This window comes from Salmo salar, chromosome 05 (assembly GCF_965601325.2).
Source record: "Salmo salar chromosome 05, fSalSal1, whole genome shotgun sequence".
Taxonomy (NCBI): domain Eukaryota; kingdom Metazoa; phylum Chordata; class Actinopteri; order Salmoniformes; family Salmonidae; genus Salmo; species Salmo salar.
The window spans coordinates 39407233-39551411 of record NC_138295.1 but is presented as its reverse complement, the minus strand read 5'-3'; the positions used below and the strand labels follow the sequence as shown (position 1 = coordinate 39551411).

The following is a 144179-nucleotide window of genomic DNA, read 5'->3' as shown; positions in this document are numbered from 1 at the left end:
GGATGGCCCGCTAGTGTGCCCTCTATGAAAGAATGGTTCTTTTTTTTGTTATTTTCTAAATTTGCTTCTAATAAACAAACCCAATTCATCACGGTTTGACCTCCCAGGAATTGCTATATAAATTCAGTCCATAATGATATATTGTTATTCTGTCTAGCTGCAACCCAAAAGGAATCAGTTACAACCGGTCGATGCCATCGCATGTGTCGCAAACAACCATCTGGGAAACATCATTTATTTCTCTCACCTCTCCTCCTCTTAAATCCCCTTTCTTTCTTTCTCCTTCATTTCTTTTTTTATAATGTCACAATCTTAAATGGACTGAAAGAGCCGACTAATTGTGAAGAAGGTACTGTGTTAATGTCAGTGATGAACAGCTTGTTCAATATGTTAGAGCTGACCACTGCCCTGACAAAACAAACGAGGTGTCATTTTCTCAGGCAGAATATTTATTTACAATCAGAAGTACACTCTTAGAGGTGAATTCCATATAGAACCCTCCGTGGAAAGGGGACAGCCGAAGAACACTTTTAAGTTCTAGATATAAACTTTTTTTCTAAGAGTGTAGCCTCACATCACTTTTTTACAACTTATCTGATATTACACATCAAGATACATGCATTTAAGTTCCTCTTTCCTTATGGAAAATCAGCACAGAATGAAATATTTAGGATTTTGGTAAAGTACAGTATAGCTTAATTTGCTGACTTGAGCCCTGTGTTATGAAGAGACATGAAGGCTTTGTTTGGACTGTTGGTGATGTTAGCAGGAGTGTCTCATAAGATGTTTCTTTATGTGTCGATTTCCTTGTTTAACGCATGATATAAAGTGCCTTGTTTGTATCATGCAGAAAGTGAACCACTTGATCAAAGTTCTTTGTGGTATACTATAGGCTACTCAGAATCACTTTTGTCAAATGAATCACTCTCATAATGACTAATGATAGATGCAGTGTTTTTCGAACATTGTCTCTTTAAAAGATAGAGTTGTCTCATTATTCATTGTCTCGTGATAATTATAACTGACTGAGGTACTGTTATGTTTCTGAACCTGTTTGGGATAGGGGGCAGTATTTTTACGGCCGGATAAAAAACGTACCCGATTTAATCTGGTTACTACTCCTGCCCAGAAACTAGAATATGTATAATTAGTAGATTTGGATAGAAAACACTCTAAAGTTTCTAAAACTGTTTGAATGATGTCTGTGAGTATAACAGAACTCATATGGCAGGCCAAAACCTGAGAAGATTCTATACAGGAAGTGCCCTGTCTGACAATTTGTTCTCCTTCTAGGGCATCTCTATCAAAAATACAGCATCTCTGCTGTAACATGACATTTTCTAAGGCTTCCATTGGCTCTAGGAAGGCGCCAGAAAGTGGAACGAGAGCTCTCCAGTCTCTGGGCGAAAAACAGCAGGGGTTTTTGTGAGTGGTCCTTCTGAGAACAATGACACTGATGTCCGCGTGCACGAGACGACTCTATTTTTTTCTTTCAGTGTTTGAATGAACACAACGTCGCCCGGTTGGAATATTATCGCTATTTTACGAGAAAAATAGCATACAAAATTATTTGAAACAGCGTTTGACATGCTTCGAAGTACGGTAATGGAATATTTTGAATTTTTTTGTCACGAAATGCGCCGCCGCGTCACCCTTCGGATAGTGACTTGAACGCACGAACAGAACGGAGCTATTTGGATATAACTATGGATTATTTCGAACCAAAACAACATTTGTTGTTGAAGTAGAAGTACTGGGAGTGCATTCTGACGAAGAACAGCAAAGGTAATCCAATTTTTCTTATAGTAAATCTGAGTTTGGTGAGGGCCAAACTTGGTGGGTGTCAAATTAGCTAGCCATGATGGCCGGGCTATCTACTCAGAATATTGCAAAATGTGCTTTCACCGAAAAGCTATTTTAAAATCTGACACCGCGATTGCATAAAGGAGTTCTGTATCTATAATTCTTAAAATAATTGTTATGGTCTTTGTGAACGTTTATCGTGAGTAATTTAGTAAATTCACCGGAAGTTTGCGGTGGGTATGCTAGTTCTGAACATCACATGCTAATGTAAAAAGCTGTTTTTTGATATAAATATGAACTTGATTGAACAAAACATGCAGGTATTGTATAACATAATGTCCTAGGAGTGTCATCTGATGAAGATCAAAGGTTAGTGCTGCATTTAGCTGTGGTTTTGGTTTTTGTGACATATATGCTTGCTTTGAAAATGGCTGTGTGATTATTTTTGGGAGGGTACTCTCCTGACATAATCTAATGTTTTGCTTTCGCTGTAAAGCCTTTTTGAAATCGGACAATGTGGTTAGATAAAGGAGAGTCTTATCTTTCAAATGGTGTAAAATAGTCATATGTTTGAGAAATTGAAATTATAGCATTTTAAGGTTTTTCGTATTTCGCGCAGGCGCTACCATTGGATATTGGCGAGGCGTTCCACTAGCCCATAAATTAACAGCCAGGAGTTCCCGGTTACCTATGTCAAAATTTCTCTTTGCAGGTGAGAGCTTGCGGGACAAGAAGGCACAGGGATGGAGCTTCTGGTCCAAGGGAGAACGTTGAGACAGGACTGCACCTCTCCTGTGTCGGAAGCGTCCACCTCGAGGACGAACTGGAGTTCTGGGTCTGGCTGGGTAAGGATTGGAGCAGAAGTGAAGCGGTGCTTGAGTTCCTGCCTCTGCTTCAGGGGACCAGTGGAATGGAGTGGAGGTGGAGGTGAGAGTGGTGAGAGGAGCTGTCAAACAACTGTAGTCACGGATGAATCGTCTATAAAAATTGTCAAACCCCAGGAAATGCTGTAACTGCTTCAGATTCTCGGGCACAGGCCACACTGTGACTGCCCTAACCTTGGCAGGGTCCATTCTTAGCTGTCCTTGAGCAATAATGTAACCCAAGAAGGACAGAGGAAACATGACTCACATCCAATAGTCTTTGGAGAACGTGTTGCTTGTGAGCCTCAAGGTCCTTTGAAAAAATAAGAATGTCATCAACGTAGACAAAAACAAAACGCCTAATGACATCCCTTAGGACATCATTAACCAGGCTCGAAAAATAGCAGGGGCGTTAGTGAGACCAAAAGGCATAACCAAATACTCTAAATATCCAAGGGGTGTGTTGAATGCCATTTTCCACTCATCCCCCTCTCTGATGCGGACAAGGTGGTAGGCATTCCGTAGGTCAAGTTTAGTAAACACTGTGGCACCAGCAAAAGTAGAACTGTTGAGTGGCAAGGGACACTTGTTCCTGACAGTGATACTATTCAACCCACGGAAGTCTATGCATGGCCTCAGTGACCCATCCTTCTTCTTGACAGAAAAACCCAGCTCCCACCGGAGAGGAAGAAGGCCTCATATGTCCAACAGCCAGGGAGTCCTGGATGTATTCTTTCATGGCTTCTTGCTCGGGGCGAGAGAGTTTATACAACCTGCTACTTGGGAGAGGAGCTTCAGGCTGAAGCTCTATAGCACAGTGGTACGGCCGATGAGGCGGCAGAGACGGGGTGTGGTGCTTACTGAATACAGGAGCTAGACCGTGATATTCTGGAGGAACAGAAGACAGGTCTGGGGGTTCTGGAATGGACTGAGATGCAGACAAAGCAGGAGGAAGGGCAGAATGTAGACAGAATGACAAAATATACTCCAAGTAGTTACCCTTCCGGTGGACCAGTCAATCTGTGGGTTGTGTAGCTTTAACCATGGATGACCCAGAACCAGAGGTGAGTGAGAACAGTTGATTATGTGGGAACTGATCTTTTCCTGGTGATTTCCAGAGAGACACATGATAACAGGAACAGTTCTCTCCAAAACGCGGAAGAGTAGCTTTCCATTGAGAGCGTTGGCATCCAGAGGTGAATTGAGTGAAACAGTGTCCAGACCCAACCGATTAACGACCCCTTGGTCCAGAAAGCTCTTGTTGGCACCTGAATCTTTGAGAGCAGGCAGAGGAAAAGCCTGGCTCTGCCACACAAGGTTGGCCTCAAGCAGGGGTCTGGGAGATGATGGGCAGGCGATTTGGCTCAACAGTATATCCCCCACTACTGCTGAGCCCCCTCTTTTGCTGGACACAGGGAACAAGTGGAGACTAGGTGACCAACCTGTCCACAATATAGACAGCTCCTAGTACTGATACGCCGCTGCCTCTCCTCTGGAGATAGACGGGTCCGGCCGAGCTGCATGGTTTCAGGATTAGAACATGCTTGAAGATGTGATGCAGTCGGAGAAGGAGAGCAAGGCACTGAAGCAGATGTTATGGGACATACAACCCTACCTCCCCTCTCCCTCTGATGCTCACGGAGACGGATGTCAATGCGGAAAGTGAGAGAAATTAGTTCGTCAAGTCCATCAGGCTCCTCTCTGGACACCAACTCATCTTTGAGTTGGCTCCCTGAATGGCCTCGTCATTCCAGCCGCTCTCTGTGGCGAAGGTGCGGAACTCATATGCCATTTCAGCCACACTCTGGGAGCCTTGACGTAGGGACAGAAGTCGTTTAGCGGCATCCTTTCCACAGACTGGGTGGTCGAAGACCTTCCTCATCTCATCTGTGAATCCACTGTAGGAGAAGCAGATAGGTGACTGTCTCTCCCACATGCAGTGGCCCAGGAAAGCGCTGCTCCCCGAAGGCAGCCAATCAACAACAACAAAAATCTTGGCTCATTCACTAGCATAGGAGTAGGGCTGTTGCTCAAATACTAGTGAACATTGCACAAGACAGGCTCTGCAAGTGCCAAGATTACCATCATAGCACTCAGGAGTCAGAACAAAAGGCTCCCGGGGTGGAGAAGAGGGACTTGAGACTGGTTGTGAACTCGGGGCGGAGGTTTGGACCTGTAGGTCAGACAGGCTCCGTAAAGACTCCTTGATGTTCTCCAGCAGGGCTTGGTCATGTTGCTCAAGAAGGGTGCCTTGACCGACAAGACTTTGGTGAAGATTAGTGGAGTCTGCTGGGTTCATCTCTAGGCCAGATCGTACTGTTCGGCAGAGCGACACAGGGGAACCCAAGAGCAGACTCATGAGGAAACAGGGATGAATGAACCAAAATATGTCTTGTTACACAGGGAGATATGGAGTGCAGATCCGGGGAAGCTCGGATGAGTTGCAGAAAAACCAGATGTGGTGACTGAGGTTGGAGTTAGCTGAGTAGAACAGGGTAAACAGGTCCTTAAGGGAATCCAAGGTAGTGGTGGTGAGTAAAATCCAGAGCAAGGTAGTTGAGTGGTGTGATGTGGAATGGGAGACAGGAGCCACAGACAGAGTGGTAACTGCAATGAGAGGATAAACGGTGTCAGGCAGGGAAACAGGCACGGCAGAGTAACAGGATCTTGAATAATCATAAATGGCTAGACTCATGAACTTCCTGAGAAGAGATTATGATCTGGCAGAGTGGAAGTGGCAGGACTGAGTATTTGTAGAGGTCTTGATTATGGAACGAGTTGCAGCTGGTAGGGATCTGCTCTGACTCCAGCACACCTGTCTTCAACCACACAGAGAGGGAGAGGGAGAGAGAGAGAGAGTGTACAGGGGGAGTAACTGCAGATCAGGAAGACACCGGATGAACACCAGAGGGCGTAGCAGGAGCAGATGTGACAGCCTCCAAAACAGAGGCAACCACATGTAAGGGGTTTGAATACCTAAATCGTCACACTTTAAAGCTTTATCATGCTTCTGACTTGTAATTATTTGGAATGCTATTTTTCATACACTGTTTAAGCTAGAAATGCCATTCAAACTTTCAAACGTACAGATCAGTTTGGAATAGTGTGCTTGTGTACAACTTTTTTGTATATATTTTATACTTTTTAAACTTTTTGTCCTTTTCGTCATCCATTCACTTTAATGGGATTTCCTCAACATTCTAAAGGGCCCATTGTGACATCATTGCTTCCAAAATTCTATTCTATCCACTCTAAAAAATGTAACTTCTGACCTAAATCAGCTACTTTGACCACTTTCCTGACAACTTAGACAATAGACTTACACACCTTAGACAGCATATGAAATCTAAGTCTGCTTCTCCGCTATTAAAATGTGAAAACAGAACAGAATTATCTTCAAACGATGAATCAATACTACTGTTTTAGTAACCGGATCATCTACATTTCCTCTCAGCTTTTACAAGCAACTTACATTTTGACCACTTTTCCATCAAGTTAGACAAAAACTTAGAACGTATGATATGACATATCCGTCTTTTTTTCTGCTATTCAAATCTGAAATCAGAACAGAATGATCTTCTACCGATCAAATGACACAGCTGTTTTAGTAATCGCATTTTCGTGTCAACTTTTACAAATAACTGACCTTTTTACTACTTTCACAACTTAGACAAACACTTAAAACCTATGAAATCTTAATCTACTTTACTGCTTTTAAAATCTAAAATCAGAACATTTCTTCCACTACCACAAAAATACTTTTGAAGACCTAGATGTAGCTCTTAATTTCACTCAAGTACTACTATTCACCTCTCTCTCTCTCTCTCTCTCTCTCTCTCTCTCTCTCTCTCTCTCTCTCTCTCTCTCTCTCTCTCTCTCTCCAGAGTTAATGTCGACAGTCAGGATGTGGAATACACTGATGTCAGGATACTGAAGAAGCAGATGAGACAGAAGGAAAGAAAGGTGGATTACGGACAGGTGAAGTGGAGGGGGGTCCCCAGCAGCCAATGGAGGTGGCTTGGGGAGACCATTGAAAATTGGAGGCAGTCTGTAGGAATACTCATACCATTATCAATGGAACATCATTAGTAGGTACTTTCTAACTCCATGTCACACCCTGATCTGTTTCACCTGTCAGCACCTGTAGCTGCTGCTTTTGCGATAGCTAATGGGGATCCTAAAAAAATACCAAATACCAAAATACTCCACAATACTAACCTAAATGGCAGAGTGAACAGAAGGAAGTGTCACGCCCTGACCTGAGAGAGACGTTTTTCTCTGTTGGCATTCTATGGGTTATATTTCTATGTTGTGTTTTTTCCTTTGATTGGCCGAGTATGGTTTCCAATCGGAGGCAGCTGTCTATCGTTGTCTCTGATTAGGAATCATACATAGGCAGCCCTTTTTTCCACCTTCAGTTGTGGGATCTTATTTTTGTACAGCTCAGTTAGCCTGCAGAACATGATGTTTGTTTTTTCTTTGTTTGTTGTTTTGATTTCGTGTTCTGAGTTTAATAAAAAATAGAAATATGAACACGTTGCACCTTGGTCTACTCATTTTGACAATCGTCACAGGAAGCCTGTACAGAATAAAAATATTCCAAAACATGCATTCTGTTTGCAATAAGCCACTAAAGTAGAACAGCAAAACAAGTGGCAAAAAAATTAACTTTATGTCCTGAGTACAAAGCCTTATGTTTGGAGCAAATCCAACACAACACTGAGTAACACTCTTTATATTTTCAAGCATGGTGGTGGCTGAATCATGTTATGGTATGTTTGTCATCGGCAAGGACTAGGGAGTTTTTTATGATAAAAAGAAACGTAATGGAGCTAAGCACAGACAAAATCCTAGAGGAAAACCTGTGTTTAGTCTGCTTTCCAACAGACACTGGGAAAGAAATTGTCCTTTCAGCAGGACAATAACCTAAAATACAAGGACAAATATACACTGGAGTTGCTTACCAAGATGACATGGAATGTTCTTGAATGGTCTAGTTACTGTTTAACTTAAATTGGATTGAAAATCTATGGCAAGCCTTGAAAGGCTGTCTAGCAATGATCAACAACCACCTTGACAGACCCTGCAAATATTTTCCAATCCAGGTGTGCAAAGCTCTTACAGACTTACCGAGAAAGACTCACAGCTGTAGTCACTGCCAAAGGTGATTCTAACATGTATTGACTCAGGGGTGTGAAAACAGGGGTGTGAATAATAAATGAGATATTTCTGTATTTCATTTTCAAGAAATTTGCAAGAATTTAAAAAAACATTGTTTCACTTTGTTATTGTGGGGTACTGTGTTCAGATGGGCGAGAGGGGAAAAAAACGATTTAATCAATTTTGAATTCAGGCTGTAACACAACAAACTATGGAATAAGTCAAGTTGTATGAATACTTTCTGAAGGCACTGTAATTGTATAGTTATCTTGTTTGTTGTGTACCTGTTTGTATCGCAAAAGACCAGAACCTTAATAGTAATCACCATATTTACAAACACTAATTATACTAGTTGGCTATACATACCACAGACAAAAATTGTGGGGAGTAGTGAACGATTGCACACTTCAGGAAGAATGAGAGGTTATAGGGACGCAACCCTGACAGGCCCAGAGTTGATACAGACGACAGCCATGTTGAATCATGTTACAGCTTTGTTTTGCATGTTCACACTATAGAGTAAGCGCATAGGCCTGCTGTCTGTTTCCAAGAACTAGATACATAACTTCCTTTTTTCTTAACCACATATTTTTCTTTAGAAAACTGTTTTACCACATGGTTGCGTGGTGTTCAAATGTTCCTTGTTTCAGTTATGATATATGTCACCAAACCTTACATGTATTTACTTTATGATAGAAGTAATGATATAGTTGTTTAAAATAATGTTTAAAGAATGTTGGATATTTTTGTAATTGCAAAACAGAAATGTATCAGATATTAAAGTCTACTTACTTACTAATTTGCAGTCCATCTCCCTCGTTGACACATCTTGAGATTTTGCTAAAAATAAAATATACTCTTATTTGCAGTTTGTCTATGAGGAAAATCATCCTGGCATCCACACACATACAGTACGTACAGTGGGGGAAAAAAGATTAGAAGCACACTCTTAAAGGGAGTGCTCCTAACCGCAGCTTGTTACCTGTAAAAAAGACACGTCCACTGAAGCAAACAATCAATCAGATTCCAAACTCTCCACCATGGCCAAGACTAAAGATCTCTCCAAGGATCTCAGGGACAAGATTGTTGACCTACACAAGGCTGGAATGGGCTACAAGACCATCGCCAAGCAGCTTGGTGAGAAGGTGACAACATTTGGTGCGATTATTCGCAAATGGAAGAAACACAAAAGAACTGTCAATATCCCCTGGCCTGGGGCTCCATGCAAGATCTCACCTCGTGGGGTTGCAATGATCATGAGAATGGTGAGGAATCAGCCCAGAACTACACGGGATGGATCTTGTCAATGATCTCAAGGCAGCTGGGACCATTGTCACCAAGAAAACAATTGGTAACACACTACGCCGTGAAGGACTGAAATCCTGCAGTGCCCGCAAGGTCCCCCTGCTCAAGAATACATATACATGCCCGTCTGAAGTTTGCCAATGAACATCTGAATGATTCAGAGGACAGCTGGTGAAAGTGTTGTGGTTAGATGAGACCAAAATGGAGCTCTTTGGCATCAACTCAACTCGCCGTGTTTGGAGGAGGAGGAATGCTGCCTATGACCCCAAGAACACCATCTCCACTGTCAAACATGGAGGTGGAAACATTATGCTTTGGGGGTGTTTTTCTGCTAAGGGGACAGGACAACTTCACCGCATCAAAGGGACGATGGACGGGGCCATGTACCGTCAAATCTTGGGTGAGAACATCTTTCCCTCAGCCAGGGCATTGAAAATGGGTCGTGGATGGGTATTCCAGCATGACAATGACTCAAAACACACGGCCAAGGCAACAAAGGAGTGGCTCTGGAAGAAGCACATTAAGGTCCTGGAGTGGCCTAGCCAGTCTCCAGACCTTAATCCCATAGAAAATCTGTGGAGGGAGCTCAAACCTGTGAAGGTTTGAGTTGCCAAACGTCAGCCTCGAAACCTTAATGACTTGGAGAATATCTGCAAAGAGGAGTGGGACAAAATCCCTCCTGAGATGTGTGCAAACCTGGTGGCCAACAAGAAACGTCTGACCTCTGTGATTGCCAACAAGGGTTTTGCCACCAAGTACTAAGTCATGTTTTGCAGAGGGGTCAAATACTTATTTCCCTCATTAAAATGCAAATAATTTTATAACATTTTTGACATGCGTTTTTCTGGATTTTTTTGTTGTTATTCTGTCTCTCACTGTTCATATAAACCTACCATTAAAATTATAGACTGATCATTTCTTTGTAAGTGGGCAAACGTACAAAATCAGCAGGGGATCAAATACTTTTCCCCCCACTGTACTGTAGCTACACATCCATAGGCATACAGTTATTTTTATCCTCCACTACACAATAAGCAAATAAATAGTTAGCTAGCTATGTTACTTCAGCTGCATTGCAAATATAAGCAAGCAAGCTTACACAATTGTACATTCAATTTGCAGTAAAGTAAATGTAGCTAGATTCTTTACATCCACTGTTTCACAAGACGACAGCCTGGTTTGCTAAAGAGTCCCTAAAACATTAAACACGAATTACAATTTCATACTCATGTCATAACACTAGCTAGCTAGCTGGCTAATGTTAGCTAACTTGCTAAATAGCGATTTTTGTAAATTAACTTTATGACAAAATTTGCACAATTGTTTGTCTCTACATTATTAACTAACATATTCCTCTCAATTGTACATTTTTTGGTTTTTAGGCAAGAGTCTCAATCTACACACAGCACATTCCATTGTAGGATACTGAGATTTTTGCAGACATGGATTTTTGCAGACATGTCATGTATTTTGTTTTGAAAATCTGCAGAGAAGAATGAGGTGGTTGTGTCATTACTGTTGATTTTATACCTTTCAGTGTCCCTTGCTGGTTTCTGTCCCACAATAAGGTGTCTGCTCCTGTCACAGGCGTCGTAGTGAATAGACCAAGGCGCAGCGTGTTGAGTGCTCATCTTTTATTTTGAATGAAAGCACTTCACAAAGAAAAACAAACAACAGCCAAACAGTTCTGTCAGGTCTACTAACACACTAAACAGAAAGCAACCACCCACAAAACCCAAAGGAAAACAGGCTGCCTAAGTATGGCTTCCAATCAGAGACAACGAAAGACACCTGCCTCTGATTGGAAACCATACTCGGCCGAACATGGAAAACGAAACATAGAAATAGAAAACTAGAACAAATTCCCCTAGAAACACAAAACCCCAAAACACACAAAACAACCCCCCTGCCACGCCCTGACCATACTACTAAGGTAAAATGACCCTTTTACTGGTCAGGACGTGACAGTACCCCAAACAAAAAACCCACAAAAACAACCCAAAACCTAAAGGGAGGGAAGGGAGGGTGGCCACCGTCTACGACGGTTCCTGTGCTACACCCAAGCCCTTCCGCCAATCCTCCAGCTACGGAGGTGGCTCTGGCTCTGGGCGTAGCCCCCGTTCTGCGCTGCCGACCACCGTTACCGAAGGCTCTGGGCTGCAGACCGTCGCCGAAGACTCTGGGCTGCAGACCCTCGCCGAAGACTCTGGGCTGCAGACCCTCGCCGAAGACTCTGGGCTGCAGACCCTTGCTGGAGGCCACGGGCTGAGAGGCGTCGCTGGAGGCTCCGGGCTGAGGGGCGTCGCTGGCGGCTCCGGGCTGAGGGGCGTCGCTGGAGGCCCCGGGCTGAGGGGGGTCACTGGAGGCTCCGGGCTGAGGGGCATCGCTGGAGGCTCCGTGCTGAGGAGCGTCGCTGGAGGCTCCGGGCTGAGGGGCGTCGCCGGAGGCTCCGGGCTGAGGGGCGTCTCTGGAGGCTCCGGGCTGAGGGGCATCTCCGGGCTGAGGGGCGTTGCTGGAGGCTCCGGGCTGAGGGGCGTCGTTGGAGGCTCCGGGCTGAGGAGCGTTGCTGGAGGCTCCGGGCTGAGGAGCGTCGCTGGAGGCTCCGGGCTGAGGAGTGTCGCTGGCGGCTCCGGGCTGAGGAGCGTCGCTGGAGGCCTCCTGCGTGGAGCTGGAACCGGTCTCCCCGGACTGGAACCAGTCTCCCCGGACTTACAGGAGACTGGGTGCGCAGAGCAGGCACGGGGCACGCTGAGCCGTGGAGGCGCACCGGAGGTCTGGAGCTCAGGGCTGGCACACCTCGTCCTGGCTGGATGGTCACTGTAGCCCGGCACGGGCGGAGCGCTGGCACAGGGCGAACTGGGCTGTGCTGGGGCAAGAGGGCTGCTGTGCGTAGAGCAGGCACAGGATAAATTGGGCCGAGGAGACGCACTGGAGACCCGATGCATTGAGCCGGCGCACTTCTTCCTGGCTGCTGGCCAACTCTCGCCTGGCAACGCTGCGGAGCCCGTACCGACCGCACTGGACTGTGCGTGCGGATGGGCGAGATAGTGCGCATCACACCGTAATGCATTTCTCGCCCCTCTGCACGCCCGCTCCGCACTGCCCTTTCCGCCAGTACCATTTCCCTTTACTGGCTCCGGTTTGCTCCATGGCTCTCTCCTGTACGCCCGGAAAGTTAGGTCAGGGCTCCCCCCTGACCTAGCCAAACTCTACGTATGCCCCCCCACCAACATTTTCTGGGGGCTGCCTTTCAGCCTCCTCTTGCCGTCCCAGCCGTTCCTCCGAGTATCGCCGTTCCGCCTTCGCTGCCTCTATCTCCCATTTCGGACGGCGATACTCCTGCCCCATCTAGAATCTTCTCCCAGGTCCACTCCTCTGAGCCATAGTGCTCGGTCCCGCTCTTCCTCCCACTCTGCTTGGTCTTCTTGTGGTGGGTGGTTCTAGAACAAACTAGAACAAATTCCCCTAGAAACACAAAACAACCCCCCTGCCACGCCCTGACCATACTACTAAGGCAAAATGACCCTTTTACTGGTCAGGACGTGACAGCTCCCTCATGCTTGTGTACCCACCAGGTCACTGTGGAATGACTCTAGATAACCTGAGTTTTAGATAAAAAGAGAAGAGGGGTAGACTAAATTGATTACATGGTCTGGAAGGTACTTTGTGGTCCTCAGACTACCTTTAACCACTTGTAACCCCATAACACAAACACTACCCAATGAATGTTAATACCATGTAAATTAGCTGTCAGCTTGTAAATATTTTTGCCAACATCCCTTTACCTTATGCAGAGTTAGTCGTTCAAAGCACAGGTTGAAATCACAGGTTGAAATCAGATTCTGTACAAAATACACAATTGAACCACCCCACTAATTATTTTGATCTCTATTAGACTGGCTAACTTACCATACCTGAAAAATTAAAGAAGAGCTCCACACTCTAGGAGCTCAAATGCAATAATTGAATAACCTAATAACCAATGTTTCGACAGACAAGATGTCTTCATCAGGTTATAATGAGAAACACTGTGGGGTGTCTAGTATATATAGTGTCAAAGGACACATACAGGTGTCTGTAATCATGTCTGGGTGTGGCCTGATATCATTGGTTAATTCTCAGATATAAAAATAACATACCAAAAACATGATCATATATACAATTTGGCTACATAGGCCTACAAACATTTATAATAGCAAAATCACAAGAATGGCTTCAGATCAAAGTCTACGTTGAGACCGAAGGGAGCAAGAGTCTTTAAATTAAAGATCCAGGCAGCCTCTCGTTTTAACAATAAATTGTCGAGGTCACCCCCTCTACTAGGGAGCGTGACATGTTCGATGCCGATATAACGTAGGGGCGAAATCGAATGGTTTGCTTCCAAAAACTAGGCCGCAACTGGGTAAGTCGAGTTTTTGCACCTAATGCTCCGAAATTCGTACTTTTAATTCGCGCTTTGTTTTACCAACATAATTTTTACCACAAGGACAAGGTAAGATAAATAACTGCCTTAGTGGAGCACGTGATAACACCTTTGATTGGGATCTGTTTCCCTGTTTGGGGGTGTTTAAAGGATCTACATTTATAAGTGCCATTGCATTGAGCACAGCCATTACACTTGTAGTTTCCATCTAGTAGGGACGCAAATAAACGTTGTGCAGGGATATCTTGGGGTGGTAAATCAGAGTTTACCAATTGATCTCGGAGATTTCTGCCCAGCGAGAATACGATCAAGGGAGGGTCAGAAAACACATTACCGATTCTGTCATTGGAGCTTAGAATGTGCCAATGTTTGTGAACGATTCCTTTAATTTGTTCAGAGCACTTTGAATAGCGGGTAGTTAGAACGCAAGAATGCTTATTTTTGCGAGACTGTCCTTGAAAAAGATCATGTCTCGGTTTGTTTAGAATTTTCTCAATGGCAGTATTAAGCTGACCATTTTTGTACCCCCTCTCCTTGAATTTTCTTTGAGTCTCAGCCATATTTCTATCAAAATCGGATTATTCTTTTTTTAATTTGACAGAATTGGCTGTAGGGCAAACTGTTTTTCAAGCGAAGCGGGTAACGACTATCAGCCCTCAACAAACTGTTATGATCAGTAGGTTTCCTGTAAAGATCAGTGTATAGAACATAGATATTCACACAAGATCAGAAGATCTAGGAAACTGATTTGACGTGTGTCCGATTGCATAGTGAATATCAGATGCTCAGAACAAGAGTTAAGAAAAGCATGGAATGCCTGGAGCTGTTTTGCATCACCCCTCCATAGAACAAAAATATCATCAATATACCATTTCCAAATAATGACATTAGGCAAGAAAACGTTTTTGAGAGGATTGAAAATGGACTGTTTCTCCATGTAACCCACATGCAAATTAGCATAGTTAGGAGCCATGGGGGATCCCATTGCAGTATCCTTCGTCTGAATAAAGAAATAATTTAGAAACATGAAGTAGTTGTGTGTGAGTACTATTTCAGCCAATGTTATAATGCATGCACTGGAAGGTAGTTCATTTGGGTCACATTGCAGAAGAAAATGTTCCATAGCTTCAATACCGCCCTCGAGTGGAATATTCGTGTACAACAACTCACCATCAAAAGTAACTAACAAAGTATTATCAGGGAGAGGATCAAGAGATTCAATAGAAGAGAACATACTGCTTGTGTCCTTTACAAAGGGGAACTGTTCTGCAAGTGGTCTAATTAAAAAGTCAACAAAAGTCGATAGAAGGGCCGTTACTGCACCAATGCCCGCTACGATAGGGCACCCTAGAAGTTTTGTAACGTTCTTGTGTAATTTCGGCAAAGTATAGAAAGTAGCAATTTTAGGGTGCTGAATAGCCAAAAAGTAGTGTTTTTTGGGGGGTATCTGACCAGAACTTAAATACCCATCTAGGACAGTAAAGATAGTGTTCTTAAAACTGGGCAGTGGTTTCACTTTGAGTTTCTTGTAAAAGGTGTTGTCAAGCCGTTGTCTATGACACTCATTTACATAAACAGTCCTATCCATGAATGCAACCAACCCACCCTTATCAGCAAGGTGGGTAAAGCCTGACGTATCGGATTGTAAATCAAGCAAAGCTTGTTTTTCATCCTTAGGTAAATTATGGAAAGATATGTACTCCTGTTTGTTCTTAAGGAGATTAACAACATATTTTTCAACGAGTCTGCAGTAGGTCTCAATAGAGTGATTGGATGGAGGTACAAAATAACTTTTACTTCTAAAAGGAGTCGAAGTATGTGCAGGTGAGCAACCTAGATGTTGAGTAGAAATATCACGATTAGGGGAGCTAAAGTATTCCCCTAAACTGATATTTCTAAAAAACTTAAACACGTCTACCTTAACATCGAAATCGTTGCACTGAGTTGTATGCACAAAAGATAACCATTTATTAAGCAAGAAGACATGGGCAGGGCTCAATATCTTGCTTGATAAATTGAAGACACTCAGTCCCGTGGGTTCTGCCTCTGGTAGTCGTTTCGTCTTACCCAGACGGGTGCGGCATCTCGTTGGTGCGCTTGTCCGCGGCCACTTCCGCGCTTCCGTCGGCCCAGTCTCTCGTTGGATAAAACAGTACCGCCCCCCACGCGCGGCCCCAGCCGCAGGACGATGCCGTCGGGGTGGACTGCCCTTAGGGAGCGGACCGGTCCGGACAGCGGAGATGGAAATCCCGGACAATGTTGGGGTCAAGGATGTCAGCCCCCAGAGCACAATAGCGCTCCTCTGGACCATACCCCTACCAGTCCACCAGGTACTGAATTCAACCTCCACGATGTCGGGAGTCCAGTAGGGTCCTGACGTCATAGGCAGGGGACCCATCGATGTCTAGGGGAGGCAGAGGGGTGTCGCAGGGGACGGCATCAGCAAGGGGACCAGGAACCACCGGCCTGAGGAAAACATGAAAAGAGGATGCAATCCGGTAGTTAGTAGGGAGTTGTAAACAGTAAGTTACCTCATTAACCCTCCGGAAGACCTTGAAGGGCCCCACAAACTAGAGGCTCATCTTCCTGCAGGGTTCCTGGTGGAGAGCCAGACGCGGTCACCAGGATGTAACACGGGAGCCTTACTGTAGTGGCAGTTCGCCTGATCCGTCTGACGGAAGACAGCGCTGGATCCTCATGTTGGCGGCGTTCTACGCCTCCTCTGCATGTCAGAACCACTCATCCACTGCAGGGGCCTTGGTCTGCAGAGCCAGGGCCGTCTGATTTCCCAGGACACACTGGAAGACCCGGTAGAAGAGTGACTAAGTGAAATCTGGGCATATTCCGCCCAGGGAAGGAACTGGGCCCACTCCCCCTGCCTGTCCTGGCAGTGACTCCTTAGGAACCTCCCCAGCTCCTGATTGGTCCTCTCCACATGCCCGTTGGACTTATGCCGGTACCCGGATCTGAGGCTGACCGTGGCCCCCAGCTTTTCCCTAAAGGCTTTCCAGACCTGCAATGTGAATTGGAGACCATGGATGGCAAATATGTCCCCCGGAAGACCATTGTGCCTTGAGACTTGATGGAATAGTGCCTCAGTGACCTGGAGAGTGGTAGGTAGACCAGAGAGAGAGATAAAACGGCAGTATTTAACAACAACCATAATAGTGGTAAACCATCAGAAAGGGGGAGATCAGTTTCAAAGTCTATGGACAGACATTACCAAGGCCGCTGAGGCACAGAAAGGGGAAGTAGTTTCTCTGCTGAAGCGTGCTGGGGAGATTTGGATTGGGTACGGTGCATGAGTTGACATAGTGGGCGACGTCCTGCACCAACATAGGCCACCAGTATTTATCGGAGAGGGATTGGATGGTGCGGGTGATACCTGGGTGTCCAGCGGCAAGGGATGTGTATTCCCAGGTCAACAGCCGATCTCTCACCCCCGTTGGGACGTAGATGCGCTCTGCAGGGCAGGTAGCAGGAGCGGGTTACTTCTCCTGAGCCTGGTGGATGTCCACATCTACATCCCAACACTGGGCCAACGATTTGAGAGGACAGATTGATAGGCTGGAGGGCACTCACAAGACCCTCCACCAATGTGGCACCATAAGTCCTATTTATCAAGGAGGGAGCAAGTAGTAGAGGTTAATGGTTCACTGTCTCAGGCAAAACCAATGACTTGTGGCTTTCCGCCAGGGGAGCGTGCTTAGGCCTCTGCTGTTTTTATTGTATATTAATGATATGAAAGATGCTTGTTCTTGACGTATTTTTCTTTATGTGGATGACTCTACACTTCTGGTGTCTCACAAAAGTAAAACTATGTTGGAGAGCATACTTAGCACAGAGCTTACTAACATTAGCAAATGGATTGGAGATAATAAGCTCTCTCTGCACTTAGGGAAAATTGAGCCAATTATTTTTGGATCCAGACCTAAATTGAGTAGGTCCTCTGAAAACAGAGTGGAATTAGGGGGTGAGGTGCTGACTACTAAAACCTATGTTAGCTACCTGGGATGTATCCTTGATGGAAGCTTGGGAGGTTTGAGCATGGTCAGTAAAGTGCTAGAGAAGGTTAATGCCAGGACTACGTTTTTGGCTAGAAAGTCCAAGCTGCTTCATAAGGACTCCATGAAAGTGCTAGCTACTGCCCTCATTCAATGCCATTTTGACTACGCTAGTATTTCCTTGTTTGGGGCTTATCTAAACTTATGAAGGGGAAGCTCCAGATAGCCCAGAATAAGCTGATCAGGGTAGTATTGAAGGTGAGTCCACAGGAACTAAACTGGCTGCCTGTTGAGGCTAGGGTGTTCCAGATTAAACTAGGTTTGGTTTACAGGAGTATTTATGGTCCTGCGCCCAGATATCTAAGTGATTACTTTCTTCATGTTAGGGATGCACACAATCACAGCACCAGATCAGGTGTTCCTGATGTGTGCTTATAGAGGTTCAGGAGTAATGCTGGGAAAGATACTTTCTTGTATACTGGAGCCTCAGAATGGAATGAGTTGCATCTGCCCATAAAAATGATGTCCTTTCTAGGCAGCTTTAAAAATAAAGTAAAAATATGTTTGATGTCTTCTGTGCCCATATGTATAACCCCTATGATGTAACTGCAATGATGAGATATGTTCTTCTTCTCTGTTTTTGTTTTATTATTTAACTGCCATACTGTGTTTAACTGTGTTCGATCTTGTCTAGCCATCGTGTGTCAAGAGGACCACATTAGAAATAAGTCCCAGACTTTGTGTGTTATCCTCAATGATTATACTCATGTGCATGTATGGCTTTTTCAAGTTGTATGTGTGCTTGTTCTTTAAAATGGTTGAATTAATAAACTAAACTAAATAGGGTGCGGGAAAGCAGGTCCTCTTGCATCCTGGTCTAAAGGCGGTGATTTTCATCCTCGACCAGGAGATGGAGGGGTTATGAAGTTGGAGCCACAGGAGGCCGTGGATGACTTTGTGGTTAGTAGACCGGCGATGTGGGGTGCGGGAGAGAGGGAACGGGAGTAGCTGTGACACTCACATGCTCCACTACAAAACCGCAGTCGCCTACCCGGCATGATTGAAAAACAGCCTCCATTCGCTATTCCATTGCATACTGATGACATATATTTTTTCCCCTGCTACTGTAAAATAATTTTAGTAAAGACAAGATTATATTGAGAATAGTCTGATGGGTGATAATATGATCACTTGAAGAGAGAACAGCGTGTGCAGCCTGAGGAAAGGAACAGTGAAAGCTTTTTTTGCAACTTTCTCAAATCATCTAAAGCCTATAGTCACATCGTGCAGCCCATATATGTTTTTATTTCTAAGACATTCAAAAATAAAGTTGCCAAATAAGTGTAAATCTAGCGTATAGCACATTTTTCAAATGATCCCTAGCCACTTCTTATGTTCACTCGCTCCAGAATGGGAAAAATACCCTTTCTATTTTATTCATCTAAGTTCAATTATATTCTTCTTACTATAACAATTTTCAGGTTGTGACATAGATTTTCAAGCAGATTTTAAGTCAAAACTGCTACTCGGCCACTCAAGAAATTTCAGGCTTATTGGTAAGCAACTCGTGTAGATTTTTTTGTTATTGTCCTGTTGAAAGCTGAACGCATCTCCCAGTGTCTGGTGGAAAACAGACTGAAACAGTTTTTCCTCTAGGATTTGACCTATGCTTAGCTCCATTCCATTCCTGAAAACTCTCCAGTCCTTAAAAATTACAAGCATACCCATGAGGATGTAGCCACCACTACGCTTGTAACGGCCGTCGAAGGGAGTAGACCAAGGCGCAGCGTGGAGAGTGCTCATCACTTTATTTTAATAGAACACTTTAAACAAAACAAGAAAATGAACGACAGCCAAACAGTTCTGTCAGGAACATCAACTCTAAACAGAAATTAACCACCCACAAAACCCAAAGGAAAACAGGCTGCCTAAGTATGGCTCCCAATCAGAGACAACGATATACAGCTGTCCCTGATTGAGAACCATACCCGGCCAAAAACAAAGAAATACAAAACATAGAAAAAAGGACATAGAATTCCCACCCTTGTCACACCCTGGCCTAACCAAAACAGAGAACAAAACCCTCTCTATGGCCAGGGCGTGACAACGCTTGAAAATACAGCGAGTGGTACTCAGTAAGGTGTTGTTTGGCTTTACCACATTTTTTGCAGTATTACTTTAGTACTTTGTGGCAAACAGGATGCATGTTTTGGAATATTTTTATACTGTACAGAATAACGTATGTTCACTCTGTCAATTAGTTTAGTATTGTGGAGAAACTACAATGTTAATGATCCACCCTCAGTTTTCTCCTATCACAGCCATTAAACTCGACTGGGGGACCTGACAGATCATTTTGTGTGTGGAGTACAGAAATGAGGTAGTCATTCAAAAATGGTTAAAGACTATTATGGCACACAGTGAGTCGATGCAACATATGTGACTTGTTAAGCACATTTTACTCCTGAACTTAATTAGGCCTGTCATAACAAAGGGGTTGAATACTTATTGACTCAAGACATTTCAGCGGCTCATTTATAAGAACTTATTTACAATTTTGAAAAACAGAATTCCAATGACAAATCTCCATTTAATCCATTTTAAATTCAGGCGATAACACAACAAAATGTGAAAAAACTAAACAGGTGTGAATACTTTCAAGGCACTAGACTGTAATCTAGTCATTGCTCATTTGGAAAGTATTCAGACCCCTTGACTTTTTCAACATTTTGTCACAGCCTTATTCTAAAATGTATTAAATAGTTTTCCCTCAATCTACAGACAATACCCTATAATGACAAAGCACAAATTGTTGTCATTGCTGTCATTTGCCTTTTACTGAGGAGTGGCTTCTGTCTGGCAACTCCATATAGGCCTGATTGGTGGAGTACTGCAGAGATGGTTGTCCTTCTGGAAAGTTCTCTCATCTCCACAAAGGACCTCTGGAGCTCTATCAGGGTGGCCATCGGGTTCTTTTGTGTGTTGATTGATGAGGGGGAAAAAAACATTCATCCATTTGAGAATAAGTCTGTAACATTAAAAAAATATGAAAAAGGTGAAAGTGTCTGAATACTGTAACTGCACTGTAACTTATTTTGTCAAAATACTTTTGGTTCCCTAAAATGGAGGGACTACAGTTGAAGTCGGAAGTTTACATACACTAAGGTTGGAGTCATTAAAACTCGTTTTTCAACCACTACACAATTATTATGTTAACAAACTATAGTTTTGGCAAGTTGGTTAGGACATCTACTTTGTGCATTACACAAGTAATTCTTCCAACAATTGTTTACAGACAGATTATTTCCCTTATAATTCACTGTATCACAATTCCAGTGGGTCAGAAGTTTACAAAATCCCAGAAAATGATGTCATGGCTTTAGAAGCTTCTGATTGTCACATCTGCTCCTGCTACACCCTCTGGTGTTCATCCAGTGTCTCCTTGACCTGCAGTCACTCCCCCAGTATTCTCTCTCACCCTCTCCCTCTCTCTGTGTGATTGTGTGGTTGGAGACAGGTGTGCTGGAGTCAGAGCAGATCCCCACCAGCTGCAACCCGTTCCATAATCAAGACCTCTACAAATACTCAGTCCTCCACTTCCACTCAGCCAGATTGAAATCTCTGCTCAGTCAGTTTATGATTCTAGCTATTTATGATTATTCAAGATCCTGTTACCCTGCTGGCTGTTTCCCTGCCTGACGCTGTTTATCCTCTCCCTGCAGTTTTGTCGCTCTGACTTTGGCTCCTGTCTCCTGTTCCACATCTCACCACCCTCCTACCCTGTTCTGGATTCACCACACCACCACCCCATTGGATTCCCCTCCGGACCTGTTTACCCTGTTCCAACCCAGCTCACTCCAACCTCAGCCTCCACATCTAGTTTCCTACCACTCATCCAAGCTTCCCCGGATCTGCACTCCATATTTCCTTGTGTTACAATAAATACCTTGGTTCATTCATCCCTGTTTCCTCGTCTGTGTAACCGCCGCTGGAGGTTCTGGGCTGCAAGCCGCCGCTGAAGACTCTGGGCTGCAGGCCGCCGCTTAAGACTCTGGGCTGCAGGCCGCCGCTGAAGACTCTGGGCTGCAGGCCACCGCTGAAGACTCTGGGCTGCAGGCCGTCGCTGAAGACTCTGGGCTGCAGGCCACCGCTGAAGACTCTGGGCTGCAGGCCATCGCTGAAGACTCTGGGCTCCAGGCCGTCGCTGAAGACTCTGGGCTGCAGGCCGTCTCTGAAGACTCTGGGCTGCAGGCCGTCTCTGAAGACTCTGGGCTGCAGGCCGTCTCTGAAGACTCTGGGCTACAGGCCTTCGCTGAAGACTCTGGACTGGGGAACTTCTCATGAGGTTCCGGACTGTAGGCCGTCTCAGAAGGTTCCGGACTGTAGACCGTCTCAGGATGTTCCAGACTGTAGGCCGTCTCAGAAGGTTCCGGACTGTAGGTCGTCTCAGGAGGTTCCGGACTGTAGGCCGTCTCAGAAGGTTCCGGACTGTAGGCCATCTCAGGAGGATCCAGACTGTAGGCCGTCTCAGGAGGTTCCGAACTGTGGACCGTCACTGCAGGCTCGGCGCCATGGATCATCACTACAGGCTCTTCGCCATGGATCCTCACTGGAGGCTTCGTGCCATGTATCATTTCTACAGGCTCCGGGCCATGGATCATCCCTACAGGCTTCTTGCCATGGATTATCCCTACAGGCTCCGGGCCATGGATCATCCCTACAGGCTTCTTGCCATGGATCATCTCTTCAGGCTTTGGACCATAGATCATCACTGGAGGCTTCTTTTGTGGAGCTGGAATAGGTCTCACCGGACTAGGGAACGTCGCTGGGAGTTCTGAACTAGGGAACGTCGCTGGAGGCTTCCTTCGTGGAGCTGGAATAAGTCTCACCGGACTAGGGAACGTCGCTTGGAGTTCTGAACTAGGGAACGTCGCTGGAGGCTCCAAACTGGAGAGCGTCACTGGAGGCTAGGTGCGCAGAGCAGACACAGGGTATACTGGGCTGTGGAGGCGCACTGGATATCTGGAGCTTATGGCAGGCACAACCCGTCCTGGCTGGATAACTACCGTAGCCGTACAAGCGCGAGTCATTGTGACAGGTCGCACAGGTTTGTGTTGGCGAACTGGGGGTACCGTGCATAGAGCTGGCACAGGATAACCTGGGCCGAGAAGACGCACCGGAGACCAGGAACGCTGAACAGGCATACTCCTTCCTGGCTGAATGCCAACTCTAGCACGGCACCTGTGAGGAGCTTGCACCGAGCGCACCGGGCTGTAGCTGCGCACTGGTGACACAGTGCGTACCTCAGCATAACATGGTGCTTGCTCGATCACTCGCCCCCTACAGTAAGCACAGGCAGTTGGCTCAGGTCTCCGACCTGACTCTGCCAATCTTCCCGTGTGCCCCCCCCCCCCCCCCCCCCCCATTTTTGGGAGGGGCTGTCTCTCGCACTTGCCTAGTGGTTTGTACAGCGCCTCATAATAACGCCGCTCCGCTTTAGCTGCCTCAATCTGCTCCCTCGGACGGCGATACTCCCCAACCTGCCTCCAGGGTCCTTTTCCTTCCAGAATTTCTTCCCAGGTCCATTCATCTGCACGCTGCTTGGTCCTTTTGTGGTGGGCAGTTCTGTAACGGCTGTCGTATAGAGGGGACCAAGGTGCAACATGTTGAGTGCTCATAATTACGTTTATTTAAACTCAGAACACTAAAGAAAATAACAAAGAGAAAACGAACAGCAAACAGTTCTGTCAGATACTTGAAGTCTACACAGAACACAACTAAACAGAATACAACTGCCCACAAACACACTACAAAAAACCCCAACATAAATATGATCTCCAATTAGAGACAATGCGAACCAGCTACCTCTAATTGGAGATCATCCCAAAAACCTCCAACATAGAAATAGAATACTAGAACAAAACATAGAAATAGACAAACCACCCAAAACACCCCCTGTCACGCCCTGACCACTCTACTATAGAAAATGACATCTTACTAGGGTCAGGACGTGACAGTCTGAGTCTGCTCTTGGGTTCCCCTGTGCTGCTCCGCCTAACACTGATTTTTATTTATTTTTATTTTACCTTTATTTAACTAGGTAAGTCAGTTAAAAACTAATTATTTTCAATGACAGTCTAGGAACAGTGGGTTAACTGCCTTGTTCAGGAGCAGAACGACAGCCTTTTGAAGATGCTGGAGGAAACAGGTACAAAGTATCTATATCCACAGTAAAACGTGTCCTATATCGACATAACCTGAAAGGCCGCTCAGCAAGGAAGAAGCCACTGCTCCAAAACCGCCATAACAAAGCCAGACTACAGTTTGCAATTGCACATGGGGACAAAGATTGTACTTTTTGGAGAAATGTTCTCTGGTCTGATGAAACAAAAATTGAACTGTTTAGCCCTAATGACCATCGTTATGTTTGGAGGAAAAAGGGGGAGGCTTACAAGCCGAAGAACACCATCCCAACTGTGAAGCATAGGGGTGGCAGCATCATGTTGTGGGGGTGCTTTGCTGCAGGAGGGACTGGTGCACTTCACAAAATAGATGACATCATGAGGCAGGAAAATTATGTGAATATATTGAAGCAACATCTCAAGACATCAGTCAGGAAGTTAAAGCTTGGTCGCAAATGGGTCTTCCAAATGGACAATGACCCCAAGCATACTTCCAAAGTTGTGGCAAAATGGCTTAAGGACAACAAAGTCAAGGTATTGGAGAGGCCATCACAAAGCCCTGACTTCAATCCTTTAGAAAATTTGTGGGCAGAACTGAAAAAGTGTGTGCGAGCAAGGAGGCCTACAAACCTGACTCAGTTACACCAGCTCTGTCAGGAGGAATGGGCCAAAATTCACACAACTTATTGTGGGAAGCTTGTGGAAGGCTAGCCAAAACATTTGACCAAAGATAAACAATTTAAAGGCAAAGCTACCAAATACTAATTGAGTGTATATAAACTTCTGACCCACTGGGAATGTGATGATAGAAATAAAAGCTGAAATAAATCATTCTCTCTACTATTATTCTGACATTTCACATTCTTAAAATAAAGTGGTGATACTAACTGACCTAAGATAGGGAATTTGTTATTGGATTAAATGTCAGGAATTGTGAAAAACTGAGTTGAAATGTGTTTGCCTAAGGTGTATGTAAACTTCCGACTTCAACTGTATGTACAAAAAGTGCTGTAATTTCTAATCAATTCACCCGATATGGATGAAAATACCCTCACATTAAAGCTGACAGTCTGCACTTTAGCCTCATAGTCATTGTAGCACTTCAAATCCAAAGTGCTGGAGCACAGATCCAAAAAAACTAAACAACATTCACTATCCAAATACTTTTGCACCTCACTGTATGTCAACTGCACCTTCTCCAACAATACAAATATATCAAGTGGGTAAATGCAGCTGACAATATTCTGTGTTTTGAGGCTAGAACAGCCAGTTGGCCCACGTTGAAAAATGACATCAACAATCAAACCATCAACCAGGAAATCCCCTCATGTGCATGTATGTTTAATGTTGTCATTTTCAAAGATTTTATTAATTTGCTGTTCATTTGTCTCTCTTGTTTTCCTCAGGACCAGAGGTCAATGTGTTTGTTTATTTTCAACTTCTCAAAGTCTTCATTCTGCTGACAGTCTGTCTGGGATCATACTGGTTTTACAAGAAGATAACCCGTTCTCAAGCACAAGATCAGTAACCATGCATTGTACCTTTTAATTAAGGTCTATCTTTGCTTGATACGTTTCTCAATGTATTCTGTTCATTGCTCGCTCTCGCTCTCGCTCTCGCTCTCGCTCTCGCTCTCGCTCTCGCTCTCGCTCTCCAGATGATGGTCAGCAGTGTGTGAAGTGGATCACAGTGGGATCACCTCATGACATAACTGCTAATGATAATGTAATACTGCTCACAGTTGAAAATGTTTAATATCGTTATTTTAACCTTTTAATTAAGCTTTAATTATATGTTGCTTGTGATGTGGTGCAGTGACAGAAATGTATGAGATTGGGAAAGCTTTTGAAATGAGGACATGTAACATAAAGACACTTTCCTTCTGACTGTAAATCCGTCATGTTTTGATTTGATGTCTCTGTGTGGTTTTGAATCCATAGAAAATTAAAAGGAAGCTACTTCTGAAACATTTTGGACCTAATTTCTCATTATCTTCTACTTTTTGTTTGAAGCACAACAAACTAAGTGACTATGTGCAGGGTTTCAGAATGTTCTATCGACCCACTGAAAGAAATGTTATCACACATACTGTAGTGCTTCACTTCATGAAGAGCATCAGTTCTGTGGTCTCCTCCGTCCTTGAATGGTGGGATAAAACTATCGAGACGTGTTGACAACTTGAGTTAATACCCGGCCACTTATACCCCGGCACTGTTGTATCTTTAAAAATGTTCTTAAATAATCGTTACTGACACTGTGAAATGAAAGTGAATCTGTTTAAACACTTCCTTTCCTGTAGAACATAGCTACCTACAAACACAATACATAGCTAGAGTGTTCAAGCAGCTTTGGTGACGATATGAATAAGATTGTGGTATTTTTTTTGTAATACAAAGTGGAGATGCCCGTTGTGAGTCAATGGCTGCAGGCTTTAATTGATGCAGATCTTAATAAGGCTTTTGTTAAGAGAAAGACTTTATCAACATGCATGCTGTGTATAGACTTCAGATGATGAACGTGGGACTGTCTTATGGTAAGCAAAATCACTTATGTAGTGTCTTAAAGATACATTTGAATTGTCACTCCATCTTATGACTAAAATCAGTAATAAACAATCTTTCTTTTCAAAGCAAGTTTGTTCAATGTTTGCTTGTAAAGTTTGGTCACAAAGTGAATAAGTAAATGTTAAATGTTTTTCTCAAAAACGGCCCCTTTTCTCTCTTCACAGGCATGGAGAGCCCCTGTGATGCTAGAGAGGATGGAGCTCAGTGTTATGGAGCTCTGGGAGGAACTGTCTTTCTCCTGTTGATCACCAACGCCAGCGGACAAGAGCTTGAATTCAAGAGCAACATCACAGGGACAAAAGTTTTCAAATTAGAAAACGGCAAAGTCACAACCAACCCCGCTTTAAAACACAGAGCAGTGTTCTATGTGGAAGGTGGGATGTTGATGCTCAGTAACACAAAGAAGGCTGATTATGGAAAATATGACTAGAACATTTACAACTCAGAGGGGATGCTTCTGAACACAAGACAAATAGACCTACTCCTGGTTACTGAAGGTATAGAACTTTGAAACACTTAATTTGGATAGTCGCCAATAGATGGTTTATAGATGTTTAACTAACTGTCAACAAACTATTTAACTAACTATCCACTAACTCTAACTAACCCTAGCCCTAACCTTAACCATTACCTAACCTTCATGACTGTTTTAGAGAGTGAAATAATAGCTGTCTTTTCTCATTCCTCGACAGCCCGTGTCCTCTCCTCAGTTGTCCTCTGAGTCCCATGGAGAGATAAGGGTGTCCTGCTCCTCTGAGGGGGACAGTCCCCAGTACAGCTGGACTCTGGACAGACAGACACTGAACGGAATGAAGGCTTTTCTCAGTGACATGACAGACACCGTAATTCTGAAGAAGGGCGTAGTGGGGGCTCTTGCTTGTACAGTGAAAAACCATATCAGCAATGTTACCGTCAATCAAGAAATCTCTTATGCAGACCTACTGGTAAGTGTCTTAAATGCAGCACTTTGTTACTAATAGTGTGTATGTTTATAATATAGCATTATATATTATTTTATATAGCTGTATCTAGTGTCTACCTTCCTTCCCCCAGGACTAGGGGTCAATGTGTTTGTTTATTTCCAACTTCCTGAGGTCATCTTTCTGCTGACAGTCTGTCTGGGATCATACTGTTTCTACAAGAAGAAAACCTGTCCTCAAGCACAAGGTCAATAACCATCTACCATTGTTCCTACATAGCCCATACCATTGACGATGCTGAATGTGTAACTTTATCTGATACATATTTTTATTTCACTGTTGGTCTGTTTCTTTCCCTCTATCTTTCGCTGTCTGTATCTCTCTCTCTTTCTGTGTCTGCATCTCTCTCTCTCTCTCTCTCTCTCTCTCTCTCTCTCTCCAGATGATGATGAATAAGCAAAGATTGCATACTCAGGTGACGCAAAGGAAAAGTTTTACTTTTCCAGAGATTTAGAGGAGGAAGTGGATGTCATCAGAGTTGCTGAGAGAACAGCACCAAGCAGTGAGATTATGATGTCAATGTTGCTGACATAATATTGATTTCTATTGAAAATGGATCTTATTGTTCTTTTAATGTTTTCAGTATTATTTCAAATGAGTGTATACTACTTTCAGTAATTGTAATAACTTTAACTTTTGTGAGAATTACATTTTGCAATAAAATACAAAAAACACTGAAAATTACAGTACGTTGCCTTTATAATGATGATTCACAAGGCCGCAGGGCCAAACGGATTACCAGGACGTGTACTCCGAGCATGCGCTGACCAACTGGGAAGTCTCCGAGCATGCTCTGACCAACTGACTAAATGACTACAGCTCAGCACTCAACACCATAGTGCCCTCAAAGCTCACCACTAAGCTAAAGACCCTGGGACTAAATCCCTCCCTCTGCAACTGAATCCTGGACTTTCTGACGGGCCGCCCCCAGGTGGTAAGGGTAGGTAACAACACATCCGCCATGCTGATCCTCAACACGGGGACCCCTCAGGGGTGCTTGCTCATCCCCTCCTGTACTGCCTGTTCATTCATGACTGCATGGCCAGGTACGACTCCAACACCATCATTAAGTTTGCAGATGACACAACAGTGGTTGGCTTGATCACCGACAACACCGAGACAGCCTATAGGAAGGAGGTCAGAGGCCTGACCGTGTGGTGCAAGAACAACAAGCTCTCCCTCAATGTGATCAAGACAAAAGAGATGTTTGTGGACCACAGGAAAACAAGGACAGAACACACCCCCATTCTCATCGACAGGGCTGTAGTGGTGCAGGTTGAGAGCTTCAAGTTCCTTGGCGTCCATATCACCAACAAACTAAAATGGTCCAAGCACACCAAGACAGTCGTGAAGAGGGCACGACAAAACCGATTCCCCCTCAGGAGACTGAAAAGATTTGGCATGGGTCCTCAGATCCTCAAAAGGTTCTACAGCTGCACCATCGAGAGCATCCTGACGGGTTGCATCACTGCCTGGTATGGCAACTGCTCAGCCTCCGACCGCAAGGCACTACAGAGGGTAGTGCGTACGGCCCAGTACATCACTGGGGCCAAGCTTCCTGCCATCCAGGACCTTTATACCAGGTGGTGTCAGAGGAAGGCCCTACAAATTGTCAAGGACTCCAGCCACCCCAGTCATAGACTGTTCTCTCTGCTACCACACGGCAAGCTGTACCTGAGTGCCAAGTGTAAATCCAGAGGCTTCTAAACAGCTTCTACCCCCAAGATTCCTGAACATCTAATCAAATGGCTACCGAGACTATTTGCATTGACCCCCCCCCCCCTCTTTTACGCTGCTGCTACTCTCTGTTATTATCTATGCATAGTCACTTCAATAACTCTACCTACATGTACATATTACCTCAATTACCTCGACTAACCAGTGCCTCGGCACATTGACTCTGTACCAGTACCAGCTGTCTATAGCCTCGCTATTGTTATTTTACTGCTGCTCTTCAATTATTTGTTACTTTTATTTCTTATTTTTTTAGGTATTTTTCTTAACTGCATTGTTGGGTAAGGGCTTGTAAGTAAGCATTTCACTGTAAGGTCGACATCTGTTGTATTCACCACATGTGACAAATACAATATGATTTGATTTGATTGGGAGTTGATTTTCCCCATGTGGTCTAACAGGAAGAAGAAAAAACTCTGCACTTGACTTTTCCTGCTAGCACTGACTTTGCTGATAGCTCCTTTATTGAGGAAAAATGTACTTACTATGACTGTGATGTGTGGTTGTCTCACCTAGCTATCTTAAGATGAATGCACTAACTGTAAATGACTAGAATGTAAATGTAAAGTGTAACAGCACCTAGTAACTCTGGTGACAAAAAGACCAGCGCTGGGTATCAATAATGGCATGGATAGGCAGAGCTGTGTATTGGATATGGCATGGCATCATATTGACCTCTGCATGAATACATTTCCCTGAGAAGTGTATTAATTATATATAGATTTTTTTACTTTAACTAGGCAAGTCAGTTAAGAACAAATTCTTATTTACAATGATGGCCTACACCAGCCAAACCCAGACGATGCTGGGCCAACTGTGCACCGTGGGACTCCTAATCAGTGTCGGTTGTGATACAGCCTGGAATCGAACCAGGGTGTCTACAGTGACTCCTCAAGCACTGAAATGTAGTGCCTTAGACCGCTGTGCCACTCGGGAGCCCATGCACCACTCGGGAGCCCATGAACCACTCGGGAGCCCATGCACCACTCGGAAGCCCATGCACCACTCGGGAGCCCATGCACCACTCGGGAGCCCATGCACCACTCGGGAGCCCATATTGAGGATTTCTTCCCAAGATAAATATCTGTAACACCTTTTAAATAAGATGTTAGACATTACACTTGTGTCATGGCTTCATTTATCACAGGGCACACATTTTTGATTAGCTGAATGTTTACTGAGGTTTTTTTACACAAACAGAACAACCCATTTAGCTTCCCTATGTAAAGACTTGGCCAACTCTTAGTTTCTCATGCATTGCTTGATAAAGCAATGCATGAGAAACTAAGAGTTGGCCAAGTCTTTACAAACCATCAATTTCCCAAATCATATGCAAGCGCAAAGTCAGCAAAAGTCAGAATTGTGATGGACAAATATTTTTTTCTCAATCCTCTGTCGTTTCTCTTTGCTTATTTCAGCTGTTCTTGCCATAATCTGGACTTGGTCTTTTACCAAATAGGGCTATCTTCTGTATACCACCCCTACCTTGTCACAACACAACTGATTGGCTCAAATGCATTAAGAAGGAAAGAAATACCACAAATTAACTTTTAACAAGGCACACCTGTAGATTTAAATGCATTCTCGGTGACTACCACATGTAGCTGGTTGAGAGAATGACAAGAGTGTGCAAAGCTGTCATCAAGGCAAACAGTGGCTACTTTGAAGAATCTCAAGTAAAAAAAATATTTTGATTTGGTTAACACTTTTTTGGTTACTATATGATTTCATATGTGTTATTTCATTGTTTTGATGTCTTCACTATTATTCGACAATAGAAAAATAAAGAAAAACCCTGGAATGAGTAGGTGTGTCCAACCTTTTACTGTTACTGTATATATTGAATTGATTTAAATTGACTGATTTCCTTCTATGAACTATAACTCAGTAAAATCTTTGAAATTGTTGCATATTGCATTTATATTATTGTTCAACATATATACAATTTCAATAAATTCTTTAGGCCCTAATCTATTTATTTCACATGACTGGGCAGGGGTGCACCCACTGGGGAGTCAGGCCCAGCCAATCAGAATGAGTTTTTCCACCAAAAAGAGCTTTATTACAGATAGAAATTCACCTCAGCAAATCACCCACCCCCCCCCCTCAAATGATCCCGCAGGTGAAGAAGTCAGATGTGGAGGCCCTAGGCTGGCCGGTTTACATGTGGTCTGCCATTGTAAGGCCGGTTGGACACTGCCAAATTCTCTAAAATGACTTTGAAGGCAGCTTATGGTAGAGAAATTAACATTAAATTCTCTGTCATTAGCTCTGGTGGACATTCCTGCAGTCAGCATGCCAATTGCACGCTCCCTCAAAACTTGAGACATGTGGCATTGTGTTGTGTGACGAAACTGCACATTTTAACGTGGCCTTTCATTGTCCCCAGCACAAGGTGCACCTGTGTAGTGACAATGCTGTTTAATCAGCTTCTTCATATGCCACACCTGTCAGGTGGATGGATTATCTTGGCAAAGGAGAAATGCTCACTAACAGGGATGTAAATGCATTTGTGCACAGCATGTGAGAGAAATAAGCGTTTTGTGCATATATAAAATGTCTGTTGCGTTTATATTTTTGCTCAGTGTATATATATTTATACTCCGGACTCTGACATATGTTCATCCTAATATTTCTATATTTCTTAATTCCATTTTCTATTTTTTTATTTTTGTGTGTATTGTTTTGTATTGTTAGATATTACTGCACTGTTGGAATTAGAAACTCAAGCATTTTGGTACACCTGCAATAACATGTGCTAAATATGTGTATTGTTAGGTTCTTAACAAACATAGTAAAAACTCAAACGGACAACTAGGAAAAACTCAAACCAAGTTTATTCACCCAATGGGTCATACAGCTGCAAAGACAAAGCATGATTAGACAAACACATCTATTTATAACCTCCTACTAGGCGGGGTCAACTCCTTACACATCTAGACAGCCAATACATCTCTGTTGCTAGGCAGGATCTTAATTGTTTCCTCTCACTGGTGTAGTCATGACCATGCCTGGTGCTGGAACCTTTGTGGGCGGGGAAATGTATGTGTGTGCGATAGGACTGTAGTAGGAGAGTCGTTGTGGTGGGCCCCCCTGTCCCTCTTCCCAGAGGTTTCTACTCACTTCATCTGTTGACTTGACCTCGAGCCGAATTCCTCGCTCCTTATCAAGAACTGAAACTAGACTATTGCCCTCTGCCTCCCTCCTTAGGAACAGAATATTAGCTTTCTGCACTTCACCTTGTCTCACTCAGTAATTCCATACACCAAATTGCTATCCATCCTTCATTAACCCCAACATATACATTCTTATACATGTAAAGTAATCAATAAGTGATGGTATGGTAACATGAATAAGTATATTTCTAGCAAGAATCAACAGAATGCAACCAATAACATTTGATTTTATATAGACTGTGTTTATTACTTCTCATATGGGATGAATGGTAGCCCAAGGCTCTGTTTTTTTGTATCTCTATACTGTAGTATCAGAGAAGACAGGCAAAACTTTTGCTTGTTTTTAAAAAACTGGATTTTATTTTCAAATTCCAATTTCCCATCACGCAGCGGCATCAACAATGAAGCATGACAAGTGATTCCACTGCATATTACACAAGATTACATTATGTTATCAACATCATTATCTTTATTTCTCAACATCCTGTTCTCAATTTGTTCTTTTTGATTCATTTATTTTGTTTGAGACTGACATATGGTGAAATCATATATGCTTTACTTTTAGTTATGTAGTGGCTGTCTAGATGTCTCAGCCTCCAGTATTTATGCTGCAGTAGTTTATGTGTCGGGGGGCTTGGGTCAGTCTGTTACATCTGGAGTATTTCTCTTGTCTTATCCGGTGTCCTGTGTGAATTTAAATTTGCTCTCTCTAATTCTCTCTTTCTCTCTTTCTTTCTTTCTCTCGGAGGACCTGAGCCCTAGGACCATGCCTCAGGACTACCTGGCATGATGACTCCTTGCTGTCCCCAGTCCACCTGGCCGTGCTGCTGCTCCAGTTTCAACTGTTCTGCCTGCGGCTATGGAACCCTGACCTGCTCACCGGACGTGCTACCTGTCCCCGACCTGCTGTTCTCAACTCTCTAGAGACAGCAGGAGCGGTAGAGATACTCTCAAAGATCGGCTATGAAAAAGCCAACTGACACTTACTCTTGAGTTGCTGACTTGTTGCACCCACGACAACTACTATGATTATTATTATTTGACCATGCTGGTCATTTATGAACATTTTAACATCTTGACCATGTTCTGTTATAATATCCACCCGGCACAGCCAGAAGAGGACTGGCCACCCCTCATAGCCTGGTTCCTCTCTAGGTTTCTTCCTAGGTTTTGGCCTTTCTAGGGAGTTTTTCCAAGGGAGTTTTTCCTAGCCACCGTGCTTCTTTCACATGCATTGCTTGCTGTTTGGGGTTTTAGGCTGGGTTTCTGTACAGCACTTTGAGATATCAGCTGATGTACGAAGGGCTATATAAATACATTTGATTTGATTGATTGAGTTAATCAGAGGAGCTAACCGAGTATGTTAACGCCCTGAAGAAAAGCCACAGTATGTTGGTTTTACCCAATCAGTCTGTCCATCAACTCTGGGGTTTCTCGACTGGAAATCATGTGACTCAAACAGTTAATGCATCAGCAACTTTAACCCACTGAAACCAGAGACGTGGAAATGTTCAGGGGAAGAAAAATATGTTCTGATGGTGTGAAAAGATATGGCAATGTATCTCAGAATTTATTTACAACATTAGCTTATTATTGCACTAGCTCAAATTATAAATAACAATTGCAAAAAATGTAATATTATCTTATTTGCTGTACAGGTACTGTGTGCTGAATTAAGATTATACTATCATGTACTATCTTAGATATGATCAGAAATGTATGTAGTTTAATTAGTGTTTGTAAAGTAAATTACTATTATTGTTATTATTTTTATTATTAAGGTTCTGGTCTTCTGAGATACAAACAGGTACACAACAAACCAGATAACTATACAATTACAGTGCCTTCAGAAAGTATTCATACCCCTTGACTTATTCCACAGTTTGTTGTGTCACAGCCTGAATTCAAAATTGATTAAACATTTTTTTTATCCTGTCACACATTGATCTGTTTCGCCTGTCATTGTGCTTGTCTCCACCCCCCTCCTGGTGTCGCCCATTTTCCCCATTATCCCGTGTGCATTTATACCTGTGTTCTCTGTTTGTCTGTTGCCAGTTCGTCTTGTCTCATCACGCCGACAAAGCCTGTTTACTAGTTTTCCTCGTTTTTGATCACAAGCTTGTTTACTAGTTATCCTGGTTTTGATCACTGCCCTGACCCTGAGCCTGCCTGCCGTTCTGTACCTTACGGACTTTGCCCTGGACTACCGACCTCTGCCTGCCCTTGACCTGTCATTTGCCTGCCTCCTGTTTTATAATAAACGTCTGTTATTCAAACTGTCTGCATCTGGTCTTATCCTGAGTCGTGATATTTCCTCTCACCCATCTACACACAATACCCAATAATGACAACGTGAAATCCTGTTTTTAGAAATTGTTGCAAATTTATTGAAATATCTCATTTATTTTTCGCACCCCTGTATTCACACCCCTGAGTCAATACACGTTAGAATCACCTTTGGCAGTGATTACAGCTGTGAGTCTTTCTGGGTAAGTCTGTAAGAGCTTTGCACACCTGGGTTGGACAATATTTACACATTATTTTTTTTAAAGTTCTTCCAGCTATGTCAAGGTGTTTGTTGATCATTGCAAGACAGCCGTTTTCAAGTCTTGCTGTAAATTTCCAATCCAATTTAAGTTAGAACAGTAACTAGACCACTCAGGAACATTCCATGTCATCTTGGTAAGCAACTCCAGTGCATATTTGGCCTTATGTTTTAGGTTATTGTCCTGCTGAAAGGTGTATTTGTATCCCAGTGTAACAATGCTTCTCGATGGAGGGGGGGGGGGGGGGGGGGGGGGGGGGGTGGAATCAGGAGCAGGAGAGCAGAAGGGTTCCAGGGAAAATCAAGAGTTTATTAGGCGGTTCCGAAAGCGCAACACAGACACAAAGGAAAACCGCACAAATGTTGTATCCACTCCCAGGGAGGGAACGATACACACAGAGGAGAAACCTCGACTCCGCTAGCTACAAGCAATATGTCCACGGTAAACACATACCGTACTTAAAACAAAACAACGCCCGTGGTGCAGGCACGCACCCCTTACATGTACCATACAGCAATAATCCCGCACACAGACTAACCCACGGAAATCAGAAAAACTAGACACAGGTGTGTAAGACCAGACAGAACTAAATGAAAAGGAAAATGGGATCGGTGGCAGCTAGTAGGCCGGCGACGACGACCGCCGAGCACCGCCCAAACAGGGAGAGGAGCCACCTTCGGTGGAAGTCGTGACACCCAGTGTATGTTGGAAAGCAGACAGAAGAAGGTTTTCCGCTAGGATTTTGCCTGTGCTTAGCTCTATTCCATTTCTTTTTATCCTAAAAAACTCCCTAGTCCTTGCCGATAACAAACATACCCATAACATGATGCAGCCACCACCATTTTTGAAAATATGAAGAGTGATACTCATTTATGTGTTGTGTTGGATTTGCCCCAGACATAACGCTTTGTATTCAGGATATGAAGCTAATTTCTTTGCCACTCTATTATTGCACACAGAGGTGAGTTGTTAAGCAACTTTTTACTCCTGAACATATTTTTGCCCGGGCTTGAAAACTTACTGACTCAAGACATTTCTGATTTTCAGTTTTTATTAATTTGTAAACATTTTTAAAAACATAATTCCACTTTGACATTATTGTGTGTAAGCCGGTGACACAAAATCTCAATTTAATCCATTTTAAATTCAGTCTGTAACAACACAATGTGGAAAAAGTCGCGGAGTGTGAAAACGTTCTGAAGGCACCGTAAGCACCAAAAGGAAATGCAATTTGAAAAAAGAAAAGCAAACATGTGTAATCACATTCATCATATGTTTGTTTGCGTCAAGACTAATGAGTCTTATGTCTACACAATGTTATTTACAAGGACCGGTTCCCATCTTTTTTCACATATATCTGTTTGTAATTTTATTCTCCATTAAATACATTTATTTCACTCTACAATTCCACTCTTTCATAGTATGAATGTCCTTATTTAACCAATGTGCTGTAATACATTTATTTGCTGCAGACAAGAGAATAATCGATAGATAAGCATTTTGAGTTTGGCACTCGTGTCCTTTGCCAGGGAGCATTTTAATATATTGTTTACAAAGTCAAAAACATAATTCCAGAAGTTCATCATTCTAGAACAAGACCCTAAAATAAGTGGGTAGTTTATGAACAATTCCCACATTTTCTCCAGTATTCATCGGTTGTTTCTTTACTTATCTTCACCATTGTGTCTGGAGTTAGAAAGTACCCAAAATGGTATTGCCTCCCAAGTTTAATTTTCAATTTTCTCCCCAAGTTCAGATTCCCACTTGCACTTAGTTTGCAGAGTACTGCGCTGTGCCATGATATCAACACATTGGTACAGTTTTATTTGTTTACTACTAGTTGCCATTTTCTGATTATTGATTCTGAGTTTTTCTATGGGAGAGGGCTCACCCTGTTATTACCCATTTGGGGTGTTTCAGTAAATAGTCTCTTAGCTCTAAATAGCTAAAGAACTTTGGCAAATGGAAGTTTGAACTTAGTTCGTCAAATGATTTAACTTGGTTGTTCTTTAAGACTTGCTGTACATATTGCAAATTAAGTAACGACCACGTTTCAAAACCTGAATCTAGTGATAATGGGACGAAATCTGTAAGATATGCAATACCTGTTAGGGATGATATGTCCATATCATCCCTAACAGCCTCCTTCTATCATATTGAATCTAGACAGTACCTTGCTCACTGAACTTTCCGTACCCTGGCGTACACACAGTCTTCCTCCTCAAGTGTGTCTACACTCCGCTGGGGACCCTCTAATATTTTATTCTGTCCATACTCCACCTCCATTGACTGATGGGGAACCACAGTCTGTCTCATTTGCTTCTTCAGTATCCTGACATTAGCGTATTCCACATCCTGACTGTCAACATTAACTGTGTAGAGAGAGAGTGAGAGAGAGAGAGAGAGAGAGAGAGAGAGAGAGAGAGAGCGAGAGAGTCAGATTGCATGTTAATATTTCACTGGCAAGACATTGTAAATTATCCATATTTTTTTGAAACTGCACTGTTGGTTAGGGGCTCGTAAGTAAGCATTTCACTGTAAGGTTGTATTCGGCGCATTTGACTAATACAATTTGATTTGATATTGTAGTACTTTAAAAAAATTAAGAGCTACAGCAAAATATCCTCTAACCTGGAGTTTTTGGAGGTTTCTTGTTCTTCTGGACACAGTAAACTGCCAACACCATCCCTAGGACAAGGACTATGCCTACCAGAGACCCTGCTACCATCCCTATGATCTCTGGGTATAAGAGAGGAAACAGAGACAGAACAACATATAAGCATGAAGGTTGTTTCATTGTAGCATGAAGGTTGTTTAATTTCCACCACTGTTACTACATAAAAGGCCATGAAATCCATCATTCATATTAATGATTATGATGATAACTAGATAGTAAATTGTGGGACTTGCTTTAGCTCTTAAATTATTTTTGTGGTAGTGGAAAAAGTGTTCAGATATGAGATTTGAAAAGCAGAGAAGTAGACTAAGATTTCGTTGGCTCCAAGTGTTTGTCTAAGTTGTTGTGAAAGTGGTCAAAATTTCAGTTGTTTGTAAAAGTCGACGCGAAGCAGTCATATGCTAAAAATGTTATTCTAACTTGATGGAAAAGTGGTCAAAATGTCAGTTACTTGGAAAAGCTGAGAGGAAATGTAGTTGATGCGATTACTAAAACAGTTTCATTTGATGGGCAGAAGATAATTCTGTTCTGATTTCAAATTTGAATAGCACAGAAGCAAACTTATATTTCATACACTTTCTAAGTCTATCGTCTAAATTATTGGGATTGGTCAAAGTAGCTGATTTAGATCAAAAGTTACATTGTTTAGAGTGAATAGAATAGAATTTTGGAAGTCATGATGTCACAATGGGCCCTTTAGTATTTTGAGGAAATTCCATTAAAGTTGATGGCGGACAAAAAAAAAGGACAACAAGTTTAAACAGTGTACTAAAAATAGCACTACAAAGTTTTATAATATAGTATGATAAAGATTTAGAGTGGGATGATTTAGAGTGGAGGTCACTAGATTGTCAGGTCACTTACCTTCGGTTGCCTCTGTTTTACTGGTGAAGGCATTTGTCACAGTTGTGTGTGCCTCTGTTGTAAGCTCAATACACAGGGTATTACCAGTGGCAATCACCCACTCTGATATCTTTGTCCCGTTGGAAGTGCAGTTAACATACATAATCCCTGCAGATGATCAATTAAACAGGAATCTTATATGTATCTGAATTGAACACTGGCAAATGGATAGTGCTTTCTTAACAGTTCAATGTCCATTGATAAAGATTGATCATCATCATGATTATCATTAATCACTGATATTATTTTTCATAATATATTGGATTAACAACATTTATTAAACAGTAGCTTACCCTCACAGGGGGAGATTATTTTGCTCACAGTAACACTGTTGATGTTGTTTTTTACAGTGCAGGTGAGATCTCCAGACTGGCCTCTCTTCAGTGTCACGGTGTTTGTCTTGCCACCAGGGGAGGCCTCAGTGTCTCTATGTGTGTGTCCGTCCAGAGTCCAGCTGTACTGAGGACCGTCCCCCTCAGAGGAGCAGGACACCCTCATCTCTCCATGGGTCAGACACTGAGAGGACAGCTGAGGAGAGGACACTGGGGCTGTGGAGGAAGAAGAATCGACATCTGTAGACATTTGCAGACTTTCGCGAAAGCAAATTAGAAAGCAACACTTCTTCTAGAAGTAGAAGGCCACAGAAGCGTTTGCAGTCAAGTTATTATAGTTATAGTTAGTAATAAGTATTTGTCAAAATTCGATTTTTAAAGGGTTATCTAATTACTGTACCTTCAATGAACAGTTGTAGTCTCCTGGTCCCTAATGCTTTCCCATCTAAATTAAATGTTTCTAGTCTATATTCAGCAGAATCATTCCTTTCTGTGTTATCTATCCTAAAAGTCCCATTGTTGATAAAGAAGTGTGCTCTGGTTTCAATGGATTTGTGGATTTTCACTATTTCTGGGGTTCTGTTTCTAATTTTCAGTATAACTTTAGCAGTATCATTGGATTCGGTTTTTAATAATATGTCAGGGACTCCACTGACAACGTTTATCAGCTGGAGATAGACAGTTCCTCCCAGAGCTCCATAACACTGAGCTCCATCCTCTCTAGCATCACAGGGCCTCTCCATGCCTGAAAATCAAGAGGAAAATAGACACTGTAGTGACTATCACTGTCCTAGTTTTGAGTTTTCATTTTATGGATGAGAATAGAAGCAACAGTATAACTAAACCAATGACATCAAGGTAATAGGCAACATAATAGTACCTCAGTCAGTTATAATTATCACGGGACAATTAATAAAAAGACATCTGTCTTTTTCAGTGCTTTGAATATTGTCTCTGTATCTATCATTAGTCATTATGAGAGGGATTCATTTGACAAAAGTGATTCTGAGTAGCCTATAGTATACCACAAAGAACTTTGATCTCGTGGTTCACGTTCTGCATGATATTAACAAGGCTCCTTACTGTATATCAAACAAGAGGGAAATCGACACATAAAGAAACTTCTTACCATGAGACACTGCTGCTAACATCACCAACAGTCCAAACAGAGCCTTCATGTCTCTTCACAACACAGGGCTCAAGTTAACAAATTAAGATATACTGTAGTGTAACAAAATCCTCTATTTTCGATTCAGTGCTGAATTTCCATAACTTGACAATTTACAACATAAACTAAACCTATGCAAAGGTGGTATGAAAGACACTCCAGCTGTCCTCGTCAATCATTAGAATTCACTTAGTTGTTGACAAGCAAAATAAATTATTAATAGGTTCTGACACAGAGGAAAGAGGAACAGCCTCATCAAGGTTTCACTTGTTCACTACATAAACAGCCAGGCTGGCTTTATTCATGTCTCTTGATGTGTAATATCAGACAAGTTGTACAAAAGTGCTAAGTGAGTCTACACTCTCAGAAAAATAGGTTATATCTAGAATCTAAAAGGGTTCTTCGACTAGAATATGACAAATGTGGACAGTTGTTGGGTTATTTATTTAGGTAAAGAATGTACAAAACCCTCAGTAGTGAATTTCATGAAATAGAAACAGTAATATGGGAAAATTAATATAATTCGTTACAGTAACAGTATCAGTATCAGTCCTATTTGCCAACGTACAATCATTGGATAACAAAATAGACGAGCTACAATAACGAATATCCTACCAACGGGACATTAAAATCTGTAGTAGCAAATGTTTCACCAAGTCATGGCTGAACGACGACATTGATAAAATACAGCTGACGGGATTTACGCTGCAATGGCAAGATAGAACAGCTGCCTCCGGTAAGACAAGTGGTGGCGGTTTGTGTGTATTCGTAAACAACAGCTGGTGCCCCAAATCTAATATTAAGAAACTTTCAAGGTTTTTCTCAGTTGAGGTAGAGTATCTCATGATAAGCTGTAGACCACACATGAGGGTTACTGTATGTAAGCCTTCAAAGGCGTATTTAACCCCCAAAAACATTTTTTTCATAAATGTATAATTAATTTGACACAGTCCCTCACAAACCATGCATGACAACATTCAATCTTTCAATATAAATTGCATTTGGCTTATTTGGAATATTCTTATTTGGCAAATAGAAGTGAGTTTTTTAGCTCCTGACCTCCAATGATCTGTGGTACTCCTCTGCTCTCCAAGTATCTGAATTCAAGATTTCAAAACAATATTTAGCAGAATCACTCCTCTATGTGTTATTTATTTGAAATGCCCCATTATTGATAAAGAACTCTGATCTGGCTTTAATGAATTCATGGATTACTTTGTTTTGTTTCATTTTGAATATCTCTGTATTAGCACCAGTGGGGTCTATTTTGAATTTGAGTTTGGATCCTGTGGCATCATTCATCAGCTGGAGATAGACAGTTCCTCCCAGAGCTCCGTAACACGACATGTTCTGTGTAGCATCACAGGATGTCTCCATGCCTGAGGATAGAACAAATAGCTGTTTTGTTGGTAGTGATGATAAGTGTAAATCCTTTGCTAAAACTTTATTAATACCATTTCACTTTGTGAAATTTTGCTTGCCCAAACTTTTATTGTTTAAAGAACTTATGAAAGAGATTGGTGTGTTTTTTCACTATATGATCATGGCATGCATGGGGTTTTTCAATGACAGACATCTGTTTAAAATCACTTGATGGTTTCATTTCATAGAGACAAATAATAATGTTTTATTGCAAAATGCTATATATCCACTCTCAGATAAGAAAGTAGTACTGCTATGTTTTACACAGTCAAATGCAACAAATAACTACATTTTTAATAAAGAACTGTAGAAATTATACATTTGTGACATCTATATTCAATACAGTAAGATGAGATTTGTATGTAAAACATTTACATTTTAGTCATTTAGCAGATGATGTTATCCAGAGTGACTTACAGTAATCAAGTGTAATTTACAGTAAGTGCATTCATCTTAAGTGAGACAACCACAAAACACAGTCAAATATACAGCATACAAAGATTACATTCCAGCTAAACAATGGATACAGTATATATCTCTTTGCAACAAAAAAAAACACATTTTATGAAATCTATGACTCCCCAAAAAAATCTGAGATCAGTAATATTTTACACACATGTGAATAATTTCTGATGCTAAAACACAAATGTGAAAAATTGGTGGATATATAATTTTTGAAGAAAGAAAAACTCATCAATCAATGAGAAAGGCCTCAGAAAATGTTGTGGCAGGTCAGATATGTTCCTCTGGATGCTATTGCTGAAGAAAGGATGATGCCTCTACATGCTAGGCTGGTCCCATAGCACAGCATATGTTATTCTATCGTTATTTACATTTTAGTAATTTAGCACACACTCTTATCCAGAGCGACTTACAGTAAGTAGCAAGTACATACATTTTAGTACTGGTCCCCTTTGGGAATCAAACACACAACCTAGGCATTGTAAGCACCATGCTCTACCGACTGAGCCACACCGAGCCAAACATTTATCATGAAAATGAACAAACACAGAGATGAGTGGCTACACAGCACTAACAGACTGGAGCACTATATGTAAGCCACTAGAGGGCAATCTTCCTCTAAATACCAAAAATACAATAATGACCGCTGTACTGAGTCAGCTAAATACAATGTTTACCACCAGACAAACTATAGTAGCCTACTTTTAGTTGCATTTGTGATCTGAACATGTGTTTATTTAGGTGAAAAAGCAGTACTCTATTCTGGATAGAAAACATGCACACACAAAATAACAAATAAAAAACTCCAACAAAAAATGTTACAAATAATTGATGAATTAAGACAAGACAAAATTACAGAGTATGTAGTAGTACACAGTTGTTTGAAATAGAATTAAGCACAACATCGAAAGCCAATTTACCCACATTAAGCCTCCATTGTGTCCGCTGGTACCCTGGACTGAGCAAGAGAGAGAGAGATTTCATCTGAGATGTTTGCATGATTGCCTTGCTGATGTAGTCTTCCAGTGGTGATCATCCAGTCTGATATCTTTGCCTAACTGGGCAAATATATAAGAAGAAAAAAACAGGAATCATACAGCATCCCAGATGGAAACTGGCGTATATAACATGATTTTTGTTAACAGGTCGGTTTCTGACGATAACAATAATGACGGTCATTATATTTTTCATAATGTTTCTAATTGAATGATAATACAAATAATGCTGACTGTATTACAGAAGGCTACAGCTTACCTAGACAAGGTGACAATGTCTTTCTGATGTCAACACTTCTGATCTGGTTTCTGATGGTGCAGGTAAGATCTACAGGCAGGCCTTTCATCAGAGTGATGGTGCTTCTTTCGTAACGAGGACAGTCCTCACTGTCTCTCAGCATCTGTCCGTCCAGAGTCTAGCTGTATTGGGGAGCATCACCATCAGAGGACCAGGACACCCTCATCTCTCCATGGGACAGACACTCAGAGGACAGCTGAGGATGGGACACTGGGGCGGAGGAGGAAGAAGAATTGACAGCTTTTAGCTAATTATGTAAAAAGTGAATAGACAGTGAATAAAGACAGGAAATTGATGGTGACTAAATACGGAGCTTAGTTATCTGTGGTTTTAAAAAAAAGGTATATTTTTCTTGCCCTTGATCTTTCAGATTTCGAGTGGAAGACTACACAATATTCGGCAATCACTTGTAGTTGTTATTTTAACATTAACGATGGAGAATCATAATCTAAAAGATCCAAAATATTTAGAAAAAAGTGATTCAGGCTGTCTTTCGGAATGTATTTTAGTCAATATATTTGAATCACGTGAAGTCTTTTAAACGGCCCTAGAGTCTATTGACGCACCGATGAGTCAGTATAAGTAACATAATAAAAAAATCCCCATCAAAATCCGTCAGTTTAAGCTAGAGATATCTGTTTTTTTTAATGGGCAGCGTTTCAATCCACCACAACTGCCTATGGCGATCTTCCACATCTGCAGTGGAAGGTGGCCGAGCTACAGCAGTATTTGTCAGACAATGAAACATCCAGAAAATCGGTCTTCTCACCAAAACCGGATGTACCGTCCGAACGGTTTGGCCAACAAACGAATATGACCACTCCATTGATAGATGAGATTCTCACAAACACGTCCGAAGTCAGTACCAAACATGATGGTGTTCTCTGTTTTGCTCTACGACCCTCACACATTTCACGGGACTTGTCTGAAGGTAACCAACCGGTACCGGTTAAAAAAATGTATGGAAGTATGGAGGTAGTTTTGTGTCTACCCCAAAAAAGGGGTTAAATATGTGTCAAAACAACACCAATATTTCCTGTGCTTTCTTCTATCTCTTAGATATATAGGGCAGACACTTCTGCCATACAGGCAGTGATGCAACCCGCCAGGATACTCTCGATGATGCATCTGCAAAGCCTTTTGAGGATATGATAGGTTTTCTTGGGCCCTCTTCACAACTGTCTTGGTGTGCTTGGACCATGTTAGTTTATTGGTGATGTGGAAGCCAAGGAACTTGAAGCTCTCACCCTGCTCGACTACAGCCCCGTCGATGAGAATGGGCGTGCTCGGTCCGTCTTTTCCTGTAGTCGACAATCATCTCCTTTGTCTTGATCACATTGAGGGAGAGGTTGTTGTCCTTGCACCACACGGTCAGGTCACTGACCTCCTCCCTAAAGGCTGTCTCATCGTTGTCGGTGATCAGGCCTACCACTGTTGTGTCATCAGCAAACTTAATGATGGTGTTGGAGTCGTGCCTGGCCGTGCAGTCATAAGCGAACAGGAAGTACAGGAGGGGACTGAGCATGCACCCCTGAGGGGCCCCCGTGTTGAGTATCAGCGTGGCGAATGTATTGTTACCTACTCTTACCACCTGGGGGTGGCCGTCAGGAAGTCCAGGATCCAGTTACAGAGGGAGGTGTTTAGTCTCAGGGTCCTTAGTGATGGGCTTTGAGGGCACTATGGTGTTGAACGTTGAACTGTAGTCAATGAATAGCATTCTCACATAGGTGTTCCTTTTGTCCAGGTGTGAAATGGCAGTGTGGAGTGCAATAGAGATTGCATCATCTGTGGATCTATTGGTGCGGTATGCAAATTGGAGTGGGTCTAGGTTTGCTGGGATAATGGTGTTGATGTGAGCCATGACCAGCCTTTCAAAGCATTTCATGGCTACACACGTGAGTGCTATGGGTCGGTAGTCATTTAGGCAGGTTACCTTAGTGTTCTTGGGCACAGGGACTATGGTGGTCTGCTTGAAACATGTTGGTATTACAGGCTCAGACAGGAAGAGGTAGAAAATGTCAGTGAAGACATTTGCCTGTTGGTCAGCACATGCTCGGAGTACACGTCCTGGTAATCCATCTGGCCCAGCGGCCTTGTGAATATTGACCTGTTTAAAGGTCTTACTCACCTCGGCTGCGGAGAGAGTGATCATACAGTCATCCTGAACAGCTGATGCTCTCATGCGTGTAACAGTGTTACTTGCCTCGAAGGGAGCATAGAAGTTATTTTGCTCGTCTGGTAGGTGTGTGTTACTGGGCAGCTCTCGGCTGTGCTTCCCTTTGTAGTCTGTAATAGTTTGCAAGCCCTGCCACATCCAATGAGCGTCGGAGCTGGTGTAGTACGATTCGATCTTAGTCCTGTATTGACGCTTTGCCTGTTTGATGGTTTGTCGGAGAGCATAGCAGGATTTCTTATAAGCTTCTGCATGTGTCCATGTGTGTAAAATTGCTTTGGCTGAGAGGGTAGACTACCGGCAGTGGTGTAGACCTTGTGGAGGGTAAACGCAACAGTTTACCCATCTCCTTTTTCAGAAAAATGCTTTGGAAGTATAGGGAGCGTTACTTTTTTCACCATGACCGGCAATCAGAGTTGACCCACCAATTGGTTTACCACTACATCACTGGCTACCGGTAGGCCTATTTAAAGTTAATGGTAATAGGCCTACACATTGTAGCCTTTTCTAGTAAATTGACCATGTTAGGGTGACCATCCTGTTTTTCCCAGGAGTTTCAGCCCCATTTCAGGTGTCCTGACTTTTCAGGCTACAAAAAAGGTACATTTGTCAGCAAGACATATCAATTAATGTAGGCCTAATCAATGGCAATCGCCGAATGTCATTAGGCACACTTGTTGGTGTTTTGTAAAGAGATGTCTATTTCCATTAAATGGTCATTCATTTTTACCGTTAAATTACATCTTTATTATTAGGCCCATAAAAAAAAAATTGCACCCGCCCAATAGAGATCCCAGAATTGCACAGTGTAAATCATACTCAGATCACAGGTCACCAAGACTGAGGATAAGAGTGAAATATATTTTACTGGTATAATTGTTTATAATCTAATTATCAGATTTTGTGGCTTAAACATTCCAATAACATGAACTTAGAATTGTTACAATTCTCTAAACATATGAAGAGAGAAATGGACATTACAATGATGTTCTCTATGGCATTAGTAGGAATAGCTTTTGTCATGAATATGTTTTCCATTCAACAATAATGCATCTGTCATTATTAGGGGACACTGGAAATCAAAACATTATACTGTGATGTCTAGCCATATTTTTCCCTTATGATCAATGCATATAAGGACAATTGCATAAGAACTCTAACAATAAACTTACCATGAGACACTCCTGCTAACATCACCAACAATCCAAATACAGCCTCCATGTCTCTTCTTATGGTTGCAAACTGGTCTCAATGCATTTCCAACAAGTGGAGAAAAGCTTTACAATATTTTCACTATACAGTGCCTTCAGAAAATATTCAGACCCCTTGACATTTTCCAAATTGTTCCACACATGGATTTAAAAATAATAATAATAATCCTCAGCAGTCTACACTGCCTTCCCTGTGGCTCAGTTGGTAGAGCATGGTGTGTGCAACGCCAGGGTTGTGGGCTCGATTCACATGGGGGGCCAGTACAAAGAAATGCAGGAAATGAAATGTATGCATTCACTACTGTAAGTGGCTCTGGATAAGAGTGTCTGCTAAATGACTAAAATGTAAATGTACACACAATACCCCATAATGACAAAGTGAAAACATGTTAAAAGAAAACCGTAAATACTTTATTTACATAAGTATTCAGCCCCTTTGCTATGAGACTCAAAATTGAGTTCAGGTGTATCCTGTTTCCATCGATCATCCTTTAGATGTTTATTCAACTTGATTGGAGTCCACCTGTGGTAAATTCAATTGATTGGACATGATTTGGAAAGGCACACACCTGTCTATATAAGGTCCCACAGTTGACAGTGCATGTCAGAGCAAAAACAAAGCCATGAGGTCGAAGGAATTGTCCGTAGAGCTCAGAGACAGGATTGTGTTGAGGCACAGATGTGTGGAAGGGTACCAAAACTTTTCTGCGGCATTGAAAGTCCCCAAGAACACAGTGGCCTCCATCATTCTTAAATGGAAGATGTTTGGAACCACCAAGACTCTTCTTAGCGCTGGCCGCCCGGCCAAACTGAGCAATCGGGTGAGAAGGGCTTTGGTCAGGGAGTTGACCAAGAACCACATGGTCACTCTGACAGAGCTCTAGTGTTCCTCTGTGGAGAAGGGAGAATCTTCCAGAAGGACAACCAACTCTGCAGCACTCCACCAATCAGGCCTTTATGGTAGAGTGGCAAGACGGAAGCCACTCCTCAATAAAAGGCACACCTAAAGACTCTCAGACCATGAGAAACAAGACTCTCTGGTCTGATGATACCAAGACTGAACTCTTTGGCCTGAATGCCAAGCGTCACGTCTGGAGGAAACCTGGCAACATCCCTACGGTGAAGCATGGTGTTGGCAGCATCATGCTATGGGGATGTTTTTCAGCGGCAGGGACTGGGAGACTAGTCAGGATCAAGGCAAAGATGAACAGAGCAAAGTAGAGAGAGATCCTTGATGAAAACCTGCTCCAGAGCAGTCAGAACCTCCGACTGGGGCGAATGGTAATCTTCCAACATGACAACGACCCTAAGAACAAAGCCAAGACGATGCAGGAGTGGCTTCGGGACAAGTCTCTGAATGTCTTTGAGTGGCCCAGCCAGAGCCCAGACTTGAACCCGATCGAACATCTCTGGAGAGACCTGAAAATAGCTTTGCAGCAACGCTCCACATCCAACCTGACAGAGCTTGAGAGGATCAGGGAGAAGCTCTCCCAATACAGGTGTGCCAAGCTTGTAGCGTCATTACATTTTACATTTTACATTTTAGTCATTTAGCAGACGCTCTTATCCAGAGCGACTTACAAATTGGTGCATTCACCTATAATATCCAGTGGAACAACCACTTTACAATAGTGCATCTAAATCTCATACCCAAGATGACTCAATGCTGTAATCACTGCCAAAGGTGCTTCAACAAAGTATTGAGTAAAGGGTCTGAATACTTATGTAAATGTCATATTTCAGTTTTTTATTTCTAATAAATTAGCAAAAATTCTAAAAAACTTTTTGCTTTGTCATTATGGGATATTGTGTTTAGATTGATGAGGAAACAAACAGTTTAATCAATTTTAGAATGAGGCTGTAATGTAAGACTATGTCAAGCAGTCTGAATACTTTCCGAAGGCACTGTATCTGGCTGCATACAGTCTGAGCATCTAAGAGTTGTTCCAGTCTGTAGTTTAGAGAACTGTCTGAACGGTACCCGTTGTTTCTTTTTGATAAAAATGAACTAATATAATTACTAATATAGAGTACATGTTACATTAATTAGTAGTTCTTCTCTGAAAAGAGGAACCCATAAAAAAAGTGAGGTTTATAATAACTTCTTCATTTGAAAAAGTGTTAGACTCATTCTGTTTATTTCTCATGAAAAAAAAAGTTGTAAATTACAATTAGTTTCCATTTATGGAGGGAATGTATTCATGTAATTTAACGCCACTGCCAATTCATAGCTGGCAAAATAACTGATAAAACTGATAGAAACAAGCCATTACCATAAAAAATACTTATTAGAAGTCAATGAATGCATACACTGAAAGAACAAAGGAAACAGGTACTGGTATGCAGTGTCATTTTGATTATGCTTGTGCCTCTTGGTACAGCGGTTCCCCCCAAGGTATAAAGAAAAATCTTCTGACCTCTCAGAAGAAGAGCCAGGATTATTCTGAAACTTCCACCTAATATTAATCTTGAACCATCTCACTTTGATGAACTGAAACGGCTCAAGGTGGAAACTAAAGTCACCCAGTTTAAATTGGGGTTTGACAACAAAATTATTTCAGCCGTATAAATGACACCAATCAGTATTCCACCAGAGGGAACTTTGTTCCCTGTAGATTCAAGAGCTCCATGGTGGAAAACTATTTCCTGTATTCTGCTGCAGTCCTGTGGAACAGTTTTACCAAGCTACCTGAAAACTCTGTCATCACAGAATTGCTTTAAGGTGTCACTAAAAGCATACTTGAGAAATAACATGTCCATTTGATTAAGGGTATTCTTTGACGAGGTGACTCAAACGGGACCTCTGTGCTGTTGATATTTTTTTTAATTGTTTTAAATGGATATCGTTGTAAATTGTTGTAAATGGCTACTGTTCATAATTTTAATTGCATTGAGTGCATGAAAAGTGTCAGTCTTGCCCACCTGCCCCTCTCACTGCCAAATGAAGACCCCAATGGAAATAGGACTCTGGGCTTTATTGTGTTTTTATCCTCGATAATGTATTAATGTATGTAATGTGGTCTCCGGCTGGAGCAGCTTAATTATCTAATAAATTCATTCAATAAATCAATCAATATGTTCTCTCCATTCGAGTTTCTTATCAATAACCTCTCTCTGCTACAGTAGGTCTACTAATGACTCCACAACAGTGGAGGCTGCTGAGGGGACGACGGCTCATAATAATGGCTGGAATGGAGCCAATGGAATGGTATCAACCACATGGAAACCACGTTTGATACCATTCCATTGACTCCATTCCAGCCATTACTATGAGCCGTCCTCCCCTCAGCAGCCTCCACAACCTCTATCTCCTCTCCGTTATAGGTTTCCACAGGTTTGATCGCCTCCTTCCTCATTCTGAAGGCTGAAGTCCTTTGAGTTCTGCATCTGAAAATGTGAGATGAGAGTGAAATCAGTGAGTTAATGACAGTTTAATCTTAGGTATTGATGACACACATCTGCCCTGTGCTGTAGCCCTCATTGATAAACCTATGGTAACATTATGGGTGGGGTGCCTGCTGTGTTCTAACCTGTGGTGTTGAATATTCTCCTTCTCCCAATACAGCAGCCTACCAGCATCAATGCTAGGACGACGACACCAGCTGACAATGACCCTAAAATGAGCACCATGGGTAGACATAGTCCTGGGTAGAAGAGAGGTAACACGTTAGAGAGGTTATGAGCATTAATGGTAAATCACTACACACAATATATATTTATAGCTGATGAGGACCCCTGACCAAATTCAGGCTAAGGTTACCAGGCAACAACACTAATCTACTGAAAGTGGCAACTGCAGAAGCACATACAGTACATACAAGGCTTACAACTTCCTTTATGAGAACGTCTCTCTAATTCTACAGTCCCAAACTGGATGTGTAAATTATTCTTTAAATGAAATCCAGTAATCATTGTTTGCATTCAATGATTCCATGACTTTTAAGCCGCTTGTACACATAGGCCTTTCATTTGCAGAACCTTAAATGTTCAGGGTTGCCACACATGCTGTGTCTAAGTATATTGTAATCAGCTATGTTACACAATTTGTTTCAATCTGACTGTATTTCCAACCGTTTAAGGAAATGGTTACTAGGTCTGAGGATGTAGTCACTATGGGTATAACTGATTATTTGTTACTCTTATTTATTATTCTTTCTTCTTATTCTTTTTTAAAATTTCTGCATTTTTGGTTATTGCTTGTAATTAAGCATTTCACTGTAAGGTCTACTACACCTGTTGTATTCGGCACATTTTACATAAAATCTGATGTGTTTTTGATTTTACTGGGCAGTATGGCTACTTTGTTCTGCTCCCAACTTATTCCATTTGTTTTGTATTTGTTCATTTAGATAGATAGGGTATGAATGAAATTGTCTTATGATGTTACTTGCCTTCAATGTCCAGCTGTACTCGTCTGGTTCCCAAACGTTCCCCTCCGGAATCGTAGATCTCCAAGAAGTATTTCCCAGAATCAGCCCTCTCCACGTTGGTTAACCAAAAGGTCCCGTTGTTCATAAAGAACTGTGATCTGCCTTCAATGGGTCCCTTGAAGGTCACCTTGTTTCTTTTCAGTGAGAATATCAGTGTCGGACCATCAGTGAGGTTCTTTTTAAACAGCAGTTCACATCCACTTGCATTGGTCATCAGCTGGAGATCCAGAGTTCCACACAGGGACACAGAACACTGGGATGAGTTCTGAGTAGCAGTACAGGTGGTCACGTCTGTAGCTGAGAGGGGGAGAGAGAGGGGGGGAGAGAGAGGGGGAGAGGGAGAGAGAGAGAGAGGGGGAGAGAGAGAGAGAGGGGGGGAGAGAGAGGGGAGAGAGAGAGAGAGGGGGAGAGAGAGAGGGGGAGAGAGAGAGGGGGGAGAGAGAGAGAGAGAGAGAGAGAGGGGGAGAGAGAGAGAGAGAGGGGGAGAGAGAGAGGGGGGAGAGAGAGAGGGGGGGAGAGGGAGAGAGAGGGGAGAGAGAGAGGGGGAGAGAGAGAGATCACTTCACTGACTTTTTTTTGTTGTACATTTTCGATAGAATTGATAGTGATTTGGCATGGAGGCAGTGGGGTGTCAATGAAAGACCTGATGCACAGCAATAAGATTGAGATGACACTGTGGCAATGAGCAACAGCGGCACTGATCTAATGCATGATGACATATGTGCATTCCACTTAATAACCATTTATCTCTCAACAAAACACTAAAACATAATATAATACATGTTATAATATAAAAAATATAACACAGCTTACCATGAGACACTGCTGCTAACATCACCAACACCAGTACGAACACAGCCTCCATGTCCCTTCACACAATAGTCTTCCAACTCCAGTTACTGTAAAAACTTGAACCGTGTTGAGATGATCTCATTAAAAAAAAGAGTTAAGTGATCTTAAAAGCCAGAAGTGTATTGATTAACCTAGTTGTCAGATGAAGTAGTGATGAGATGTGAGAGTCAGGAAACCAAGTGATGGTGTTGCCTCTGAGCAAGGGAGGTGTTGAACACAAGAGTCATATCTCACTTCTACATTCCACTGACAAAGTCTGGCATGCCGATATCATACTGCTCTCAAATTTAAAAAAAATGCACTTATGCACACAGTTAAAAAAAATAAAAATCCCAATCTCAAAATAAAACATCAAACAGTTCCGTAACTGCAGTAACAGAATTACGCAATGACTTGACGTTTTAATTACGCCATGTGGCGTCGTAACTTAGCTGTCAGTCAAACTCTACAAAGGTTAAACTAAAACGTACGTTTAGGCATTCATTCCGAATGGTTAAGGTTAGGGTTAAACTTAAGTTTAGGTATTAGTTCCGAGTGGTTAAGGTTTGGGAAAGGCTTAAAACAAAAAAACTAAAATTGAGTGCCTACCACTGGGATTGAACACGTTGTCGTGTCTTTGGCATCATTAAAAGTGAAGACTGTTATTTTATCAAATCAATTCTCTGTAATTATTATTACGTGATTAACCTAATCATGTAAATGTAATTAACAAGAAAGTCGGGGCACCAAGGAAAATCTTCAGATTAGAGTTATAATTTTGTTAATATAACTCTTCAGATATTTTAATATCTGATCAATTAGTCTTCTTATTAATGAATTATTTACCTCACGTCTGTCTCATTCCAAACATCGTAAATTGTTGGTTATCTGCACGAACCCAGCCTTTACTATGAATCATCCATACACCAATTGGCTTATTAATTTATTTACTAACTAACTAAATAATCACAGAAATGCATAAACAAACACCACAGTAGATATGTTACTAACAAATGATAGGGAAAATTCCCTAGTGGGCTAAGCGGATAACATGTACAAAGGGAAGTGGGTGTGGACTGAGCGGGAAAGACCAGAGGGATCAATACGCACAGTACTACTATAATTATATTAATTGAAATGCTAATCCTTTGCACATGAATGCTCACTCATTCTGGGAAATTGCAATCAATATATATATTTATGCCCATGTGATCATTTCTGTTGAAATCCGGTCCGTCTGCTGGAGAGTCAGTTCATCCACGTCTCTTTCTCTCTCTCTCTCTCTCTCTCTCTCTCTCTGCTTCCCTGAAGAGCAAAGTCTTTTGTGGTTAGAATGGATACTTCAGAGTACCATTCAGAAATGTTCTCATAGATAGGTGTTTCGGGGTTGTAGTTCTTCGCATCCCAGATTTACATCATTTCTAGCTGCAGACTAGTAATTAGTATCTAAGATTTGCTCTTATTCTGTAGGGATCGATAGTCTCCGAGTTTAACCATTTCCAGCCGTGTAGCCAATGCTCCATGTGGTATGGTTAGGAATTCAATAACTATTCTCAATCACAGCTCACACTGTGGGTATGCTTAGTCTTGGTACTCAAACCTGTGCCACCTCAGCTTACATCGAGGTATGCGTGGTCTGAAGAGGATTTCCTCAGGAGGGTGGGTTTTATTCGTAACAATAGAAAATGTGGTTATATGATGCCTGATCATGTCTGTGCTCACGGGGGCGGGCCAATGATTAAGTTAAAGTTTAAAGGGAATACAATTCTCTCACATTAAAGGTTTAACATCACATTACATCATTTCACAAATAGTTTCATCTTTACTCATTCATTTTATACAAGAATTAGATGCAAACCCCATACACATTCAGAGACATAGTTACAATTGAAATCAGAAGTTTACATACACCTTAGCCAAATACATTTAAACTCAGTTTTTCACAATTCCTGACACTTAATCGTAGTAAAAATTCCCTGTCATAGCTCAGTTTGGATCACCACTTTATTTTAAGAATATTAAATGTCAGAAAAATAGTAGAGAAAATTATTTATTTCAGCTTTTATTTCTTTCATCACATTCCCAGTGGGTCAGAAGTTTACATACACTCAATTAGTATTTGGTAACATTGCCTTTAAATTGTTTATCTTGGGTCAAACGTTTCAGGTAGCCTTCCACAAGCTTCCCACAATAAGTTGGGTAAATTTTGGCCCATTCCTCCTGACAGAGCTGGTGTAACTGAGTCAGGATGTAGGCCTCTTGCTCAAACACAATTTTTCTAATTTTCTATAGGGTTGAGGTCAGGGCTTTGTGATGGCCACTCCAATACCTTGACTTTGTTGTCCTTAAGCCATTTTGCCACAACTTTGGAAGTATGCATGGGGTCATTGTCCGTTTGGAAGACCCATTTGCGACCAAGCTATAACTTCCTTACTGTTGTCTTGTGATGTTGATTTAATATACCACATCATTTTCCTTCCTCATGATGCCATCTATTTTGTGAAGTGCACCAGTCCCTCCTGCAGCAAAGCACCCCCACAACATGATGTTGCCACCCCCGTGCTTCACGTTTGGGATGGTGCTCTTCGGCTTGCAAGCCTCCCCCTTTTTCCTCCAAACATAACGATGGTCATTATGGCCAAACAGTTCTATTTTTGTTTCATCAGACCAGAGGACATTTCTCCAAAAAGTACAATCTTTGCCCCCATGTGCAGTTGCAAACCGTAGTCTGGCTTTCTTGTGTTGGTTTTGGAGCAGTGGCTTAATCTTAAGTAACTCTTCCCACAATATATTTTAATCCTTTTGCATTTGTTTTTTCTTCCTGTTGTGATGGTGTCAACCGTTTTCTATTTTTAAAATGTTTTGCCTCCCAATATTTTTGTATATAGTTCATTTTTTTCATGTGCCATATCCACTCTTCTGTTCACTCTCTTTTGATCCTTCTGGTTATTGCAATTCTTTGAGAATGACCTTTTTGAACATGTGAATGATTCAAACCCCAAAATATTTTAATCTTTATTTAATTGATGTATTCTTCCTTACTGAGCGGCCTTTCAGGTTAAGTCGATATAGGCAGGGGCGAAAATCTGATATCATCTTTGGAGGGGACAATTACCTAAAATATTCTCAAGAGCAATTCCTGAGTGGGACACCAAAAGTAGTGCTGTAACACATAGCCTACGTTGTAATATGTTAAATTTATATTGAGGAACCATAATTACTACAACTGATAGGTACAGTAATTAACTGAAGGGTTGTCCCAACTTTTTCAAATGTTTAAATCATTATAATACTACTACTAATAATAGTTGTAGCAGTGTTCCTTATCAGCCAGTCCAGTATGTATGCAGGTATTTGTATTTACAACCAGCAATGCCAAGAAAGGCCAGTAGGTGGCAATGGTACTGTACACTGTGTATGGGTGCAGTTTTCGTGAATACAATGAACATGGTGTGATCTCATCTAAAAGAATCTCCATTGAGAACCATCACAAAGTTGGTCTCCGTATTGAATTTACCTTTTTATTTTACTTTTTCTGATACATTTATATAGTCATTAAATATGTGCCACTAGCCTGAGTGTACTACAATAGCTTTACAAGAACAAAAAGCGAAAAATAAGTACAGTTCTAAAAGCGAAATAACTACTTCAATGAGTAACCCAAATAAATCAACCAAAATATCCTTCAAAAATACTTATTTATTATTCAGTCAGTCTCTCAACTCTTCAAACAGCAGCTATGGACAAGTATGACACACAAAGTATGCCATTTTAAATAAAATAACAAAATAAATAATTAGTAAGTGTACTGCCATGAACTAAAAACTACTAAACAAAATTACAAATATCATACTATACACCAAGGGTTCTCAAATAGGGGTGTAATTGCAAGGGGTCCGTGAAATAAAAAGTGTAATGAATGTATTCAGCACCACAAGGATTCGACTAACTTTACATATAATATAGAGGGGGTGGAGGTCCCTGAGGACAGTTCAAAACCTTGCCCGCCTTGCCTCAAAATATGTAGGGGTTCCAGTACCCAAAAAAGGTTGAGAACCACTGCTATACACACTACTGAACAAAATAACTAAACATATATTTGCAGGTTTCAATGGATCCAACAAATTGCTGGCATATATTTTCCCTCGAGACTGTCCAGCCTGTCTTTATGTACATTACAGACAAAATTCTGATCAGCACCTCAACTTGGTCAACCAACCCCCGCACCTCCACTGGAAGCCTCCTGAGGACCTCTGCTGCCTCTCCACTACTGCTACAGGGGTATTTGTTGCGAAAGAGAGGCAACTGCACTGATAGAGAATCTATTTCCAGCTCAGGGTACTGATCTAGAGACTCATCCAACTCCCCCGTGAGAAGCACTCTTTCCAACTTTTGCTGGACGTTAAGACTGTCCTGGTCAAAACGATCACCAAACTAAACCTCCACACCATCCAACACTTAAAAAAATTCTGCCCATATAATGATCCACTGCTTTGCCATCAAATTGTCTTGAGTGTGTCTCAATGGATTCAATGAATGTTGTTGCTATCTCATACAGTGCAAGGTATCTTTTGTAATGTCTGCTGTTTACCCCACGCGCTGGATAACTGGGCACTGATTAGATTTAGCTGGTGTGCTGTTACAGTTACAAACTGGTGGTGGGTTTGGCAGTTTTGATGTGCTGTGAATTTTTCAATGGCTTTTCTCCATTTCCTAAATCCTGCACTAATGAAGGCAGCATCCACTCTTTAGCCAAAAGATGGCTGGCTTGAAAACCCTTGACTACAGTGAAAACACAACACTCCTTTTACTGATGGATTATAATGTAGCCAGGGGAAATCGCAAAACCATCTCTCTTGAAACGTCAACACTCTGTTGGCAAGAGTTTGCGGTTCTATAAATTGTGGGTGTGGCTGATATGGTTTTGTACCATCACTGAGGTAACTGGACAATGATGTGCCACTGTCCCCTATACTGATGCTGCTGGCAACAAAGTTGACACCTGGTCCTGCCGTGGCTGTGACACTCTCCTCTGAAGTCTCTCTCCCTGGCTCTTTCCCTTTCACCACCCTCACTGACACAGTCTGTCTCCAAGAAAATAAACAAGGTGTTTGCCGTACTCCTAACTACCGGTACCAAAAACAACACAATTAATCACAACAGCAATATCATTGCCTTAAACAAATCTTAGTTCAGTCACCAGTTTAAGTTGGGAGTGGGGGTATCCAAAGCATTTTCCAATTATGTCCCTATTTTACAAGTCTAAAGAAGAGAGAACCTTTCATAATGTTGCCAAACAAAGACTCAAAAAAATTACCTGAGACTCCCTGCCTCTGCCAGTCTGTCCCTGCCCAACTGTCCCCAGCTCTGCTGTCTGTGTGCCATATGTTGCCTGTTCTGCCTAATGACATCATGTTGAAACATTTCCATTAGCATTTCACTTCTTTCTTATGAACATTTTATCAACTAAGGCTACTAGGGTTCTTACATTGCGTTTTGGTGTACTGAAAAATACTCTGATGTCCGACATTTTTCTACCTGGCTGGCTGTATACACACACACACACACACACACACACACACACACACACACACACACACACACACACACACACACACACACACACACACACACACACACACACACACACACACACACACACACACACACACACAGTGTGCAGGTTATTTACAGTAGGAGATGGGCTTCTATCATCTATTATCTTCTATCATTCTATATGGGCTTCGATCTAAAAGGTAGCTAGCAAATGTGTAACGGATTGCAGTGACAAGGGTTGACAGCTGTGAGTTCACCATTTACACAACGTATGCTGCGACCTTTTGTAATTGTAATATAGTTTGTTTTCTATTGGCTGGCTTCCAACTATAGCTGAATTTGCAGAGCTAGCGAGCACCATTTCCATTTATGTGGTGTTTGCTATAATCTTTGCCATCGTCAGTTTACTCCAAGATCGGCACACAGGTGCTTCAAAGTCCCCCTAGCGACAATTTAGCTTTTGCAACAGACCATTAAAGATACTTAAGACAACGGTAGAAGAGAGTGTAGTTCTGTTCAGTTTGGAGTTCAGTTTATCGCTAACCTAATCACAGGGACTTCGAAGCACTACAGCTGCATGCTGACCTTGGAATAAACTGACGATAGCAAAGATTCCATATTTGACGACGCCACATAAATGGAATAGGTACTAGCTAGTTTGATAGTTCATGTTTGCTTTAGTTTGCTTGCTAGCTCTGCAAATTCAGCTATTGTGTATGTGAACCCTGCCAACATAAAACAACATCGCTATGGTGCGGATTAACCAAACGTTAGTTAAGTGCATTGGGTGCCTTTCAGACGGTAGACACGAACCCTCTGTTACCTTGCCAGCTAAGGAACACTACATTGCATTGTAGCTTCTCTCATTGACTCAAATTCAAATAGCTGCAAACACTGGTTGATGTTACTGTAGCTAGTTAGCAAACATCAACTAACCGCTAGCTAACATAGAGAGTGACCTGTAATTTAATGCAGCAAAAATGAAGAATGGTGACGGTTATAGATTTGTTTTCTTGTATTGAGTGGTAGAAGTAAAGAAATGTCTAACATATCCTTTGTTTGAACTACTTACTGGAGGTCAGCCACCAACGACAGACACTGTCAGATTCCCACACATGCACAGTACCTGCATCATGTGACCACTGCTGAGGGCTGGGGGGTGGGAGGCAGTGGATCAAACCATTGTGAGGCAAAGGGCGGGGAGGTCGCAATCTTTTTAAAAACGCGCTATTAAGTGTCTATAATCAGCACAAGTGCTTTCATTGCGTATTATTAATATTTTTGAAATTACAGTTATGTTTTCTGTGATATATTGGGGGGGGGACATATCAGGGGACATATCATATTTTTCCAGGATGGGGGGGGTCGTGTCCCCCCGTCCCCCCTGGGATTTCCGCCCATGGATATAGGACTCCTTTTTCTGTGGATATAGATACTTTTGTCCATGTTTACTCCAGCATCTTCACAAAGTCCTTTGCTGTTGTTCTGGGATTGATTTGCACTTTTCGCACCAAAGTACGTTCATCTCTAGGAGACAGAATGCATCTCCTTACTGAGCAGAATGAGGGCTGTGTTGTCCCATGTTGTTTATACTTGTGTACTATTGTTTGTAAAGATGAACGTGGTACCTTCAGGCGTTTGGAAATTTCTCCCAAGCATGAACCAGACTTGTGGACGTCTACAATTCTTTCAGAGGTCGTGGCTGATTTCTTTTGATTTTCCCATGATGTCAAGCAAAGAGGCACTGAGTTTGAAGGTAGGCCTTGAAATGCATCAACAGGTACACCCTCCAATTGACTCAGATGATGTCAATTAGCCTATCAGAAGCTTCTAAAGCCATGACATCATTTTCTGGAATTTTCCAAGCTGTTTAAAGGCACAGTCAACTTCGTGTATGTAAACTTCTGACCCACTGAAATTGTGAAACAGTGAATTATAAGTGAAATAATCTGTCTGTAAACAATTGTTGGAAAAATGACTTGTGTCATGCACTAAGTAGATGTTCTAACCGACTTGCCAAAACTATAGTTTGTTAACAAGAAATTTGTGGAGTGGTTGAAAAAAACGTTTAATGACTCCAACCTAAGTGTATGTAAACTTCTGACTTCAACTGTATGTGTGTTTCCTGTCCTCTCTGAGGTCACCAAATTAAACACACTCGTCATACCCATCCCTTAAGTGTCCACGGACCATTCCTACCTTCTCACAAGTGGACATTTTGTTTCAAATTCCCATTTTGGGGATTTAGGAGTTCACCACGTGAAATCCTTTGTTCTCTCTGTGTCTCTCTTTCTGCATGGCCAGGGGGAGAGAGTCTCCACCAGGAATTTACGACATGAGATAATGGAACCTGGGTGTAGGAGAGAGTGGGAAGCCATGATCTATACCCAGAAAGGGCCACGTCATGACAACGTGACCCTTGGAGCTGGAATCTGTAGCTTAAACGCCCATTCCCCATCCCTCATGCCTCATCCACAATGGCCTAGCAAGCCACAAGCCCACTAAAAGGTACTAGGCACTCACATTGCCCCTAGTGCATGGTACAGTTTCCACATTTCGCCAGATCCAACTGTAATCTGGTACCTTCAGAATCGGCACCTCCTGTCATTTCCATAAGACTCGGTATAGGTTAAAGTTGGTTCTCTTTACTTATAATCAACTGTAATTTGTTTAAAGAGAAATGAGTGAAGATGCTACAGGTTCTAGTATGCTGGCATAAAAACTGAGCTTTTCCTAACTTCCATCAGAGGGCAATGTTACCTCAATAATAACATTTATGTGTCTAGTCTACAAAGTGTAATGTGATGATATGAGGGGGCATTGGTCTGACCTACTGGATCAACCTCAGAAAAGGCATTCGAAGAAGAGTGGAAATCTTGAACTTTTTCATATTTATTCATATTCAAATGAATCACTCAAGGGATTCTCCAACAGAAACAGAAAAGTATACAGTGTCTCTGACATAACCCATTCAAACATGGGTTAGCTTGAATATCAACAACTATCCTACAGTATAATAGAGAATAGATAAATCATCCATAAGTCTATTTGTTGCTGATCCTTCATTTTATCAGCAGAAAACATACAGCAAGAGCTACTGTCACAGGTCTGCGTAGTTGGACTCAACTCAACTCAAAATTCCATAGTCAACCTTATTGTGATCACAAATCATATAGCCACTGTTTACAAAAGACTTACAGAAACATACATCTTGTGGAGTGTAAACAAGTAATTGCTTTAAAAGTCTGGTTCCACATCATCTCTATAGGGAGGCTTAAGACTAAAGCAGCTCCTATATCCGGTTAGACATGATTCTAGTGTTAAGTCTCCTGAAGAAGGATTTGGTTTTGGACAGCTTGTACTTCTTCCTGTCCTTGGTCTTTTTGTGGTAAACCCCGTTCCAGTGGTCCTCCTCCTCGTCCCCCACCCACGGTCCCCACGCACCCTCGTTCAGGTCTGGGTCGCCCCTGGGGTCCTCAGAGGGGTACCGCACCGGGACAGAAGTCCGGTTGTAGAACACCAACCGCGCCAGGAGCTCTTTGACCACGTCCGGTCGCTGCTCGGCCAGGTCGTAGCGTTCGTATGGGTCTCCGCTGATGTTAAAGAGCCATACTGACTTCTGAGGTTCCAGGTGGCGTTCCAGGTTCCACCAGCCGCCGGGAAAGCCGGGGAGCATCTGGGGCGGGGTCCAGTCTCCGTATCCGGGGTCTCCGGTCAGGAGCTTCCAGTCGCCTGCGCGGATGGAGGCCTGGATGGCTGTGTTCCAGATGCCATAGCCACTCTGCAGGGAGCCGCTCCGGGCCGGGTTGTAGAGAGGGTCGATGTTATGGAGGATCTCCAGTCGGGGGGACTCCTTCTCCTCACTGATGGCCCCCCACATGTCATACCCATCTAGCCCCTCGGTCTGTGACGCGTTTCCCCCAGCCAACCCAACCAGCGTGGGGTACCAGTCGGTGATGTGCACTAGGGCCTTGCTCACCCTCCTCTTGCGCCTCAGCAGGGGGCTGTGGACAAAGCCCAGCCCCCTCACGCCCCCCTCCCAGTAGGTGCCCTTACGCCCCCTCAGAGGCCAGTTGCTACCCCCGGAGAAGGGCTGGCCTCCGTTGTCAGTGGAGAATATGATGACGCTGTTCTGGTAGTAGCCATACTTGCGGAGGGCATAGGTCACATTCCTCACCGCTTCATCTACAGCTGACACCATGGCTGCATATTTCCTCCTGGCCACATTGCCCAGGCCGCGGTATGGGTAGATGTACTCCCGCGGGGACTGGAGAGGTGTGTGCACCGCCTGGAAGGAGAGGTATATAAACAGAGGCTGAGCCTGAGGGTCGTGGGCGGCTAAGATCTTCCTCACTCTCTGGGTGTACAGATGGGTGGAATACTTCCCCCCCTGACCCCATGCCACCGTCTCCCCCTCGTGGAGGTCAAAACCACACATCCCTGGGCCGTCACATGACTTGTAGGTGTAGTAATCCACGCTGCCTGTCAAAGAACCGAAGTAGGAGTCAAAGCCTCGGCGAGTGGGCAGGCACTCCTTCTTGTAAAAGCCCAGGTGCCACTTGCCTACCATATGGGTGGAGTAGCCAGCCTCCTGCAGTCTCTGGGGAAGGGTGACCTGGTCAAAGGGAAGGCAGTTGGGCTGACGGGGTCGGATGATGGAGTGCTGCAGGCCAGTGTGGATCTGGTACCTGGGCAGAGGGACACAAAGGCATAAAATGTCTGGTCCCTCAAGTAATTGACTAACAATGAAAACCTTAACTAATACCCTGACTACACCGCCTGCGTCGTGTGTGCGAGCGTTGCAAAATAAATTTAGAAATCTATATTATTTAATTATTGCACCCACACGGCTCGCGCGCACCAACGAACGTCTGCGTTGCCAAGGGATAAAATAGAAGTCAGTTCTATTTGTGACGCAGATCGCACTGCAAGTCCTGCCTCTCCCATCTCCTCATTGGTTATACCCACGTGGGTGACTGAAAGACGAACGAGGTCGGTGGCGGTAATGCACCTAATTTATGAAAACTGCCAATTGCAATATAAAGTCCAGAGAAGAAAAAGCCTGGAAGGAGGAGAGATGACTAGAAACGATTCGGTTGACCGTTTTATGTGTGGATTAATTGTCGGAGTAGAGGACCTTGTGCATTTCAGGTAAAATAACAACTCAATGTTTATATCCCAGGACAAATTAGCTAGCAACAGCAAGCTAGCTAAATAAGACAAATGAGCTAGCAAGTGCAAGCTAGCTAACTAATTTCCCAAAATGTTTAATGCTTTTTGACCTGTCCCCAAATGAATGTAATTGGTTCAGAGTTTGTTTTGATATTTTAACATGCGTGTCGTGATCACGTTTGGTGTGGGGGGACAAAATACCATTTTAAGCCTGTAATCGAACCCACAAATGCTGATGCTCCAGATACTCAACTAGTCTGAAGAAGGCCAGTTTTATTGCTTCTTTAATCAGCACAACAGTTTTCAGCTGTGCTAACATAATTGCAAAAGGGTTTTCTAATGACCAATTAGCCTTTTAAAATGATAAACTTGGATTAGCTAACACAACGTGCCATTTGAACACAGGCGTGGTGGTTGCTGGGCCTCTGTTAAATAAAGAATTTGTTCCTAACTGACTTGCCTATTTAAATAAAGGTAAAAAATATATATATATATAGTTTTACCTTTATTTAACTAGGCAAGTCAGTTAAGAACAAATTCTTATCTTCAATGACGCCTAGGAACAGTGGGTTAACTGCCTTGTTCAGGGGCAGAAAGGACAGATTTGAACTTGCAACCATTTCGTTACTAGTCCGACGCTCTAACCACTAGGCTACCCTGCTGCAACAATGCTTTGATGTATTCTGTCTGAATACATCATGAATTAGTTGACTACAAAAGAACAACTCTCTAGGCTACTTCTGATCTGGAGATGAAAGATGCACTTACCTGCCGGTGATCAGCTGACTGCGAGATGGCGTGCATATGGGCTGTATGTAATAGTTCTCCAGCTTCACTCCATCCGCGGCCAGTTTATCCAGCGTCGGTGTCTGGATGTCGGAGCCGTGGTAACCGATATCGTTGAATCCCTGGTCGTCCGTCATGATGAAGATGATGTGAGGGGGATGCGGTACCGGCGACCGGTCTCGAAAGTTCGGAACTGACTCGTTCTCCACCTGGTTCGGACTCATTAAGTCCCACGACAGGTAGCCGAGACTGAGCAAACTGACCACAGAGAATCCGGTTAGAGCTGACACTGCCATGGTAACTGCGCGCCTTTAAACGTTTAGGCAATCTATAAGTGAAAATATATGCCTAATTCGTTGTATAACGTTGTCATAAACGAGAAAAGCATGTTAAAACGATAGGTACAGTATCACTCTAGCAAAAGTAGACTACACTTTATAGCCTGCACGTACCGAACAGGTTTGATCTCTCCTCGCGCTATGATGATTATGCCCACGAACCTTGTGCGTAATGATCAGAGATATATACTACCTACATACCTTTTGCTGACGTGTCTTAAAATGTTGTTTAAGACTCCTTAAAAAACATTCCTCTTTCCCCAGTGGTAGTATTAACCCCACCCGAATGAGTTTGCCCCGGCTCATTAAAATAACCCACTAATCACAGACCAACACGAGATCTTTTGGATGTCTTTTTTTGGTCATTTTTGGTTTATTTAAACGTCCAAGGACGTAGCTTTTTTTTGTACAGGTCTGGACCGGCTTTGATTTGGCCCAAACATAGATGTCTATCTTTGGTTCAAATTTGGTTCGGTCCAAACTGGCCTTGATTTGGCCCAAACATAGAAGTCTATGTTTGGTTCAGATTTGGTCGGTCTAGATCAGCCTTGATTTGGTCCAAACATGGAAGTCTATGACTGGTCTGGATCAAAACAATTTTTTTGACATTTTTCAATAAATGTGAATTTTTTAATCTACTTTTTAAGTTAATACCTGTATTCAACTTGTGCTATACATTAGGAGATAAAGCAGATTGTAGGCTCGGCCCTAATTTATGTGTTCTTTGTTACCTGGAGTTGCATGGCAAATGGTCAAGGAAGACAAGGAATGGACGAAGGACAATGCCCAAGGACTAGTCAGCCCTTCCCCAAAAATGTACAGTATTCAGAGGACTGACTATTCAATGTGATAGATACCAAACATGGATTCTATAGTATTATTCTATCTGAAAGTTCTTCACTGAGGATAACTCTGATGCTATCTATATGAATGTATTATCTCAGTGGTAACTTGTATCTGTACAGGGTGTACTCTGAATTACCCTATGCAAAAAGGTTTTATGGTCTTCTTAGGAATTCTGTCTTATTCACATTGGTCCCATCCCCCACACAAGCCTTTACATGCTGTGACCCCCTTTGGAGACTGGGCCTTGGTGGTCAGGTTACATTGTAAACTTGGTATCGTTTGATTGGTCAAGGGTGGTTGGTTTTAGGTTATGCCTTCAGATGTTCTAAATGGAATTAAATGGCTTTCTTATCCTGTATCCAGTCCATAGAGGAAGGTTGTATGGTCAATTCTCATTTCCTAGGCGTCTGGCTTCGTATGCATCTCTTTGTTCGTGCTTTGTCTTCTAAGTTAACCTTAGGATCTACACTGAACAAATATATAAACGCAACATGCAACAATTTCAAAGATTTTACTGAGTTACAGTTCATATAAGGAAATCAGTCAATTTAAATAAATTCATTAGTCCCTAATCTATGGATTTTACATGACTGATGATACAGATATGCTTCTGTTGGTCACAGATACCTTAAAAAATGTGTGGCATAGATCAGAAAACCAGTCAGAGTCTGGTGTGACCATTATCTGCCTTATGCAGCGCAACACATATCCTTCTCATAAAGTTGATCAGGCTGTTGATTGTGGCCTGTAGAATGTTGTCCCACTCCACTACAATGGTTGTGCGAAGTTTCTGGATATTGGCAGGAACGCACTATCCTACACGTCGATCCCGAGCATCCCAAACAGGCTCTATGGGTGACATTTCTGGTGAGTATGCAGGTTATAGAAGAACTGGGACATTTTCAGCTCCCAGGAATTGTGTACAGATCCTTGCGACATGGGGCGATGCATTATCATGCTGAAACATGAGGTGATGGCAGTGGATGAATGGCACGACAATGGGCCTCGGGATCTCGTCACGGTATCTCTGTGCATTCAAATTGCCATCGATAAAATGCAATCGTGTTCATTGTCCATAGCTTATGATTGGTCTACTGTTGTGAGGCCGGTTGGACGTTCTGCCAAATTTTCTAAAACGATGTTGGAGGTGGCTTATGGTAGAGAAATTAACATTGAATTCTCGGCCATTAGAATGTCACATGCGCCGAAAAACAGGTGTAGAGTTCACCGTAAAATGTTTACTTACGAGCCCTTTTCCAACAATGCTAAGTTAAAAAAGTAAGAAAAGTAAAACAAATAAACAAGAAAATAGTAACACATTAAAATAACAATAATGAGACTATATACAAGGAGTACTGTTACTGAGTCAATGTGCAAGGGTACAAGGTAGTTGAGGTAATTGAGGTATTATACTGCATGTACTGTATGTAGTGGTAAAAGTGACTAGGCAATCAGGATATAATAAACAGAGTAGCAGTAGCTAATGTGAAAAGTGTGAGTGTGTACGTGTGAGTGTGGCATGTGTGTGTGTTTTGTGTGTGAGCCTATGTAGTGTGTGTGTGTGTGTGTGTGTGTGTGTGATGTGTGTGTTGGGAGTGTCAGTGCAGTATGTGTGTGTGTGGGTAGAGTCCAGTGAGTGTGCATAGAGCCGGTGTAAAAGACGCAAATATGGGTGGCCATTTGATTAACTGTTCAGCAGTCTTTTGGCTTGGGGTAGAAGCTGTTCAGGAGCCTTTCGGTCCTAGACTTGGCGCTTCGGTACAGCTTGCGGTGCGGTAGCAGAGAGAAATGTCTATGACTTTGGTGGCTGGAGTTGTTGTCCTGTTGGAAGGTGAACCTTCACCCCAGTCTGAGGTCCTGAGCTCTCTGGAGCAGGTTTTCATCAATAATATTTCCCTCGATCCTGAAGAGTCTCCCAGTCCCTGCCGCTGAAAAACATCCCCACACCATGATACTGCCATCACCGTGCTTCACTGTAGGGATGGTGCCAAGTTTCCTCCAGATGTGACTCTTGGCATTCAGGCCAAAGAGTTCAATCTTGGTTTCATCAGACCAGATAATCTTCTTTCTCAAGGTCTGAGAATCCTTTAGGTGCTTTTTGGTAAACTCCAAGCAGGCTGTCATGTGCCTTTTACTGAGGAGTAGTTTCCAGTTCGCCACTCTACCATAAAATCCTGATTGGTGGAGTGCTGCAGAGATGGTTGTCCTTCTGGAAGGCACTCCAATCTCCACAGAGGAACTCTGGAGCTCTGTCAGAGTGTCCATTGGGTTGTTGGTCACCTCCCTGACCAAGGCCATTCTCCCTCGATTGCTCAGTTTGGACAGGCAGCCAGCTCTAGGAAGAGTCTTTGTGGTTCCAAACTTCTTCCATTTAAGAATGATGATGCCGTTGTGTTCTTGGGGACATTCAATGCTGCAGACATTTTTTGGTCGCCTTCCCCAGATCTGTGCCTTGACACAATCCTGTCTCCGAGCTCTACGGACAATTCCTTCGACCTCAATAGTTTGGTTTTTGCTCTGACATGCACTGTCAACTTTGGGACCTTATATAGACAGGTGTGTGCCTATCCAAATCATGTCCAATCAATTAAATTTACCACAGGTGGACTCCAATCAAGTTCTATAAACATCTCAAGGATGATCAATGGAAACAGGATGCACCTGAGGTCAATTTCGAATCTCATAGCAAAGGGTCTGAACACTTATGTAAATAAGGTATTTCTGTTTAGAATTTTTTTATACATTTGCAAACATTCTAAAAACCTGTTTTCGCTTTGTCATTATGGGATATTGTGTGTAGATTGATGAGGATTTACATTTTTAAATCCATTTTAGAATAAGACTGTAACGTTACAAAATGCAGAAAAAGTCAATAGGTCTGAATACTTTCCGAATGCACTGTAATTCTGTCGTAATTCATGTGTATGAATTCATGTCAAAAATTAAGTCTAATATTTTCTCTGAATTATAGACACAGTCTAAGAATCCCAAACACTAGGAAAACATGATATGGGCCCGGGGGGTTCTTGGGGAGCTGTGACTAGGCTGGGGCCCCTAAACCCACGACACAATCACAGACAGTGTTCCCCACTCAGCTTCGCTCACAGACCCTCTTTCATTATCCCTGCTATTTTACGAGGGCTGCAGAGCTGGGGGAGAAAGAGAGCAAGACTCACAGTTCCAGAGTACATACAGCCGACCTGATAACATCTCCTACCAGGCTTCTGAAAGAGCCACTTACAAATCACAGACACCCACCCTGCAGGTGGAAACTGGAGTTCTGCTCTGTGGTCACTTCGCCAGTTCTATAGGTTTGAAGCTGATTTTACAGAGTTCCATTCACTGGGAGAGCAACTGTTGTGCTGCTCACAGACTAACGGGTATAGTAGACACCGACAGAGGGTTAGATGGGTGAAAAGGTTAGTTTAATTGTAAGCTCTTTCATATATTGTGATATGTGGTCCAATCACTTGTTCCAATCAGACTATGGCCCACAAATGCACAGCAGAACCTGGAATGATAACAGGTCAAAGAGGTCAACATATTTAAGAAAATCAAAACCTATTTTTGAGTTTGGCAGTGTAGATGTTGATAGTGGTTTAAAGAGAGAAATGTGGGCACGTTGGCCAATGGTTAGCCCAGGGGACATGTAAGACCGCCTTAAAGGGAATGAAATTGAAGCAGGGGAAGTTTACTTAGCAGAAAATACATTTTACTCTGCAGTCAGAGCTGGCCTGGTCTGAGGGTGAGTTTAAGGCAGGTCAAAGCCATGTGGCTCAGTTGGTAGAGCATGGTGTTTGCAACGCCAGGGTAGTGGGTTCGATTCCCACGGGGGACCAGTACGGAGAAAAAAAATGTATGTAATGTATGCAGTCGCTCTGGATAAGAGCATCTGCTAAATGACTAAAATGTAAAAGAGAGAGAAAAATGAAGAGAGGTGTACCTGAGGTGTACGCTTCCTCGTTTATTTATGTATAACTTTCCTAGAGGGACTGGGAGAGGCTTGGAATGCCGGTAAAGAGGGTTATCTTAGCGAACCGCAGCAAAACCAAAGACCTGCTCCCCAATCAGAATCTATACAGGCATCAGGGGAACGAGAGAGGACATTGTACGTTTTGCTGTAACTGAAAGTGAAAGAGTAGGCTCAGATAAATAGATTAATACAGAAAGAAAGAGAGACAGATAAATGGAGAAAGTGTTTGTCTCTGTGGGATCACTGTGGAGGGTTTGAAGATGTGGGGGGGTCACACTGTAATACAGCTATCTATTTTCTGTGTTTGAGGGGTGCAAAATCCACTTGTTACTGAAATCTTGCTGGATTGATTACTTACATTTTGTTCTGGTGACCCTTTACCACTCTTGTGCTGTGTTTTAATGGTAGAGGTTCTTACACGTTCCCTGGGCTAACCATTGGCTGACGTGCCCACATTTCTCTCTTCAAACCAATATCAACATCTACACTGCCAAACTCAAAAATATTTTTTTCTTAAAAAGGTTGAACTCTTTGGCCTGTTATCATTTCAGGTTCTGCTGTGCATTTGTGGGCCATAGTCTGATTGGAACAAGTGATTGGACCACATATCACGATACACTGTATGATAGAGCTTACAATAGCTTACAGTCAAACTAACCTTTTCACACATCTAACTCTCCGTCAGAACAGGCTCAATTCGTCGGTGAATGGACTCTACAAGGTGTCGAAAGCGTTCCACAGGGTTGCTGGCCCAGGTTGACTCCAATGCTTCCCACGGTTGTGTCAAGTTGGCTGGATGTCCTTTGGGTGGTGGACCATTCTTGACACACATGGGAAACTGTTGAGTGTGACACAAACCTGTGTGCCTGGAACCTACTTCCATACACCGCTCAAAGCCCCTTAAATATTTTGTCTTGCCCATTCATGGCACACATATACAATCCATGTCTCAATCCATGTCTCAGTTGTCTCAAGGCTTAAAAATCCTTATTTAACCAGTCTCCTCCCCTTCATCTACACTGATTGAAGTGGATTTAACAAGTGACATCAATAAGGGATCATAGCTTTCACCTGGATTCTCCTGGTGAGTCTATGTCATGGAAAGAGCAGGTGTCCTTAATGTTTTCTTTACTCAGGGTATATGCGAATGAGGCACATACAATTTTCTTTATTTTATCACAAATATTTTTTTTAAATACCTGATATAGTAAGAAAACGTATTAATGAGAGCATCATAAGATTTTTTTTTAAATTACACAATAAATTGAATGCCTGAATTCCCACCAAAATACCTGAACTCCATTCATTATTAGTCTGTGCCAGTACAATGTTTTATGTGCTATTATTCAGTGAATATCTGATGGATTGAAGTATCTTCATCCATTGTACAACTGTTGCATTTATTAGAATTGCTTTCAAACCTTTTAACAATTTCAATGACCGTTCCTACTGTAATATGCCAGGAAAATTATGCGCTCCACATGCTGGAACAATATCCCATCAGCACGCACACACGTGCACGCACGCACACACACACACCCTTACACACAGAGGGAGCTGTGGAATGCTCTGAGAGTAAACAACATCACCAGAATCAACATTAGTCCTCAAACCCCCCAACCCCAACCCCACCCAAAGACAACTGAGGCCCAAAGAGCCAGGGTGAGGATGAGGAGGAGGTGTCAGGGTTGACATCATGATGAAGGCTTATTCTATCACGGGCCTTTAAAAAACGTCTAACTGCCAACAATAATTCCACTGATAATTCTACCATATTTGTGAAAACGAAGAGTAACTATGTTTGAGGACAGTATGACAGATACCTTACAATGCACCCGAAAACAACTTTACTCGACCCCAGACGCTTGAGTACATAGAGTGTCTGGTTTCTGAGAGGTATTTTTGTGTATTTGTTTGCTATATTTTCATCCTGTCAAACTGTGTTCTTACACAATATTGAAATATGAGACAAATATAGAGGTTCATAAATAATACTTGCAAACAACAGGCAAGTAGGCTACCACATATAGCATGATTCATGTCAGTAGCTAGGTTTCTGTCAAATTGGCGACTTTCATGTGATTATTCAAAAATCTGCATAAAGAATATATGCACATTTTCCCAGCAGTTGTGTGTTTCCACCGAACTTGTAACATCTGCTTCCAACTCACAACCTCAAACACGTAGATCCCCTAAATGCAGCTCACTTTCCAGCCCACTTTCCAACAAGCACCCTCAAACACCTAGATCCCCTGAACTCAGCTCACTCTCCAGATCCCAATCACCTGAATTCTAATCACCTCTTCACACACCTGTATGTCATTATCACACACTATTTAGTTCAATTATTTGCACCCCAACACTGTAAGGTATTGTTTGTTTTGAGACACACATCTTACTGAGTGCTGGGTTTCCTGTGGTGTACTCCTCCTGTGTATGATAGTTTTTGCCTGCCTCACTAATGACGTCTTTTGTCTATCCCCTGCCTGTACTTTAGCCTATCAGATTTCCTGTTGTCTACCTATTGCCTGATCTCCTGGACTATGTTACTAGCCTTTTCCCTGCCTGTCTGTTGTCCTTTTGGACCCCCTGTGTATGACCTTCTGCCTGCCCCTGGACCCAGCTACCTGCCGCCTCCTGTGGTCCTTTGCAATAAACACCTGCTGCGCCTTGCGCTTGAAACCAACTCTCTGTCTCCCATCGTGTTCATTACAAAACTGACTTGTTGCGGATAAAAAGCAGTGCATATTGACGTAGTGCACATAAAAGGTACTTTTTCCGCATAAGTTATCTAAAGGTAAATGTGCTCCCATCACATTTTCAACTCTACTGGTGGTTTTGTCACAATATGTTGCATTAAATAGAAAATGTATCTACTCTGGTCTTGGAACGAGCGCTCTAGCCAATAGCCTGCAGATACAGCCTACATTATGAGATTATTATTTTATTTGTCAAACGACAGCCAAGCATCGATCATAATGTCACCAGAATAAGACCCTCAATATTTATTGGAAAGGAGCATCAAGCTCATCACTGTGCACTTTCACCACCCTGTGACGTTCATCATAATTTATTTAATCGGTAGCCTAATAAACTGCATGCTTTCTGGATCCCACCATGTCAAACGAACAAATTGTCTGTTGACATTGACGAAATTGAACTGTCGTCTCCGTCGGTCCGGTCGTGACATTTTTTTATGCGTCAGGTAATTAATCAGCATGAAATCGTTGGATGGAAACCTTGTTAGTGGTGGTCATGTGAGAGGTATCTTTCCAGGATAAAAATAACGTCAGATTGCTTTCATTTACTAGTCTGGTTGAACAGGTGATTCAGTGGAAGATTAGCTATATGGATAAAGCATATCACATTCTCAGACACTGAATGGATGGAACAACCCAATGACCCTATTGTACTGGCCGATCCGGAGGTATAGACGACAACCCAGATATGACATCCTCACGTATCTTACAATCATAATCTGCTTAACCTGCTTAAAACCTGTTTGGGACAGGGGGCAGTATTTTCACGTTCGGATGAAAAGCGTGCCCAGATTAAACTGCCTGCTACTCGGGCCCAGAGTCAAATATTTGCATATTATTAGTAAAATTGGGTTTTTGGATATAAATATGAACTTTATCGAACAAAACATACATGTATTGTGTAACATTGAGTCCTGGGAGTGTCATCTGATGAAGATCGTCAAAGGTTAGTGATTCATTTTAGCTGTATTTCTGGTTTTTGTGACGCCTCTCCTTGCTTGGAAAATGGCTGTGTGGTTTTTCTTGTCAAGGTGCTGTCCTAACATAATCTAATGCTATGCTTTCGCCGTAAAGCCTTTTTGAAATCGGACAATATGGTTGGATTAACGAGAAGTTTATCTTTAAAATGGTGTAAAATAGTTGATTGTTTGAGAAATTTGAATTATGAGATTTTTGTTGTTTTGTATTTTGCACCCTGCTATTCCATTGGCTGTTGGCGAGGGCGTTCAGGTCACTATCCGAAGGGTAACGCGCGAGCGCATTTCGTGACAAAAAAATCAAAATATTCCATTACCGTACTTAGAAGCATGTCAAACGCTGTTTAAAATCAGTTTTTATGCTATTTTTCTCGTAAAATAGCGATAAAATTCCAACCGGGCAACTTTGTATTCATTCAAAGAGAGAAAGAAAAACATGGCGAGTTCTCATGAATGCGCATCTCCAGTCTCACTGTCCCCAGGCTGACCACTTACAAACTCTGCTGCTATACTTTGCCCAGAGACAGCAGACACCCCATTCCACTTTCTGGCGGCTTTAGAGAGCCAATGGAAGCCTTAGAAAGTGTCATGTTACAGCACAGATGCTGTAATGACGATAGAGATGCAACAGAAGGACAACAAATTGTCAGACAGGGCCCTTCCTGCATGGAATCTTCTCAGGTTTTGGCCTGCCATATGAGTTCTGTTATACTCACAGACACCATTCAAACAGTTTTAGAAACTTTAGAGTGTTTTCTATCCAAATCTACTAATTATATGCATATTCTAGTTTCTGGGCAGGAGTAGTAACCAGATTAAATCGGGTACGTTTTTTTTCCGACCGTGAAAATACTGCCCTCTATCCCAAAGAAGTTATAACTGACTTGCCTAGTTAAATTAAGGTAAAATAAAAATAAAAAACAATGATGGAGGCCACTGTGCTCTTGTGGACCTTCAATGCTGCAGTCATGTTTTGGCACCCTTCCCCAGATCTGTGCCTCTTAACAATCCTGTCTCTGAGCTCTACAGACAATTCCTTAGGCCTCATGGCTTGGTTTTTGCTTTGACATGCACTGTCAACTGTGGGACCTTATATAGACAGGTGTGTGCCTTTCCATATAATTCCCAATCAAATTAATTTACCACAGGTGGACTCCAATCAAATTGTAGAAAACTCCTAGGAAACAGGATGGAAACAGGATGCACCTGAGCTAAATTTCGAGCCACATAGCAAAGGGTCTGAATATTTATGTAAATTAGGTATTTCTGTTATTTTATTTTGTATAAATTAGCAAGAATTTCTAAACCTGTTTTCACTTTGTTATTATGCGGTATTGTGTGTAGATTGTTGAAGAACATGTTTTATTTAATACAATTTAGAATAAGGCTGTAAGGTAACAAAATGTGGAAAAAGTCAAGGGGTCTGAGTACTTTAATGCACTGTACATTAATGGTGTCAGAAGTGGAATCTGAACCCACACCAAACACCGTATAGTATTCATCATGCACTTATTCCATCTCATCCACTTCATGTTTGTCTTGGTCTCCACAATTAGCAGACCAGTGTGAACTGCTTCGTTCATAAATATGAGATTTTTAAAGATGGCCCTGTGAGACTAATTAGACCAACACTTCAAACCAGGGCCAAACAGCCAAGAGAAGGATTTACTATAGAAGTAAAAAAAACACAGTTTTATTGGTTTCAATGGGATATTGAGGATTAGTGTGGTATCAATAAAGAATAAAGGAGTTATACCGCTTGACATTAAAAATGGTTATTGATGTCATAAACATTAACAACTTCAACGTTTCACTTTCTATTTGTTTGTTTATTGGCACGACAACTTGTGTATTTCTGGAGTTAAATTAACAAGATCCTTTACATCTTTAAAAAATGAAAAGTTTCCCATTGCTACTTCCAAATGAACAAAGGATTAAAACGCTGAATATGACCCTATTTCATTTAAAGGAGAACTCATAAAGGGAAAATTGAAAAGTCTGAAACACAAATTTGACACAAATAGATCCACCACAGTTAGTAACATACAGCTTGCTTTTGCCTACTCTGACAAAGGTCTGGAAGATATACTGCATTGACATTAATCTCTACCCCATTTTACCTGGTACCATTTTATTTTTGACTCTTAGAGCAAATAAGCCGTAGTAAAAGACGATATGACCTTGTGTGGGTTGGTTTCTTAATGAGGACAGAAGTTTGAGATACGACTGACTCATCAAAGATCCTTTAGTTTACTGTTACCCGTCTCACACATATCCCTCCATCACTTTACTACCATTAGCAGTTTTCATTTCTTTACTTTCTAAGAAAACGTGGGGACATGAAAGGAAGTAATTCAATGAAAAGGTAGTAGTGAGCTCTGGTGCTCTGTGTTGGTAGCCACCAGATGTAGCGTTTGGCAGAGGGAGAGACGCTGTTATTAAATACAGCTGCGCCCTCACTACGAACACTACCCCCTTTCTAATCAACGCAGCACTGCCAGTAAACCTGCACATTGCCTCTCTCTCTCTCTCTCTCTCTCTCTCTCTCTCTTTCCCCCTTTCAACTATTTTTCTTTCCTTATTTTTGGAAGGTTCTGAGATGACTGGATAGAAGTTTGTTCTCTTCCTTTCTTCACTCTCACCTCCAGCCAAGTGTTTTTTTTTATGATGTTTTCCTCCATTGTTATATGCATCTAAGTACTGTCACTTTGTCAGTCAGGCGACCATGGATCCTGGCTGATACCTATTATGAAATGGTGTTAAGCAAGGAGAGATATCTTGTTGTCAACATTACTTTATCAAATGTGAGGAGGGAATGGATCAGGTTTAAGGATTTAGGGCTGTTTGGACATGACATTCCAATAAGGGAAAGTTAATCTCACTCTCTCTCTTTTTCTCCCTTCTGTGTCTTTCAAGTGCTATATATACAAAAGTATGTGGACACCCCTTCAAATTAGTGGATTTGGCTATTTCAGCCACACCCCTTGCTGACAGGTGTATAAAATTGAGCTCACAGCCATGTAATCTCCATAGACAAACATTGACAGTAGAATGGCTTTACTGAAGAGCTCAATGACTTTCAACATCATAGGATGCCACCTTTCCAACAAGTCAGTTCGTCAAATTTCTGCCTGCTAGAGCTGCCCCGGTCAACTGTAAGTGCTGTTATTGTGAAGTGGAAACGTCTAGGAGCAACAACGGCTCAGCCGTGAAGTGGTAGGCCAAACAAGCTCACAGAACGGGACCGCCGAGTGCTGAAGCGCGTAGCACATACAAATCGTCTGTCCTAAGGTGTAACACTCACTACCAAGTTCCAAACTGCCTATGGAAGCAACGTCAGCACAAGAACTGTTCGCCAAGAGCTTCATGAAATGGGTTTCCATGGCCGAGCAGCCGCACACAAGCCTAAGCTACAGGTTAATTACCTGTAGAAAGCAAGAGCGGTAGCCGGGACTTGAGTGGCTTAAATCTAGGAATGTGATGTATATTTACTTCCGTTAAACATACGTCTATTTAGAAGGGTAACCTGAATGAACAAGCTCAGTCCCTCAGTGTGTTTCATACAATCACAGCAAGTGGGAATGCTCCCCCAGGTCTCCAGTCTCGTTCTGTGTCTACTACTCAGGAACTATGTGTAGGGGTGTATAAGCAGCATAAGGCACTCTATATCACACACTATATGCATACACACCTATGTATAGGAGATGATATTTGGGGAATAAGCAAAGGAAATATTCCATTTCTAGTTTTACCAGAATTAGTTATTCTATAAAACTTTGATGGCCTAACCAATGAACATAGCAGAAATGGAAGCGTTCGCATTGCAGTTCTCCATAACCAACAATTTAATCTCTCCGTGTGTGTGTGTGTGTGTGTGTGTGTGTGTGTGTGTGTGTGTGTGTGTGTGTGTGTGTGTGTGTGTGTGTGTGTGTGTGTGTGTGTGTGTGTGTAGGAGAGGGTTGGAACGGAGAGGTGGTGAAATCAAGCTGGTTAAGACCTACTGTCAGGTTTGGCGCTGTATTTGGTATACACACTGCTTTCCATTTCTGGTTTCGTCTCCATCCTCCATGAATGGGTCTCTTTCAGCTCCCTGCTCCCACTGACCCCCTGCTTAAGCAATGCTCTCCCCCAGATTGACCCAAACAAAATGCCCCACCACCACCACTGGCTTTCAGACTCACATCCAGGTGGTATGTTGGAACCCACCCCCTTTAGGACCCACACCACAATGTTTCATCCCAACCCCACAACCCCCCCTAATCCCCACCCTCCAAGCTGCTCCACCCATGGCCCACACCTTATCCAAACACACCTGCTCCAATCAGATCTGACCACATTGGCACATTTTGAAGAAGTTGTTTTTATTTGTGTATTTGATGTCTCAGGATGGTTTGTGGAGCATCTGATCTGGCGCTTCCCGGTGGCCTGGCTGGCCCAGGGATGTTCTTCCTGTCGTGACGCCTGGACCTGCTGACTCACAGCTTCTCAGACCACAGGAGAAACATGACTGAAGCACGTGAAGCCTTTCCTTCCTCTTTTCTTAGTGGAGATAAAGTTTGTCTCGCAGCGATTTACACATACTCTCTCACACACACACACTCATCGTCTCTCTCACACACAGAGATTTGCTAAGTGTGTGAAACAGCTTACATGTCCTCTTGGAACACCATGAAGAACCAGGAGAAACCACAAGACTAATTCTAACTCTTAAAATATAAAGAACCCATGACATCCAAGTCCACTACAACCTTGCCATTGCAGGTCTCCAAGCTATCAAAGAATTATAGAGTCCTTCTCAACGTCTACCACTAAAACGCTGCACAGGTGAGATCAGTCCAAATCCCATGGTTCTGAGGGGAGTGGAGTGCTCTAAAGTCAGCCAGTCTTCAGATGTGTGTTATGATTTTCAAGACAAGATGTCGGATTGGTCAAAAAATTAATTGAAATCATAGGAAAGTTATGACGGGGAAGGAAGAAACAGGAAGAGAAGGAAAGAGAGAGGGGCCTTTGTACGGGTGGGCCTGGGTAACCTTGAGGCCCTCACACTAGTTCATTCAGGATCATAATGACCAGGCAATTATGTGAGAACAGAACACAGCGCTTAAACTACAGAATCTGCCAAAGACAGATGGCTGTGCTCAGCCCCAGGTCATAATATCTAACAGATGGTTGAAGGAAGCCAATTTTACATCTAAAAATATAAAACATTGAACTAAAGATTTCCAAAATTCTAACAGTCAAGAGTAGGCTACCAGTATGCCAAAGTTATATGAAAGGTTTAAAATTAATTAATTGTGCAACATTACAGTTTTTTTCAATCACTTTTGCAAATGTTTCAGATGTAAGTAGTATATTTTCAAAACTAAGTACAATACTCTGAACTGATAGCACTTGATATGTCCCCTCTCTTACGTTCAGAACCTTTGATTGTTCCTTTGATTCATTGGGGGTTCACACATCTTTCACCCCTGAGTCATTCATGCTAAATCTAAGTTTTACATGAAATACCATGAGCACATTTTGTTTATTCACCAATACATCAGATAATGAATGATAGGCTCAGCATTTATTCATTTTAACTACCATTTAATCCAATAGCAAAAATACAAGATACACATTTCAAAACTGTTATTTTTGTAGTGCTGACTAGAAAGAATAGTAGATGGTAATTACCACTTTCAATATAGTATTTGACTATAACTTGACATGCAGAGTTTTTTTAAATCATTTGTATCCAATGGCAGGTTGTGAGAATGTTGAGAAATATGTCTGTCTTACAGTTTCATTATCCTTATAAGTACACACATAGGACAAATCATCAGAAATAGAGGTATTGTATAGCAGTTGGCTACTGCAAAAACATGTATGCCATTTCTACACCATGCAACATTGTATGAGATCACCTTTTCTTCCTGACTTGTCAACTGATACAGCATCTGTTTGGAATTCATCAGCTTACAGTGTATCAATGTACAGTAATTCAGATAATGAGTGGAATATATACAACCCAGGTATTTCAGCAGTGCATTGTACATGACACAATAATTCCAAATGGTAGCATGTACAGTGACTTTTTCCACTTTGTCCTACTGCAGCACACAGGCTGATAGGAAATTATATCATATTTACAGCCACATCCATCAATGATTTGGTTTTACGTTCCAAACTAAATTGATGTCAAATTGATACATTTATGAGGTAAAAAATGTAATAAAATACAGTGTTCAGCAGTTATCAAACTATATATGTTAACTAGGCACTACATCATTTTGGTTCAGTAGTTATTCGTTTTGAGCAGTTTGATTAAGTGATAGTTAATTGTATTGTTAACAAATGACAAATCATATCAAAAGTGAAGTGAATAATGCATTTTGAAAAGCAGATATTTCTATCCAAATTGAAAGAGTGATTTTGGTGCAGTGAACAAGTGACTGTGGATTTGTTTGTTGTACTCAGTCAATTGAAAATGTGCTTCGAGTTTTGAAACACAAGCCATTTTGATCATCTGTTAAGATTTGTGTGCTTAAAATGTACCACATACTTGTGAAAATTGCACCAAAGTGATAAAAAAAAAACACTAACAGTGGAGTGATCATTTTTATTGTGAAAGATAAGCCTTATCATACGTAGGCCGCTAGGTGGACTCGTCTAGGAATAAAGAGTGAGTAGAGTAGTTGACGCCGCACTACAATTCCCGTTATGCACAACGACTTCGCCGGAAATACAGGCATGGGTCAAAGTTAAAACGCTTACCATGCACGATGTGAAGAACGAAAGCGTGCACCCAGATGTGGCCAAGTTTGTTCAATTCATTATAATTTATGTTATTTAGTTGTTGTGTTTGTGTTAACGTCGGAATATGTCTCCAAAGAAGAAGCATGGGTCAAGTCATCAATTGACCCATTTGATCTACCGACATTTGAAGGAAAACGGCTTCCAGAAAGCTGCAGAAGAACTCAAAAAGCATGTGAAGGTCGCTACATCTATCTGTTTCATGCGTCGTACATTGTAACATGTAACGTTATCACTCCATTAAGGGAAACTTCGCGACATATTGTTGCAGATTTGTACTTCCATAATGGTGTCGTTGTTACAATGTAATAACATAGTTGTGACAGTGTAGAGTCTACCGATGGGCCCTACACTACTGTGCCAGTGCCATGGAGGCCCAGACCTCTTGGTAGAGACTGTAGACTATACTTGGAGACTACACTAATACATTTCACTTTGCTCTGTAGAGTGTCTTGTATTTGTTATGTAGCTAGCTAGATTTCCCTTTGTCTGATTTTGTTTCTCTTAATATTTTGTCTAGGGCGGAGAACCAGAAGCCTTGTCAACTTCACTACTGGACATCTACAATAAATGGTTTGGAGAGTGAGTAGCTGGCCTATAGGTTTTCTCAAAATACAGGCCATTATTTTGTCTGATTAACTGACCTCATTGCATTGGGTTGATTTTGACATTTAACTGTGTTCTTCAGTGCTTCGAAGAGTACAAAGACGGGAACAGAACCGGATTCTTCTGGGTTAAAAAAGAACCGCCAAGCAGACCCTGAAAGCAGCACAGAGAGCTCGAGTTCAGCAGATGAAGAAACAACACCTGTTAAAGGTACAGGCTTTTTTCAGTAAACGTGTAGGAGACCAATGTAAACAACAACCAAGAAATTAGTAGTTTGGTTGTGGTTTAAATCTGAATATCATGCATGTCTTGTTCCTTGCTCTTGTCTTTCCAGTCTCCCAGACCCCAAAGCCTCAGAGCCCAGCTAAAGACAGCCCAACTAAGGCCAAGACTGCTGTGCAGAGAACTCTTGGAGGGAAGGGGACAGTAGTGGAGGAGAGCACTGGCACAGACAGCTCAGAGGACTCTGAGAGTGAGGAGACACCGCCACAAGTAAGCAAGCACAGATGTAAACACACTGGTGAACACCAATAGAGAGACATGATTACAATTCAAATATAAACTCTTCTTCTCCCTGTTGTTACTGATGGAGTCTTCTCTTCCTCTCCTCTGCCATTTACAGAAAAGCCCTGCAACGCCCAAAGCCAATCATGTTCCAGCTGCAAAGATCAAGGCCGAGTCAGAGGTCACACCATCGACCCTAACCAAGGCCAAGTTAACAACCACTTCCACGCCTAAATCTGGGGCCTCCGACAATACCAATGATACGTCTTCAGACAGGAAAGAGGCAACAACAGTGGTGAGTTAATCTATTCCTTTGTAGAATATTCTAAACCTTTCTTTACATTCACAAATAAAACCCTATGTGTTAAGATTGTCTTAACATTGATTCAGAAAACACCCTTGACGCCAACACCAGTGACGCCAACCAGTAAACCAACATCAACAGCCAAGACGAAAGCTACTCCAACTAAAGCAGTGGTTGTTGCTACTCCAAGCAAGGCCAAGGCAACAGCAACATCTACAACATCCGACTCATCCAGTTGCAGTAGTGAATCGTCAGATAGCGATGAGGAGAGTCCAGCAGTGGTGAGTTTACCTCTGGAGTGTGGATACATGATATATTACATTCAGAAATTAAACCCTGAATTACATTTTTTATTTGCCTCTTTTTACACCAATTTAGAAAACACCCACAACACCAAAAGCAACACCTGCAAAACCAGTAACACCACTTAGTAAAACAACATCAACAGCCAAGCCAACAACCAAATCGAAGACTACAGCGCCAGAGACTTCCAGTGACAGCTGTGATTCATCATCAGAAAGTGAAGAGGAAGGTCCAACAATGGTGAGTTTTTTTTAAAGACTTGAAATAACCCAAATCATTACTGTATAAGTATCTGTTCATATTCTCGAATGATAAACACAGGTTTGAACATTTTCTTCATATTACACAATTTCGAAAACACAGACAGCGCCAGTGAAGCAACAGAGAGCAACACCAACAGCCAAGATGAAAGCCACCCCAGTTAAACCAGTGGTTGCTGCCACTCCAAGCAAGACCTCAGCTAGTAAGGAGTCCAGTGACAGCATTGATTCATCATCAGACAGCGAAGAGGAGAGTCCAGCAGTGGTGAGTTGTATTAGTCCATTCCTGTGGAGTATGGAATAATCTGTATTAGAGGTCGACCGATTATGATTTTTCAACGCCAATACTGATTATTGGGGGACCAAAAAAAGCCGATGCCGACTAATCGGCCGTTTTTTTTAATATTATTTGTAATAATGACAATTACAACAATACTGAATGAACACTTATTTTAACTTAATATAATACATAAACAAAATCAATTTAGCCTCAAATAAATAATGAAACATGTTCAATTTGGTTTAAATAATGCAAAAACAAAGTGTTGGAGAAGAAAGTAAAAGTGCAATATGTGCCATGTAAGAAAGCTAACGTTTAAGTGCCTTGCTCAGAACATGGGAACGCTGGTGGTTCCTTTTAAAATGAGTCTTCAATATTCCCAGGTAAGAAGTTTTAGGTTGTAGTTATTATAGGAATTATAGGACTATTTCTCTCTATACGATTTGTATTTCATATACCTTTGATTATTGGATGTTCTTATAGGCACTTTAGTATTGCCAGTGTAACAGTATAGCTTCCGTCCCTCTCCTCGCTCCTACCTGGGCTCGAACCAGGAACACATCGACAACAGCCACCCTCGAAGCAGCGTTACCCATGCAGAGCAAGGGGAACAACTACTCCAAGTCTCAGAGCGAGTGACGTTTGAAACGCTATTAGCGCGCACCCGCTAATTAGCTAGCCATTTCACATCGGTTACACCAGCCTAATCTTGGGAGTTGACAGGCTTGAAGTCATAAACAGCGCAATGCATTGCGAAGAGCTGCTGGCAAAATGCACGAAAGTGCTGTTTGAATGAATGCTTACGAGCCTGCTGGTGCCTACCACCGCTCAGTCAGACTGCTCTATCAAATCATAGACTTAATTATAATATAATAAACACACAGAAATACGAGCCTTAGGTCATTAATATGGTCGAATCCGGAAACAAAATGTTTTTTTCTTTCAGTGAAATACGGAACCTGTCCGTATTTTATCTAACGGGTGGCATCCATAAGTCTAAATATTCCTGTTACATTGCACAACCTTCAATGGTATGTCATAATTACGTAGAATTCTGGCAAATTAGTTCGCAACGAGCCAGGCAATGAACGCAAGAGCATTGACACAATTTCATGTTAGCAGGCAATATTAACTAAAAATGCAGGTTTAAAAATATATACTTGTGTATTGATTTTAAAGAAAGGCATTGATGTTTATGGTTAGGTACATTGGTGCAACGACAGTGCTTTTTTCACAAATGCGCTTGTTAAATCATCACCCGTTTGTCAAAGTAGGCTGTGATTCGATGAGAAATTAACAGGCACCGCATCGATTATATGCAACGCAGGACACGTTAGATAAACTAGTAATATCATCATCCATGTGTAGTTAACTAGTGATTATGTTAAGATAAGTTTAATGCTAGCTAGCAACTTACCTTGGCTTCTTGCTGCCCTCGCGTAACAGGTAGTCAGCCTGCCATGCAGGCTCCTCGTGGAGTGCAATGTAAGGCAGGTGGTTAGAGTGTTGGACTAGTAACCAGAAGGTTGCAAAAACGAATCCCCCCTGAACAAGGCAGTTAAACCCCGTTCCTAGGCCGTCGTTGAAAATAAGAATGTGTTCTTAATCTGTCTTGCCTAGTTAAATAAAGGTGTTGAAAAAAACGGCAAATCGGTGGCCAAAAATACCGATTACCGATTGTTATGAAAACTTGAAATCGGCCCTAATTAATCGGCCATTCCGATTAATCGGTCGACCTCTAATCTGTATATTCTCTTCAGATATTTCATCATAAATATCTGTCTTAACACTGATTCAGACAACAGCTGCCACTCCGAAAGCTACACCAGTGGTGCAACAGATAGCAACATCAACAGTCAAGACGAAAGCCCCTCCGGGTACTCCAGTTAAACCAGTGGTTGCTGCCACTCTAAGCAAGACCTCAGCTAGTAAGGAGTCCAGTGACAGCAGTGATTCATCATCAGACAGCGAAGAGGACAGTCCAGCAACGGTGAGTTGATATTAGTCTATTCCTGTAGAGTATGGAATAATCTGTATGTTTTCTTCAGGTATTTCATCCTAAATATCTGTCTTAACACTGATTCAGACAACAGCTGCAACACCGAAAGATACACCAGCGAAGCAATCAAAACCAACATCAACAGCCAGGACGAAAGCCCCTCTGGGTACTCCAGTTAAACCAGTGGTTTCTGCCACTCCAAGCAAGACCTCAGCTAGTAAGGAGTCCAGTGACAGCATTGATTCATCATCAGACAGCGAAGAGGACAGTCCAGCAATGGTGAGTTTTAAAAGTGAATATGTTGCTGGAATACATAATAGTCTGTCCCTAATATTTTCCTCAGTACTGTCTATGGACGTTAGTGTCTCATTTTATTCATCTTCACACTGCTGTAGACAACAACCTCAAAACCACAAACTACACCAGTGACACCAGGGAAACAAGCAAAACCAACATCAAAAGCCAAGACGAAAGCCACTCCTGCTACTCCAGCTAAGCCAGTGGTTGCTGCTACCCCAAGCAAGGCCCAGGTAACACCCACTGTCACACCGACAAGTACAGCACCAGAGTCGTCCAACGACAGCAGTGACACACCATCAGACATCCCAGATGAAGCCCCAGCAAAGCATGCTGAGGTTCAACTTAAGACCCCTGCTTCAGCTAAGAAGGCCCAGAGTGGGGGAAAGGGAAAAAAACCTGCTTCTAAGGACCTACTCCTACTGCTGAACAGTCTTACTGTAAGATCAATATACCTCTTCCTGTTCAAACCAGGAGCTATGCTATGAGATGAGATGTACGTGATGATCAACCTTATTCTAACCTTTTGATATTCCTTCACCAGTCACCCACAGCTAAAGCCATTGAGAAGAAGCGCGGCCGTAGTGGAGAATCCTCAGTTGAGGAAACTCCAGCTGTTACAGCAACACCTGCTGGTATGTACTGGTGTCATGGTGCAGGATTTTGGTCCAAATTCCTCAATGTGGCCCTATGTGTGTTCTGCATTGATGGTCTTCATTACTGTATGTTTTATGTCTCTTTTTTATTGTATGTAGTTGCTCCAGCCACAAATATAGGAAAGAAGGTGGCTGCAAAAGACAAGAAAGCAACCTCGTCGAAGAAAGCACAAGTACAGATACTAACTCTCTGTGTATTAAATTGCATTAACTTATTTTTTCATCCGTATATAGTCACTGGGAACCATATTCTCTAAGTGCTTGTTAGCTAGATCATTCTGCATAACTGAATTCTTCTTACCAATCCGTGTTTCAGGCCCCAGCTCCATCAGCCAAGAGGAAAAGAGGTGAAGACAAACCAGGGGACATGCCCGTTAAAGGCAAAAAGAAGAAGCCCTCCCCTGAGACTGTCATGGCTGCCCTGCCTCTGACCGTTCTTGGTCCTCCTCCTACAGGGGGAGACGACTCTGGCTCGGACTCTGATACCGATCTGGACGTGGAGAAGTGGAAGAGACTGGCACTGGAACTATCAGGTGAGAGAGAGGGAAAAACTGTGGAAAATGAGGAGGGCAAGTGAGGGTCAGGTGAAAGGGGGAAGGGAGGGAGGGAGACAGAGGAAGAGAGCAGGAGGAAGATGAGTGGACAGAGACGGGTTGTGAGTCAGAGAGCGGGGGAGGATTCAAAAGCGTCATAACAGCCAGAAGACACACAGCATCACCCTTTAATAACTTAATAATGGAATAACTTTGTGTCAATATAAACAGAACTGTATGACGTCTTTAAATAAAGTACAGGTGTTGACAGTTGATAGTTCAGAGTAGGTCTCCAAGGTAGCCATGTTGTTTATTTACTGTCTACCCACCTCTGTCCACAGACACAAGCATCGCCAAAATGGACGCCATCACTGCGCTGAACGCTCCACCTGCTCCCACCTCACCTGCCTCAGCAGCGAAGAAAACAAGAGCACCGAGGAAGCCCAGGGCTAAAGCTGCACCGAAGACACCACCCAAACCCAGGGCTAAAGCTGCACCGAAGACACCACCCAAACCCAGGGCTAAAGCTGCACCGAAGACACCTAAACCCAAGGCTGGCGCTGCAGTGGAAAAGTCTAGTGCTGCTGAAAAGGTCAAGACTACAGCTGAAAAGGAAGATGGGAATGGGAAAACCAAGACAACTGCAAAAGCTAGTAAAGCCAAGTCCAGTCAGGCTAAGAAGGCAGCACCTCCCACCCCATCAGTCAAAACATCTCCCACCCCATCCCCTGAAGGCCAAGCAGAGATCAACAATAATACTGCCGACCTTACGACCGTGGCAGACAAACAGCCACCCTCCACGCCTGTAACCCCAACACCTAATGGAAAACCGTCAGCCAAGAAAAGGAAGAGGAAAAATAGGAACAATGAGACTAAAGCAGATGACAATTCACCACAACCCCAAAAGAAGAAAAGGGAAACTGGCGAAGAGAAGACTGATGAAATGAAAAATGAGACCGTAGAAGAGAAGGAACCAGAGAAGGAAAAGAAGAAGACGACTAAGGAGAATGGGGCAAAAAAGGACAAGGGAACGAAGAAGAAACAGGAGGCGATAAGAAAGGAGAATGAGACAAAGATGGAACTGGAAAAGAGGAAGAAGAAGAAGAAGAAGAAGAAGAAGAAAACGAATGAGAACTGTGTTGACAAGGAACCACCACCACCTCCATCCACCACAGTAACACCTGATCCTCCAACAGAGAAGAAAAGTGAGTGACACTTCCTCTAAAAACCTTGTTTCAGAAAATGAAAAAAATATATTGTATATTAGTCTATACTGAAAATGATTATGTAATAACATTTATATAAATAAAAACTCTACAGAGATTAAAAAGCTGAAACTCTCAGAGACTGCAGTGCCTGAGATGCCAGTCACACCTGCCCAAGACTCCATCCCTGTACAGCACCCTCCAGCACCCACAGAGACCCCACCTAAAAAGGTAAGGAAGTTTACCTCATCTTCATCAAGGCGCAGAAGTTATAGCTAGACATTGACCCACATGCTTTTTCTTGACCTTGCGTTCCAGCATGCTTATACTACTCACTGCATGCCTCAGCTCTCATACCTGGCAAAAATAACAGAGCTGTAAATGATTTGGGTTTTATTCTCCTCAGAAAAAGAAATCATCTAAGAGTAAGTAAGGCCTTTACAGATGAAGACCATCTACAAGGGGCCTCTCAAGTGTATGTGGACCTGGACCCATTCTACCTAAATGGCAGTGGAGCAATAACGGGTAAAGACTGTCTGTCCACACAATGTTCTCCCTAGACCAGATCAACTGGGGATTTGTTCTATTTTTAACATTTTTTTTTACATTGTATACTGTAACAAATTAACTCTTTTCCTGTTTTGCTAAAGTTGAAACAGTGTTTTTTAGCCTATTTGTTGATCAATTTTTTAAAACTGTAACTGCATGTCCTGTACGGGTTCTAACTGTTTTCCTATTTGAAGATGGCATACTATGTGATGTGCTGAAGCGGTTTTTATGTTACAGTACATTTTAATTATGGCGTTTTCTTGCATGTTCTTGTGACAGCGAAAAACAGAATGATTTATGGAAATGTTACGTTTACGACAGCATCTGCTGCTTAGCCTCACATGGTGGATAAGGCCGATCCTAAGTGGAGGGAATGATCAGAGGAACCTCAATACAGTAATGAAGCCCAGAGCCATTGTTTAACCCTTACACCCTAGTAATGAATGCATAATATGAAAATATTTGAGAGATACTACTAGGAAAATATATATTTTTTAAAAGTTTCATGGTCAGGTGTGTTTACTGTATCTTTTTCACAAAATTAAGTCATTTTTCCAGTTTGTGTCCATTTTGTTAGTAGGTTTGAGGTGCCAAAAATGTGTCTTTAAGCACTCTCTTTCTGGTGTTGGTGTCTTGGAGTCTTCCTCAGCGCTTTGATGAATTGCTTTCCAGAAGGGACTTTGTGGCATTTATAGCTATGGTAATTAATGGCACTGCCAAGGTGGAGAGAAGGTCCAGGAAAATATAAATCATTGTGATTGCGGCAGAGCGGTTCCTGGGCGAAGGAGTTACCTGCAATATTGGCACAAGCTCTCAGGGCCTACCCAGCTAACAACGACCTGTCGGTCCGCCAGGAGCCTCCGGCAGCAGACCATCGGCAAGATGGTCAGCAATCGCTCATCCACTAGCGTTTGTTGAGCGGCAAGCCGCTATGCTAGGTGGAGGTCTGACCTTCAGTGGAGGAACTTCGGCAGGTCGATATGCGGACCCATGCGTGCGACCTGCTGTAACACCTTCTCATAAATTGAATAAGTACTGCTACTGTTGCTGAAAACAATATATTTTTTTATATCAACCACACGGATTTGACAGTTGAACTGTACCATTCAGCTTTTTCTGGAAAATGCCCATTGTATAAAGTTCCACCTTTTGTAATCGCATAATGCAATTTCAGTGTAATAGCAAGTTCCAGTACTTTTGCGTGTTCTTACAGGTACATAGCTTGCATACTTTCACTTTTAACCCATTCACTAATCTTGGGCATTGTGAAGAAGAGTTTTGAATATAGAACAAAAATTACAGGATGTGCATCTTTTTTTTTTTACAACAATACACACATTAAGATTAGGTATCAGTTAACAATACTACCGTTAACATGGTCATGTGTAACAACCTTTAGCACAAAACTGAAAGTAATGTATTTACAGAGATGTTAGACTTACAAAGAGTGCAGGTTCGAGACTTAAGAGGCCCCAAGGCAATATTTTCTGTGAAGTCTTCCTTAACATTTCCTAATGGAAACTATAAACTATGTTCTAAAGAAGCAAAAAAAATGTAAAAAAAAATGATCAATTTCTTTCAATCGTTGGTGGAATAACTTGATCAGAGATGAGTCAGTAAAATGTTCTAACTGAAGATTCATGCCAACCAGAGAACGCATTTAAACTGAATATGGGCACAAACCACCCTACATGTCTATGGGGATATCATTGTGTGTCTATTGCTTAAGGTATTGAAGATGGACAGGAGGGTTTCATGTCTAATGTTGTGGGGCGTATGAGCTAGTGGAGTTTGAGGGTGAGTGATGTCAACATCGTTCAGGAACCTGACAGCAGAGAGAAGTCCTGTCGAAGAAATACCACAATTAAAGATCCGTAGACTTTCGTCACAATTGTTTTACGTATGAATTTCACCCTCCTCCCCAACATTATATTCTAAGAAATGTAAAGATGACAGGTAATGGTATACACAATATGTAGTGTTGATTTGACACTTTGCATACCAATTCAGTTTGTGATTTGTACTTATGGTTAGAACCTGCTTGAACAACAAAGTAACACCTATCGGATGACAAATCTTAATTTTTCCTGAGCTGCCCTCCCTCACTGCAAGATATCTATCTCTAAAATGTTTAATTCTAGATGTCATACCTGAGGCTTGAGCCTGAGGAACAAGGTAAAGAATCCACAAATTCGAGCTAACACCTCACCCGGTCAAAACACCCCATTAAATTGTCCAAAAGGTTGTACCAATCATGACATTCATATGGGAATAAGTGGTAGCACACAGCAGGTAAAGGACGCCTTTTAATGGTGATTCATAACCTTTCGAGAATGATGGTGTTGTATTCAACTGGTATGAGTACCATTACGGCTTGATTCCACGAATATAGAAGTGCAAACACCGTACGACTTAATGTGAAATTCATGAAAAGCCTTAGTCGTTCCGATACATATTTCAGAGATAGTCTTCCATTGCAGACCTGCACCCTAATTCTCAAAGGTTATGAATCACCATTAAAAAGGCGCTCTTACCCTCTGTGTGGTTCGTAAATCACCACCACTAGGCGCCCCTTACCTGCTGTGTGGTCCGTGTGGTACACATATAAACATTGTCCTGTGGAATCCGCTGGAAGGAACAGCTCGTCTGGATCACCTTGCTTACGCATCTGTCTCTATTAAAACCCAGTCGGCGTCTCTGTGGTCTCAGTATAAAGCCAAGGTGAGTTGATGTTACCTAAAGATTCATGTAAGTTGAGATATTAAAAGTACGTTTAAGTTTGTTTTTGTTTGATATGTTATATCATGACAAACAGTATGGCTAAGGTTATCGTTAACAAGGATCCTAGGAACTGTCGTGTGTCAAGTCAATACCTTCAGGGTTAACATTAGGGACTTGAAGTTAGTTGACGGACACTAAAATTAGACTAGCTAACGTAACGTCCCACCTTACAACATCTGTTCATACAAGGTTGTCTGAGTCAGTGTCCCTCCTAATCAATTTTGATGGCCTTCCTCTATACAAAGGCCATCAAAATTGAAAGAAGAAACCAACCAGTCTTGATTGCTTGCATGACTTGAGTGTCAGGTGGTGGGTGTAGCTGGTGCATGAAGTCAGGCGCAGGAGCGCGGAGATGAGTGAACAACGCACTTTACTTGAGAAAATAGCACAAAGTAACAAAACCAATGTGCGAACAATAATGGTTGCCACACAGCACCCGGAAACATACCGACCTTAAACACACACAAAGACATGGGGGAAACAGAGGGTTAAATACATGACCAGTAATTGGGAAATGAAAACCAGGTGTGTGGGAAACATAGACAAAACCAACGGAAAATGAAAAGTGGATCGGCGAATGCTAGAAGACCGCCGAGTGCCACCCGAACAAGGAGAGGAACCGACTTTGGCGGAAGTCGTGACATTGAGGAAATGCAGCAGCTGGAAACTGAAGGTGTTTTTTTTGGTCCAAATCTCTGCCATTATTTGTGAAGCACCAGCAAGGGCCTTTGTCAGAAATGCAAAAGGTCACAATGGCTACTATGGCTATGACAAATGCGTCAAACGGGAGTCTACTACCTGAATCGTATGACCTTCCCAGAAACAACAGCCGAGGTCCAACCACGACACTTTTGATGATTTGACTGATGACTGAGTGAGACAACACCTTTTAGGATCATTGTCAAATGGTTTGGTGACGCCGTTTCCGCTTGACAAAATGCTCCTGGTATGTTTGAGAGTTACACGGAAACTGATAACTACTGCAGAAAGGGCCACTGAAAACATGTTTAGGTCCAGCTGTTGTCAGAAATGTATCTTCACAGCTGACTGACCTAAGACCTCACACTCCATCAGAAATCAAGAGAACCACTGAATGAGTCTGCCCGTTGGAAGGCAACTGAGTTCCGTACATTCCTCTTGTACACTGGGCCTGTCTGTTTAAAAGGGAATATTCCAAGGGTGATATATGAAAACTTAATGTTGCTTGCAGATGCCATGACCATCTTCCTAAGTGTATCCTTGTGTGCAGACTATGCAGGAAACCTCCTGGTTTTGTTTGTGGACTACTGCAGCTGCCTGTATGGGAAGGAAAACATAATATACATTGCCTAATCATTTACATTTACATTTACATTGCCTAATCCATCTCAGCCATGAAGCACAAGCATTTTGTGTTGACAATCTCTCTTGCTTCCCCTTCGAGAATTTTTTTGGGCCAGTTAAAAAAAAAATGAAACAAGCCTTTAGAGCAGGTTATACGGAGGCTGTCAGAAAGAGAGGCAATGAGAGCAACACAGTCAGATGCAGAGAAAACACTACAAAAGCAGCATGACAATGGCCCAGTCCCAAATGGTCTAACAGTGAAAGAGCAGCCTAAAAAAAATGCAGTTCATTCACTTCTCCGTGCAGATGTCCACTGGGAATAACTGTGTCCAGTTGAGGAACAAGGGGGTTGTCCTAGTGCAAAACCTTGTGGTGGAGGAACATGCCACTATGTACAAAACATTTAGGAACAAGACAGACCTTTTCGCATATCCCCTGCCATCATCACTGCTTGATATTTTCCATCTCTCTGGATTGAAAGATGAACTTCTTTTCACTCATGCCACAAAAGTGCTTCAGAAGTTTGTTCTACTCTCGTGCGAAGAGGGCTTTGCTGGGACGCCATTACTCCATTTGTAGGATGCAAAGCACCAATGTTATTTTTATTGGTTTCCCCGTTCTCTTTAAGGTAAATTGTCAGTAAAAGACATTACAGAAAATGTATTATTTACTTGAAGGGATTTTCTTAAACTCCTACAATTAGATGTTACTATTGTGAAATGTTTGAGTAAACTAATCTAATTGAGTACCCTTATTTTCTTTTTTGTTCACAGTACCATGTTTGCTGTGGTTAATTTCCGGAATGAAGTGGTGCACCAAGGACAAATGTTACTGGCCTCCATACAAGAACCAAGAGAGGTTAAGGAAGGCAGTGATGTCGCATGAACGTCCGGACATTGATACACGGGAGGTGTATTCAATTCAATTACTGAAGACAAAGAGTGAGTACTTTAACAGGATATTAAGATACTAAATGTCTCGTTTGCAGACATTTACAGATGAACTGATAAGCTCCTGTTCCGTGATGTTTCAGATTCATATGAGAAAGCCCGTGAGTGCCTGATTCGAGCAGAAAAACATTCAAGCCTGGAAACAGAGCCAGACTCTCACCAAAGAAAGAGAAAGTAAGATTTAGTGTTTGAAATAAAAAGGAATCTTAACACTAGTACTCTGAAAACTTTATGCTTGCTGTCATTCCCAGGCGAAATCCTAAATTTGATCAAACCGAATGAGTCTGACGCTGATCACAACCAGCACGACCCAGCGCCAAAGACCCCCAAATTCACCCCCAAAAAAGGTTGATTCCACACCAACAAAAAAAAGTATATCCAAGATTTTATTTCTTGGCAATGAATTGTTCATACAAAGTACAAGTCTAATTTTCACAACCTGCATTTCATTTGCACAGTATCTTCTAGACCCTCTTTGTCACTCTCTGCTGGGGGGGGCCTCTTATGTACTGAATGTAATGAAGTATATCACATAACATTATTAGTTCTTAAGCATAATGTTATGTTTTTTGAAGGAATGCTGAAATAGTTTGGCTGTGAACTTAGAGGTATAGGACAAATAACTATGCTTAACTTTGATATGAACAGGTCCTGTCTTCTTCGTCACAGGCGCCAGATGCTCACCAGTCTGAAGGTACCGGATCTTGCCCATCTTATTATCGGAGGAGAAAAGGGAGAAATACTCCACAATGTTAATCTTTTCACGCAAAAAAACCCATCTTCTGTCAGCAAGTTACCACGGGTGTGATTCACAATAAGTATTGCTTTCATGCAACGATTATCAACAGAAACAATTTGTTAGATTTAATTCAAAACATTTTACAAGTAGGATATAGAAATAACGGAGAAATGTGACAGGAAATGTAACGTTAATGGAAAGTGTTCGTTACCTTTGCTAACAAGTAGTCGAAAGTGAATCCTTGCAGTCAAAACGTTGTTCAACTGGGAAAGTTTGCCGCTAGCTAGCCATGAACAAGCTTGTCTTGTTCACTCCATGCGTTCACACATGAAACACGTCAGTTGACTGATTAAGATTGCATGCACTTCCTTCCTCCAGCAGTAGCTAACTTCCAAATCGAAGGTTACATATGTAACCACGGTTATGTGAGTTATATGGATCACTCCAATATATTGGTATCACTCCGCATCGGAGGGATACATACGAAGTGAGGATTTACAGATTTACTCCTGTGTACACCTGTGTCACGGCTGGGGTCTGCCCCTATATATAGACCCCATGGCCGTGACATGTTCTCTACATCATTTTTGAGGCGCCTCTAGCACTGTAGAGGATTGGAGTGATCCATATAGCTCACATAACCGTGGTTACATATGTAACCTTTTATGTTTCACTATATTGGATCACTCCAATATATTGGTATACCCGTACCAGATTTAGTCAGTGCTAGAGGGACCTGGCCAGCCAGCGGCGAAGTCCCAGCGCAGGCCGGAGACGCAGGTAGCCGTCAATGTGGAAAGGGGGTCCCGGCACAGTTCCCGGAAGGGGAAGCGACGTCCAGGGCTGCTGAACCAACCGCAGAGGGAGGTGCCACATTTACCCGATAGAACCTAGCAAAGGTGCAAGAGGAAGCCCAGCTGGCTGCAACACAGATATCAGCGAGGGGCAGTCCTCTCAGTAGAGCCTAGGATGCAGCCACACCTCATGTTGAATGTGCCAACACAGATCCTAGCACTGGCCTGCCAGCCAGGCGGTATGTTGTCGTAATCATGTCCACTATCCAGTGAGATAGTGGACACGATAGCCCAGCCCCCAGGACTCTCACCATAGCAGACAAAGAGCTGGTCTGTTGTTCTCACTGACCGTGTCCCCTCCACATAAGCAGCCAGTGCCCTCACAGGGCACAGCATGCCAGAGGGAGGCCCAGACTCCCCCAGCACTGCCAGGGGGGTCCCTAAGCCGACAGGATAAAAGGGATGTTCACATGCCTGTCTGACAGAACCTTCAGGAGGAATGAAGGGTTGGGGCGGAGAGATATACTCCTCCCCCCGGGGTCCATCTGTTATGAGGAGTGGCACAGGGGAACCCAAAAGCGGACTTAGACGAGGAAACAGAGATGAATGAATCAAGGTATTTATTGTAACACAGGGAGATATGGAGTGCAGATCCGGGGAAGCTTGGATGAGTTGTAGGAAACCAAATGTGGAGGCTGACGTTGGAGTGTGCTGGGTTGGGACGGGGTAAACAGGTCCAGAGGGGAATCCAAGGGAGTGGTGGTGTGGTGAGTCCAGAACAGTGTAGCAGGGTGGTGAGATGTGGAACAGGAGACAGGAGCCAGAGTCAGGGCAGCAAAACTGCAGTGAGAGGATAAACAGCATCAAGCAGGGAAACAGGTACAGCAGGGTAACAGGATCTTGAATAATAATAATGGCTAGAAGCATAAACTGATTGAGTAGAGATTACAATCTGGCAGAGTGGAAATGGCAGAACTGAGTATTTGTAGAGGTCTTGATAATGGAACGAGTTGCTGCTGAGAGGGATCTGCTCTGACTCCAGCACACCTGTCTCCAACCACACAATCACACACAAACAGAAACAGAAAGGGAGGGAGAGAGAGAGTGTACTGGGGGAATAGCTGCAGGTCACCCAGACACCGGATGACCACTAGGGGGTGTGGCATGAGCAGATGTGACACCATCCGGTAGCACTCAGAACTACCAAGAAAGCCACCTTCATAGAGGTGTTTCAGGGAGGCAGACTCCAATGGTTCGAAAGGTGGCTTTGCCAAAACTGCCAAGACCACATCCAGATCCCAGCTCACCATTGAGCGGGTCCTAGCTGGACGCAAGCGACGAACCCCCTTCATAAACCTGGAGACCAAGGGATGGCGCCCCACTGGCCTGCCCATCCACCCCACATGGCAGGCAGATATAGCGGCCAAATACCCTCTCAATGTAGAGGCTGCTAAGCCCTCATCCAAGCTAGAATGCAGGTATTTGAGGACTTACTGCACCCCCCATGACTCAGGCACCACTTCAATACCAGTGCACCAAGAGCAGAACAACCACCAGTGCAACTGGTATGCCGCGGCTGTAGCCGGTGCCCTTGCACTCTGCATGGTGTTCATTACACCCTCCTGTAGTCCTAACATGGACCAAGCCCACAGACTGAGGCAGTGTAGCCTCAGATGCCACAGAGTTCCCCTGGCCTGAGACAGCAGGTCCGGTCTCATGGGAAGTTGCCAAGGTGTCCCAGACAACAGGGACAGGAGAAAGCTGAACCAGGGTCGTCTGGGCCAGTATGGGGCACCAGAAGCAGATGATGCTCTGCCATCCTGGTCCTGTCCAGCACAGCCTGGATCAGGGGAAAATCAAATCTTATTAGTCGCATGCGCCGAATACGACAGGTGTAGAACTTACAGTGAAATGCTTACTTACGAGCCCCTAACCAACAGTGCAGTTTCAAAAAATACGGATAAGAATAAGAAATGAAAAAGTAACAAGTAATTAAAGAGCAGCAGTAAAAAAAATAATATAACACGGGGGGAATGCGTAAAGCTCCACCCCTGATCAATCGTGTGCCAGAGCATCCAAGCCCAGAGGCCCTGGTGGCTCCGACATGAAGGACCACAGGGGGCAGTGCGCATTGTCCAGGGAGGCAAACAGGTCCACCTGCGCCCTCCCGAACTTGTCCCACAGGTGCTGCACCATCTTTGGAATGTAGGCTCCAGTCCCAAGGTGGCGGGCTCTCCCTCGAGAGCTTATCCGCTGCCACATTCAGGATGCCAGGTACATAGAGACGCTAGGCGTCCCTGAGCCCAGAGAAAGAGCTCCCGTGCCATAAGATGGAGGCGGTGGGACCTCAGTCCACCATGATAGTTGATGTAAGCCTCCACTGTGGTGTTGTCTGTTCTCACCAGGACATGTCTTCCCTTCAGATGTGGAAGGAAAGACTGCAGAGCCAGTAGTACAGCTTGGAGCCCTAGTGTATTGATGTGCCTGCCGCTCCAAGCAGTGGCAGTTCTAGACCATTTCAACTGGGGGGGCCAAGCTGGGGCCAGTTGTACTGTTAGAGGGGCCAGTTACATTAGATGTTATTGTTGTCATATCGTTTTCTTCACTGCATTACAGGCATTAGCAGGCAAAAGACCATGTTCATAATCATTAGTGTTCCGCGTTGCCACTGTCTAATAACAGATGTAAAAAAAGAACGATAGCAAAAATTAGTTATGTAAAAATTATTTCATACTCCACATTTAGGGGGGCTACAAGGGGGTCCAAAGTTGTTGTCACAGGGGCACTGGTTTCCCCAGAACCGCCCCTGGCTCCAAGGGTGTAGCCAACAGCCGCTGGCCGACCTGTCCTTGGTCACATTCCCCCAGCCGATCTGGGAGGCATCTGTGCTGACCAGCTCCCGTCGGCACATCCTCAGCATCTCCACCCCACCTGAGAGAAAGGAGTGACAGCGCCACCTCAACAATGCCCTGAGGCACTGTGTGGTCACCTGCAGCTGGCGGTGACGGTGGAGCTTCGTGTGCAGCCGGTGGGAGTTGAACCACCATTGAAGAGGTCGGAGATGGAGCAGGCCCAAGGGAAACAACGAGGCCGACGTCAGCAAGTCCAACAGGCGTTGGCAGGTTAGGGCGGATACCACCCGCCCCTGACGAAAGTGGTTGAGGCAAGATAAGATCACCTGAACCCTTTCGGTGGGCAGGCATGCTCTCATGAGGATTGAGTCAAGTTCCATGCCAATGAAGGCCACCATCTGGGTGGGCATCAGACAATGACTCTTGTCGTTTACAGTAATGCCCAGCCCGCCGATGTGGGTCAGGAGCATGTCTCTGTCTGACAGGACCTGCGTCCTGGTCAGGGCACAAATCAGCCAATCATCCAGGTAATTGAGGATCAACAACCCTCGGGATGTGATGTGCCAGGACAGCGTCCATGCACTTTGTGAAAGTGCAGGGTGCCAAGAAGAGGCCGAAGGGAAGAACCATGAATTCATAAGCCCACCCTTCGAAAGCGAATCGGAGGTACTGCCAATGAGCTGGATGAACAGGAACATGGAAGTACACATCCCTCAGGTCCAGCGTCAAAAACCACTGGTTCCTGGACACGGCCTGCAACACGCGGGCAGGGGACAGCATGTGGAACCTCAGTACCTTCAAGAACCCATTGAGGTTGCGGAGGTCCAGAATCGGTAGAAGCCACCTAGCTGATCTGATGTCTCCAGGTGTCAGGAGATCTCCAGCCGCAGGGTTTTCCTCAGTGGGTCGGCCACCGTGGTGACACAAAGGGGGCCAGCACCGGAATTGGAGTCGGTACCCTTCGAGCATTGTGGACAACACCCATGGGGACTCCACACATTGCTCCCACTTTGCCCTTTGAGACCAGGAGAAGCGGCCGAGGCCGGGGAGGGTGTATCAGGGGTCCTGCCGGGGCCCGCCTCTGTCACCCCGAGTGCCTGGGTTCCCCAGGCACGTCCCTATGGCGGTGACGGTTGACAGGTTGTTGCGCCACAGCATGCTGTGCCCCTCCCCACTGTCGTTCCTCAGCACGAGGCGAAGGGGCAGGAGAGGGACCCCACCGTCGTTCGGGTGCAGGTGGGTGGCAACGGTCCGTCTGCCTTGGACCCGTGGCCTGAGGAGGCAGCATGAACCCTCTCAGGGTCTCCCGGTCCCTACGAACCTTATCGGTCTGCTCCAGAATGTCATTAACCCCTGGACCAAATGTTAGCCCTGGGGTGATGGGGAGAGTGGCACATGTGTTCCAGAGAGCAGCTGGCAGACGGGATTGGGCCAGCCAGATATGGTGCCAGGAGGTAACCACCTGCACCATGGCCCATCCGTTGGAGCGGGCCACATCCCTCTGTAGCAGGGAATGCAGGCAAGACACCTCCATCGCTTGCCGGAGGACCTCCTCTGTGCCCCCCTGCAGCCGGGGCAACAAAGTCTGCAGGTAGGCCTGCAGCAGCATGTCTGCGCTGGTAATGCGGCCAAGAGAGCAGAGGGACCCATATGTGGCTTTCAAGTCTGCATCAAAGACTCTGGGGGGGTCTTGGCTTCAGTCGCGGGTTCCGCCCTATAATCTCCAGGACCATGGCCGCTATCAAGGTGTCCATGGTCGGGTACTCCCGGAGGCCAAGTGACTCTGCGCCCGCAACATAACTCTATGGTCCAGTCTCTGCTGTAAGTCGGAAGCACCGCCTGGCAGAGGCCCAGCTCTCCTACAAGGCTTTGCGGAACGCAGCAGAGATGGGGAAAGCTGGAGAGTCATCACCAGTTTAATGTCCAATGCAGTGGCTACCCGAGTGAGTAGGCCCCTCATAGCCTCTCAAACCGCTGAAGCCCCACTGCCGGCTTCTGATGGTCTGTCAGCCTGGTAGCCTGTTCACAGTGGTGAACAGTGCCAGCATCGTCCCCATCAAAGCTATCAACCTCCTGACGCAGGGCTTGCGCCCTCCGTTCAAGATGGTCCCAGCAGACCGACTCCTGCCCCCATCCAGGACTGTCAGCAGATGGGCTCTGCCTGCGGTGTCTCCGGCCACACTTCCTGGGTGAAGTACTGGACCCAGTAGATGGACTAAAAGCTCCCTGGCGCACCACTCCTGAGGGAGGGAGCTTGTCCCCAGCATGAGCCAGAGCCTAGCCGACCAACTCGCGCATGGCCTCCAATCACCGCAGGCATTCTGAGAACACCACACAAAACAGGCATCCAGTAGGGCGCTCCAAGCCCTCTCCGCGTGGCTCAAACCCAGGTAATGCATACACTAGGTATGCGGAGTTCCAGGGGGGATGCCACCATCACACCTGTCACAAAGGGAAGCCATAAACTTAGCCAAGCCAGCAAGGCCACGGAGAAGGGGTTCAAAACCCTGGGAGAGTTTCTATCGTGACCCGCTTGGAGGAATAGGAACCCGGTGAGGGATAAATTACCCAGTATCTCTGGAAGAAAAACAGGAAAGACTGTTTGGATAAACAGGCAGACAAAAAACAACAACCAGGTAATGGATTTGATTTATGGGTTTGTTTACTCCAACTGCAATATTACCTAGCCGGTTCAATATCCAAGTAGAAAACCAAACAGCACCATATGATGGAGTAACTCCATTAATAAGGAACTCCAAAGTTAATGTCTCAACATAGTGGAGGCCCACCACAATACTCTTACATTCTGCAGGGGAAAGAAAAAAAACCCTGTAGGGTAATTAGCAGAGAACCCGCGCTAGGCGCAGGGCATGTTAAAGCAATTCACAACACACACAGAACAAGCCAGTCTGCAAGTTGTGTAAGGAAAATATAGTTTGTGGCAGCAAGAGCCACCAATATATTAATGGATGCACAGAATCGTAGTGTAACGCTAACGAAACTCAAGCACGACAAACCACTGGCGGAAGATACAGATCAACCGAGTGCAGCAAGTGGCGCACTCAAGAGGAGGGGCTGGCCATGCGGCTTGCTGCTCCAGGCTGCAAACAGCCAGTGAGTATACTTCCACGCAAGCTATTACGCTTAACAGTGACTTACCAAGTGAACTTCAGAAAGTTTGTACCTCAAACCATACGGACGTCCTCCGAGAAAATGAAAGAGAACGTATGTCGCGGACATGTGGTCTATATATAGGGGCGGACCCCAGCCGTGACACAGGTGTACACGGGAGTAAATCTGTAAATCCTCACCTCGGACGTATCCCCCCGCCATGGAGTGATACCAATATATTGGAGTGATACCAATATATTGGAGTGATACCAATATATTGGAGTGATCCAATATAGTGAAACATAACGCTATTTCAAACATAACGCAGTTCAAACAGCACCAATCCTCCTCATCACTGGGCCCTGCTGCTCGTCAGTCTGAAGGTAACTGCAACATGTGCTGCTTAGTTGTAGTGTGAGGGGCTCCATAATTACATAAAGTGGAATGTTATATAATGTTGATCTTTTAAAAAAGAAAAATGTTTTCATAGAGCTTTTATCTTGTCATTCGAAAGGAATAGGTTTCCAATGTTTATAACCCGCCCACTGTCAAATGTAAAGATTTCCACTTGCTGATTCTTCAGCACCTGAGGAAATTGTCAGAGGATGTCAGAGAGTTGCAGTACCACAGTAAACAAGAACCTCTTAATGCAACTGACCAATGGGTCTCATGGGGACATGGTTTTGCCAGAGGACATTGTGCTTCCTCTGAAGGACAGGCTGATGCTGGAGGAGCTTGAACATCAGCTTGCTGGGAATGAGGTGCTTCAGAAGAAATTGCTATGTTCACTCGCAAGCGGTAAATTGCTGTGTACCGCTTAGACCGCCCATTGTGACTCGCTTGTGGGCGTGCTGGCAAAGTATGGCAGCATGTTCGATTTTGCGTCAAGAATTCAGCATAACAAGTTTGTATGAAGGTCTGGTTATTAAATGGGTAAATAGTTCAATAGTAATATGCTCTAAAACGCTCTGGTGACAAATAAACGTTGCTGCTCTGTTTCCAATTGTCCACTTGGCTGGGAGAACCTATTCAAGTAAGTAAATACATTTAGAAAATGTACCCCAAAAAACTATGCATTATTAGCTAACTAGCTACAATTCCGACTAACTCAAATGAGCTGCTAAATGTGCTAGCTAGTTGGCTAGCTAGCTATGTAGCCAACTTTACATCCTGTATAGATAGCTGGCAAAGTGAATTAAATATCATCAGCTACCTAAATTGATATTAGCTAGCTATCTTGGTGTATTTATCACTGTAAAAAACTAAGTCCAAATGCATTTGTAGGTAGCTAGCTAACAGCCATGGAGTAAGGTGAAAGGATAATGTAAGCAGCCCCAACTTTCAAAGTGAGAGAGTTCGCTATTCTGGACAGGGCAGGTACTTTTGTGTAGTTCCATTTGCCTCCTGGAGGAATTCAGGCATGTGAAGGCTACCTGTGTCCTGCATAACTTCATGAGGATGGACACGAGGACCAGGAGGGGATCTGCAGCTCACCGGTGGTGCCAGAGGTGAAGTCTGGTGCTCTGCTGGATGTTTCAAGGATGGGGTCCAACAATGCAGCAAGAGGCAATCTGTGTGCGGGAGATCTTCACCTCCTACTTCTTCGAAGAGGGTGCCCACACCTCCACACTCATGTATCAATCTGATTGATGGATTGTGTTGTGCAGTAAGCAGACTCAGGTGTATAACTGTGGCTCCTTTCACCTTCAAAGAATAGGCAAGAGGGCCAACCATGGAGTATAGTAAAACACTTCATTATTTCTATAAGTAAGCTATATTGTTTGTCCTCATGTGTCTGTTCATGTTTTCAGCATAAAGTACTCTGCAGCCACTTAGTGTGGACACCAGGTGAGGCCACACACACAGATTCCTCTTTAACTACCTTATTTACTCAATACATTTCTCCTTCACCTCTAGGTTATATCAGCTGTGTCGGTGAACCCCTCCTGCATCTGAACTGGCTACGTATAGGGCACAACATGATCACAGGTGAGAGGTCACTTGGTCAGGTCAACAGGAAGTATTATTAAAGCAATGCTTTACATTGAAATAGAGATGCAGTAGTCCCAGAGTTAATGATCCAAGGTCAGTTTTGCATTTCACCTCCTGATGATTATGATGACTGACAGTGTTAGAATAAAAAAGAAAACAAGGCTTAAACATGCAATCTCTCACTCTCCATCTGTCTCTCATCTGCAGGTATGTTTTGATGTGAGAGAAGATGCCAACCCCCAGAGTGTTAAAATAATTTAATATCTTGATGATAATAATCAATAATCAATTCGCCTTGACTAATGCCCAAGGTTTGTAAGACAATGGGTTATAATAATTAGGCAAGGACTCAGCTTTCTGCAAAAGGTATCTGTAGCTTTATTCAGAGAACGTTCTGAGGTCAGGATAACAAAACAGTCATTATATAGTTCTTGCTTACTTACGCACATGCATTTACACACAATCCGTTGGTGACCTGCATCCCCCATAGACTTCTCACACTGTTTATCACTATCCAGCGCTCAGCCAGTTCTTTTCCCTCAAGGTTCAAGAACTCTTTGAAGCTTTCACTCCCTTCACCATCTGCCCCTCTATCTCTCTATACTAATTGCATACACACATTTCTTTCCCTCTCCAGTGGTTCCTGGACTTTCCGGAACTAATCAGACTAATCGATCCCTACATTGATCATTATATTGATTATTCATTAAACCTGCTGTATGACTAATAATTCATCATGTTTTATTGATTCATTTACATTTATTAGATAATTCTCTTATCAATTCCACCCTTAAATGATTCAATAATTCACCATGATATGATCAGATGCTATCTGAGAACACTACTAATCACATGCTATATGTAAATACATCACACGCTATATGGAAATACATCACACGCTATATGGAAATACATCACACGCTATATGGAAATACCTCACACGCTATATGGAAATACATCACATAATTATTATCACATACTATGAGTATTCACTAAAAATCACAAGCTATATGGAATTTTATTGTGATACAGGGATTTAAACAAGTCCAATACATGAATATTCCTCCTATTCCTCCATTACTATCCTAGGCCTATTTCCAATTATGACACTTCTGTTTAGGATTTTCAACATAATTTTCATTAAAGGAACAGTCTATCAAAACGTTGAAAATTGTTTCATCAAACATTGGCTCCTCGTTATCAAAAGAGACGGAGCCATCTTCCTGGCCTGGAGGCCCGCATTCGCCATCCCACTGATCGGAGCTCGGAATCGGTCCATATCTCACCAACTGCTGCGTCATCGATCTCTCTAGAGTCCTGGTGATTAAACCTCTCACACACGGGACCAAACAACATCCACACAATACAAACACACTCATACAGGTGAAAGCAGCCCATAATACAGTTCTTACAACACTTTTCCATTTCCCCAAACATGGGATGTGTTATCAGGAATGTACGTGTAGCGCTGAACCTAATCATTCTACCTACACTGCCCTCTTCTGCCAATAACATATCGAGAGTCAGTCTATTTTACCAGGTCATGAGGGAGGTGGCGGATAATTGGTCAGAGAACCTCTTTACTGCATCCCCGTTTTCATTCATGAATCTCTGTTGATTATAAAAAAATGTCATTAATCCAATCCACATTTCTATTTATTGTCAACCACCAAAATAATGTAATGTTAATGCCTTCACATATTTGATTCATAGCTTTGTATTCATCTGGAACTTCCCTGAAGATGCCAATAGCATCCATCTAGACAAAGCTACTCCCATCCTGGTCAAAACTCCTCCTGTGCCTACTTTAGCCTCCTATAACTGGCCTCTGATGACTAACTCGAACTGGTTGGACCAATAGCCCCAGGGCGCAAGTTTCTAACCACCCTTTGTGGTAATTTCTGTCGTATGCGTCCTTTACTGGTACTAGCCCACCCTTCATCAGTTATAGGTGCTGTGAGGTTAAGAATGTTCTATTCATCTCTCAAACCTAAGTCAGTCACATTAACGATTACTTTCAGCCATTAAAATCATCTTAGTTCTCGGTGCCATTCTTGTATCTATAACACTGGTATTCATCCGGAATTTAGGTGAACCGAGGTGGGTTGGCTGAGTACTTCAATCTGGCCAACCCCAATTCCTGTACAGTTGTCTGCTTCCCCAGGAATTTGTTTAATGTTTACCTTAAATTCTACATCTTGATCTTCTTTGATTCCTTATTCTGTATGTCACTCATCAGTGTATTGTATAGTTTATCTTCTACTTCTTCTCAATGACAACGGTATCCTATGATTAGTACCGGAAGGTGGTGGATCTGAATGTATCAGAAAGGTTACCAAAACTATGATGCAGCTCAGAGTCTCTACTCTTCCCAAAAGCCGACAACCCTCTCCTGCCCTTAGTCGATCTGCTAGGTACCACCCCATACTCACACCTCTAGGAGCACACACAGTGATGAACGGTCGGGATAGGAAATCTTCGTTAAGGAGGTAACCCCCGGATCCTGTTGGTATCGGTTCTTCTCCTAACTCTGTGTGTGATCAGCAGGGTTCATATGTGTACATACCTCCTTGCAGCGGGTAACGTGGACCCAAGTGACTCTTTCAGCTTTTCTAATGGCAAAGGCAGTGGTTTAACAGAACCTGGTATGGGCCTTCCCAACGGGGCTGCTTCCAGTTTTTTCTCCTCAGGGACTGGATCCACACCCAGTCTCCTGGTTGGATTGAGTGAATCACCTTCTCCTGTAATTCACCTGTTGGACACAAAATCTTGGACATACGGGTTTGGTTAACAAACAGTCTTCTCATGTGCTCTGCTAGTATTTCTTCAACTTTCATGTCTACCTGTTCTGGTATCTCTAACTCTGGCATTCTATAGGCTCTACCTGATTAGCTAAACTGTCATCTATCATTTAAAGAGATGGCTCCTAGTAAACCAACTCTAGGGATAATATCTTGACTTAATATTTTAGCTACCATAGTCATGTCCACCAAATAAGTTGGGAACGCTTCTACCCATTTGCTATACTTATCTATTCTTGTTAAACACCCCGTCTTCCCCTCAATTCGGAATAGTTCAATAAGTCCAATTCCAAATGTTGGAATGGATCTTCTTACAAAAATGTGTTTTTTATTTAAGTAATTATCCTCTAGGCCATCACTCTTTCCTAACTACTCTACTATACTTCCCTCCCCTTGATACATTGCTTAGCCTATGTATCAATATTGCTGCGTATCCATATAATGTCTTTGGTAGGATAAGTAAATTATCCTTCTGTCAGACCTTCTCTTATAGGATGCCCCCTTTCATTTTCCACATGTCCAATTCTCCCTGGGGCCTTCATCCTCGGCTATTCTGTAACAATTCTCTGTCAAGTGTTTTATCTTCTTTAAGATTTATCTATGCTGCTTTGTATGGTTTTAAATGTCTATGTGCTTGTCTGTGTAAATAGTAACTTTTCTCTCCTTTCTTATTTCACCGGTTCTAGTCAATGCTACTATTTCGGCCTACTGTGCAGAATAGTGTCTGGGCAATGGTTCAGTGTCTAACACCTGAAACCAACTAAGCTTTCATTGCCCTTTTAGTTAGGCTAACAATTACTTTGAACAAAATGATCATATCTCCTCCTAGCGAATTTACCAAACATAAACTTAAAATCAAAACTAAAATACATGCCTGCCAATGGAGCCGATAGTCTCTCCATGAATTAATATCCTAAAGCTAAGTGAACCAAATTCTCTTCCTATCTACTCCTGCTGGCCCCCCTTCTTTCTTCCTGCTACTCCCCAACCCTCAAGGTTTCAGCAGTGCAGGGGAGGATCTCTCTGTCTGCCCTTCTATCTGTCTCCAGCTTTTTCTCATAATATGGTTGTTTCCAAATATTGACTAAATGTCTCATTGTCTCCTTGGTTGTACTCCTGAACTTTTAGAAAAATCAACCTGTCTAGATATTGCATATCTACTTAAATTTATCTCGATACCCTCAATAATCCTGGATCACCTACAGATGTCATATATCCCTGTCCTGTTGACATAAGTCTACCATTATTAAACTTATTCACAACAAAATATAGTAATACTAGTATATCAATTCCACAGCCTTGTTGTGTTAAATCTCGTATACTGAATTCAACAACAGCTGACTTCCTAGGGAAAAATAAACTTATCTAGATAATGTAAAAAATACCCCTGCTATTGATCAAAATATTTTCAAATCCTATAATCAGATCAAAATGACTAATCTGATTTACTCCACCAAGAAAAATTATTTTTCCCTTATTGTTCTAGGAAAATAGACTTAAAGAAGCCTACCCTTAGTCTAAGGCTTTGCCCTTTTAGTTCTATCATTGGTTCAATTTATTAATTGTGTCTAAGAACTTTAACTCCATCATAATTATCAGTTCTACAAATTCCCTTAAAATCAATATCACCAATGACCTTAAATTCACCATCCAAATGGCTTTTCAATGTGGCTGATCAGACCACACAGGAAAAGTCACCAGATGTCAAAAGTCATACCACCCTTTCAGAACCGTGTTTCTTACTACATTAAACAAATTAAAGCTAAGAACTTTATCTACATTTTGTATCCCAGGTTTCCCAGAACATTCCCTATCAAAAGAATTGCATGTGTTTATTAAAACTCTGAAAACAAGACACGCCCCAGTATCACACAGAAATGTGATTCTCTCTCCCATTACTGTTAGTGTCAAATAGGGTTTCTGTTCTTGTTATACTGCCAAATCAATTGTAGCCAATTCAAAAACTTCACACTCGCTGTTTATAACTAAATTCTGAAAATCGTCCTTCCCCTCACTAGTGTTTGTTCCCCCGCTCTCCATCGTTAGTCATGCTCATCCTCCTCCTCCTCTGAGTCTGGCTGTGGGCGCCTGACCTTCTTCTCTCTGTATTTGTCTCGACCCCCTCTCTGGCCTCTCCTGTCTTTGTTATTTTTGCAATCGCGGTGATTATGGCCTACTTTATTGCAGTGTTTACACGGCTCCTCACATTCTCTAGCAAAATGTCCTGTCTCGCCACAATTGTAACATCTATTTCCCCCTTTCTCTCCTGCCTTGTTATTTTTTTCTCTTTTGTCACCTCTACCATTCCCTGCAATCTCTCCTAGAGTGGCCATCAGATATTCTGCTCCTTTCCTTTCCTTCTTCTCTTTCTCACCTTTGCCAAGTTGCTCATAGTGTACAGCATATCTCTTTACTTCCCTCAGATCTGCTAGCCCCCACCCTACGAGGTTTTGTTTAATGGCGCGACTTATCTCGGGACGCATTCCACTGAGGAAAGCAATTTTTAATTGCTGATAATACGGGGCATCAAATCCATCCACTATCGGGGGTTCTATTAACCCACTATTAGCGTTGGACACGTCCTTTAATCTCTCTAGGTATTGGTTTATAGTCTTATGAAATGTCCAAGGGTTTAAAAAAATATCATGTATATCACCACAATTCTGTCGCAATTATTAATTTCCGCTCCTTATAATTCATTAGATTTAGGTAACTGCCTTTTCCATGATTCCGTCATTCAAATACAACTCCCATTCTCTATAAATCCTTAAAACAGGCCATTCAGACCACAAACAACGTACTTTATCGACTCTGTCTTTCTATTTAAACTAAACAAGCTATCAAAACGTTCGGTTTCTATCTTAAACAAACACTAACAACCGTATGGTTCCAGTCATAACATAACAAGAACTAAATTACATTTTAGTCCCATGGTGCATGGGCTGGGAACCGAACCCGGGCCCCCTGCATGGTAGGCAAGAATTCTACCACTGAAGCACTATTGTTCATGTTTACAATTTCGGTAGTTGTGTTCTACTCGATCACAATGTTTACAGGGTGTTTTACAGTCTCTGGCGAAATGTCCTGTTCTATCGCAATTAAAACACATCCTCTCTCCGTCTTTGTCAGCGCGTCTCCCTGTTTTTCCCCTTGTGTCTCGGCTATCCACTTTTCTCAATAAGTTTGCTAAATCCTGTTCTCCTCTCTGTCTATCCCTAAACTGTCTCTGTCTACGGTTCCTTGGTGGGGCCTTACAATGCTCTCTGTCTGCTCCTGGTTACCCAAATCATTGTTAGCAACGCCCTTATCCCTGGCCCCCTCCGCTCTCTTCCTAGCTTCTGCCAGCCAAACCCGAGCAGTGTCAAGGCCTTCTGTGCGCTGCTTCTCTATCTTACCCCCACAGACCCTATGTATTTGATTTACCATTAATTCCAATCTTTCAACATTTAAACATCCATCAAAATCGTATTTCTTCCTCCTTTTCGGCCCAAAATAAATGTTACTCTTATCTTTTCCCAGCATAAAGCGTTCATCTCCCATCAATACCGGGATCTCCTTAGAGGATTTACTACCCATGTTGTTAAAGTACACTCGTATTTATTCTGCTTCTTCTCCCAATCTAGAATTTTAGAAATATTATTCGTAAGAACCTTAAACTATCTTTTATTCTATGTGCTTTAATTTATACAACTCCGAACCAAATATGATCAGTGTCTACTCGCTGTTAATCTTTATGTGTATGCTATTTACCGTTATTAACCTAGAATTTGGAGAATAATTATTTGCATGCTTCCTGACATATTGTTTATCTCTCACCCTTATACGACTATAAGTTATTCTTATTTTCCTGTCGTTCCCTGTGACTCTTGACTTTATCAATATATCTTTCACATTCATTTATACAACTCTGGACCCAATACTAGAATTTTAGAAATATTATTCGCATGCTTCCTGACATATTGTTTATATCACACACCTATACGACAATAAGTTCTTCTTATTTTCCCGTCGTTCCCTGTGTCTCTTGACTTTATCAATATATCTTTCACATTAATTTATACAACTCTGGACCCAATACTAGAATTTTTGAAATATTATTCGCATGCTTCCTGACATATTGTTTATATCACACACCTATACGACAATAAGTTCTTCTTATTTTCCCGTCGTTCCCTGTGTCTCTTGACTTTATCAATATATCGTTTATGTGTAACAACACCTATTAATATCCTTAATTATCAATATAGAGATGTTCTGCTAGAATGATTGATCCCCCACACCGATCCTGACATACAAACACCTCACATGCAATCACTCACCCCAGCATAATCACTCTATCTCTCTCGAAACTTTATCTATAGAGGGGACTCTTGATCGGACATTAGGTCGCATACTCATGCAACTATAAACTCTTTTCCAGGGGTCGTAAAGCCCTAGTTAATAGCCTATTTATCTGTTGCTTCATGTAACTTGACACCAATATCTGTTTCTCACTCCGCCATATTAGGTCTCACTTCACCCAAAGATATCAGACCCAAAGCCGTATTTAGGTACCGACTATCCCCCTATGGATTCTTAACCCTTTTACGTTATCACGTTCTCACCATAAGACTTAATTTAGTTTTATGCAGTGGCCACAGTTGCTCAGGGTCGATTCCGGACCCTGTCTCTCTTTCGAATTCGTATCTTTCTGAATTTACAACTAATTACTAACTTCCATTCGCGCAGAATACTTGATTCCCTTTAAAACCGATTTTTCTCCACGCGAACTTCTGAAGCCAGGTCACCAGCTATAACGTTCATCGATTTCAGCGTCTAACACCCAGAGTACATTATTAAAAACCTCTACATCAATGAGATTTTTTGAATTTACAACTGATTCCTGTCTTCTATTCGCGCAGAATACTTGATTCCCTTTAAAAACGATTTTTCTCCACACGAACTTCTGAGCCCCGGTCACCAGCTATAACATTCATCAATCTCAGCGTAGAGTACCTTTCACTCACAACAATCGCTTTTGCCTTACACTCTCAACAATCGTTTTTGTCTTTCACTCACAACAATCGCTTTTGCCTTACACTCTCAACAATCGTTTTTGTCTTTCACTCACAACAATCGTTTTTGTCTTTTCATTCACAACAATAGTTTTTGTCTTTCACTCACAACAATCGTTTTCTCATCAAATGCCAACACCCAATTGTGTCCCTTATTCCATCATGCAATGCAGCCATACAGGTGTATTCCCCATTTCAACATACAATGCCGACATACAGGTGTATTTCATACAATGCAGACACACAGGTGTATCACTCATTTCACTATGCAATGCAGCTTTCACTCTTATCAATCGCTTTTGCCTTTCATTCACCACAATCGTTTTCTCATCAAATGCCAACACCCAATTGTGTCCCTTATTCCATCATGCAATGCAGACATACAGGTGTATTTCCCATTTCATCATGTAATGCAGACCTACAGGTGTACCACTCATTCCTTATTTAATGTAATCATACAGGTGCTATTCCCCAAAACTATGAATAAAGTCTACTAACCTTATAATTTGCAGCTGAGGTTTTCAATGTTCGTTGAATCTCGTCACCACCTCTGTCGCGTACCAGTTTGCCACCGGCCTGTAAAGAACCCACAGAAAAGGGCCAGGTCTTTGATTTACGGATATTTCATCCGCCCGTGCACGGTTTCCGTGTCTCCTTGGAACGACAGCGGCAGTTTGAAATCCGGCTCGAATAGGACCAATTGTTAAAAGAATTTAATATCTTGATGATAATAATCAATAATCAATTCGCCTTGACTAATGCCCAAGGTTTGTAAGACAATGGGTTATAATAATTAGGCAAGGACTCAGCTTTCTGCAAAAGGTATCTGTAGCTTTATTCAGAGAACGTTCTGAGGTCAGGATAACAAAACAGTCATTATATAGTTCTTGCTTACTTACGCACATGCATTTACACACAATCCGTTGGTGACCTGCATCCCCCATAGACTTCTCATACTGTTTATCACTATCCAGCGCTCAGCCAGTTCTTTTCCCTCAAGGTTCAAGAACTCTTTGAAGCTTTCACTCCCTTGACCATCTGCCCCTCTATCTCTCTATACTAATTGCATACACACATTTCTTTCCCTCTCCAGTGGTTCCTGGACTTTCCGGAACTAATCAGACTAATCGATCCCTACATTGATCATTACATTGATTATTCATTAAACCTGCTGTATGACTAATAATTCATCATGTTTTATTGATTCATTTACATTTATTAGATAATTCTCTTATCACAGAGACACTATTATCTAATTGTGATGAACTGAGAGAATATTAGGGTAGCACTGTGATTCATTAATCATATGCTGCCTTCCCTGCTCCAATGTTCATACCTCTTTCCCTTTCTGTCTTTTACACCTCTCTCACCACCACCTCGTTCGTCCTCTGTTTTTATAATGCACAACATATGTGCATTGAAGTACAGATTGAACTTGTATTTATAATATTAAAATCATAATATTTATAATGCATCTATTTATAACACTTGGATAATTAACATCTTTCAATTAATCATTTCAAATTCTCTACTGGTTGAAATTAATTCTCATTTGATGAAATACTACGCCTATCCTGTGTTTATCAGATCAATGTAGATGAAGGAAATTAGATATTGAGATGAACCAGTTTGAGTTTTTACATGATGCATAGGAAATGTAGTGTACTATTTTCTTAATTCTATTTCTATATACACTGCTCAAAAAAATAAAGGGGACACTAAAATAACACATCCTAGATCTGAATGAATGAAATAATCTTATTAAAAACTTTTATCTTTACATAGTTGAATGTGCTGACAACAAAATCACACAAAAATAATCAATGGAAATCCAATTTATCAACCCATGGAGGTCTGGATTTGGAGTCACACTCAAAATGAAAGTGGAAAACCACACTACAGGCTGATCCAACTTTGATGTAATGTCCTTAAAACAAGTCAAAATGAGGCTCAGTAGTGTGTGTGGCCTCCACGTGCCTGTATGACCTCCCTACAATGCCTGGGCATGCTCCTGATGAGGTGGCGGATGGTCTCCTGAGGGATCTCCTCCCAGACCTGGACTAAAGCATCCGCCAACTCCTGGACAGTCTGTGGTGCAACGTGGCGTTGGTGGATGGAGCGAGACATGATGTCCCAGATGTGCTCAATTGGATTCAGGTCTGGGGAACGGGCGGGCCAGTCCATAGCATCAATGCGTTCCTCTTGCAGGAACTGCTGACACACTCCAGCCACATGAGGTCTAGCATTGTCTTGAATTAGGAGGAACCCAGGGCCAACCGCACCAGCATATGGTCTCACAAGGGGTCTGAGGATCTCATCTCGGTACCTAATGGCAGTCAGGCTACCTCTGGCGAGCACATGGAGGGCTGTGCGGCCCCCCAAAGAAATGCCACCCCACACCATGACTGACCCACCGCCAAACCGGTCACGCTGGAGGATGTTGCAGGCAGCAGAACGTTCTCCACGGCGTCTCCAGACTCTGTCACGTCTGTCACATGTGCTCAGTGTGAACCTGCTTTCATCTGTGAAGAGCACAGGGCGCCAGTGGCGAATTTGCCAATCTTGGTGTTCTCTGGCAAATGCTAAACGGCCTGCACGGTGTTGGGCTGTAAGCACAACCCCCACCTGTGGACGTCGGGCCCTCATACCACCCTCATGGAGTCTGTTTCTGACCGTTTGAGCAGACACATGCACATTTGTGGCCTGCTGGAGGTCATTTTGCAGGGCTCTGGCAGTGCTCCTCCTTGCACAAAGGCGGAGGTAGCGGTCCTGCTGCTGGGTTGTTGCCCTCCTACGGCCTCCTCCACGTCTCCTGATGTACTGGCCTGTCTCCTGGTAGCGCCTCCATGCTCTGGACACTACGCTGACAGACACAGCAAACCTTCTTGCCACAGCTCGCATTGATGTGCCATCCTGGATGAGCTGCACTACCTGAGCCACTTGTGTGGGTTGTAGACTCCGTCTCATGCTACCACTAGAGTGCAAGCACCGCCAGCATTCAAAAGTGACCAAAACATCAGCCAGGAAGCATAGGAACTGAGAAGTGGTCTGTGGTCCCCACCTGCAGAACCACTCCTTTATTGGGGGTGTCTTGCTAATTGCCTATGTAACCGATGTGAAATGGCTAGTTAGTTAGCGGTGGTGCGCGCTAATAGCATTTCAATGAGTGACGTCACTCGCTCTGAGACTTGAAGTAGGGTTTCCCCTTGTGTTGCAAGGGCCGTGGCTTTTGTGGCGCGATGGGTAACGATGCTTCGTGGGTGTCAGTTGTTGATGTGTGCAAGGGTCCCTGGTTCGAGCCCAGGTTGGGGCGAAGAGAGGGACGGAAACTACACTGTTACATTGATGCTGTTGACCCGGATCATTGGTTGCTGCGGAAGGAGGAGGTCAAAAGGGGGGTGAGTGTAACCGATGTGAAATGGCTAGTTAGTTAGCGGTGGTGCGCGCTAATAGTGTTTCAATCAGTGACGTCACTCGCTCTGAGACTTGAAGTAGGGTTTCCCCTTGCGTTGCAAGGGCCGCGGCTTTTGTGGCGCGATGGGTAACGATGCTTCCGTGGGTGTCAGTTGTTGATGTGTGCAAGAGTCCCTGGTTCGAGCCCAGGTTGGGGCGAAGAGAGGGACGGAACCTACACTGTTACACCTATAATTTCCACCTGTTGTGTATTCCATTTGCACAACAGCATATGAAATTTATTGTCAATCAGTGTTGCTTCCAAAGTGGACAGTTTGATTCCTAAGTGGACAGTTTGATTTCACAGAAGTGTGATTGACTTGGAGTTACATTGAGTTGTTTAAGTGTTCCCTTTATTTTTTGGAGCAGTATATATGAATTACAAATCAGCCTTTAACTAGTTAAATCATGTTACTAGTCTATTGCATAGTTACAATGTAGTTACAATGTGTAAACACTGCTGAAGTGTATAATTGTAATACATACATGCAGACACAGCATCATTCAAATACTGGAATTTGATACTCCTGGTATTGGATATGACTGAAAAATAATCTCAAAGACATTATACCTGAACTGCACCTTTATTTGCAAAGGTAGAGTACATGATCAGTGAATATATTACATGTACAGGCTACAATGTGGGTATCTCATGCATGGTAATAACTACATGTATATACGACTTGCATCCTTGGCACAAAGTTATATTATATTCTACTCAATCCATAGGCTTCATTAATGTCATTCAGACTGTTTTGAAGTTGATACAACTGGCTATGATAGCTGAGATTTATAGCTAGGTTCTGAACTAATATGTATACCAAATGTTTTAGGGTCCATACACAGATCAGCTAAATAGCTAGCTACACATCCATAGGCATACAGGTATTTTTTATTCTCCACTGCACAATAAGCAAGAAAATAGTTAGCCAGCTATGTTATTTCATCTATCTGCATTGCATGGCAATAAAAAAAGGCAAGCTTTGCAGTAAATGCTTCAGCTAGCTATATTCTTTATATCCACTGTTTAAAAGACAACAGCCTGGTTTGCTGGTTGTTTCAGGAGTCCCTAAAACAACCAGAATTACAATTTCATACTGATAGCATACAATTTTTCTTGTTGATATTTGACCTTTATTTAATGAGACAAGTCAGTTAAGAACAAATTCTTGTTTTCAATGACAGCCTAGGAACAGTGGGTTAACTGCCTTGTTCAGGGGCAGAATGACATAGTTGTACCTTATCAGCTCGGGGATTCGATCATGCAACCTTTTGGTTGCTAGTCTGATGCTCTAACCACTACGCTATGCTGCTGCCCCCAAAATCACAATTTTTGTAAATTAACTTTATGATAAAAATAATATGCATAATCGCTAACATATTCCTCTCAACTGTACATGTTTTGCATTTGCTTCCATCCACCTTAGCACCGCCCAATGGTCCCCGCCCTCTCTGCATCGCGGTGTTTCACCGCGCGGCGACTTATGCTAGTGTACACTGGGCATGAGAGAAGGGTGATATGGAGAACTAAAAGAAGGAAGAAGTGGGAGTTTGTTTGTTTTGGCAATGTACTATGTTATATTAGGGTGGATGAAGTTAGTTTCATTATTACGTATGGAGTTATTTATTTGTTATTTTTGGGGGTGTTTCAAATCGTCCAGTTGGTGGCGGTAATACACCTTTTTTGGTGTAGTCCGCCATAAAACTCATAGAAGAAGGAGCTTTCCTGAAGATGGACCATGCCACGCCTGTCCGATAGGTGGAAATGCGCACATTGTGTAATAACATTAATGTATCCAATTTTCCGGCAAAGAAGATGATGTCAACAGTCTTGTCTGACGAGATCAAATGCTAGCGCATATGGCCTATTAACGTAGCTATTTAACTAATTAAACGGATAACTTGGTCGATAGATGAAATGTGGAGGTTGAACGCAGTCTGCCACAAGGCTGGACGTAAGGGCAGCGACTTGGAGGAGTTTAAGTTCAAGAGACGAGCACATGAAAAAGGTGAGCTAGCTGAATGTTGGCTAACGTTATCCAACTAACGTTAGCTTGCTAGCTGTGATTAGACTTGACAAGCTACGCTGTCAATATATTCTCTCTATAACATTGTTGTATCTTATTGTGAAATGAATACAACACTTTAGAAACACTTGTTCTCCTTAAACGTATTTAATATTTATTCAAAGTACATGGAGCCGTACAAATCGTGCATGGTGGTGGAATCTCCTGGCCTCCAAGTAGTGATGTTACGTGCGCGGGCTGCGTGTTAACATGACAAACTAACCGCTCCATTGTAGTTATTACATATGCCACACTACAGTACAATATGCCACATAAGCACTGTGCAGTTACTGTTGTCATTGCTCTATGTTGATTTGCTGGGTCTCTCACTGTAGAGTTGAGACGGGCCCGGAAGGACAGCCAGCTGGTCAGCAAGAGACTCCTGCTGAATGATGATGAGGAGGAGGATGGCACCATGGACACACTGGCCAGCGATCAGGTATAACAACCACTGTCAGAGATTAAGATTATAGTCAGCAACCCAGCAGAGAAGCACATCAACTGTTAATTGAAGGGTACTACTGAGTATTAACAGAAATTATTTTCTGGTTTTCTTTCTCTATCTAGGTGGTAGAGTTGTTCAAGATGGTTCGCCACGGCAGGGACTTTGTGAAGAAAGAGGCTGACCTAAGAGCGCTGAGGAAAGCCCTCCGAAGCCCCTCAGCCCACCTCATCCTTATCAAGTATGAAGGTCTTGTTCTCTCTCTCTCTCTCTCTCTCTCTCTCTCTGTCTCTCTCTCTGTCTCTCTGTCTGTGTGTGTACATTTCTTCACATTGTATTGCGTTACAAAGTGGGATTAAAATGTATTTAACACATTTTTTGGTCAACAATCTACACAAAATACTCCGTAATGTCACATTTTTAAAACCTCTACAGGGTGGGTCCCCCTCGGGACGGCTGAGCTAATGTAGGCTAATGCGATTAGCATAAGGTTGTAAGTAACAAGAACATTTCCCAGGACATAGACATATCTGATATTGGCAGAAAGCTTAAATTCTTGTTAATCTAACTGTACTGTCCAATTTAAAGTAGCTATTACAGTGAAAGAATACCACGCTATTGTTTGAGGAGAGTGCACAATTTTGAACATGAAAAGTTATTAATAAACCAATTAGGCACATTTGGGCAGTCTTGATACAATATGTTGAACAGAAATTCAATGGGTCATTGGATCAGTTTAAAACTTTGCACATACACGGCTGCAATCTAGTGGCCAAAATCTAAATTGCGCCTGGGCTGGAATAATACATTATGGCCTTTCTCTTGCATTTCAAAGATGATGGTACACATTTATTTTTTTTAAACACATGTTTTTTTCTTTGTATTGTCTTTTACCAGATCTAATATGTTATATTCTCCTACATTCATTTCACATTTCCACAAACTTCAAAGTGTTTCCTTTCAAATGGTATCAAGAATATGCATATCCTTGCTTCAGGTCCTAAGCTACAGGCAGTTAGATTTGGGTATGTCATTTTAGGCAAAAATTGGGGGCGAAAGGGTCCTATCCTTAAGAGGTTTTAAAGATGAATTAAAATACAATAACTATGTGGCTGCCAACTCTCACGCATTGGCCTGAGACACGCATTTGACCCTCTTCTCCCGGTACACCTCTTATATCTCACGCATTGAAAAGTACTGCTTTTATTTTTATATTTCGTCCATTTTATTGTCAGCGTGTTAACTTTTCAACTGTGCTCCAAATCGTTTTGAAATTGGAGCATCTGCAATTTACCATCAGGAGCGGAACCTGTATCATTGTCCTATCTTGCCACAGCACTGTGAACGTGTCACATTGTGTAAGGGATCAAGGGGATTGGATGCATGTTTTAAAGAAACGCCCCTCAAGATTAGAGTGGAGCTGAATGGAGAGAGAGAATGTTTTCCGCTGAGTTTATAAAACTGTAACAAGAGTAGTGCTGTTTTATGTACAGTGTTGTCAACAAAATTAGGTTGCTTTTGCTCCCGTCCCTATTGCAGAATGCAGCCTTTTGACAGCATGTACTAAAGTCGATTTAATTCACAGCTGCATTAGTCCCCCTCGTTTGGTGATTGGCATTTAGGCTGTCACAACGAAAAGGCAGCAGACAGACCTACAGTACGTTTTAGCAGGGAAATTTGGTGACCTGATTTGTAACTATGAAAATCATTTTGTCAAAAAGATTGTGAACCCAAAAGTGTAAGTTTGATTCTAGAGGCGGGACAATAAATAGAAACATCATTTTGATAGGCTGTAGGGGCAGATTTGTCATTGTTAGAGCCGATTTGGACATATTTGTATTAAAGACAGAACATACAGAGCTCCATGTACATTTGTGTAAATATATTAATGTATATGATGAAATATTAGGTACGTACCTTTATGATTTATATTTACCTGATTGAGATGTATTCCTTTGTTGTTAGTGTAACTTAGTTATTCTCCTCCCCTCTTGCCCATTCATTGTACTGTGGTAAGTGCGTTAGGATAAAGGCAGGAAGTTGGGCCTTCAGGGAGAGGAGTCCTTGCTAGACGTGGGAGCGGTATAGTTTTTTGACCATACAGACATACAAACAGGTCATATTATGTATTTTCCATATCAAGTCATCTATGCTTTAAGTTGATTGGATAATAATTTTTTTGTTCGATACAAGAAGAATAAACATTTTTGTTGCACCATATCCCTGGATCTCATTGGAATGTTTGGCCGTTTGGAAACCTTGAGTGTGGACTGTATGCGTACCAAACAACCCCGCTTCAGGCTTGGGCAGTGGCTATGGTAAAGAGCAAAGGAAGCCACTACAGTCATCTTGTCTTCAGGAGATTATTAGGGTAATTACTGTGCTTGTCAGAAAGAACACTACTGTTATTCCCCACGCTTAGTTTATTAATCCACTTCTTCCCAATTTTGCCAGTGTAATCACATTTTCTATCTCATATGCCTACCTTTTGTCTTTTGAAAATTAATTATGAGGCTATGTATTTTTGCAGCCATTCATGGACAGTTTTGAATAAGTCATACAAATAAGCATTGGATATTAAGTGCTCCAGGAATCTTAAATAATTTGACATTTTAGTATTGTGCACATGCTAGGCAAGTCATAAACGCATCATATTTTGTCTCTGTAGAGTAAGATCATGACAAGGATCTTCAACTAGTCGGTATAAACCACCTGAATATTGATATTCATTTGATTTTCTCGAAGGTTCGGTGATGTTGAGAAATGAAGTGTTATAAGAAGAACATTTTCAAACACCCAGCACTTGGGAAACAAAAATCAGGGGTGGCCAACCCTCCTGGAGAGCAAGCAGTATTTTCCTCCCGCCCTATTTTAAAGAGAGAGATCACCCAAATTATAAAATACAAAATGTTTCTGTCCTTACCTTGAAAGCAGTCTACAGTATGGACAAGGAGACTGCAATCTACGATTTGGTTAACCGCTGCCGTCAACCATGACTATTTTCTGTGCACAGCCTTGGTGTAGTGGTAACACTGAAAACAGGGATCAATCCCTGCCTCCAACCTTTCCACTGTTTCTAGCATTTGCCTGTCTCCCTATCTAATTTATTTAGTCTGAATAAAGTGTCAAACCACTTTAAAAAAAAAACATTACATTTCAAAGTCGTCCAATTTTGAGTGTTCATTTAATGTTCAAAGCATCCTGAATACACCCGACCTGTGGTTTTTATGAATAAAAACAAATCCACCCTGGTCATGGGCCTAAGCCATGTCAAAATACTGTACGTTTGAATTGCAGGAAATTAGCTTTAAAACAGTACAAATGTTCCCCCTCTAGGGGTTGTGCTAGGGGGCAATGAAATTCACATAGCAAATCTCCAAGCTTTCTTCAAAAGTTGGCAGCCCTGAAACTAAAATATAGTCGTTGCATAAGTATTCAGCTCCCTGGATCAATACATACATTTACATTTTAGTCATTTAGCAGACGCTCTTATCCAGAGCGACTTACAGTAGTGAATGCATACATTTCATTTCATACATTTTTTATTTATTTTCATACTGGCCCCCCGTGGGAATTGAACCCACAACCCTGCAAACACCATGCTCTACCAACTGAGCCACAGGGAAGACCCCCATGTTAGAAACACCTTTGGCATCGATTATACCGAAGAGTCTTCTTGGGTAAGTCCATAAGGGCTTTGCACACCTGGATTGTGCAATATTTGTCTGTTATTCTTTTCAAAATTCTTCAAGCTCTGTCAAGATTTTGGGGGATCATGGCTAGACAGCAATTTTCAAGTCTTGCCATACATTTTCAAGCAAAACTGTAATTTGGCCACTCAGGGTCATTCACTGTCTTCCTGGTAAACAACTCCAGTTGTAAATTATTGTCCTGCTGAAAGGTGAATTCCTCTCCCAGTCGCTGGTGTAAAGCGGACTGTAGCAGGTTTTCCTCTAGGATTTTGCCAGTGCTTAGCTCCATCCTGTTTTCTTTTTATCCTGAAACATTTTTTGTCCATGTCAAGCATACCCATACCATAATGCAGTCACCACCATGCTTGAAAATAAGGAGGCAGTTACTCAGTGACGTGTTGTGTTGGAGTTGCCCCAAACGTATGTTTTGGAGTATTTTTATTCTGTATATTTGTATTCTTCTTTTCACTCTCATTTAGGTAATTATTGTTGATCTATCCTCAGTTTTCTCCCATCACAGCCATTGAACTTTTAAAATCACTAATGGCCTCGTGGTGACATCCCTGAGCAGTTTCATTCCTGTCCTGCAGCTCGGTTCAGAAGGAAGACTGCATCTTTGATGTGTCTAGGTGTTGTTAACTTGGCCACACTTAAAGAGATATTCAACGTCTGATTTGTTTATGTTACCCATCTACCGATCACTGCCATTCTTTATGAGGCTTTCCAAATACTCTCTGGTCTTTGTAATTGAATCTGTGCTTGAAATTCAAGACTTGACTGAGGGGTCTTACAGATGTTGTATGTATGGGGGGGAAAGAGGAAGTGTTAGTCATTCAAAAATCATGTCAACCACTAATATTTCACACAGATTGAGTCTATGTAACTTATGTGATTTGTTAAGCCACATTCTACCACTGAACCAATTTAGGCTTGCCTAAACAAAGGGGCTGAATACTTTTGCAACAACCATATTTTAGTTATACTTTTTTATTTTTTTTATCTTAAAAAATATATTATTTTTCTTCCGATTTGACAGAGTATTTTGTGTAGATTGTTGACAAAAACATGACAATGAAATTCATTTTAATCCCACGTAACACAATAAATAGTGAAGGAATCCAATAGTTTTTTTAGAAGGGACTGTATATATCAGTATAGGCTTTTAATTTCTCGTCTCTGTCTGTCCTTCCCATCTGTGCTCAGGCAGCCGAACAGTATTGCGATCCTGGTGACTAACCTCTGTGGCCCCAACCCTCAGTGTCGTCTGGAGGCTGCCCGCTGTCTCCACGAGCTGTCCCACTCCCCCCACAGCGAGGTGGACTCGTTGAGGCTCCGACAGGCCACACCCTACCTGATCACCTTCCTCTCTGGACAGAGCCCCAAGTTCACAGTCAGTCCCGCAGCTCATACACAGTACCTTACAACAGCCTTATCAAACAGCCTAGTCAAGTATTACACTATATGTATTTTCTCACTTTTGTATGTGTTGTGCGGGTGTGTTTCTTTACAGGAGCTGTGTCTCTACACCCTGGGTAACATGTGTCCAGACAGCGAGAATGTGGGAGATATGCTTCTAGCTCAGGGCATCATACCTGCTTTGAACAGCTGCATCCAGGTCAGCTGCAAACCTCTGTACTGTCTGTCAATCGACCAACCTGCCATCGTCTCCTTTATAACACACTCTAATCGTTGTGTGTGTGTGTGTGTTTGTGTGTGTGTGTGTGTGTGTGTGTGTGTGTGTGTGTGTGTGTGTGTAGATCCACAGGACTAACCTGGCAGTGGTTGAAGCAGTGGGTTTCACCCTCTCCCAGCTCATCTCAGCGAACTACGCCATAGGGAGAATCATCCCGTAAATTAACATCATGGTTGTAGCTAAACTGAGAGAGAATATTATACTGTACTATGGAAACTTCGTCAGACACCATTCAGAGATGCCGTTGAGAGATCCCTTTGAAGTCAGGGCTATGCTCTCCTCTCCGTTTGTCTGTAGGGCAGTCTTGGCGTCTGGTTTGATCCCTCACCTCCTCTCAGTGTTGACCCCTGACTCTCAGTTTGGCCTGGGACCAGTCATTGAGTGTGCCTGGTGCCTGCACTACCTGGCCTGCAGGTCAGACACTTTACCTTAGAATCAGGGTTCATCCCAAATGCCACCCTATTCCCTATGTAGTGCACTACTTTTGACCAGAGCCCTATGGTCCTGGTCAAAAGTAGGGCACTTTGTAGGGAATTTGGGATGCACACTATATCACCTTAACCTGGGTGTCACCCAGGAGGACCAGCTACTGTGTCTGTTTGTGGTTGCCATGGATATGGTACTGTTATACTGGATACAATGTGGTGGCACTGTGTGATTCTTTTGTCTGTTTGTTGCTCTCTTGTCTAAAGCAACGTGGACAATGGGGCACTGGTGGCCCAAGGTACTCTTCTACATTGCACCTCCCTCTTGGTGACACTTGGTGGTGCTGTTGCTAAAGGAAGTATAGAGGAGGGAATGGAGCTGGTGAGTAGTCGCTGAATCCAAACTCTTTTTCAAAGTTACTCCTCCAAACAATGCAAGTACATGTGTTGTAACTGTGTGGCTGATGGACACCAGCTGTACCAGAACGCAAGGAAGCAATTTGATGAGATGAATGGCAATGTAGATAACCTAGGCTCCTGTCATCTACATCCCCGCCGTCCTTTCTCGCTCTCTCCTCTCCAGTTAATCTGGCCCCTGCTGCGCTGCGTGGGGAACCTGCTGTTATCTGGGCCCCTGGGGGCCCTGCAGCCCCAGCTAAACGATAGCCGTCTCCTGGCTGCTCTGTGTGCTTTTCCTCAGGCCTTCCTCCAGACCCACCCAGCCCTGGCCAGAGAGAGCGTCTGGGTCCTCAACAACCTCACAGGTGAGCGATAGAGAGGGAATTGACTCGTACATCTGTTTTGTGTTATAAATCTGTATAGATAACGGCTTGTCATATAAAGTGATCATATTTTCAGCAGCGGTATTACATCACTCCCTTTACACTCTGGAGCTCGGCCATATTGAATGCTTGTGTTATATACATATCATAAATGTCAACTCATTCAAACATGATTTAAGTAAGTCCTTTGACGGGACACATTTATTATTTGACATGGCCAGGGAAAGTTACAGCATTACTGTAACTGGTCAGGTTTTTCCTGGTCTGGTCACGTAGTCAGGGCAGTAGCGGTGTGTGGGTAAAATCACTAGGGATGCAAGCCAGAATAAAAAAGCCATATTACAACCTATGTGTTGGTGATAATTGCATTGTTTGCTCTATAACCTGTTAGTTCATATGCCTTGACATCGTGATATATAGGCCTAAGGCCGAGACAATAGGAAGACACAGTGGCAGAATAAATTCCAAAAAGATTTCAAAAAGATTTTAGTCCAATCAACGTAAGATAAATGTCATGTGGCGGTCCACGGCACTGATTTCTCTGTCTGCGTAAGTAGAAAAAACATGTTGACTCACCCTACGCCAATGCCATCCTCCACTCTTTCATGTTGCTGAAACAGTCTATGATATTGTCATACAGTACACACTTTTAGTTGTTGTCTTAGGCTACCTGGCTAAAATGCTTGCTCGCTAACCTAACTTCCTTTCATGGGCAACAATTAGCCAGCTAGTTAACATTAGCCTACTACATCTAGGTACATTGTATTCGGGAAGTATTCAGACCCCTTGACTTTTTTTTTACGTTAGTCTTATTCTGAAGTTGATTAAATCGTTTTTTCCCCCTCATCAATCTACACACAATACCCCATAAGTTTTTTTTTTTGAAATGTTTGAAAATGTAACAAAATAAAAATGAACTGAAATCACATTTACATAAGTATTCAGACTTTTTACTCAGTACTTTGTTGAAGGACCTTTCTTTGGCAGCAATTACAGCCTCGAGTCGTCTTGGGTATTACGCAACAAGCGTGGCTCACCTGTATTTGTGGAGTTTATCCCATTCTTCACTGCAGATCTTCTCAAGCTCTGTCAGGTTGGATGGGGAGCGTCGCTGCACAGCTATTTTCAGGTCTCTCCAGAGATGTTCGATCGGGCTCTGGCTGGGCCACTCAAAGACATTCAGAGACTTGTCCAGAATCCACTCCTGCGTTGTCTTGGCTGTGTGCTTAGGGTTGTTGTCCTGTTGGAAGGTGAACCTTCGCCCTAGTCTGAGGTCCTGAGCAGGTTTTCATCAAGGAACTCTCTGTACTTTGCTCCGTTCATCTTTCCCTCGATCCTGACTAGTCTCCCAGTCCCTGCCGCTGAAAAACATCCCCACAGCATGATGCTGCCACCACCATGTTTCACCGTAGGGATGGTGCCATGTTTCCTCCAGACGTAACGCTTGGCATTCAGACCAGAGAATCTTGTTTCTAGTGGTCTGAGAGTCCTTTAGGTGCCTTTTGGCAAACTCCAAGCGGGCTGTCGTGCCTTTTTACTGAGGAGTGGCTTCCGTCTGGCCACTCTACCATAAAGGCCTGATTGGTGGAGTGCTGTAGAGATAGTTATCCTTCTGGAAGGTTTTCCCATCACCACAGAGGAACTCTGGAGCTCTGTCAGAGTGACCATCGGGTTCTTGGTCACCTCCCTGACAAAGGCCCTTCTCCCCCATTTGGCCAGGCGGCCAGCTCTGAAACCACCAAGACTCTTCCTAAACTTCTTACATTAAAGAATGATGGAGGCCACTGTGTTCTTGGGACCGTCAGTGCTGCAAAACATTTTGGGTACCCTTCCCCAGATCTGTGCCTCAACACAATCCTGTCTCTGAGCTCTACGGACAATTCCTTCGACCTCATGGCTTGGTTTTTGCTCTGACATGCACTATCAAATGTGGGACCTTTTATATAGACAGGTGTGCCTTTCCAAATCATGCCCAATCAATTGAATTTACCTCAGGTGGACTCCAATCAAGTTGTAGAAACATCTCAAGGATGATGAATGGCAAAATTATGCACCTGAGCTCAATTTTGAGTCTCATAGTCAAGGGTCTGAATATTTATGTAGGGTCTGAATACTTGTTCAGCTGATAACCGGTCATGAATCTCTTTCCTCTCGTCCCCCCATCAGCTGCTGCAGACTCCAGTGTGTTCTGTTCTGCCCTGTTCTATCTGAATCTGGTTCCTGCTCTGATCCAGCTCCTGCCCTTCTCCCACGGCATTAACATCATGGTCAGTGCACTGACGCTTCTGTTCATAGTGGTAACATTGTTGTCAAGCCATCACTTCCCTAGAAGGTGACTTACAACTTACTGTTAATACACATTTTTTCCAGTATTATTTGGCCCGTTCAACGTTGATGTGGGCAGCATTATGCTTCTCCATCCACTGTTCCAATCCACTGAGCCATACACTACAGACATCAGCCGTTTCACTCGGGTCTGGGAAAGGATGTGACATTTTGATTGAATTAAAATCTTTCTCCCTCCTCACCCCACCAGGTGCTAAGGGTTCTGGGTAACATTGCCCATCAGGGGAGAGAATACTGTCTCCACCTGGCTCAAGCTGGCCTGCTGCCTGCTCTCTGTGCCACACTCAAGATGGCTGACCCCGAGGTGGTGACCTTCAGTCTGGAGGTGCTGGGCCAGCTGATGGCCAGTGACCCACAGGTAGGGAAGGCTCCCAACACCCCACCAAACTAAAGATGGCTGCCTGCCATGCAGATGTCATAGTTTGCTGTTAGCCATAAACACTGTTTAATGTGCAGTCTTGCGTTGTTTATCTGCTGTCTAATGAATGGAGAAAGGGGCTGTAAATGTCATATCTGGCAGAAACAAACTAGCACAGGCAGCTAGACGATGACGTTGATGAAGCAGTGCTTCTTCTCAGCTTGCAGAGGAGTTTGTGAGGCAGAGTGGGCTCCCCGTGCTGGAAGCCATCCAGTATAGCAACCAGGAGACTATCCGCCTCAGAGCAACACACCTGCTGGAACATCACCTGCCCCCACACTGCACGGTGAGCACTCTGCCCTCACACAGGCCGGGTGTGTGTACCTGGGTATACATATACACTGAGTGTAGAAAACATTAAGGACGGCTTCCTAAAATTGAAATTGCATCCCTCCCTTGCCCTCAGAACAACCTCAGTTCGTCAGGGCATAGACTCTACAAGGTGTTGCTGGCACATGTTGACTACAATGGTTCCCACAGTTGTGTCAGGTTGGCTGAATGTCCTTTGGGTGGTGGACCATTCTTGACACACATGGGAAACTGTTGATCATGAAAAACCCAGTTCTTGCAGTTCTTGACACAAACCGGTGTGCCTGGTACCTACTACCATACCCCGTTCAAAGGCACTTAAGTATTTTGTCTTACCCATTCACCCTCTGAATGGCACACATACACAATCCATGTCTCAATTGTCTCAAGGCTTAAAATGTGTTTTAACTGTCTCCTCCCTTCATCTACACTGATTGAAGTGGATTTAACAACTGACATCAATAAGGGATCATAGCTTTCACCTGGTCATTCTATGTCATGAAAAGAGCAGGTGTCCTTAATGATTTGTCTACTCAGTGTATGTGTTTTAAGGTACAGACATTTATTAATGCTTTGTTTTGTTGTTAAAGGTGGATACCTCTGCATCCCCGTGAGGAGCCTACAGAACGGGAGTGCCACAAAACCAAGACTTCCAAATGTTTTAAACAGGTCTACTCAGAAAACCTACTAGTACATTTCAAGTTTTTATTAAGTTATGTGAAGATGCTCAAATGTAAATATGTGCTGGATATCAATAGGGTGTTATTTTTACACTGCTTTAATAAAATGCCAAATTATACCAACAGAATGTGATGTCTTTGGAGCCTCTTGTTTTCTTTCGATTACTACAGCAGGTGTGCATGTGTGCGTGTGAGTGACTCAGTAACCTCGTCCCCAAGCTAATTGCGCATAGCGAGGAAGTGTCCGGTGAACAAGGTTAGTGACTCAGCAACAGTAAACATACACACCTGTTCGCATCAATCATTAGGTTGATAACTGTTACTTCTGACAACATTACTTTTGTCTGTGTTGTGTGTTTTCAGTGTCTAAGAGCCAGGGAGGCCGGCAGGTCGAGGCTGTTTGAAGTAGTGAGACGTACTGATAGTGTCGGACTGTACCTTTCTCCGCCATCCCTATCCTACACCTCCATGGCACCTGGTACGGTAGGGGATCGTCCCTTAGTTGACACTCGCCCTGTACAGGGCTGGCAGAGGTGGAGCAGGGGTACTGCCTGGCTCCTTAGACCGCTGCCAATCAACGCCTGTCCTGGACGCCCGCAATCTCCTCCGTCTGTTTACATTGGCAAGCTTCAGACAGATTGGCTGACTTAAAGGGCAACAACAACCAGGGTTGGGCTGTTATGGCGTCGTATTATCGCCACACCGGCAGTCGCGAGTCATGACCGCAGTCAAATGCCACATCACCGCTGAGTCATGGTAACTAGTCTTCTCCAAAACTGCGCTCTGATGCCGCTGATGGTCATTAATAGCCTACCAAACTTCCTAACAGCCAGTCGCTAATGGCCTGGTAGTCAGTGCTCTGTTTTTCCTTCGAATCACGCTGACATAAATGCAATCGGAAATCGAATTAAGTATTTGAGAGCCCTGGCAATCAGAGTTTGAGCGGGATAGGATCACCTATTGGGCAGCGAGAGCCAGCTCCTCATAGCTGGTTGATGCGTGGGATGAAATGTGTTCCTATGAGCCCATGTTGCTCAACATTTCTATAGGCTATTCTATGCAATTGCGTGAGAAAACAAGAGTTTTGATGGCCTCTATTGAAAAGAGGAGGATCCCACCTTTGACTTATTCCACATTTTGTTGTTGTTACAGCCTGAATTCAAAATAGATTAAATATTTTTTTTCCCTCACCCATCTACACACAATACCCCATAATGAGAAAGTGAAAACATGAAAAATTAAATATCTAATTTACATAAGTATTCACACCCCTGAATCAATACATGTTATAATCACCTTTGGCCGTAATTACAGCTGTGAGTCTTTCTGGGTAAGTCTCTAAGAGCTTTGAACACCTGGATTGTACAATATTTGCACATTATTCCTTTTAATATTCTTCAAGCTCTGTCAAGTTGGCTTTTGATCATTGCTAGACAGCCGTTTATAAGTCTTGCCAGAGATTTTCAAGCCAATTTAAGTCACAACTGTAACTAGGCCACTCAGGAACATTCACTGTCTTCTTGGTAAGCAACACCAGTGTATATTTGGTCTTGTGTTTTAGGTTATTGTCTTGCTGAAAGGTGAATTTGTCTCCCAGTGTCTTTTGGAAAGCAGACTGAACCAGGTTTTCCTCTAGGATTTTGCCAGTGCTTAGCTCTATATTCCATTTATTTTTATCCTTAAAAAAAACTCAACGGTACTCAGTGATGTGTTGTGTTGGATTTGCCCCAAAATCATTCCGCTTTGTATTTTAATTTAGTGCCTTAGTGCAAACAGGATGCATGTTTTGTAATATTTTAATTCTGTACAGCAGGGGTGTCAAACTCATTCCATGGAGGGCCTAGTGTCTGCTGGTTTTTGGTTTTGCCTTTCAATTAAGACCTAGACAACCAGGAGAAGGGAGTTCCTTACTAATTAGTGACCTTAATTCATCAATCAAGTATAAGGGAGGATCGAAAACCCGGAGACACTCAGCCCTCCGTGGACTGAGTTTGACACGTGATGTAAAAGCTTCCTTCTTTTCACACTGTCGTTCAGGTTAGTACTGTGGAGTAACTACAATGTTGTTGATCCATCTTCAGTTTTCTCCTATCACAACCATGTAACTCTGTAACTGTTGTAAAGTCACCATTGACCTCATGGTGAAATTCCTAAGCGATTGCCTTCCCCTCTGGCAACTGAGTTAGGAAGGACGCCTGTATCTTTGTAGTGACTGGGTGTATTGATCCACCATCCAAAGTGTAATTAATAACTTCACCATGCTCAAAGGGATATTCAATGTCTGTTTATTTTTTACCCATCAACCAGTAGGTGCCCTTTGCGAGGCATTAGAAAACATCCCTGGTCTTTGCGGTTGAATCTGTGTTTGAAATTCACTGCTCGACTGAGGGGCCTTACAGATAATTTCATGTTTGGGTTACAGAGATGAGGTATTCAATATAAAATCATGTTAAGCACTATTATGCACATTATCCATGCAACTTATGTGACTAGTAAAGCACATTTTTACTCCTGACGTTATTTAGGCATCATAACAAAGGGGTTGAATACTTATTGACTCAAGACCAGTGGAGGCTTCTGAGGGCAGAACAGTTCATAATAATGGCCGGATACGGGGAAAATGGAAGGCTTCAAACAGCTGGAAACCATGTGATTGATTGTATTTGATACCATTCCACTGATTCCGCTCCAGTCATTACCACGAGCCCATTCTCTCCAATTAAGGTGCCACAAACATCCTGTGCTCAAGACATTTCAGCTTTTCATTTGTAAACATTTCTATAAACATAATTTCACTTTGACATTATGGAGTATTGTGTGTAGGCCACGAACACGATCTTAATTTAATTCATTTTAAATTCAGGCTGTAACACAACAAAGTGGAAAAAGTCAAGGGGTGTGAATTATTTTGGAAGGAGCTGTATATTAGTAGGCTATATGTAAAGACCAGATTAAATTGAGAATAGTCTGATGGATGAGACTATTAAGTGCTTGTCAAATTGTGAATGAGAGGCTAATGAAGTGTGTGCAGCGGTCAAAGGCACTGCATCTTAGTACAAGATGCTTCACGGCGGTGTCTGGTTCGAATCCAGGCTGCATCACATCCGGCCGTGATTGGGAGTCCCATATGGCGGCGCAATTGGCCCAGCGTCGTCCGGGTTTGCCAGGGTAGGCCATCATTGTAAATAAGAATTTGTTCCTAACTGACTTGCCTAGTTAAATAAAGGTTCAATAAAAATACATAAGGACGACTCAGAATAGGCTATTTTGTTCTTCTGAAATAGACTACATTTTCTTCATATAATGTTTCTTCAGACCTGCCTTAAATAAATAATGGATTTATTGTGATAGTGTAGGCTATATTAAATGGTTTTATTAGACTTTTTAAAAATGTAAATGGTCCAAAGGTCTGCATCAGTGGCTTGTGGGCGAAGCATGGAAGCCCAGAGATGCTCGGCGTGTTCATGTTAACTTCTCTAGGGCCAGTGGGAAGAAATCGTCCCACCTACGTAACAGCCAGTGGAATCCTGTGGCGCGTTATTTAAATACCTTAGAAATGCTATTACTTCAATTTCTCAAACATATGACTATTTTACACCATTTTAAAGACAAGACTCTCGTTAATCTAACCACACTGTCCGATTTCAAAAAGGCTTTACAACGAAAGCAAAACATTAGATTATGTCAGCAGAGTACCCAGCCAGAAATAATCAGACACCCATTTTTCAAGCTAGCATATAATGTCACATAAACCCAAACCACAGCTAAATGCAGCACTAACCTTTGATGATCTTCATCAGATGACAACCCTAGGACATTGTTATACAATACATGCATGTTTTATTCAATCAAGTTCATATTTATATCAAAAACCAGCTTTTTACATTAGCATGTGACGTTCAGAACTAGCATACCCCCCCATACCCTCACCAAAGTCAGATTTACTATAAGAAAAATGTTATTACCTTTGCTGTTCTTCGTCAGAATGCACTCCCAGGACTTCTACTTCAATAACAAATGTTGGTTTGGTTCAAAATAATCCATAGTTATATCCAAATAGCGCCGTTTTGTTCGTGCGTTCAAGACACTATCCGAAGTGTAAATAAGGGTCAGGCGCACGACGCATTTCGTGACAAAAAAATTCTAAATATTCCATTACCGTACTTCGAAGCATGTCAACCGCTGTTTAAAATCCATTTTTATGCCATTTTTCTCGTAAAAAAGCGATAATATTCCGACCGAGAAAGCGTGTTTACGTTCAAAGAGAGAGAAAATAAAAGCATGGGATCCCCTCGTGCACGAGCCTGAGTCTCATAGTAATCTGACCGGCCACTATCCAAACGCGCTAATGTTTTTCAGCCAGGGGCTGCCTCGATATCATTCAGCTTTTTCCCGGGTTCTGAGAGCCTATGGGAGCCGTAGGAAGTGTCACGTTACAGCAAAGATCCTCAGCTTTCAATAAACAGAGCCAAGAAGAACAAGAACTTGTCAGAGAGGGCACTTCCTGTAAGGAATCTTCTCAGGTTTTTGTCTGCCATATGAGTTCTGTTATACTCACAGACACCATTCAAACAGTTTTAGAAACTTTAGGGTGTTTTCTATCCAAAGCCAATAATTATATGCATATTCTAGTTACTGGGCAGGAGTAGTAACCAGATTAAATCGGGTACGATTTTTTATCCGGCCGTGTCAATACTGCCCCCTAGCCCTAACAGGTTAACAGTCAATTACCGTGAGACCGACAGTTATTTACATGACGGTTACCGGCTGACACAATTTCATGACCGCCACAGCCTTAACCAGGGTTGAAAAAGGGTAGCCTATAATGTCTGTGTAATGTGTTTGGTGTACAAGTGATTTACCATTGTTCTTTTAGAGAGTTAAGTTGTATTGACTTTCTTCAATTACGGAAAGGGATTGAACGATGGAAAGTCAACTTGCCCATTTAAGTTGCCGACTACGCCAATAAGTATTTACATGTAATTGGGGATGTAACATCCGTAGCATCATTTGCATGGCAGGGTATCACAACAGAACAAGAGGTTGGTATTACTGTGATATCTAAGGTCTATGGAAGTGCCTTGGGTCTCACAATGTGTTTGTTTATAAATAGCCTATAGGTCACCGTACTAATAATACTGCCACTTAGATTTATTAGGCTCACATGGGCTTTTTACAATATATTATACAAGAAAACAGACAGGTTTTATAGCATGTCATCTGTCATGTTTTTACTTGTACTCTTCTTCTCTGCTATCCGTATGCTCCACTTTTCCTCTTTCTGCCCCCTCCCTCCTCTGACGCTTTCCAGCTTGCTCCCTTCCTCCCTCCCTCCCTCCGTTACCTTACCCTCTCACTTTCTTTCTCTTTCTGTCATTTCCAGGTTGCCACTTGGTCACTGCAGACACTATGGTGAGTTTAATCAGGAGAGTTGTTGCCTGAACGTTGATGTGAGCTTATATCTGCAGGTCTTCAATGTTTCTATTTTAAGGAAGTTTTCTTGAGCTTTTCTGCAACGTTTCTCCTATAATTGTGGGAACGTGATAGTTGTTGTATGTTATTGCATGATAAAAGGTCTGCTTCTTCTTGCTCTGCATTTTATTACATTTTAGCAATTGTTTGAATAGTTTTTGCAGTATTTAGCATGCAAACGCAATTGAGTGCCACATGTATGTGTTGAAATACAAGACATTTGATGTTTTACAAGACATTTTATGTTTGACAGTAATGTCTGTGAGGGAATCGCTGATAGAGTGAGGAATGAAAGAGACTAAGACAGGGTGGCAGAGACTGAAGGACTAGGTGTAATGAGCGAGGCTGCTGAGAGAATGCTGTAGAGAGGAATAGGGAGAGATTGGAGGGAAAGCAGCTGCGACTGTTAATCTCGGGAACCGTTACAGTTCTGCCTGTTGTCTGTGTGTGAAAGAGAGAGTGTCAGTGGGTCTGTGCGTATCGTGTTAAATTTAGAGTGTCAAGTTTGATTTACATAGGTTACAGTGCAAGTAATGCTGAGCGAGAGGTGGGGCTGTATTTTCTGCGGTGCCAATAAGTATTTATAGTTTCATTGAATGTCTTATACAGTATGTGAAACTGAAAACCTTGGCATTCTTTGACAAGATATTACTCTGAGGCAGCAAACTACTGGAGCTCTACAAGTATATGGTGGTGGGAATTAAACAGTAGAGTTATAACCCTTCAGGTGTCTAGGTCATTAGAAGAGAAATAAAAAATAAACATGTAAATAAACATATCTGGTGATGGGCAAACAGAGGGAGAGAGGGGTGAAGGAGGAAGGAGGACAAAGAGAGGGTGACGAGAGTTGAAGGAGAACAAGTGGACCGTGTGTATTGTTCTCACATGATTGCACGCCAAACAATGCCGTTGCTGTGTAGGTGATGGTTTTGCATAACAATGCATGTGGTTTGTTTGTACCGTATCTAATCTGAGCGCCCACACAACCTGGTATTGAAGTAGAGAGAGCCCCGGAGAATTTTACAATGCACGTTTTAATGATTTAGTCAGCTAACTCAAAGATTCTAAGATATAATTTTCTGTAAAAAAAATAAAAAATAAATATCAACTTCAAACAAAGTTTTTTTTTCCCCCTCAAGGATACAACTGATTTGATTATCTTAATACCCATATAACCAGACCAGAAGAGAGAGATCTTAGTATTTAACAAAGTTTGCTGGTCGACATATCAATCAATCAATGCTTTTGTTGGAATGAATGTGTGTTTAAAGTCAAATCCATAACTTTGTGTGTGTGTGTGTGTGTGTGTGTGTGTGTGTGTGTGTGTGTGTGTGTGTGTGTGTGTGTGTGTGTGTGTGTGGAATGAATGGGTGTGTTTACTACATGGGTTTGATGTACACACACAGCTGCCAGTGGCATGTGTTTAACAGTATCAGTGGCACTCTGACGTTCATGTTCCTCTCAGACAGTGTTTGGTAAGACATATTCATGCTTTTACATCAAGGAAAAACAGTTAATGGAGGGTTTGTAAATGGTTTATAAGTAGTTATTTGTAGATTAGTTTATAAATCAGTAGTAAGCTATAATGGCTCGTTATTCTGGCTCAGGATCACCATTTTGTCCTCTTTTCTCCCTGAACATCCATCTGTTCCCTCATTTTACAATCCCTTTGACGACCCCTTCTCTTTCTCCGTCTCCTTCTCTCAACATGTATCCTTTTAACATTTATGTTATGTCTCTCCGCACACCCTGTCTCCCACAGCTCTCTCTCAGCTCTCTCCCCACCACCGTTGTCCCCAGCCTCCTCTCCTCTCCAGGAGGATGTGCTACTGGGGGACCGAGGGTATGGTCCTCCAACCAGGAGGTGGCGCTGTTCCAGACCCTGCAAGAGGCTCTGAGGGAGATCGACCTGCCTGAAACACAGGACCTGCCACAGGGTGAGACCCGGGCTACGATCACCCGGCTGAAACGTACAGGATGACGCAGATAGAAATGTACCAGGCTAGAAAGACACTGGACGCTGTTTATTACAATCCCTATGACATGGGAATTGTGGCCGCTCTATGACCTTACCTTTCTATCTGCAACGCTCTGAATGTTTGAACCACCTGAGTTAAGCCCCCAGGCCAGGTGAACCTATCACAAACACTGGATCTTATCCTGCACAGAGTCACCCAGACCAAGTGAGTTTAGTACTATATGTCAATGGGCTACTAGGTGAACAGGTGTGTTTCCGTTTACTCTTACCTGGTCCAAAAACAACCCTAGGCAAGACCCTAGCTCCGAGCCCCTTCCCCTATCCCCTACCCATTTAGTGTTTGCAAAGGGGAAAGGGCCAGAGGACTATGGGGGTGTAAGCAATAAGGTTGTGGGTCCTTCAATGAGCTAAGATGACCTGCCATATTTGCTGGCCCCTATATGGTTGTTTTTGGACCTAACTTTTGTATTGGCTAACATTCATTAACTACTTTCTATTACATAGTGAAGGGCTGCACTGATGCATGGGGAATTCGACCTTGCCACTAATGGCTGTTGTACTGTTTTCCTTCTCTTCTAGGTATGAGTCACTCTGAGCTGTGTGTCTGTGTTTTGGGATCCCCCCTCCCCTACCTCTCTCTGCTGTTGGAGGCAGGCCAACGGAGCCCAGGTACGCTAGCAGAACACAGCCAGACAGGAAACACAACCAAATGTATAATTTGGCACTTTATACCAACCAGTACCAGCTTGTGCTAACCTGTAGAAGTCTGACAGTAATTCAATGTAAAAGCCTATTTGGCCAGAGCAATAGTTAAAACATACACCCCTCCTTTCAAAGTATGTGCCAAAGTGTTTTCCAAGAGGTCTTCCAAGTGTTCCTTAGTGCCTCCCATAATGGTGTTAGCTTGAACAAGGCTTTCTTCACCATCTATGGACCTCAACTTCGCCTTGCCAGATCGCCGGGAAAATAAATGTTGGAATGGTAATCCTTTTATGGGATTCATTGGTGTCATTATCAAATAACATAATCGCCCCCTAGAGAGAAAAGCTCTGAGTCTAACAGTGATGGTTCTAATTTTAGACTGATGGCCAAAAGGTTGAGGGAAAAGATCACTAGTGCAGGTTGACATTTAATGAGATTGTCACTGCCCTTCATTACTCTATTTATACATAAATAGTCATTCTCCTTCCTGCTTTGTCACTGTTATGACCAATAACAGACTAAAACACTTTACACTTTAGTTGACAGGCTTCTATGACTTTTGACCTTTTTCTATATTTTCATGGAAAGCTGTGACCGGTCAAGAATCTCTCTTCCCTCCCTTCCCCTCTCCTCTCTCTCTCTCTCTCTCTCTCTCTCTCTTACCCCAATCCAATTTCTCTCTACCACACTTTCCCCATTACCCGCTCCTTCTGTCCCTCCCTCTTTCTCTCTCTCGTTTACCCCTTTCACACACCCCACCCCCCTCGGTCTCTCTACCCCACCCATTTCTCTCTTCTTCTCTCTAGGAGATGCTCTCCTGTGTCTTTCTCCGTCCTGGCTCTCTCACTCCTCCCCCTCCCTCCTGGTCCACAAGGCTGTCACCTTTGACTTGGGAGGCCGCACTTTCCTCTCCAACTTCAACCCCCCTCGCAAGGTCACCTACTTCCTGTCATGTGACCCTTGGGCTGAGGAGGAAGTGACCCGGGAGACAGACTGCCCAAGCGGAGGTTCCGGCGCACTGTGTCGATTCTGGGGGGATGTTCTGACCACCAGGGTTCTGCTGCAAAAGGCCAAGATCCATTGCCCCCCGACGCTGGCCTTACTGTTGCCCCCGGGACAGATGGGACTGGATGAGGGCAGGACAGGAGGGGTGGAGGTGGTGCACCTGGAAAAGGGGGTGGAGGGAGGGATGAACTCCGTCCGAAACAAGGTGGACTCTTTCCTGGAGTCTGAGGATATGAAGGGATCTGAGAGTGTATGTCCTGTTTCTTAGAGGATATTTTAGTCAGCCTTTGTGTAAAGGTACACAAATCCTCAAGCTTTCCTTTCACTTTGTGTATAGGTGGTGCTCAGGCGCAGTGGTGGGACGTTCGTGGGCGAGGCAACCTCACCCCCTGTCTACTTGTCCAGGAACAACAGGGATGAGGTCTGGGCCAAGGTAGGTTATCTCCTGCCCCAGCTCCTCCCTGGAGAGGCAGTGCTGCTGGAGGCCTACTGCTCCCCACTGAAGCCTGGGCCGCGGGTAGAGGACCGCACCTGGGAACAGTACACCGGTGAGGGCTTTGAGTCTGGGACAGATGGGGGTAGTTCGAGGTTTAAGGACCTTATTTTCATGATTATTTGAATGTGGTCCTCACATGACTTGTAAGGACTCTAGTACAATGTGATGTACTACGGCCATTACCACATCCTCTTGGTGTTATCATAGTGAAGTAGTAGTTGTTGTGTGTGTGTGTCAGACTGCAGGCCTCAGGTTCCAGACCTGTCCTTCAGACTGTGTGCCATCGTAAGTCGCTCACCTCTGGACCTGCCTCTCCTCTACAAGGTGAGCGAAAGAGAGAGAGAGAACGAGAGAGAACGAGGTAGGAGAGAGAAATGAAATATTGACTATGTGCATCACAATTTGTATTGACCCTCAATACTGTAAACCTATAGTGTGTGTGTGTGTGTGTGTGTGTGTGTGTGTGTGTGTGTGTGTGTGTGTGTGTGTGTGTGTGGTGTGTGTGTGTGTGTGTGTGTGTGTGTGTGTATTTGTGTATAGATAGAGATACATGTGTATAGATGGATAGAGATACATGTGTATAGATGGATAGAGATACATGTGTATAGATGGATAGAGATATGTGTATACAGGGGTGGGGGGGGGGGAATTATTTGATCCCCTGCTGATTTTGTACGTTTGCCCACTGACAAAGAAATGATCAGTCTATAATTTTAATGGTAGGTTTAATTGAACAGTGAGAGACAGAATAACAACAAAAAAATCCAGAAAAACGCATGTCAAAAATGTTATAAAATGATTTGCATTTTAATGAGGGAAATAAGTATTTGACCCCTCTGCAAAACATGACTTAGTACTTGGTGGCAAAACCCTTGTTGGCAATCACAGAGGTCAGACGTTTCTTGTAGTTGACCACCAGGTTTGCACACATCTCAGGAGGGATTTTGTCCCACTCCTCTTTGCAGATCTTCTCCAAGTCATTAAGGTTTCGAGGCTGATGTTTGGCAACTCGAACCTTCAGCTCCCTCCACAGATTTTCTATGGGATTAAGGTCTGGAGACTGGCTAGGCCACTCCAGGACCTTAATGTGCTTCTTCTTGAGCCACTCCTTTGTTGCCATGGCCGTGTGTTTTGGGTCATTGTCATGCTGGAATACCCATCCACGACCCATTTTCAATGCCCTGGCTGAGGGAAGGATGTTCTCACCCAAGATTTGACGGTACATGGCCCCGTCCATCGTCCCTTTGATTCGGTGAAGTTGTCCTGTCCCCTTAGCAGAAAAACACCCCCAAAGCATAATGTTTCCACCTCCATGTTTGAAGGTGGAGATGGTGTTCTTAGGGTCATAGGCAACATTCCTCCTCCTCTAAACACGGCGAGTTGAGTTGATGCCAAAGAGCTCCATTTTGGTCTCATCTAACCACAACACTTTCACCAGTTGTCCTCTGAATCATTCAGATGTTCATTGGCAAACTTCAGACGGGCATGTATATGTATTCTTGAGCAGGGGGACCTTGCGGGCGCTGCAGGATTTCAGTCCTTCACGGCGTAGTGTGTTACCAATTGTTTTCTTGGTGACTATGGTCCCAGCTGCCTTGAGATCATTGACAAGATCCTCCCGTGTAGTTCTGGGCTAATTCCTCACCGTTCTCATGATCATTGCAACCCCACGAGGTGAGATCTTGCATGGAGCCCCAGGCCGAGGGATATTGACAGTTCTTTTGTGTTTCTTCCATTTGCGAATAACCGCACCAACTGTTGTCACCTTCTCACCAAGCTGCTTGGCGATGGTCTTGTAGCCCATTCCAGCCTTGTGTAGGTCTACAATCTTGTCCCTGACATCCTTGGAGAGCTCTTTGGTCTTGGCCATGGTGGAGAGTTTGGAATCTGATTGATTGATTTGCTTCTGTGGACAGGTGTCTTTTTTACAGGTAACAAGCTGCGGTTAGGAGCACTCCCTTTAAGAGTGTGCTCCTAATCTCAGCTCGTTACCTGTATAAAAAACACCTGGGAGCCAGAAATCTTTCTGATTGAGAGGGGGTCAAATACTTATTTCCCTCATTAAAATGCAAATCAATTTATAACATTTTTGGCATGCGTTTTTCTGGATATTTTTGTTGTTATTCTCTCTCTCACTGTTCAAATAAACCTACCATTAAAATTATAGACTGATCCTTTCTTTGTCAGTGGGCAAACGTACAAAATCAGCAGGGGATCAAATACTTTTTTCCCCCACTGTAGATGGATAGAGATATATGTGTATAGATGGATAGAGATATATGTGTATAGATAGATACATCTATATATCTATCTATGTATGTGTATATGTATGTACGTGTGTATTTACAGAGCTATATATATATATATATATATATTATATATATATATATATATATATATATATATATATATATATATATAGCTCTGTAAATGTCTAACTTGGGAAAGTGAGACAAATTCCTGTAAAAGACCATATACATTAACTGCAATGTTTGTTTGAAATCCATTACCTTTTCACTAACTGCTCTCTCCTTTCCCTCCCCCTCACTCTCTATCCCTCTCCCTCAGTTGGTGTGTAGAGTGGGTGTGTCCGACGCCCCTCTCTCTCACAGCCACTCCCTCTCTCAGTCCTTGGAGACCACCCTATTAGAGTGCGGTTTCACTGACCCTACCATGGCAACTTCTCTCCATCGCTTAGCAACGGACACCGCCCTGTCCTGCCTTCGTGTTGTCATGGAAACAGAGTCAAGCATGTCTGCGGAACTGCGTGGTGGAGCGGGTGCCCAGACCGACATGATAGGTGCGTGCGAGTGTGTGTGTGTGTGTGTGTGTTGACTTCCTTCCAAAGCTTTCCCTCTAATGTAGCATGAAGCCGTCTGAGTTGATCTATGACTTGATGTAGATTACTGCAGATTGATGTCGAAGCCTCTCTGAAAACATGGGTCTACTTATACCATCACAAGTCTCACTCTGTCAACACTCCTGTGTCTCCCTGAGCTGCTGTCTGACCCTTCCACTCCCTCTGTCTCTCTACCTCCATTCCACTCCTTCTGTCTCTCTACCTCCATTCCACTCCCTCTGTCTCTCTACCTCCATTCCACTCCCTCTCTCTCTACCTCCATTCCACTCCCTCTCTCTCTACCTCCATTCCACTCCCTCTCTCTCTCTACCTCCATTCCACTCCCTCTCTCTCTCTACCTCCATTCCACTCCCTCTCTCTCTCTACCTCCATTCCACTCCCTTTCTCTCTCTACCTCCATTCCACTCCCTCTCTCTCTCTACCTCCATTCCACTCCCTCTCTCTCTCTACCTCCATTCCACTCCCTCTCTCTCTCTCTCTCTCTCTCTCTCTACCTCCATTCCACTCTCTCTCTCTCTCTCTCTCTCTACCTCCATTCCACTCCCTCTCTCCTAGGCGTAGACCTCCTCTTCACCATGGATGGTTACATCATCAGCCCTGTTGTCCTTGGCCTCCACCCCTCCCTCTGTCTCCGCTCCTCCTTCCCGGAGCAAGGGATGGGGCTGGAGGGATGTGACAGTGGGATAGAGGGGTGGAGTAGGGGCACCCTCCTCCTCACCCCCCTCCTCCGCTCCCAGTACTACCTGATGCAGGAGAAGACTGTGCTGGTGGTGGGAGCTGGAGGACACAGTAAGAAGTTCATTTGGGGAGCAGCCAAAAAGTACAAACTCAAGGTGAATGTCTACATGGGGAATGAACTAGTGAAAGTGAATACATCGCAGCAACTTTTCAGCTATTTTAGAAGTGCATTTTACTGCATTGCAAAGTCTGATTAAATGACACATTAATGGTTACTGGTTAGCCAGTTATGCTAATGTGCTGAACTGACCTCACCAACTCCTTCCCCTCCAATCAGATCCTGCTGGTGGACTGTGACCCCGCCCACTTCGCCTCCCAGTTGGTCGACCACTTCCTGCCCCTGCCAGACCTGCCCGACCACCGCCGTGACGACCAGCACTGCTCCCGCATTTGTGATTGGTTGTTGTCCTCTGGGCTCCGTCCTGATGGCTGCGTGTGTTTCTGGGATGACTGCGTGGTGCTGACGTCTCTGGTCTGTAATAGGCTGGGGCTCAGGGGGCCTCCCCCCGAGGCCATCCGCATCGCGAAGGAGAAGAGCCGCACCCACAGGCACCTCCTGGGCTTACGGAAGTCTACTGGGACTAACCTGACCAGTGTTGAGCAACCCTCTGGTCAGGCGGATGGCCTGGTTGAGTTTAGAGAAGGTGAGAGGAGAGGAAGACAGCACAACGGTATGGTCAACGGCATGGTCAACATGGAAGGGGATAGCATGAGAGCTATGGCCGATTTTGACAGGGGGGATCTCTTCAATGAGGCAATGGGCAAACCCGACACTACCGCCCCTACCTCTTCATCCGCCTCAGCTTCCTCATCCTTCTCACTGTCCTTTGGCACTTTCCGGCCCTCCGCTCCCCTCCTTTCTCCCTCCCCTTCTTCCTATGCTGTTCCCTGTATCCATGTGGAGAGCGCCCTGGATCTGGAGAAGGCAGCCAGTGGGGGGGAGGGGGGGCCTGGTGGGGCCAGTGTAGGGGTGGTGAGGTTCCCTGCCGTCATGAAGCTGGAGTATGGGGCCGGGGCGGTGGGCGTGAGGAAGGTGGGCTCTCTGGAGGAAAGCCTGGCACACTTTGAGAGGATCGGAGGGGACCTCCGCGAGGAGACAGACTACCCTGGCATTGGCCTGGGCTGGGGCAACGCCATGACCCTCATGGAGTACGTGGGAGGCACAGAGCACGACGTGGACGTGGTACTGTTCGAGGGGCGACTGGAGGGCGCTTTCGTGTCCGACAATGGCCCCACCCGTGCCCCGGCTTTCACCGAGACGGCCTCCCAGATGCCCTCGGGGCTGGCGCCGGACAAGCGCGCTCAGCTGATCCGCGCGGCGCACCACGCCTGCCTGGGCTGCGGCCTGCAAGACGGCGTGTTCAACGTTGAGCTGAAGATGACAGAGGTGGGCCCGAGGCTCATCGAGATCAACGCCCGCATGGGCGGCTTCTACCTGCGCGACTGGATCCGGCAGCTGTACGGCGTGGACATCCTGATGGCCGCCTTCATGGTGTCCTGTGGGGTGCGTCCATGCCTGCCCTCGGCCACAGCGCTCCCAGCCAGAGGCCACTTTGCTGGGGTGATGGTGGTGGTGTCCCAGCACCTCCAGGCCCTGAGAAGCACAGCCAGCCCTGAGCGCCTGCGAGGGCTGCACCAGGACGGGGCGCTGTGGCTGAACGAGCTGGCTGAGGAGGATGAATTGATCTCTGGGGAGTACGAGGAGCCCTTCTGTAATGTCGGCGTGAGAGACGCCCACAACGCCGCCAACGCTCGCCAACGCCTCCTCGCCCTCTGCCAGGGGTTAGGCCTGCACTGTCCTCCACGCTACGACCTGGGGTACTTCCTGTCCCACTTCAGTTAGACAGGAAGTCAGGTGGGAGAAGCACCCGGGGTTTGTTCAGGAGGGTGCAATGTTTAGATTTTACTCACAGATCAAAATAATACAAAAATCGATTCCTTATTCTGCATGACAGAGAAGCATATGTGTTTTAGTACTGTCTAAATGTTTGTTCCTAACATTGGACCCTTCTGAATAGAACCCATGTTTAGTTCGTGTATGCTTTGTGCCGGTGGGTTTTTGTACTAGGGGTAAGGGTTAGTTTAGTTAGCTTAAAAGGTACATCACAGCAAGAAAAAACACTCATGATATATCAAAACATATCTCACGACCTTTCAATTTTTCTCACTTAAATTTTAGGGACCATCTCAGGAATACAATACAAGTTTCAAAAAGGTATAATCTTCAGTGATTGGAGAGAATAGGGTATTGGGTGTCTTATCTATCTACCAGGGTTCAGGAAGTGATTTAAATAAAACAATTGAAAAACGTTTTAAATAAATAGCTTCTACTTCTCATTTTATTGAAGTCATAAAAAATAAAAATAGAGGCCCTTGGTCAAATTATTGAATTAGAATGTTGGTTAACTTCCTGAATTGACAGCATTCAATTCGAATTGAACCCAACCCTGCTATCTATTAGGTTGTGGCATCAGCAGTCTACTCTACTGGGTCATTCCACAAAATGAGTGCCTTTTGCGTCCCTTTGATATTTTAAGTAGTGCACAAATATTGAATTTTAAAAGCCTGTCATATTAAATGAAGTGGCATTTAAAAGTCATTTCTGAAGATGATTATTTATTTCATGTAATTAGTGATTAATTTTAAGTAATAAAAAATAAAAGAATACCTGGCTACCAATATTTAGCGACGATCCAAATGCTAGTGACTACGACGCCCCTCATCACAACAAGCGACTTCAATGATGGCAGTCTCATACTAAAGTATGTAGGGAACGACAGAGCAGCGGAATAATTTAGTGTGGGTCGTCAGGCTACAAAAAACCCTGTCCCTTATTTTAAAGTCAACCCTGTTACCTGAACTGAACTCTCGTTCTAATTGGTGAAACTATTAATTTTGAAATATATAAAACAGATGAGCTGGTTCTATTCTTTTTGGCCATTTTCTGGTGTTTGTGGTGGAAAATGTAGCTGGTTGAGCATAACATGTCAACCCTGTTACCCATAGATTAATCTAATGTAATAGGCTTATTAGAAACACCTGAGTGGCGTTTATTTCTTTCTGGTCCTGATGGGGGGGGGGGGGGGGGAAACTGTCGGGGGAGGTCCTCTTTGGACTGTTGAACCAGTCCAGTAAATGTGGAGGAGTTAAGATGTCGCAACACAGGTCCTCTTTCCATTTCCCTGAAAAACGGATGCATCCGTTTAAACCGACCCCGCAAAGGGTGCCCATAGAGGGAGACAATTTAGAAGAAAAAAATTGGGAAGTTTGCATACAATTGCCCCTCCCTGCTGCACACAACAAGCTTCCATTCCCCCGGTCACAAGGGGATTTATGGCTGATTTTTAAGATGAAGTTGTCAACCCTGTTACTTTACTAGGCACTTACTATAGTCATTTGTTTTGAGATGGGGATGTTTTTCATTAAGTTGAACATGTGCTCTTTATGACAATCTTAAAATATATGAAATAAGTTTTTTTGTTCACTAAGTTGCACTACTCAAAAGGCACCTAATTGGTGGAACGACCCTACTACATTATAATCCAGCCATAGACGTTGATTAATAGCCTGCACACTGAACACATAGCAGTCCAGGGTTGGAACGGGTGGGAGGGGGTCGTTATATTACACATACAGTAGGTCAGTGTCGTTAGCTAAATAGTTACATGAAGGAAGAGCAGAAGAAGATGGAAGATTTTGAGGAAGGGGGTTTGAGGAGAGCAGTGCAATAGCTGGAACAGGTGGACAGGGGTGCTGATTGCGGAACCTTCTAAATCTTGGCTCAGAGGTGATGTCTGCGGGGTCGGCAAGTTTGAACTACTTGGAAAATGTGGAATTCTGGAACACTGCCTCCCTCATTTTTAGTTAGATGTCGTGTGAAGTTCGTCTAAATTAGCAAGGTTGAGGTGAAAGGTTGTTCCACCCCAAAATAAGTAACTTAAAGAGTACGGAAATTGAGATTTAATTACTCCACATACTCACACCCATTTTCCTCCGTCTTAGCCCATAAAAGCAGTGTGTTATGGAAGTCAATTAAGGCAGTTTCACCATTGCAAATGCGTTGACCCCGGAACAAGACCTCATCTTGGCAGTTAGTGTCTGGTGTGGCATTTGCGGTCTGGTGTCAGGTGTACTGAGTAGGTTTGATGAAACTGAGATGCCATCCCTCAGTACCCCCCAGACAAGGGTTACAGTAGTCAAAAGGTTAAGGATTTCCTGCTTCTTCTGTTTCTGATTGTTTATGTATTTCTGAGGTAATATTTGGGAATTATATAGTAGCAGGCACTTCTAACTTTTCTTCGAAAAGGAGGTGTGACAGGAAAGTTAAAGAATAAAACAACCGAGCCAGATTACATCACTAAATCCAAAACAAATTTCAAAAAATCCCCAAATCCAAACTTTTGTATTAACTTAATGTGTTCATGTTTTGTTAATTGCTTTATTTGTTAAGTTTCAGTGCCTCTGATTATGAATGTGTTATTGATATGTAACATCACAGATATGAATGTAATTTTTAGATTAACACATTGTTTTACAAATATATGCGTCATAAATAATTTAACCATATGCGAGTAATGGAGAACAAGGCCTTAAAGTTAACACAGATTTAAAGTGATTTTTCTGTTCCTTAGTTATATTGACAAGCAATAACTGGTGTGGAAATTACTTTTTCTTTAACAAAGTTTTGAATCAAGATCAAGTGTTTTGATTCAGCTACTGTTCTGATTCAAATGTAAATGTAAATTTCCTGTGTTATGTAAAATACAATAAACATTCAAATCAACAGACTCTTAACTTTTCTTTGTTTGTTGACATTTTTTTTGTGAAATGGATGTATTAATTAAATACATCTGTAAGCAGAGCTTCAACGCACCATACAAACCCCCTGTAGTCTCAAACCCGTTTTCTCTACTTTGTGTAGATGGGGTGATGAAGAGGTTAAGTGAGTCAGAGTTATTTTACTAAGTGAAAGAGAGACTTGTTTTTGCTTTTGTTTATTTTCAATAGCCTGGAACAGGTTTGCCGAATGGGTTTTCCCCGACTTCTCTCTCTTTGTAGTGCTTGTTTTGAGTCAGATCCAGTCCTGTTGCTAGTAGTGACTGTCGAAACGGCTTCAGTTCAGTTACACCTCACACCGGTGGTAAACCTTAACACAACCTGATCCATTTGTTTTTGACTTTTTCTCTCACTCTCACAGTTCTCCACTTCTCTCCATTTTCCCCCTCTGTCTTCCTCCCTATGGCCTTCCTGCTCCCTCTTTCTCTCTTTGTTGTGCTTGTTTTATAGAATTTTTTTTTTTTTTTTTATGAAATGGATGTATTAATTAAATACATCTGTAAGCAGAGCTTCAACGCACCATACAAACCCCTGTAGTCTCAAACCTGTTTTCTCTCTCTCTCTGTCACACTTTGTGTAGATGGGGTGATTATACATTTAAGTGAGTCAGAGTTATTTTACTAAGTGAAAGAGAGACTTGTTTCTTTTCAATAGCCTGGACCAAGTTTGCCAAGCGTGTTTTCCCCGACTTCTCCCTCTTTCTCTCACTTTGTTGTGCTTGTTTTGAGTCTTAGATGCAGTCCAGTCCTGTTGCTAGTAGTGACTGTCGGAACGGCTTCAGTTCAGTTACACCTCACACAAATCACACCGGTGGTGAACCATAGAACAACAAACACAACCTGATGCATTTGTTTTGACTTTTTCTCTCACTCTTTCTCAGTTCTCCACTTCTCTCCATCTTCCCCCTCTGTCTTCCTCCCTATGGCCTTCCTTCTACCTCTTTCTCTCTCTTTGTTGTGCTTGTTTTCAGTCTTAGATGCAGTCCTGTTGCTAGTAGTGACTGTCGGAACTGCTTCCGTTCACAAATCACTTCAGTGCTGAACCTTAGTTTT

The 144179-nt window shown here is 43.0% G+C and overlaps 6 protein-coding genes and 1 pseudogene across 10 annotated transcripts; 3 read left to right on the top strand and 4 right to left on the bottom strand.

Annotated features, from left to right (window-relative positions):
* Positions 1 to 34981: 34981 nt before the first annotated feature.
* LOC106604897 (uncharacterized) lies at positions 34982 to 40048 on the bottom strand. The gene is made up of 6 exons (XM_014200012.3): positions 39782 to 40048; positions 39053 to 39397; positions 38614 to 38868; positions 38282 to 38428; positions 37372 to 37479; positions 34982 to 37112 (listed from the first exon to the last, which is right to left on the bottom strand). Exons 1-6 carry the CDS (start codon positions 39828 to 39830, stop codon positions 36919 to 36921), a joined length of 1098 nt encoding a protein of 365 aa, XP_014055487.3. The 5' UTR covers positions 39831 to 40048; the 3' UTR covers positions 34982 to 36918.
* A 9558-nt stretch (positions 40049 to 49606) lies between these two features.
* On the bottom strand, positions 49607 to 51885 carry LOC123743107 (uncharacterized). The gene is made up of 4 exons (XM_045718233.2): positions 51625 to 51885; positions 50773 to 51108; positions 49912 to 50025; positions 49607 to 49768 (listed from the first exon to the last, which is right to left on the bottom strand). Exons 1-4 carry the CDS (start codon positions 51674 to 51676, stop codon positions 49734 to 49736), a joined length of 537 nt encoding a protein of 178 aa, XP_045574189.1. The 5' UTR covers positions 51677 to 51885; the 3' UTR covers positions 49607 to 49733.
* Positions 51886 to 60072: 8187 nt separating this feature from the next.
* On the bottom strand, positions 60073 to 63780 carry arsia (arylsulfatase family, member Ia). Its single transcript, XM_014199906.3, has 2 exons — positions 63139 to 63780; positions 60073 to 61886 (listed from the first exon to the last, which is right to left on the bottom strand). The coding sequence occupies exons 1-2, from the start codon at positions 63450 to 63452 to the stop codon at positions 60491 to 60493; spliced, it is 1710 nt and encodes a 569-aa protein (XP_014055381.1). The 5' UTR covers positions 63453 to 63780; the 3' UTR covers positions 60073 to 60490.
* Positions 63781 to 78764: 14984 nt separating this feature from the next.
* On the top strand, positions 78765 to 86841 carry LOC106604850 (uncharacterized). 2 transcript variants are annotated; one of them, XM_014199908.3, is made up of 17 exons: positions 78765 to 79022; positions 79362 to 79423; positions 79530 to 79657; positions 79782 to 79939; positions 80070 to 80246; positions 80342 to 80536; positions 80634 to 80798; positions 80922 to 81083; positions 82897 to 83088; positions 83185 to 83376; positions 83493 to 83834; positions 83939 to 84029; positions 84150 to 84223; positions 84367 to 84583; positions 84925 to 85788; positions 85904 to 86019; positions 86195 to 86841. In XM_014199908.3, exons 1-17 carry the CDS (start codon positions 78909 to 78911, stop codon positions 86219 to 86221), a joined length of 3276 nt encoding a protein of 1091 aa, XP_014055383.3. In that variant the 5' UTR covers positions 78765 to 78908; the 3' UTR covers positions 86222 to 86841. The 2 variants fall into 2 exon arrangements, with proteins under 2 accessions (XP_014055383.3, XP_014055382.3); XM_014199907.3 differs by having other exon boundaries at positions 80321 to 80536.
* An 8811-nt stretch (positions 86842 to 95652) lies between these two features.
* LOC123743037 (uncharacterized) lies at positions 95653 to 96745 on the bottom strand (annotated as a pseudogene).
* A 17144-nt stretch (positions 96746 to 113889) lies between these two features.
* tmco6 (transmembrane and coiled-coil domains 6) lies at positions 113890 to 125168 on the top strand. The gene is made up of 13 exons (XM_014199916.3): positions 113890 to 114196; positions 114589 to 114692; positions 114821 to 114936; positions 119591 to 119777; positions 119898 to 120002; positions 120145 to 120236; positions 120378 to 120494; positions 120773 to 120887; positions 121089 to 121269; positions 123454 to 123554; positions 123824 to 123991; positions 124212 to 124337; positions 124951 to 125168. Exons 1-13 carry the CDS (start codon positions 114106 to 114108, stop codon positions 124972 to 124974), a joined length of 1527 nt encoding a protein of 508 aa, XP_014055391.3. The 5' UTR covers positions 113890 to 114105; the 3' UTR covers positions 124975 to 125168.
* Positions 125169 to 125401: 233 nt separating this feature from the next.
* On the top strand, positions 125402 to 143074 carry LOC106604853 (carnosine synthase 1). Of its 4 annotated transcripts, none has more exons than XM_014199913.3 (10): positions 125402 to 125523; positions 130424 to 130452; positions 132275 to 132449; positions 133070 to 133159; positions 133999 to 134447; positions 134535 to 134745; positions 134932 to 135017; positions 137262 to 137493; positions 138109 to 138386; positions 138569 to 143074. In XM_014199913.3, the coding sequence occupies exons 2-10, from the start codon at positions 130450 to 130452 to the stop codon at positions 140132 to 140134; spliced, it is 3090 nt and encodes a 1029-aa protein (XP_014055388.1). In that variant the 5' UTR covers positions 125402 to 125523; positions 130424 to 130449; the 3' UTR covers positions 140135 to 143074. The 4 variants fall into 4 exon arrangements, with proteins under 4 accessions (XP_014055388.1, XP_014055386.1, XP_014055385.1 ...); XM_014199911.3 differs by having other exon boundaries at positions 125413 to 125518; XM_014199910.3 differs by having other exon boundaries at positions 125419 to 125518; positions 130352 to 130452.
* The last annotated feature ends 1105 nt before the right edge of the window (positions 143075 to 144179 follow it).

Bases quoted from the DNA above. Each gene is read 5' to 3' on its own strand.
- tmco6 (XM_014199916.3), top strand. From the start codon at position 114,106: ATGTGGAGGTTGAACGCAGTCTGCCACAAGGCTGGACGTAAGGGCAGC. The intron at 114,197-114,588 runs GTGAGCTAGCTG...CTCTCACTGTAG, and splicing joins GAGACGAGCACATGAAAAAG to AGTTGAGACGGGCCCGGAAG. The intron at 121,270-123,453 runs GTGAGCGATAGA...TCCCCCCATCAG, and splicing joins GGTCCTCAACAACCTCACAG to CTGCTGCAGACTCCAGTGTG.
- LOC106604853 (XM_014199910.3), top strand. The intron at 130,453-132,274 runs GTGAGTTTAATC...TGTCTCCCACAG, and splicing joins TGGTCACTGCAGACACTATG to CTCTCTCTCAGCTCTCTCCC. The intron at 137,494-138,108 runs GTGCGTGCGAGT...CCTCTCTCCTAG, and splicing joins TGCCCAGACCGACATGATAG to GCGTAGACCTCCTCTTCACC.
- LOC123743107 (XM_045718233.2), bottom strand. From the start codon at position 51,676: ATGGAGGCTGTGTTCGTACTGGTGTTGGTGATGTTAGCAGCAGTGTCT. The intron at 50,026-50,772 runs GCAAGTAACATC...TCTTCTACCCAG, and splicing joins AGTACAGCTGGACATTGAAG to GACTATGTCTACCCATGGTG. The intron at 49,769-49,911 runs GTTAGAACACAG...TCACATTTTCAG, and splicing joins GAGAATATTCAACACCACAG to ATGCAGAACTCAAAGGACTT.
- arsia (XM_014199906.3), bottom strand. From the start codon at position 63,452: ATGGCAGTGTCAGCTCTAACCGGATTCTCTGTGGTCAGTTTGCTCAGT. The intron at 61,887-63,138 runs GTAAGTGCATCT...CCCTCTGCCCAG, and splicing joins AGTCAGCTGATCACCGGCAG to GTACCAGATCCACACTGGCC.
- LOC106604850 (XM_014199907.3), top strand. From the start codon at position 78,909: ATGTCTCCAAAGAAGAAGCATGGGTCAAGTCATCAATTGACCCATTTG. The intron at 80,799-80,921 runs GTGAGTTTTTTT...TCGAAAACACAG, and splicing joins AAGAGGAAGGTCCAACAATG to ACAGCGCCAGTGAAGCAACA. The intron at 84,584-84,924 runs GTGAGAGAGAGG...CTCTGTCCACAG, and splicing joins ACTGGCACTGGAACTATCAG to ACACAAGCATCGCCAAAATG.
- LOC106604897 (XM_014200012.3), bottom strand. From the start codon at position 39,830: ATGAAGGCTCTGTTTGGACTGTTGGTGATGTTAGCAGCAGTGTCTCAT. The intron at 39,398-39,781 runs GTAAGAAGTTTC...CTTGATTTTCAG, and splicing joins GTTAGCAGCAGTGTCTCATG to GCATGGAGAGGCCCTGTGAT. The intron at 38,869-39,052 runs GTACAGTAATTA...CTTCCTCCACAG, and splicing joins ACTACAACTGTTCATTGAAG to CCCCAGTGTCCTCTCCTCAG.